The sequence below is a fragment of the Dermacentor variabilis genome, chromosome 8 (genome assembly GCF_050947875.1).
Source record: "Dermacentor variabilis isolate Ectoservices chromosome 8, ASM5094787v1, whole genome shotgun sequence".
Classification (NCBI taxonomy): Eukaryota; Metazoa; Arthropoda; class Arachnida; order Ixodida; family Ixodidae; genus Dermacentor; species Dermacentor variabilis.
In genome coordinates this window covers 5157997-5302175 of record NC_134575.1, presented here as the reverse complement: position 1 = coordinate 5302175, position 144179 = coordinate 5157997, and the positions used below count along the sequence as shown (strand labels likewise).

The 144179-nt window shown below is 46.2% G+C and overlaps 2 protein-coding genes and 1 long non-coding RNA gene across 3 annotated transcripts; 1 reads left to right on the top strand and 2 right to left on the bottom strand.

Annotated features, from left to right (window-relative positions):
* Positions 1-73997: 73997 nt before the first annotated feature.
* Positions 73998-76589, bottom strand: LOC142590809 (uncharacterized). Its single transcript, XM_075703213.1, has 2 exons — positions 76011-76589; positions 73998-74153 (listed from the first exon to the last, which is right to left on the bottom strand). The coding sequence occupies exons 1-2, from the start codon at positions 76587-76589 to the stop codon at positions 73998-74000; spliced, it is 735 nt and encodes a 244-aa protein (XP_075559328.1).
* Positions 76590-96922: 20333 nt separating this feature from the next.
* On the top strand, positions 96923-137851 carry LOC142590860 (uncharacterized). Its single transcript, XM_075703258.1, has 9 exons — positions 96923-97000; positions 103213-103353; positions 105171-105227; positions 106945-106968; positions 120265-120300; positions 121077-121115; positions 127431-127460; positions 136274-136306; positions 137743-137851. The coding sequence occupies exons 2-9, from the start codon at positions 103236-103238 to the stop codon at positions 137820-137822; spliced, it is 417 nt and encodes a 138-aa protein (XP_075559373.1). The 5' UTR covers positions 96923-97000; positions 103213-103235; the 3' UTR covers positions 137823-137851.
* A 5069-nt stretch (positions 137852-142920) lies between these two features.
* LOC142590859 (uncharacterized) lies at positions 142921-143717 on the bottom strand. Its single transcript, XR_012830243.1, has 2 exons — positions 143628-143717; positions 142921-143302 (listed from the first exon to the last, which is right to left on the bottom strand). It is a non-coding gene; the product is annotated as an uncharacterized LOC142590859 (long non-coding RNA).
* Between the last annotated feature and the right edge of the window lie 462 nt (positions 143718-144179).

Genomic DNA, 144179 nt, shown 5'->3' with positions numbered 1-144179 from the left:
TGAAGTTCTTGACTGACTGACTGACTGACTGACTGACTACTGAGTTTCGGTATCGAGTACCAAGTCTTTGGCTAAATGTCTTCGGCCAACACTGAATGACAGGCAGCAAGCGTTATTTGCTGGTTTAAAGCATGGACACAGGGCAAGGGACGGAGATATTTGGCACGTGACTTGCTTTCGAAGCACTTTCAGCGGAGGCAGATGCAGTGGTGTCGCACACGTGATGTGGAGCAAATGAAGTGCTCGCCTGAGGTCCACGCGCCTGTGACCACAGCTGTCCGTTCCAATTTGAAACGAAACCATGTGAGTGGCTACCGTGGTGCGCACACTTCCAGTTTCCTGCCTGGTATTTTACCCCCCTGTTGCTGAAAAACCTCCTGCAAAATATTTTTTCTTTTCGTTGACTACGCTTATTCTCGAAGTGTTTTGCGAATTTAGATAGAAATTAGAAGATATACATTTTTTTCTCGTATTTATGTGAGCCGTCACTAAAGGGTTAAAGGGTACTAAATTTTACGAACACCAGAGAAGTAGTTTAATATGCCACCGCATCATGAGGCTCTTTCGTGAAAACTGTTATGATACATTAGAAAGGGTACAGAAATGTGCTGCGAGATTTATGACCGGCAACTTTAACTGTAGCATTACAAGCTCAAATATTGCCAGTAATCTTCGATGGAAGTCATTGCATGAGAGGAAGAATTCTGCAATAAAAATTATTGCACCAAATATACAATAGTGAAACTGGCATCGACAGACACCTGTGCTTAAGATCACCTCAGCATGTTTCAGTAAGAAAATACCATACTAAGAAGATAAGGGCGTATCAATGCCTTATTAACGTTTTGAAATATGTTTTCTTTCGTAATACAATAAAAGACTGAAATAATCTGCGAAGTCAACTTAATCATTTACGAGATTTCCTAAATGCTGTTAAACGAGAGAGAGAGAGAGAGAGAGAGAGAGAGAGAGAGAGAGAGAGAGAGAGAGAGAGAGAGAGAGAGGTCATAAGAGAAAGGGAGGGAGGCTAACCAGGCGGCGCCCAGTACGCTACCCTGCAATGGGAATGCGGGAAAGGGGATTGAGAGAGGAGAAGGAAGAAAGAAGCTCACTGTTTACACTGTTACACACACAAGCGTTCATCGCTGAGTGGATGAGTTCTAATAAATTATTTGTGATGTGCCGATTGTATAAGATTTTGACCTTGTGGTACATAAAACTGTAACGAATTCTTTCCTTTTATGAGTGCCCGTTTATTACTATTTTTTGGTTATGACGGTTGAATATTTATTTGATCTTTATTCATGTTGTTTTTATTACTATGCAGAGAATATGCTAATTTCATGTTGCAAATAAACCACCCCACAATAATGCCATACGGCCAATACAGGTATGTATAACACTAAAGCAGTCGGTCGGGTCGGTCTGACTGTAATTCCCGGGAATTTTTCTCACGTACATCGCAGAATATATATGAACAGTTCCTTTGACGTCTCATAATACAGCTAGAAAAATCTTTGTTAAGGACTAGTTGACACAGCTTTTGCAAATATATGCCTAGCCACAGCTGGCGTGAAGGCAGGTGACTACGGGTCGCGAAACTACTCGAAAGCTGTGGAATGGGAGTCGAACTCTCATCCTCGCTCTCCAGAGCTTTTCGGGGCCAGGAGTGTCACGGACGCGAGGAGGGCGCGTCCGAACCTGCGCAGCAGTCACGCTGCATCTCATAGCTGCTGAATAGGATGCAGCGTGCCCAAACTTTATCCTTGTCACTTAGATGTTTTTGACAAAGACCACAAATCGCATAAGGACGAAATTCGTATCTGAAACGGTTGCTAAACATAGGTGATACAGAGGTATACTGAAAATAGCCCTTTGTATCTTATTGCTTGCTGTGTTTCCTTCGCGAGGTCTGGGCTTAGTGACCCTTTTACAGCATGAATTGAATCATTCTCGGGCCCTTTCTGTGCTGCTGCATCGTCTGTACGGCTTCGAGGAGCGACCGACCGATTATCCACTGAGGCACAGGTGTTGCCACTTTCCTCAGTTTTCCTGAGAGGCACACGCAGGGATGCAAACGCGTTTAGAGAGATGCAGAATAGCGGGTCTTCCTCCGGTGGACTGCACACGCTGTACATGCGGTGGACTGTCCAGTTTGTGACAGTTGCCAGCTCTCCAGCTTTGCCAAGATTACTTCGCTAGAATTTGCTAATTTCTAACTCATGTATACAGATGTATACACCAACTCAAGAGATCAGGCAGAATTCGCCGAACTGTCAAAACTGATCAACAAGGAAAAGTAAGGGATATTCGAAATTATAACGTGACTGAGGAAGCAGTAAAAATGGACGCAGCATGCAATCAGTGAGAAGAAAACTTGGCACAGGACAAGCCAAGATGTATGCATTGAAAGGTAAGCAGGGCAATATCGTCAGCAATCTCGAAGATATAGAAAAAGCAGCGGAATAATTCTACACTGACCTGTACAGTACCCAGAGCAGCGACGCTACCTCCATTCGAAACAATAATGAAGAGTATACAGAAACTCCTCCTATAACTAGCGATGTGGTCAGAAGGGCCTTGCAAAACATGAAAAGGGGAAGAACGGCAGGAGAAGAGGAATAACAGTCGATTTAATCGAAGATGGAGGAGATATCATGCTTGAAAAGCTTGCGACCCTTTATACGAGATGTCTCACTACTTCAAGGGTCCCAGAATCAGAATTGACTAGCGCGTTACGTTTTGAGTGCACCAGGATGAAGGCTCCGTAGATGTACCTGGGTACAATAATAAACATTTGAGTTCTTTGTTTATTATTATTATTATTATTATTATTATTATTATTATTATTATTATTATTATTATTATTATTATTATTATTATTATTATTATTATTATTATTATTATTGTTGTTGTCGTTGTTGTTATTGTCAGATATGAAAACACACATATGCAACGTACAGAGAGGGAAATAGCGAGGCAGCAGGCTGGCAACTGCCACCGGGAGGGGCACGAACGCTGCCTACTCTTTAGGGAGGTGGGAATAGAAAAAGAAGTTGAATGTTAAGCAGAAGGGAAGCAAAAAGGCAACAAGCAACAACAAGAGAGCAAGACGACGGGCCACGAACAGTGAACTACAGCAACGACAAGCTGTAAAGTGTGCCCGTAGGAACAGAGCGATCACGCGCGAACAGAAAAAAGAAAAACATGCAGGTCTCCCTAATTACAAAAGAAAGTGAAAAAATACAAGAAGAAAATGGCGAGAAAGTATGGTGCCGCGCAAATTAAAAAGAAAAAAGTTTTACAAATTGAAAGTCAAGTCAGCTCACGGTAGGAAAGTGAGCAGGGCGCGATGGTCGGGTCGATGGAGGCAAACCAAGGCAGCCCGGGGCAACGAAAGGTATCGTTCTCCGAACGCAAACGGTTTAACCTTGTAACCATGTTTAAGTATGTGAAACACCGTCCCACATACTGAAACATAGCTTCAGTTGCAGGTGTTTGGAAGAATGTTCTAGATAATATGTATAGGTATGTAGAATACCGTTCTATTTCGCTTGAACGTTGTTCCACCTAGCTATTGTTGTGTGAATGTAAAACGTAAAATGTTGAAGTACCATAAAGAACGCCGTTTCGTGCATTTTGTGATTTTATGCGGAACGCAGTTCTATCTATGACAGTGAAAAATCTTTGCAACGAATTTCTACGTATAAATGGCACCGTAAGTGCAACTAGATGCAAGTGCAAATTGCATGGCACTTTGGTTTCCGTCGTATGAGTCTGGCGGCGGTGAAACGCCCCAAGTTTATGTCGAGCAGTGCGTTTGCCCGTGAAAACGCGTCCAATTTACCCACCACACGCCTCCACGCGTCAAGAGGCGGTCAGTATTCACTATCTGGCAACAACTCTTATATTGCTCCACATATCTGGCAAGACCACCTGCGATGTAGCTGTGGCGGCTTCACCGGAAATCCTCATGCCTTGCGGGACTAGGCGTACGAGAGCCTACGTGGCCGCGGATGACAAGTCTATGTCAGCACCCTACCGCTCGCAGACCGGCGAACCTAGAGAAGTGACATGCAGGCCGGACACCGTGCGGGCTCTTCCGAGTCTCATTCATCTCTTGACCTGGACGTGTGCACTAGGTCCCGTCCGGTACCTTTTCTCCCCTTGCCTCTCCAACCTGCTGACCCCGACTCTGAAACAATAATGTTTATCTCTCTCTCTGTCCGACTTCGTGGTGGGGCGTGTATTTGCAAATGGTTGCTAAACAAGAACACCCGTTCCGCGCAAACACTAGAGTTTCGCTTAAACCAATTCACACAGGGTGTGGAATCCGATTGTTTTGGCCAAAAGGGTACAGAAACAGACCTCTCTCTATTCAGCAAGAGTTTCCTGCATGAGCCTCACTTACTTTTGTTTCTATTCGGTGAAATGGCACAACAATCGAAGGGGGCTTAGATACGTCTATGATCATGTGGTTACGAGGAGACACACTCACGCACAAGGAAGCAGTTCGGAAGTACAACGCAGAAGTTAATTAAGGAAATCAAGCTCTGAAGGTGTAATTGAAGATGCGCGGACAGCACAGACTACTATTGGCAATATTCGCGCTTCAAACGAAATAAATGTGGCGAAATTAAAACGGTAGCCTTCTTGTGCCTAGAAGGAAGCTCGATATGAAATGACAAATGTGCGCTGTAAGACAGTGTCATTCGAGGTTATTTCTGCGATCGCTTTTTCAATCCCTTGATCTCGTGCTCGTTTTCTCTCCTGCCTGTGATCGCGAACGTCACGGCTTTACTGAGTGTGCGCCCATTGGCACAAGTTCTGGCACGGTTGCAGCTGCATCCATGCACCAACACCGGCAGACCGTCAACTTGTGTGCATGTAGTATATCACACTTTCGCCGAGAACATGTATATATGCTGGATAACGAAGCACAGCGGTAGCACGCTTCCGAAAATGGACAGCGTCTCGCCTATGGGCACCTTGTGCTGAGTCTTCCATAGTCGACAGCAGCGCTGGAGCACGCAGCCTAGCGAGCGATAGGAGCACCGTTGGGGGCACAACGATCCGTGTCTCCGATGACGCTTATGGCGCATTGAGGGCGGTGCTCGAACTTGGCACCATTCCCAGCCACGCTTGACCTTTGTACTGGGCAAAAGCTTGACGTGTAGGCAGGGGTCTCTTCGGCGTTTGCGAGGTTGTTTCATTTTCGTCGCAGCCCTGTCGGCTGGCGTCGGCCACACTGGTGGGATAATGACGACGATGACTTATTGACATCCCCTTTGAAACAGGCTGACGATACGTAGTCACCTCGCCTGCTTGATTGAGGTCCGCTGCACCATCTTTTCATTCCAGCATTCTTGTATACATCTCTTTATTTTTTCTTATCTTCCTCAAAACTTCTCTACCTTGTACTGCTACCTATGCTTGTAACGGATCCGATCGTATAAATCTCCTCTCTGCTTTTTTTCAGCCATTTATACACTAAACGTCTCTCGCTTTCCTCAACGGCTGACCGGTGCTTCCTTCCATTTTAAATCCCAGCGCTTCTGGAAGGTGTGCGCTACCTAAGAGTCTCGCTGGTTGAATCCGTTTCCATTCCATTAGGATGCGCTGAATGGTGTCCATATTATTGCTGCAGCGTACAAGTGCATACCTGTGGTAAATGAAAGAGTCGCAGCGCCCTCTAGCTGGTGCAGGGTGTCTCACGCGGCCAGAATGCGTCACCCCTGCACTGCTGCAAGGGGGTATTAAACGCACGCGGTGTCGCTGTTCCTTCAGTGCTTTTGAGCAGGTGCTCACGTGGGCTCATCTGTAAAGGAACATCTGGCTCCGCAATCGTTCACTGACAATGGGAATCACAGACAGCGCTTAGTCTTCTCCATTTTATTGCAAGTTTGCGCTGAATCGCGGATAATAAACGTTTGGTATGGCTTCGTTGAGAGAGCGAACTGCAGCGTCTGTTATAGTTTCGCGTCCTCCAGTTTTGCCGCGCGCTAGTTTAACAACGCTTCTTATAGAGCGGTGAACTGTTTTACATTCATGATTAATTCATTTTCATTCCGCAATTTCCCGTGCATAGATGAACGATGACACTGTTGAGTATATATGTCTCAAAATTTAGGCGGTATTCGGTAAGTGTCACAATGATGTGGAATAATTAATTTTACGCGCGAAACAATTATTTTTGCTCGTGATGTTGTTAAGGACTGTCGAGTGGTAGCAGTTAGAGATTAAATTACCCAAATGTCTTACAAGAAATTTGAAATGAGAAGTAACACTTCGGGAAGGTTGATGCAAGAATCCAGGAGATCTTCTAAAGCAGTAAGGACGAAATTCAGGCAAATCCACGCACTGCCCCTCATCCCCAAGCTGCAGGCGTACGCAGATGCTAACGCCAGGTTTACCTCCAGTTATCGCCTCCGAGATCAGATGGCGCTTGCACCACGCGTACTTAGATATTGAAGGCTAGTAGTATATGAAGCTATAATCTCAGAACCATCTTGAGGCCACTATGTCGATGGCTCTCTTGTGTGCAACACGCGCTGTGTTGAAGGGGGCTACTCTCGAATCGTGGCCCCTGCGCCGGTCACGAAGGTAGAAGGCTCATCGCAAAACCGAGCCATTTCTATACGACGGCTGAATAGTTCTATAGCGCAAGAGCCGAGCACACAGCAGGCGAGGGTGAAAATAACGACGTCCTTTACATTATCATAACAAGCGTCGTTTCGCGGTCACAAAAAACCAACGCATGGCTGTGCGGTGTAGCTCGTTCGGCCCTCTTTCCTGATAGTATTTCCTGATATTTGATAGTATTGATAGTATTTCCTGATATTTTCCTGATATTTCCTGATATGAAGTATTTCCTGATATGTTTAAAGTTCTCACTTGGCACATGCGTATTGTTTAGCTTGTAACGGTAATTCAATGTCTCCGTGTGCGCACGTCTGTCTATTCCAGTACATTTAGGTCTCTCCCTTTTTTCGTTCCCTCTTAAATCTGTTGGAATTTATCTGTACGCTCTGTAAGCCTTTCCATGAATGCCGGAGCTGGCGCAGTTCGAAACGTCGACTTCTTACTATGAATTTCACGAAACATTTAAGCCGCAACGACGAGGAATGCATTATCAGACCATGTTATTGGCGCAAGCATCCACTCAACGCTGCGCAATAGTAAGGGTGGTGCAGATCATAACGAAAAAAGCTCAATGTGACTACAGAGTGAACAGTAAACCCTGTAGTCAGATAGGTCACGGCACTGTAGTATCGCATGCAAGCGGAGTTGGGGGGAGGGGGGAGGGGGTGCTATCCTGCTTCTTTTGTACGCGGTGCTAGCCGCCAGTCATGACCAACCAACCGACCCGACGAAATGTATTCCTGCAGCTTATGATATTTCAGCCACAGAAATCATTTCGAGATTGCTCAGCTCAAAAGTGAACGCCGGAGTAACGTCATAAAAGTGCACTGCTTCCAGTTCAGTGAAAGCCATTGGATCGCCAGCAGCGAAGAATGTGCCCGACATGGTTGTAAGGAGCTCAACCGATTGACCACCACTGACAAGACTTCGCTACACTATTCATTTTGTTCCACTCCACTGTTACAAGCTGAAAATGATTGCAAATATTTGTGGGCACTTAAAGAAAACGCCAATCCATTAAAATCACAAATATATGGAACGGCATTCTATAGGTTTGAAGTGTTTTATTCCGAAAGCAGTTGCACGAGGCGTATTCACGCCGTCGGTGCCGTCGTCGTCGTGCTGCCCCGCTATCGACGGCGCATGCGCGGCTCCCGCGTGGCGAGGCAGTCCCTTGCAAACAGAGGTAACACGCTGGCGATGCATCCATCGTTCAGGCACCACGGGGAATAAGATTGTCTTGTGGCTTCAGACATTCTTGTGGCGTTATCATCGCGCTCTGTCTTTCTAAATGTTTAAGTACTCATGTTGAATAATGTGTCCTGTAGCCTTTGTAATGCAATGTGTATTTGAATATCACCAATTTGTACAAAGCTGTTTGAAGCCAGAAGGACGGATTTTTAGGCAGATCCGTGCACCTGCAACAAAAGAACACCAAATAAGACTCGTCACCCACATAAAGGAACACCTAGTACCAGATTGCAGAGGACCGAGAAGTCGTCGACACGGATCCAACACGAGCCACACAAGGTCAGCCTAGGGCGTCCTGACCAGAGGTGACCGACACGGGCACTAAGAGTAAAAATGAATATATAATTCATTTATTCTACGCAACCTCTTTCTCTCTCTCACTATAGCGTTCCTGCTGAGCTGCCGTGTGCGTGCTCTAGTTTCGAGCCGTAAACTTCGAGCTAACGTTAAGCAATGACATCCTCGACAAATCACACCGGTGCGCACAGGGGTGCGTCGTTTCATCCGATCGCCGTCGCCCCATGGTTGCCCGATAGCACCGGTGGAGTGTCTCAGTGCGAGTTGTCGAGGACAGTGCCGCAATATTTCATCGGATGCTGACGACGCTTTCCTGTCGGTCTCGGCTCGTGCACCTTTGAGGTGCGACGCCTGTGACGCCAAGCGCGGTGCCTGCTTTCCTGCCCAGCAGGAGTTGGCTTGCGTCGCGCCAACATGCGTCGCGTATAGTTGGAAAACCGTCCCGGGAGTTCAAGCGCAACGCTAAACACCGCTATGGACGTCAATGCTTCGTCGCCCTGCGTGCGAAACTGTCAATCTTTTTTTTTTTTTCTTACACGTAATGACGAACCCGTGCAACTACGTTCCAGTCAAGTAGCCACTGTCATCCGCAGCAGTGTTCCACGCACCTGCATTAATCTGGAGCATTCTTCCACACCTATCTAACTGGAACAATGTGGAACATCGTCCCACATACTTCAACGAGGTTTGAATTACACGTGCGTTAAAGACTGTTCCAGATAATAGGTAGAGGTGGGTAGAAGGCTGTTCCGGATAACAGTGGATATTTTACTGGAACACCGTTTCGCAAACTTATTATTGTGTAAAAGAAAGGGGGGGGGGGGTCGTCTCGGGGCTCTACACAAATCTCATCGCAATAAAAATAAAGCGTTAAATATATAGAACGTGGTTCCAATTTTGCGGTTTTGTGCGGACCGTCGTTCTGTTAAAGTCAGTAAAAAATATTAGCAAGCATTTTCAGCTAATTGCTGGAACCTCAGTGGAATAAAATTACCAATGTACGCCTGTACCAGCGAACATAACAGTGTGCAAACAGAAGCCGCCACGCGGCGCATGCCGACGCGGGCAAGCGTCGGCCGCTTCGCGACGCGGCTTCAGCAGATGTTTCCGCGGCTGCTCTTTGGACAAGCGCGCGCGCCTGCGTTTGCCATCTGCCGCCGCCGGCAGGACCCTCCTCGTCGTTCTCTGCAGGCAGCAAGCCAGCGCGATGCCTGCATCGGCACGCTTTTCTCTCCCGTGGCGAAAGAAGGAGAGCGTGGTATTCTCCTCGCCAGTTTCCCTCTATCCACGCAAGTGGTAAAACGGTGCAGCTTTGAAAAAACGGCAGCCGGTGCCGACCAATCAGAAAAGCGAACTTGGCGACCTACCATGTTCCTTCGCGCAGCATGCAGCGCCCGCATCCGCGCGCGCCCGCGCGTCGTCTGCTATCAACAACGCAACGAGCGAGGCAGGCGATAGTGCAACGAACGAACGAACGAACGAACGAACGAACGAACGAAGGAAAGCCTAGTGGAGCGTGATACAAACCATGATAGGGTCTTAAAAAGCCTAAGCGCGATTGAAACGTGTATTGTTTTTCTTTTGTTCGCCGTTCGTTGAGCACTCTCAATATTCATATGTTTCTTGCATGCTGCTTGCCCCACATGCGTGCAAACATGCATGGGAACCTGTGAAGTTAACAAGGGTGACTGTTTGGGCGAATCGGTGCTGCGTTTTTAGATAACTGGCCGGAAATCTAAAACAAACAGCGCAGTGGGGATGTGTTTCTTTTTTCATCATTGACCGTGCTGTACTGATTAGCTGAGATGCAGCCTGATCGCTGCAAGAACAACGGTGCGAACTTGAAGCGAGCTTGAGAAATCGAGCTTGGCGTGATGTACCCGCATGCCGTAACCTGCTTCTCGGCAGTACGGAAGGCACATTTCGTCACTATTTTTTGCCGTGCTTCAGCGACGAACTTTGTAATGCTTACAGCTTGTGCAATGCTGCACCGTTTTACCGGGCAGCTGGTGTCCTCTCGTTTTGTTGCGGCTCCCCCCTCCGCCATCTCCCGCTCCCGGTCGGTCGCTGGCAATCCTCGTTTGTATTTATGCGCTTATGATATGCGGTGTATACCCACCGACTGCGCCGCCGTAGTTGTCGTTTAGAGAGACTCGCCTTTCGCATTTCCTTGTACCTTTCCGTTTTCTTTTTTCATCGCGGCACCCCGTTCCGACGTGGCCCCTTCCAGTGCCGTGTCTTGAATCTCGACAGACGGGGCGGTTGTTCTCGGAATCGCGTTAACCGCGCGTCGAATGCGGTCGCGCCGACACTGGATGCGGCTGTAGCCGCGCTTCTGGGAGGGGGCTCCACATCGACGCTTTCTGGCTAAAACGGGCGTGAAAGCGTACGCGTGTCTGGCAACGCGATCTAAGCGTCTTTCAGCGGTGATGTCGGTGATACGCTTATTCCTCCTTGTTATTAACACACACGCACACATACGTACTACACACACATGCGCGCGCGTGCGCACGTGTCGTGTGCTAGCGACGAACTATTTCGCTAGCTATACTGATCGAAGGACGCATCGTATATCAATGTACGGGACCTCATGTAAGATTCACGGGGCCCCTTTCTACACGGCCCCTTTTGTTTTCTAATCTGAATGCTTGAACAATCAGCGGTATTGGATTACTTCTCTTGCACATGGCCGGGGCGGTAGGTCTAAGACCGAATGGCAGCAGCGATCTTCGGAATGCCGTAATATAAATGTTGAGATTTCTTTGGACCAGCGAGATCGTACTGCCTGGCATTCCTTATACTTATTGCGCAAACAGTGCAATAATATGCTTTTAAACTGGGCTCTCATTTGAAATGCAAGGAGATGACGGAATAAGCTCACGCCACAGATGAAAAGCCAAGTCTGGGGTGGTTCAATTTCTGGTTGCGATAGCGACATTGTTTGCTTATTCTCGCAATTCTGCTATTTAGTTGGTGGCGTACTAGTAGCTGACGTATACACGAGATGACGAAACGAGGAACGTCACGTCACCTACCCTCTCTCTCTCTCTCTCTCTCTCTCTCTCTCTCTCTCTCTCTCTCTCATTTTGAACGACAAAGGAAAGTAGGGGGTCGAGGCTTGGCTGCCTATTGCGTCACACGATGAGGGTTACTCATTCTGTCGACAGCGGCGCTCTCTGTCATCCCCATGCAGCTGCCGGCGCCACCGTCAAAGGAGCCAAACCCTCGTGTACATTTTCCTTCTCTCTCTTTTTTTTTTTTTTCTCGTCGCATGACGCAAACATTCACAACAGCGCCGTGCGACTTCCCGTTTCAGAGCGCGCGGTAGTAACCACTCCAGTCTGCAACCCCTCACCGCGACCGCGGAGGGCGCGTGTCTTTCGTTCTATTGTTTGTGGCTGCAAATGCGACAAAGCCGACTGCTGCAGCAGTTGACGGGGACGCGCGTAGAGGAATGTTTCGAAGGTAAAGGAAAATGAAGAAAGAAAAGGACCCCAAAAAAGCGATCATTGTTGCTCTCAGAAATATAGCGGACGAGATAATTGCCAACTAGTGAAAGCTCGTCAGTTATAAAATAATCGTATGTAGCTTATAAAAAACATACGCTACACATATACACACTCTATTAAGCTCTTCCATCCCAGCTCTACCTCTGCAACGTGACCAGCTTCTCACAATCCACACACATACACTTCTGCCCCCTTGACACTTTCGAATGAGAACACATTAAAAATAGTAATCCTTATCCAACCTCTTTAAGACGTTCGTGGGCACGCATCAGTACAACGTCAGTTTAGAGCGAACACCTAAAGGACCGCAAAGATTTCCGAGTGGAACCTTTAGATGGTGGTGCAGTCTTGACAGATTTGCAGATGTAACTCAAGTATCCAAACGTTTGCATGAAGACTGTTTTAGGAACATTAAGACTGGAGCTGCTGCAGGCGCTCGCTCGTTCTTGTAGCGTTGCTAATTAGTTACTGACATTATAGAGATAAAGTCACGTACGTATTGCACCTGGTTTACTACGATGCGTCGGGTGAGCAGGGGTATTGAAGAAAACGAAAAAAAAAAAAAGAGGGGGAAGTTGTTTGTTACCTCTTTCACTCAGCGTAGTAGCTCCGCTGCTATGGCGTTGTGCTGCTGCGCACGCGGTCTCATGTTCGATTCCTTGCCGCGATCCGATCGAAGCGCAATGGAAAAATGCTCGTGCACTTTGCTTTGGGCGGCAGGTCAAAGAACCCCAAGCGATCAAAATTAACCCACATCGCCTCACCACGGAGCCCTTCCATTGCGGTTTCGGGACGTTAATGGTGGATCCACATGATGGACAGCTCCGCGAAAATCAGTTCCGCGGACGGTTATTTCACCGCCCGCCCGGCTGCAAAGCGCATCCATGGCGGGGTGAGCAGACGACCGCGCCGGAAAATAAACATGGCGGCGACGCCCGAAGGGGCTGCCGTCCGCCTCGAACCTATCAACTCGTCGTCGTTCACTGTGTGGCCCATAAGTTTCAAACTAATGCTTGTAATTGCTTTAAATTTGTGTCTAGAAGTTCAGACAGCAAAGTATTCGTGACGCTTGGGCACCGTTTCCGAAAGCCATACTCAGATTCTCGGCGTGTAGGCTTAGAGTGGCTGTGTTTGCTGAACATGGCCTCGAAGATGTTGCGGTGGCCCCGGCAGATCTCAGTGGCCCTAAGTCACAAATGTTTGCTTTTTTCTACTCTCTCTAGATAACACCAGCGGTGTAATGAAGATTCGGTCGTATGTGTTCCTCGCTCTGAATGAAGATGGAGATCGAAAGGAAACGACGGTTGGCCGCAATGGCTGTTGTCTTGTCCGAATTGGATGATGACGAGTACTTGTTTAATGGAAAGAGGTATTGTTGGCATAAGGACTATATCACCAACAAGCATCTTGGTATGCATAACCATTTATACCGACAGACGTTGGTCAGCGACGTTGGGGAATTGCTGTCGCGTGTGGGACATCGTATAGGAAGGCAGGACACCGTGATGCGCGAGAATACCAGCTGAAACAAGGCCGTAGGCGGCGCTGTGATACCTCGCTTCAGGCAAGATCCTCACGTCTCTTCATCGTTGGCAGACTTATAGAGCATCCTAGGCTAAATCCGCAGCATACGACCGCCACAATCCGGATGGGAAACATGGCTGGCGATTTTCCGTCCGTGGCGGTCGCGGACGACGCGCGGACGGCATGAATACGTGTCGCGTAGTCACGCGATGAGCCGTCCGTCGCGGAAAAAACGGATTTAAGGCTAAACCCCATGAGCGTGATCTTGTGCGCGACGGCGACGAGCGAAGGCTTCGAGCGACGGATCGGGCCGTCGCGTGAACAGATCGCTCGGTTCTGCAAATCTAGAATTCGTCGCTCGTCGCCCGGAAGTTCTATGAGCGACTAGCAAATAGCGCGAAGCCGGAACTGGATGTACATAACTCAAGTACTTCCGACTGTCGTACGGAACGAGCAAACGATTGAATTTTTATACGTGCAAGGATAAGAACCTACTGCAAGACTTTCAGAAATATTTTATGCTGCTTTTTACAGCAAAACGCATCAACTGAAGTTAATAAAGCACATGTCACGCTAGTTCTGGCGCCTATATTGCTGCCCTCATGCCGGCAACACTGTGGAGACGTCGCTCGAAGTCGTCGCTCGCATGGGGTACGGCTTGTAGGCGACGAGCGAATGCGACAGCCATCTCCATCGCGTCGCTTGTCGCTGTCGCGTGCGAGATCGCTTGCATGGGGTTTATACTTTAGTCCGCCGTGCGGATCCGCCTTAAAGCGACAACAAAGGTAAACACTGAATTGACCGATAAGGCATTCTTTCAAAATACCATTTTTGTTAACTTCGCCCTAATAGGTTCATATTTAGAAAAAAAAATGAAGTTCAACATTTTATTTTTGGATTTCGCGTCGTTACACCAGCGCGGGCGCGTCAGTGTGACATCACGGAGGTCAAAACTTTCTTTTTTTCTTTTGGTATTTCTGGTCATTGTGGCTTAGTTTCAGTTCTTGAAGCTCATTACGTTCAGTCCTATGTTCTTTTAGAATGCAAATTATTCCAACTTTATTGATAAAGATTTAACTAGGTCCCGAAGCAGACGGCGTCAAAATCCATGACGTCACGGCGACCTGGTGCAGGAACTCCAAGGCCGTGTCGACACCCGTCCTCCCTTCCCTCGTTCGTGCACCTTTTTCGGCTCGTCAAGCTCCTTGTGCCCGGTGAGGGTATAACACGCTTATGGTGTCGCAGAAAGCGGGGGGGGGGGGGGATTAACTTAAACACAGCTAAAACGACCTTTCTCTTTGGTGTCCTTTAAAACCCCGAAATTTCAAATGTGTTTAACCTGTTGATCGTTATCGTCGGTATGTGCACATGTTCCCGGTTGCTGGAAAATCTCACTCAACACGTCTTTTCGTCTAGACGTATAGGTTAACTGGGCTGCTCCCTTTCGCTGGCAGAGAAAATGGAATTGTGCTTTACAAAAAAGAAAAAAGAACAGAGAAACAAAAAGAAAAAAATCAAAAAAGAAACAATGAAGTCTACTATATCGATTGTAGAGGGCACTGCAGGATGCTTCAGCGGGATCCAAAACACAAATTACCGACTAGTAGAGAAAGACAGAGAAAGACAGACGAGAGTACACAGCAATGAACGCGAGTTTTTCCTTGTCAGCCTGCAGGGGCGAGTGTTTGAAAATCCCAGGGAAACTTGTCCCTCACCGTGGACGACCAGCTCGCAGCTGACATTGTCACGTGACGAAGTGGACGAACCCACACGCAACTTTTCAAATGAAATTACTTTTTGTGACGTAAGGCCTATACGTTGTTACTTGGTGACGAGAAGAAGCAATGACCATAACATCATACTAATAAATTGTGAAAGAATGCAGCGATGCCAGCATTTTTTCTGTGGATGCTTTATTCATCCACGTTGAAATATGCGTTTTCATCTGCGCGTGCATTGTGCGATGCTGTTGCCTTTGCTTTTGCATCCACGGGCATTGTCGCAGCGCAATGGCATAGCAAGTACGGGAAGCACGGCAGGCATTCTCAATTCATGAACGGGAGCATACCGTTGTCCTTGAATAAAACAGTAAACAACGAGGGAGAGGAAGAATGCAAGGAGAGGAAATTCAGGGCGATCTGCCAGACGAGGGTGCGGACACTACAGTGGGATAAGGGGAAAAGAGAAAGAGGGAGAGTTGGGACACCGCGCGCACGCGGGCCGACGCGCAGGCAGACTATAAGCGGTCACCCGTACCGGTGCACTTCAAGACCTGCACCAGTGCACGGATAACCTTTTGCTCCACCACGGATGGGGCACGGTCCCAGCATCATTAAGTCGGAAAATTGTCCCGAGTCCATTCGGTTTAAAGTAGTAAGCAATCAGTACTAACCTATGGGGTTTAAAAGTGAAGCTTGAGAAGAAGCTAATGACTACCTAACGATACATGTAACGAAAATGATAGGCATTGCGTTAATGAACGGAAAGGGAGCGTGCTATAGATTACAGAAAAAAAGAACGAGGTAGAGATTAAGAAGAAGATCGAGAGTTGGGCAGGCCATGCAATGACGCAGGGGCAGATAACCGATGGTATGTTAAAGCTACAGAATGGTTTAGAAATGCCGTGAACAGCCCAAGATTTCGTTTGAAATTAGATTAGGAAACATTTTGATGTTTACAGAGTAGGGTAAATGGAGACAGCTTTCTCCTGCAGCGGACATAAAACATGATGACGATGATGTTTGCTGTCCCTCGAAGTTGCACAACTACTCTTCTTTCCTTTATAGAAACCTATATCATCCTTCTTGGGGTTCGTGAAAGTTTGCGTGTCCCCTTTTCTGCTCGTTTGAGCCTCCGGTTCCTGGTTCCAGAGCGGAGAGAGAGTAAAACATCTTTATTAATAATATTTGAATGGCGAGAGCAGTGTGGGAGGAACCCTCAGTCTAGGGTCCCTAAGATGATTCCGGCGATGTTTCGGGCCCGTTGTATCACAGCTCGGAGGACCTCGGGAGGGCCGTCGCGGAGTGCATCGTCCCACAGCTCTTTGTTGCGTAGGGGGTAAAGGAGAGTTGGCAAGGGAGGAAAGAGGTTTGCAGTGCACTCAATCGTGACGTGGAAGATTGTGGGCGAGCTGCCACAGCCAGGGCAACGATCTGCATAACAGTGTGGGTAGAATTTATTGAGAGAGACAAGATTTGAAAAAGTTGCGGTTTGTAACTGGCGTAATGCCACTGCTTCCTCCCGCGAGAAGGACGGCGGTGGTGCGGCGTGGGTGCGACGAATGCGTGTATAATGACGGAGTATGTCTTTGTAATGGAGCAAGGGATGTCCCCACTCTGAACTAGTCGCCTCACCACGCCTAGTCGCCTGGAGGGAAATTTCTCGGGCAACCGCATGTGCGCGTTCGTTACCCGGCAGTGAGGTATGACCAGGGGTCCAGAGTAAGTGGATGCGGGGAGGTGTGGTTGGTGTATTTTGCGGGATCTGTTTCAGAATTTGGTGCGCCGCTCTCGGGATGCCATGTCCTGATAGGAACGCCCGGCATGCCTGTTGCGAGTCCGTCAATATGTACACTTCCTCAGGAACACGGATGGCGTGTCGAATAGCAAGAGCAACATCGAGAATTTCTCCGTAAGCGGCATTTGTTCCGCGCATTGCAGCAGAGTCTCTCAGGGATTCGGTGCCATCCAAAACTACCGAGGTATAGCCCTCTTGAGTGCGTGATGTGCCCGTGTATAAAGTATGGGTTTCCGGGATGTTTGCAAGCATGCGGCCAATGTATCGTACACGGGCTTTGCGCCGCCCTTTGTCATGCTCGGGGTGCATATTACGGGGCAGTGGATGAATACTTAGTGCTTGGCGTATCACTGACGATAAGATCGCTGGACGGGTTTCAGACTCAAGGGGTGGGACAGAGTATCCTAGCCGTGTGAGAAGATGGCGGCCAGTAGGAGTGAGTAGGAGGCGCTGGCGATGGCTGACCCAATGTGCCTCTAGCAGCTCGCCTAGTGTGTTATGTGTCCCTAAGTTAAGGAGACGGCGTGTGGAAGTATAGTTCGGGAGGCCATGGGCCAGCTTCGTCGCTTTGCGAATCATTGCGTCTATGCGAAGTTGTTGCGCTTGGGTCAACCGCTGAAATGGGAGATGGTGTGTAAGGCGGCTGATCACGTATGCCTCCACCAAGCGCAGCAGGTCCTCTTCTCGAAGGCCTGAGCGCCTGTTGGAGACCCTCCGGATCATGGCCAGAATTTGCTCAATCTGGTCTGGATAGAAGGGAAACAGTGTAGTTTGACCTGACATCCGCTTGGACGTGTAGGCCGAGGATACGAGCACGATTAACCTGTGGTATCGGTGTGCCATCCACGTGCACAGTGATAGGGGGAGTAGAGGAACGGCTCTGGGGGCGAATGATTATGAGCTCCGACTTTCCCGGAACACATCTTAAGCCGCATTATCTCGCGTACTCGGAAACTGTATCGACTGCTTGCTGCAGTCGGTCCTGGATGGCTCCGTCGGAACCCCGTGTCGACCAGATAGTAATGTCGTCCGCATAAATAGCGTGGGCGACATCAGGGATCTGGTCGAGTAGCCGGGGGAGCCCTGCGAGCGCGATATTGAATAGAGTAGGGGAAAGAACTGAGCCCTGAGGTGTCCCACGTCCAACAAGGCGAATCGTACCGGATAGATGCGGTCCCATTCCTACGGTGGCTGTGCGATCTCGAAGAAATGCGCGGAGATAGTTGTACATACGAATTCCACAGCGTGAATGTGCAACATTGCGAAGGATGAGGTCAGGTTCAACATTATCGAATGCCCCTTTTAGGTCTAAGGCGATGAGTGCTTTCGTTTGGGCGGACGACGGAGGCCCTATGACCTCCTCCCGCAATTGTAAAAGCACATCTTTTGCAGACAGATGAGCCCGATATCCGAATTGAGAATTAGAAAAGAATGATTTTTCTTCGAGGAAGGGCTGCAGACGCCGCAAGAGTACATGCTGCATGAGCTTACCAATGCAGGATGTTAGGGAGATGGGTCGTAAGTTTTCAACTTGAACAGGCTTCCCCGGTTTGGGGATCAGTGTGATGTCGGCGTGTCGCCATGCTTGGGGAAGCATGCCCTTGCGCCAACGATCATTGAAGATATGGGTGAGGTGGTTAATATCCGCGTCACTGAGATTACGAAGGGTGGCGAATCGGATGTGGTCGGCTCCAGGTGCGCTGTTGCGGCCTAGGTCTTGTAGGACCACCCGCACCTCGTCAGATGTGATGTCTGCATCGAGCAATTCGTTCGCCTCGCCTACATAAGGATAGTCAGGGTACTGCGGTGGCGGGCCTCTGGGTATGAAATGCTCCTCTAGCTCTCTGAGGAGTGTCGAAAAATCGTCCCTGTACTCGTGCATCAGGATGTGCAGCTGTTGAAATGTTTTTTCCCTTTGTTGTGGTGGGATCTGTGAGTGAGCGAAGAATCGACCACGTTTTTGCTGTGCTCAATGTGCCTGAGAGGCGATCGCAAAATCCTCGCCAGTTATTCCTCGTAAGGATCTCTGAATACTCCTGAGATTCCCGTGTAATTTGATCTATACGTTTCCTAAGTTTGCGGTTGAGACGTTGTCGTTTCCATCGTCGTGTCAACCCTCTGTGGGCGTTCCAAAGATGAAGTAAATGCGGGTCTATGTCTGGTGTCCCAGTTGTGGTGCGCAGTGTGCTCGTGGTGGCCTCTAGACCTTGTGCGAGAGAGTCAAGCCAGCGTTCGTACCCTTGGGGCTCAGGTGGGTCCTGGCGACGTTCCCTGTATTTCGCCCAATCCGTTATATACGCACATTTCGCTCGGGCCTGCGCGCACCCCGTAATGACAAGGTGGTCGCTACAATGTAGTGGTCACTACCAAGGTGCTCCTCTAAAGGCCCGTGCGCAACGACTGGGCCAGTATTGCGCACGAAGGTAAGGTCAGGGCAGGTGTCACGAGATACGCTGTTGCCCATCCGAGTGGGGTGCTTTGGGTCGGTAATCAGTGTGTATCTCATGTTACAGATGGCATTCCATAAGCGGGTCCCTTTAGCCTGCGAGCTAACGTAACCCCATGCAGTATGCGGAGCGTTAAAGTCGCCGGCCACCACACAAACCCGTCCAAACCTACCAAATTCTGTTAGTATGTGCTGAAAACAATGCGTTCGCGAACGGGGGGAACTGTATGCATTGAGTATAAACAGACTCTCGGTGCGTTTACCTTGCGTAATTATTTCCAATATTTGGTGAGAAATGTCAGTGTTAGTGGTATGCATGCGACATGTAACATGTTTCGAAACTGAGGCTCCCACAAGAGGAGAGACACCCGAGAGCGTGCTGTAGCCGGATAAAGAAGGGGTGCAATTGACTTCCTGTAAGAGGATGACATCGGGAGGGTTCGTGGATGTGGCGATATACTGCTGTAGGGAACCTCGTTTTCGGCGGAATCCCCTACAATTCCACTGCTACACCACTAGTTGCTCCGCGTTACGCGGCGCCATCATCATCGCGAGAGGAAGCAGGCGGTCGTGCATAAGGATGCGGGCGCCGGGTGCCCACATTTGAAGGTTGCGGCCGAGAGCCTTGGTCGGAAAGCGCGCTTTCGTTGATACCGCTAAGCTCAGGAACTTGCATGCGGGCGAAAGTGCACTCTATACATGATTTCACTTGCTCCGTAATACCTATTTGAAGGGCCTCCATTTTGCGTTCTATCCTGTCCAGAGCCGCCTGCATACTAGTGCTCATGTCTGCCACCAGCGCGTCCATTTGTTTTTGTAGGCGCTCACAGCGCGCCTCCATGTCACGACGTAGGCGGGCTATTTCTATTAGAGGATCGGGATTTGGTAACGAAATGGTAATAGGGGAAGGGGTAGGGAGAGATTTACGGGGCGGAGCGAGCTGTGGGGGACCCTCCGCCCGACCTACCTCCCGAGGCGCCTCCATTGCTGTTTTCTTCTCCGGGGTCAGCTGCACCCCTGAAGGGACCAGAGTCACCTTGGCTGGTGTGCTGTTGGTCTGCAGGGCCTTTTTGCAGGGTTTTTGGGAAGATGGGGAAGGAGGGCGCTTTTCTGGGAGGCGCACCGATTCCTCGCGGTATCGGTACCGAGACTTGGAGCGGGTCCGGAACTTGCGACGGGATCGCGAACGGGTCTCCGACCGGACTTTTCTGGTCTCCTTCGTTGGGGCGCGCGACGTTCGGGTCTTCGCCGTATCTGTGGTAGTGGTCGGGTCGCAGGAGGGTTGGAGTTCACGCTGCTCTTTCTCGAGAGCTTTCCGCACCCAAGCTTTGTTGAGTGTCTGCCTAACACGCCGCGGGCAGTTTTCGGCCGGACCCCGGCCGAAAGGAAGGAAATAAAGCATGGTTTATTTCGTACGTGCGTCCTCAACACACACACACACACACACACACACACACACACACACACACACACACACACATATATATATATATATATATATATATATATATATATATATATATATATGCAATACTATACTGTACCACACTACACAACATTATTATGCAGGAAACCATAGTAAATGGGTTAGTCGGAGCACCTCAGTCCGGATCCCCACTGCCATCTGCCGCCTGCCTGACATGGCTAATTAAGGGCTTTTTAGTTATTTATTTATAATTTATTTATTTGTGATTTATTTATTATATCTCAAAGGTCCCAAAACGGGACAGGGGTAGGCACATATTGAATAATGGCGGGTCAAGTTAGGTAATATGACTTGAAAGATGGTCTTCGATGGCAGCTTTTAAACGAGAAATGTCAGTGTTGAGGGCGATGTCAGGAAGGAAGGGTACTCAATTCTCGGGCTGTGTGTAGAAAAAAAAAAAAGAACTTTGATCCTTATTGGAATGGGCGCGTGGTAGGTACAGATCGTTAGGATGCGTGTGGCGGGTGAAATGATGCGCTGGAATGATGATTTGATTACCTGTGGGCATTGAATGAAAGAACCTAAGGAAATAAAATAAAGACGAGCGCTTTTGTGGCGGGAGGTGAGGGAGGGAAGACACAACCGGGATTTCAAGGCTGAAACCCTTGTGGCATAGGAGTAGTCAGGAAGACTGAATCTGGCAGCTCGATTCTGAGCAGATTCAATGCAGTTAATCATATTAACCTGATGGCTGTCATAAATAGCAAAAGCATGTTCTAGTTTAGATCGGATTAAGGTTTTATATGCAAATAGTTTGACGAAGGGGGATGTTGAATACAAGTTATGGTGTAGCTAACCTAGTAATCGATTGCAGGAATTAGTTAACTGATTGATGTGATGGGTCCACGATAAGTCGCTCGATATATGCACTCCTAAGTATTTAAATGTCTCACACTGTGTTAAAGTGCAGTTGTTAAGGGAGTAGGAAAGTACTACATAATTACGACGTCGTTGAAACTACACGTGAGAACACCCAATGACGTCGAGGGACATGCACCATTTGCTGCACCTTGCCTGGATTTGGAGGAGGCCCACTTGAAGAGCGGAGCAGCGTAAAGAACTTGCTATTCAAGTTCAAGTTCAGTTTATTTCAACATCAACATCTACAGAGAGTGATGCTGCGGACAGTGGACAAAAAGCCTCAAGATAGGGCTTGACTGCGTCCACTGATCGTCTACTTGACAGCAGGACAAATAAAGATTGCATACAAGAGCGTCAAATCGAAGAACACAATAAATAAATAAAGATACACACTTAGAATAGTAGAAGAAAAAATCAAAATCATTATCAATATCACGTATCAGTATCAAAACGCAATCATCCACGAAACGGCGTACGTTGTATGATAAGTTAAGTGGAAGGTCATTAACATATATGAGAAAGAGGAGAGGACCAAGGACAGCGCCTTGGGGGCACATCAGATAGTACAGCAGATAGGATTGAGGAGATGGAGTTAGCGGAAACAAACTCTAGGCGATCGGTTAGAAATTCACTGATCCAATTAACCACGTCTGGTTGAAGATTAACGTGCAAAAGTTAATGCAAGAGAAAAATATGTGACCCCTTATCAAAAGCTTTTTTCGAAGTCCAGAAAGAGAGCGTCAGTGGGGATGTTGCGATCGAGATGAGAACGCAAATCATGTAGGAACAGAGTAGGTTGAGTGTCGCAAGGATGAGGCTTGCGAAATCCGTGCTGGTTAGGATGAAATAATTTGACACACGACAGGAAAATGACAATGTGTGAATGTATAACGTGCTCCATCAGTATCGAGCAAACACTGGTGACGGAAAGTGGACAGTAGTTGCTATAGGATTTGTACGGTTGCCTTTTTTAAAGATGAGAACTATTTTACCAATATTCCTGTCAGCGGGGACTGATCATTGTTGTGAGAGACTGTTGAAATATCAGCGTTAGAAAAAGACTGCTGATGTGCTTAGTGCTTTTTAATACCTTGGAGTTAATGCCGTCAGTACCGCTCGAGGGCGAATTTTTTGAGAAATCGATGACTGTAACAATTTCATTCACATTAAAAGTAATGTTTGCCATAGAGGGATAAGTGGAAGGTGGTAATACGGCAAGAATTTCAGGGGCGTTATTAGTAAAAGCAGAGCAGAATGCAGTGTTTAAAGCGTCAGCGATCTCGGTTTCGGGGACTGTGGAGCCAGAACTGTCACGGAGAAAAACAGCGTTGGACCATCGCAGATTAATGCACTGCAAGAAACGTTTTGGGTTATTGTCCAACATAGAGGGCAACGCGGTTGAAAAATATCCACGTTTGGCCTCTGCGACTTGCTTATGATATTGCTTGACTGCAAGGCAATATTTACCCACATAAGTCCGGATTGAGAAGAGTTTGCAGAACAGAAGAGAAGTTAAGCCATGGGGATTGTTTCCGTTCATTAATTGTTATGGTAGCAACGTACATTATAACCAGACGGAAGAATTCAGATTTAGACACTAACAAGTTGGACTCAAGTGAACGAAGATAGAGGTCAGCTGTGAAATTATCATAAAAGGTTGTTGAAAGGTTGGAGCGGGCGAAAACACCCACGTTACATCTATTAGGGTGGGTATTCAACCGCACCAAGGGCAGTCGGCCCTACGGCGTGTGGGATACGTGGGGTTTAGCATTTTGCGATTGGGAAATACCTCGGTGTGTATTTTGCGCCAATGGGCGGCCCTTCCCCGCTAAGTTGTGGGTGAGGCGGCGGGTATTTTCTGTAGACTCTGCGCTGTTGAGCAAAGATGTCCTTGGCTTTTAAATTTATGGGATTTTGTGAGGGATAGTGCGAGTGGATGGGTTTAGAAGGGGACGTCGCCGCACGTTTAGTATAGACTGTCGGGCTAACGCGTTAGCCTGTTCGTTCCTCTGTACCGCCGCGCCTCCCGGGCGCCAGAGTAGGCGATGACGGTGGTTGAAGGATCCGGGGATCATCGCGAGGATAGCGTTATAGGCCGGGTGTCCGATCCACATCGCGCGCGAGGTGACACATCGCCGTCCACGTTGGAGAGCAGAGAAAGATATTATCGCTCCTTGAGGTGTTCCTTTGTTGGGCATTTTAAGTACCTCCGATGTGATTTGGCCAGTACTGAGGCTCGCATGGCGGTTGGAAAGAAACGCCTTTGCGTAATAGTAGATGCGCTCACCACAACCCGCGTTTTCGAATTCCTCGAGTATTGCGGCGTGAAAGACGTTGTCTTTGAGGTCTAGTGCTAGGAGTAGTCTCTCGTCGCCTTACAGTACATTGGTTAGAATTTAGAAAAGGAGGAACGCGTCTTGATCGACACGATAAATCCGTGCGAAATCCTATCGTAGCGTCCTAGAACCAGCCCCTCTCTTCCAGGTATCGCTGCAATCTGCTATGGATCACCATTTCATAGAGATTACCCGGGCAGGACGTGAGCGATAACGACCGGAGTGTACCGATCGAGGGATTCTTTCTTGGTTTGGGGATCACGATTATTTTAGCCAATTTCCATTCTTAAGGAAAGCCTCCCTTGGTGCAGCACTCGCTATTGAAGATATTTGTTATTTTCGCTAGTGCATGCCGCCCAATCAATGTTTGGAATTATCAGATGTGTGATCGAGTCTGGCCCTGGTGCCGCGTTCTTAACTACGGCTTGTGCCGCCTCGTACAATTCTGCGTGAGTTATATGTCTTCGTCTAATTTAGTGTTGGCCTCCCCCGTGTATTGTCTCTTTGCGTGGGGTGATGCCGTAACCGACAATGGCACAACACAGCGCGAGCCTCCAGCTTTTGAATCGTCGTCTTCTTCCTGCATGAGCAGAGCACTCTGCTTGTTCAAACAGCGATGATGCTCCTCACTACGGTTAACACATTTGGGTGTTCAATTGACTGACTTATAAAAATCGAAATGTGCTATCTTTTGATTTTTCCTTCTGAACTGCGGGATGGGGCAAAATTACGATTAGCCCTGCAAACAATTCTCCCTTTCGATCTTCTTGTAACGTTCCTGGACAGTGTAGCGGGAGGGGGCACGTATCAAACCGCTGACTTCTTGTGAGAAGCACAAGCACACCGACGCCAAATGTTCGCACCCTGCAAGCGTTCTCAGTTGCCCGCGGCTGAATTCGCGTGGCAGTTGTATTGGGCGTTCGTTATTATGTACATTTGCACTGCTAGAATTTCGCCCGAGTTCAATAACATGTGCAAGTGTTTCGTTATGTGTGCTTATTTTTGTTCGTGTCACGTTACTTATGAAATGATTTGGTTAATAATTGTGCGTTTCTTTGTTTTACAGTTGGAAGCGTCTTTTGCAGAATTTATGTGCTTGGGGAAGCTTCGTCCCTGCTTGTAAAAAATGGTTCCTAAGAGCTCGTTTCAGAAATGCTAGTGACCGAATGTCAATTTTAAAGCGTTGTAATTATTTCTACATATATGGCAGTGCTCACTGCAGCCTCCCAGTGTATGTATATCCAGACTATGCATGTGAAAAGGCTGAAAGGGCACCCTAGTATACACGACAGTTTATGTAGCGGAGGGTGGCCTTTTAAAATTTGGACGTATACGTACAATGCAGTAGTGAGTCTAGAATAAGCACTGATACGCACCTAGCCATAACTACAATTTTCAAAGATGGAGGTTCCTGTTCGTGAAATTTTTGAAAAAAAGCTTTCAGTTATTCTATTTTACACGCAGGGGTCAAGCTGCCTCAACTAACGGCATAGAGTTAAACTACATCACTGCACTGACTCTAACTAGCTGCAATAGAGTAAAATCAGCTGCAATGCAGTTACTCTCCCCTTGCACAGTATAGCGCTAAACTATTCCACGGCTACCCGCCGTGGTTGCTCAGTGGCTATGGTGTTGGGCTGCTGAGCACGAGGTCGCGGGATCGAATCCCGGCCACGGCGGCCGCATTTCGATGGGGGCGAAATGCGAGAACACACGTGTACTTAGATTTAGGTGCACGTTAAAGAACCCCAGGTGGTCGAAATTTCCGGAGTCCTCCACTACGGCGTGCCTCAGAAAGTGGTTTTGGCACGTAAAACCCCATAATTACATTACTATTCCACGGCTACTACTCTCACCAGAATCGTCAGAGTACATCTATGCTACCCCTGGCAGAGTACATGTACACTAGAAAAAGCGCGGTATATTTGGCATGCAACTACGCTACCGATAGTGGCCGTTACAACTTTTTTGTCGCCTTTGGCTTTTATAGGATACTTTATAGGCAATGGAAATCGTAATAGTTGAATGTCCCACGTATCGCGAAGATTAATCTTGCTTTGAGCGCCAAATAGTTATATATATATATATATATATATATATATATATATATATATATATACTGCAGCCCCACTTGGTCTATTGCAAAATTAGGGAAAACATGACCAGTTTAGTGCAGACAAATAATTAGTTAATGGCAATGAACGAACATCATAAACAAAAATCATATTGCAATCACAATATCGTTTATCACCGACCTTTTGATAAGGGGTCGAATTTTCAGTCTGATGCAAGGATACGTTGAATATCTTAGGCACCGAGCTGAAGCGCATTCTTATATAGAACGGAGTTCGGTCCACTAAATATATCCTTTGCCGTGATATACGCGACCGCTGGGGAGAGTGTGTAGTCATGCGGGCCTGTGACGCGAGCATATATACCGGGAACGCCAACCGGCGACAAAAGCTGCCGATTCACTCGACCAGAAGTCGGCGCGTCCGGGCTGCCTTCTGGCCACCATATATTCGTGATCCTTTGTCTTTTTCCATTGTAACGCAAGGTTCAACAAGGGTCGTGTGCGTGTTTTATAATCTGCTGCATCACGGTAAAGGCACCATCTGTTGCCCATGTTTTTTTTTTCTCGTCTGTTTTACTTCAGCCATGCTTCGGCGGTGAGCGTTGCGAGTGCCGTCTGCAGCTTAGTCGTCTGCGTTCCTTCGCGTCGAAAGTCACGAAACCTCTGCAAGTGGCCCGCACTCAGTGCTATAACACAGAGACTTCGTGAGTACTCCATACGATTACTTTTTCTTCGCGCAATTGTGAGCAAAGGCCCGAAGAATAATTTCGTTGCTTACCACATTCACTTGCTTATGCAGCTGGTATTTTGTGCACAAGAAATGTTGGCACCTGCCGCTACATATCGTCCCATTTGCGCAATTATTTGCGCAAAACTGCGACTCGACATAAGAACACAATGTCAACGATAACGAAATTGTCATAGAGTGGCGTATATACCACGTGACGCTGACGGCAAGTGGAGGAGCGTTGTATTTGCGGTACGCTGACGGGGGACGCCCTCACGCAAATGCGCGTCCTGCAAAGCACAGAAACGCGGGCGGCGCGCTGCACAGGCGATTTCGAGGAAACGCTGGAATAACGACAATATGAGCAAGAGGCGGGCGTTTTCAAAGTGCAGTATGTTCGAAGAATGCTGCATGTTTAAAATAATTTTACGACTTGAAAAATTGCGCGCCTATTTAAGTAAAACTAGCTCTACGTGTGTATTAGGGGAACCGAGAGATGTCTTCGATGTAAGTGATAGCAGACATCATAATGGGATTCCATTTAGTACAGGCATATGTACTCCTGACATTACGAATATCGGAGACGTGACGTATTCATGTGAGACTTGATGAAACGGTATTTATTATTATTTGTTTTGAACACATATACACATATATACAGTTAACAGGAAAGGGAAAGCGAGGAGCAGGCTGGCAACTGCCACCGGAAGGGCACAACGCCTGCCTACTCTTCTGAAGGGAGCTGACAGCAACACAGAAATGGAAGATAGGAAGGAAGGGAAGAAAGAGGAAAGGAAGAGCAACAGGACAAATCTAAAGACCAAAGTAGAACACAGTACACAAGCACGTTGTTCCGCCGAGTTTCGACTCTGCAGCCGGAATTAAAGCGACGCCGCATCGAACAGCCTCCACAATTATCAGTCACATCCATGGCTAGTTTGCTATGCGGCTAATTGTGCGCTCCACGATGAGACGCCAAGTATAGCTGCACGCAATCACCGTTTCACTGGCAGTCGGTTCACAATATACACTACAAGGTGTTTGAACCCGCCACCTCCCATCTTCGAAGGAAGAAGCGTTAGGACACAGTACAGATCACACACAGTAGGGCCGGTCACTGAAGGTCACGCTACTACAGAATGTTGAACGTTCACGCTACAAACGTGAACCTAAGTTAGTTACCTCTAGAAAGGTTAGTATGGCGCGATGGGCCTGATCACGTTTAGGTGCACAACCACTGGAGTTTAAGCATTCCTCGAGTGTCGCACACCGCAGGCCAAGCAGGTGATAGTTTCTCACTAGCGACATGCGCTGCGCACTGAAAGCGGGACACTCAAATATAAGGTGCTGAAGTGTCTCGTAGCAGCCACAAGACGCACAGAATGGACTTGCCGCACGCCCTTGTCTATATAAACGTTCGTGCACGTTCACGCAACCAACCCTCAGCTTGAGCAGTTGTGCTCTAGCGCGACGAGGCAAGCCTCGACCACGAATACGGGGCGGGAACGTTCCATTTGCGACACGCTGATCTGGATGCTGCTTAAGTAGGTGGCGACGTATCAGGAGACGAGCGTCATCAAGCTTGCACAGAATTTCTGGGCAGTCACAGTTGTTATGAGCGCAACTTGAAGCGAGCCGATCAGCTTCTTCATTTCCGGCGATTTCTACGTGTGAAGGTATCCATTGAGCGACGACAGATACCTCACGTGATGTAATTTTGCTCGCAGAGTCAGTAATGCTGCACACAAGTGGGCAATCAAGCTCACTGCGTTGTAACCTGCTAAGGGCAGCACGGGAGTCCGTAAAGATGACAACTTTCGATGTAGTTAACTCCTCTTGCACGTATTTCAATGCAACATTAATCACTGCTAGTTCTGCAGTTGTTGACGAAGCTGGATGAGGTATTTGAAATATACGTCGTACTTTAGTTGAAGGGCAGAAAAAAGCTGCAGAGGCGCCTTGACCGTCGTTGTGTACGGATGCATCTGTAAAAACTTCTGCATCTGTGAAAACTTCACATCTGTGTGAAGATAATCTGGAAACTTTTCGAACATGTGAGACTGAGCCAATTGGAATATTGCCGAAACAGCCATATCAGACTTTTTGTGCATGTCAGGGACTGTGAGGTAAATGGGGAGTACGTGTTTCGTGATACCTTTTGGAGGCGGAGACGCATCTGAAGCAGCATGTTCAGAAATGGTAGTGATATTCATAAATAAAGCCGCCATTTTTCCCATTCGAGATAACGGGCGGTGGATGAGACGATCAAGGAGCGATTGAATTCGATGCGCGGTGCAGACGCTCAATATGATACAGAGCTCTCTGATCTGCTTGCAGCCTCAGGGGTAACTGATGCGCTTCAGTGAGTAATGCAATAGATTGCGCCTCACGAGGTAATCCAAGCATTAGTCGAAGGGCAACGCGATGATCTCGCTCCAGTTGGGCCATCAAACTATGTGGTATGTTCAAAATTGGTAATGCGTACATCATGCCTGAGAGTACAGATGACTGGTACACCTGAAGAGCCGTTGTTTGGTCGCAGCCAGCACCTCGAGCAGTCAAGGCGGCCACATACTTAAGGAGGGAGTGCGATTTGCGTCGTACAGATTTAACGGGAGGACGCCAAGAGATGCGATCATCCCCAATTAACCCCAAATAACGGTGTTGTCGCATCCAGTTTATAGGCGTTTCGTCAAGATACAGTCGGCTCATTGTTCGACGAGCGCGTTGTTTAGGGTGATATGCTATTGCAGCCGACTTAGCAGGTGATATGAGCAGGCCAACTTCACCCAAGTACTCCGAAGTAGCGCTGAGAGCTCTTTGCAAGCTTGCACGTAGCCGCGGACCAAGGTGCGAAGGGCCGCTTATCCACAGAGCAATGTCATCTGCGTAGACAGCTATGCTCACAGGGAGGTCAGTGTCCCGAGGCAAACGACTTGGAAGTGCGGCGAGTACAGTATTAAACAAAAGCGGCGATAATACGCTGCCCTGTGGCACACCGCACTTCACATTTCGGTATTCACTAGTTACTCCTCCGACACGCACTTTCATACGGCGCTCCGATAGAAAATTATGCACAAATTGTAGCAGACGACCCGAAATTCCCGCGGTTGCAAGAGCGAAAATAATCGCCTTATGCGGAACTGAATCGAAAGCTTGCTGTATGTCTAGGAAGAGCATGTAGGCAGAGTGCTTGTTTTCTTTAGCAAATTCGAGTGCTGAGACAAGGTCTGATATGCTGTCCAGAGCCGAACGGTGGCGCCGAAAGCCACTCATGACATCAGGGAAAAAATTCAGCTCCTCTAGCCTGACATCTAAACGAAACAAGACCATTCGCTCCATTAACTTGATGACATTTGAAGTTAAGGATATTGGTCGGTAGGACTTTAGGTGTCTTGCAGGACGCCCGGGCTTTAAAATTGGTATTACCACGGACGATTTCCATTCAGCAGGGATTACACCGGTTCTCCATAGTTCATTATACTCGTCCAATATACGGTCATGGAAACTCTTATCAACGTTCCGCAATGCTTGGTACGTCACACCATCTTCGCCTGGAGCAGTGCGGCGTTTGGAGAGGCTGAGCGCGTGTCGCAGCTCCTCAAGAGTGAAATCTGCCTCATCCATCTGGCAGGCTGGACCGTAGGAAGCGGTTATGGTGCTGTGATTTGTCAAAGAACGAAGGTCGCTAATTGTGGTGTCACTGGATGCAGAAGAGACGAAAATGTCTGCGAATGCTTCCGCTATTACTTTTGGTGACTGGTCAGTCGCTATGCTCAATGCAGCCGTAGGATTCTTGCAGATTTGAGGAGTGCGGAGAGCCTTCAGTATGCGCCATACATTTCCAAAACCACTTCCAGTGTGCAACGAACTACACAAAGCTTCCCAGCTCTTTCGACGAAGCTGTTTTGTATGCCGCCGTATGGCTGCATCAATGCGATTGTATATAGTCCAGTCGGTGCGTCGTTTAGAGCGCTGTGCCCGTCTATAAGCGCGCCGTCGACATGCGCGGAGCCGCAAAAGCTTTAGATCGGGATTTGGTTTGCCGATACTCCGTCGTCGTTGTACTGTAGCTTTTCGTAAGCACTCACTCATAAGTTTAAATAGGCTGTCTTGAGATGGTGCCTCTGAGATCAGCTGTCGGAACTTGTCCCAGTTAGTCACTGTATAAACGACATCCTGGCGACCCGCAGTATGTGTTGGTGTTAACCAAATGGGTAGGTGATCTGAGCCCCACGGGTCGGGTTCACATGACCAGGCTAAGCACACATCTCTCGTTGATATCGCAAGGTCTATAGTGGAATGCTCCTTTCCTCTACCTATAAATGTAGGTGAACCGTCATTCAGTATTTGGAGATCGTTCTTGATACTGATCTCGTTAATCTCTGTCCCACGATTGTCTTGGGGACGGCTACACCGTCGTGGATGGTGGGCATTAAAATCTCCGCATAACACAAACGATGCCCCACACCGAGACACTAAGCTCTCAAGTAGCGAGGTATCGGAAGAACGTGTAGGCCTGTTGTATATGCTTGCCACCGTCGTATACACACCTCTGAGGCTCACAATAACAGCTACACACTCAAACTCATCGTCACAGATGCCGTCTGTGTCAATAACCGCGAAGTCCAAGTCAGCACGAACGTACACTGATGCTTTTGAAGCATTGCGCGTATGCGCCTCCTCCACACAATGGAAAGAGCCACAAGCTGGTTCCGCGCATCGAGTGTTACTGTGGACACCCACGAAGCCTGGCAATCGATATTTGTCTTTCCTTACGTTAGTTTCCTGAAGCGCTATAACGTCTGGTGGAGTCTTCATAGCGATGAGTCGAAGGACTAAATCAGCGTGCCGCGGTCGCATCGACCTGACATTCCATTGCAGCACAAAGGGGCGAGGCTGCTGACAACTGTTAGAATTGTTTCCGGTAAAACGTCTAGCGAAGGCCGTCGAGGACAGGAACGAGTGCCTCCAAAAGTTGCTCTGCTGCTGACGCTGCTGGTGTCTGGCGACCGGCGATTAGAGATCTGATGACGTTGACAAGCATCTTTAGAAGATTGACAAGTTGCACATCGTCGTTGGCTGATACCGGTTTAGGTACTGTGTTTGCAGTGCTTTCCACCGTGGTCGAAGTCTTTGTAGATACTTGTTCCGACGGTTTCGATGGAAGCGCTGGCCACGATGTGTTTGAGAGGCAGAAGTTCCGCCCCCCTACTTTACGATGCGTTGTGTCTTTGTCACTCTTTGAACGCGCTGCCTTTCCAGTCGCTGGGACAGCACTACGGCGACGGGAGCTTTCATCTCCTGCTGCCTTCTTTTTGGCTTTCTCTTTTAGTGCCTTTAGTTCATTCTTCAATGAGGGACATCCTTTATCTGTTGCCAAATGTTCACCATTACAGTTAGGGCACCGATATGCCTGACTTTCACAGGAATCTACATGGTGATTCCCACCGCATTTGGCACAGACCAGATCTCTGGTGCAAAAGCCCTGAACATGACCAATCTTAAAACATTTATGGCATTGCAAAGGCCGTGGTACGAAAGGTCGAACAGGATAGCGCACAAGTCCAGCCTTTATATGACTAGGCAACTTTCCAGAGGCGAAAAGTATCTTCATACACTTTGACGAGCCTAGCCTTCGAACGCTCATTATTTTGCATGGTGGCGTGCAGACGATCATGTTCTTAAACACGTCGTCTTTGAGATCCAAGTCCACATCAGATACGACACCAGCTGCTATATTTGTACCCTGTGGTATGTAGGGACGCGTGTGGACCCCACAGATTTCAGACAAACCAAGTAGAGTTTGCACCATCTTGCCATCAGTTGTGTCAACAGCAATGACATTTTTCCAGGGGTTCACGCGAACCTCTTGGATTAGTCCAGGGGCAAGTTTGAAGAAGAAATCATTAAGTTTCTGTCGAGAGATAGCATTCAGGCTTACCATCGCGTCGACGGGAATGAAAGCTACTGTTGTAGTCTGTTGTAAAGCTTATGGAACCAAGCAACAGAAGTTGGATCAACCAGGGCACGGATCCTAGATATTCTCAGGAACAATTCAGAAGTTTCTGCGGAAACGCACGAATCCTATATGTAAGCGTTGGTGCAGGCGGCATCCGCGCATATGGTTCCGTTAGTTTAGGGTCTGTGCCTGCGCTCTGGCATGACGTCGTCCAACGTGGTGCGGGGGGTGCATATTCGTGGGTATGCAGGCGAGACACGTATAGTACAGACATAGCAAACCTGTACTACTCTCTACCGCATGCCCAGGTTTTTAACTGCATAAAAGAGTGCATAATTTAACGCAATCACGAACAAGGCTTCATGTATTGTAGAAGAGTCAATTGTTGGCCCATTTGGTGTTCCACAATTGAACTAGTACCTTAGCGTAACAAAAATCACAGATTCAGTCCACCTTTCTTGTGTCTGTGGTTTTTATTGGGCTAAGTTACTAATTAAATTCAGGCTTCATAGATGGGTGCAGCATTTCGATAGAAGGTGTTGTCGAGTTGCTGCTCTTTTATTTGGATTCTACCTTCGTTTCATGGCGTGGTATTGTCCTTGTACAGAAATCTGGCGTTTGCATATGTTACGTGTGTGGCACCCATTGCGAGCGAGATTTTTCTGGCATTTATTGACACACAACTAGAGCGCCACCTCGCAGAGCTTTCCACTGCTTTTTCTTTCTTTACGCTACATTGACGACTTCTTGGTTCTTCTCGACAGCGATGTTCATCGCGCGGTTCTTGACAGTGTGTTGAATGCTTTTAAGGAATACGGTATGCGCCTGACCTTCACGTTCCAGGATCCTAGAAATAAGCAACTCCAGCACCGTGACATTTGTTTAACATTTGGTAAACGAATCAACACTTTAGATTTACAGGAAAATACATCTTCTTTACAGGTTACGCTACAGTTTCCCGTTAAATACATTGTATAACATTACATTATTCTTTCATAAATTCACACATTACATATGCTATAGCAATTTACAGATTAACCGACCAGACAACGCTGAAGCCCCTTAAAGTAGCATAGAACACAGCACTACGTGCTCTTCGTTTTATAAAAAAAGCAGATTCAGTGGGGGCGGCAGCACGGCCGCGGCTATGGCGCATAACCACGCATGGATTGTTTTACAGGTTGGTTATTACTCTCATGTGTCAAGACTACGGTCAAATTGCCTATGTCTATTGGCGCTGCCGCTCCCTGTGAAGTGTTTTGAAGTTTTGAGCATGTGGTGGTTAGATCTAAAGGTCTTGCTTTCCGGGGACGTAGAAACAGCCCAACTGTGGAAGAAATGCTGAAACAAATTTTGGATAAGCAAATTCAAATGGACAACAGGCTCGCCGATTCGGAAGAGAGCTTAGTTACGAGTCAATGTGCTCGGGTGGAAATTCTAGAAAGAACGATGGAAGACGTCAAGCGAACAGTTCAGTGTCAACAACAACAGCGACTAACTGATTTAGAAGACCGGGCATGGCGGAATAGTGTTATTGTATTTGTTGTTCCAGAGACTGAAAACGAAACACGCGAACACATCGAGCAGCAAGTTGTAAAAAATACTTTTTCCCACAAACTTGGCGTCACGAGTTGAAAGGATACATGGGCTTGGTCATAAGAAACCGTCACGCAATAGACCTGTTATCCTAAAATTGTACGATTACAATGAAAAGGCGGCAATCTTTAAGAACTGCAAAAAACTCAAAGGAACGATAATTAGTGTTTCCGACGACTATTCGCCGGAAACAGTCGCAAAAAGAATACTACTTTGGAAATCAGCTCAGACTGATAAACGCGATGGCGCGAAGGTCAGTCTTGTTCACGATAAGCTCTTCATCGATAGCATTGCTTACAGGTGGGACTTTGAGCAGACTGTGCGCATGAGACTGCGCAATGAACGACCACCTGCCACCGAAAAAGTTGACTGACGCGCAAGGCACCCCGAAATAAGGTTACTGAACATTAATGCACGGAGCATAGTGAATAAGGTAGAACAGCTTGAATACTTGTCATTGCTTCACGACGCAGAGCTCATTGCCATAGCAGAAACGTGGTTGCACAGTGACGTGAAGGACGATGAGGTATTTACAAGCACTTACAATGTAATCCGCAATGATAGAGCAACACGAGTCGGTGGCGTGGCTCTTCTAGTGAAGAAACGACTCGGATATGAAACTGTGCCATCCATAAACGGGCATGAAAGTGTGTGGTGCAAACTATTTATTGGCAATACCATAATGCTAGTTGGCGTTATCTATAGAGCCCCCGGAAGCCCCGTTGAATTTTTGTATGCGCTCGACCAGCATTTAAATAACATAACGAATGCTAGAAGTAGAATTATTTTAACAGGGGATGTTGATTTACCAGGTGTCGAATGGAATGCGAGAATTACGGGGCCGGTGGAAAAGCCTAGCGCTGATATAATGTTCGAGATTATGCTTAAGCATAACTTTGTTCAGGTAGTTCATGAGCCGACCAGGACACAGGGGCAAAATCAATCTACGCTGGATTTGTTATTTTTGACTAACGGACCAATTCATAGTGTCGACATTGAGGAAGCCATATCACACCATAAAACAGTAGTAGCAATTTTAAGTATAGGAAATACGCAGTTAGAAAAAAATCCCTCTGTATATGTATATAATTTTAATCGGGCTGACGACACGTCGGTTATCGACTACTTAGAACGTGCTATTGATAATATGCCGGTTGATAATAACATAAATAGGGTTTGGAGATACTCTGTATCAGTTGTTCGCGCCTGTTTAGAAAAATATGTGCCCAAGAAAATCAAGCGCATAGGAAAACCTCGTCCATGGGTAACTAGAAACATTATTCATTTGAGGCGGCGACTGAAGCGTGCCCGTAGAAGGACGCCAAGGCGATGTGCAGAAATAGCCAGTGTCAGTACGCAAGTTAGAAAAGAATTAAAAGACGCGAAGGCGGCATTTTTTTCAACAACACTGGTGGATTACTTGCAAAACTCGCCTCAGAAATTCTGTAATTACTTATGTGGTTCTACGTGCAACATTAATGAAATAAGGTAGATGGAAATATCTGCACTAAACCAGCTTTGATCGCACAGGCTTTTAACAGTATGTTTAACTCTGCATTTACACCTGGCAGTAATAGGCACCCCATAAATGCGAGCGATGGTTTGTTGCTGTGTGAAGATAGAAATGATATTGTACTTTCACGAGAAGGCATTCTAGCATTGTTGTTAAAACTGGATACCAAAAAATTTTGTGGCCCCGGTGAAATACCCAATGAGTTTTTAAGGCGTTATTGTGAATGGATATCACATTTTTTGTCTAGAATTTTCGCATTGTCATTTCGTATTGGAGGTGTGCCAGAAGATTGGCTCCTTGCACGCATCGTACCTATTGTTAAAGCGGGCAATAAGTTATTGGCGGTAAACTATCGGCCAATTTCCATTACATGCTCCGCGTGTAAAATGTTAGAACACATAATATCGAAACATCTGGTTGAATATATAGAAAATAACAACTTATTCTACAGTAAGCAGCATGGCTTTCGCCAACGTCTGTCAACAGTGACGCAGCTTTTTGGGGTGTCTCATGCTTTCGGCGTCGCAATTAACAACAACAAACAAATTGTTGTTATACCAATTGACTTTTTGAAGGCTTTTGACCGGGTGTATCAGACAAAACTTATTGAGAAATTTTTTAAACTTGGGAGTTAATACACAAATTGTGAAATGGATCCATGCGTACCTTACAAATAGAAAGCAATATGTTCAAATAGCAGGCGAAAGATCATCCTCCTTAGCTGTTTTATCTGGTGTACCACAGGGTTCAGTTTTCGGACCAATTTTGTTTCTGTTGTATGTAAATGACATTGCTAATGACTTGCATGCTAACATTGAACTGCGTCTATTTGCGGATGATTGCCTTATTTACTGTCGCGTTAAGAATGTTCAGGATCAAGTGTTGTTGAACGAATGGTTGCAAAGAATTTATGACTGGTGTGTTACGTAGGACATGAAAATTAATTTCGATAAAACAGCTTACATGACTGTATCTAAGAAAAAAACCCCGTTGCTTTTTTCTTACAGAATAAATAATAGCCCACTTCAGCATGTTAGTAAGCTTAGTATCTTGGGGTCACAGTCACGCAAAATTTGAATTGGAACGCACACATTGAAACCATTTGTGGTTCTGCTCAACGCAAACTCGGTCTGTTAAGGCGAAAGTTGAAAGATGCTACACCCGAGGTAAATCTCAAGGCGTACAAAACAGTTGTACGGCCCGCACTGGAATACGCATGTATAGTCTGGGATCCGCACCAAGTGGGCTTGATGAATAAACTGGAATTCAAAGACTAGCCGCACGGTTTATCTTTAATGCTTATCAAAGGACGCAGTCTGTAACTGCGTTATTATCTCATGCCGGTTTGCCCAAACTCACAACGCGCAGAAAAGTAGCCAGGTTGAAATTCTTGTACCAACTGTATAAGAATGAATTCCATTTGAACTCCAGGCCACACTTGCGTCCCGCTGGACGAGTGTCCCCACGTACCGGCCACCCTCTTGCCGCAATGCGCCCTACGTTCAGCGCATTGATGCCTTCAAGTTTTCCTTTCTTGTGAAAACTATAGTCGATTGGAACAAACTTGACGCAGATGTATTGATTGAAACGCACACAACTGAATCATTTGAGCGTAAACTGTCATGTGTTTGCTGAATGCACTGTTCGTTTATTGCGGAACTGGTGTTACGTGTTTGTGGAAAATTCTTTTCCCCCACCTCTGTAACAGCCCGCAAGGGCTAACAGTATTGGAAATAAAAATAAATATGCTTATGGTTTACTAAACATGCAACCCATAACATTTTGTATCAATCATCGTGTTTTACTGCTTGCTTATCAACTTTTACACAATGCTGGGGCCGTATAACGTAAAGCTATTCCAATATGTTTTTATTCCAATCTCCTGACGTCAAATTTGTGTAACCGCCGACGCAAGAATAGGGCGGTCACCCGCAGGGTTGTCTGAACAAACCAATCAAATGCTCCCCTCGTTTATAGGAGGTCGCTTCTGTTTGCTTGAAAAACAAATAACATTGCATGCACTGAGCGGCTTGTCTTATCTAATTGGCTCACAAGAGGCGAGGAGCATCCTCAAGTGGAGAGGGATTCGATAGGGCCGAGCCACTGCACTGAATATCGATAACCGGATGAAGAGGGTGGTGCCGGCGCATGCGATTGGTCCGCTTTCTCTTACTTAGTAAGATCTTGATGAGGGCTAGTTAGTTCATACTTAGAACAGAGGTGAAACAGCGCGAAAAAGACGAGGACACAAGGAAACAAATTACTCTGTATTAATAATACGGTGTAAATTACACCGTAACAATAACAACCGTATTCAGTTTCTAGATATTAACCTCTGTTTTTCTTTGGACGAACACGTATGCTGGGGATATCATCCCAGATCTAAGAAAACCTTGTCGCGTTACGACAGCGCACACTCTAAATTGATTAAGAGAGGCATAGCAACAACGTGCATTAAGGCAGCACTTAGTAAGTCATGTGAGCATGAGTGTGATAAAAGTTCTTTAAACCAGATATCGCGACTACAGAACGCAGGCTTTCCCAGTTCTGTGATCACTTCAGTATGCGAAGCCATTTTGCAGAAAGAGAAATGAAGTTCCGATGCTTCCCAAAAAGAAAACAAAGACAAAAGACAAGCGCACGTGGTGCCATAGCTACACAAGTTGTCCCACAATCTGAAGAAGGTTTCCAATAGACATAATATTAATTTGGTTTTCAGTGCCCCGTGTAAGTTGTCCTCGATATGTAATCGCATGAACAAGCGCGAAAGGCACCTGTGCACCACAAATCATAAAACTAGTTTCATTGAGTGCAGGCGCAACGTCATCTATCAAATACCTCTCAGCTCTGGAAAATCTTATATAGGTCAAACGGGACAATGCTTCAATGAAACAGCTCGTCAGCGTAGCACTAACCTAAAGAATGGCTACGGGAGTCATTTAGCTGGACACTGTAACAAGTGTCAATGCACCCCCATATTTGAAAAGACAAGATTTATAGGGAAAGGATAGGGTAAGAAGGAAGGGGAAATAGTAGAGGCCTTTCATATAAGAAAAGAAGGAGATAAATGTGTAAGCACTCCCTCTCTCGCCTTGTCGGGAAAAGAAATCACATTTTTGGAAGAAAGATTAAAATTTTGTTGATTTGCAGATGTTTTTGCGACTGATGTGCGCATGCCTACGCTGAAAAAGGTATACAAGTCCGGTGAATTTCAAATAAACTTTTAGTTGGCAGTCAGCGCGTGTCTGTAGTATTTGTTTCCTTGTGTCCTCGTCTTCTTCGCGCAGTTTCACTTCTTACTTAGCGTGCGGTGGCTCGTCGACAATCGCGGCGGCATGCAACGGAAGCTTAAGAATGGCGCTAAAACGGCTCCTCAGCAACGAAGAGTTGGCAGAACGAGGTCGTAAACGTGCAGAAAGTTCTCGAAAACGTCACACGTACGGCCACGCAAAAAGTTTTATTACACGCAAATAAACCCACGCTCTCCGGCAGGGGTGAGTAGCCAGTGCCGGAGGGATCGTGACAGAGATGTGAAGTGGGGGTGTCCCAGAAAAGTTTTTGACCAATCGCGGTGGGCCGATTGCAGAATTGGAATAGAAAAGTTTGGAATGGTTTTACGTTATAGTGCCCCTATTCTATGCCCGTAAATAACGTTAACATATCAAAAACTTACGTATTCACTACGTTTTGCTTCACCTGAACCATTATGCGTACTCTGCATAAGGACTAACAATGGATTATATTCATTTTCTTGTACTGCGGCGAAACTGTGGAGTACGTTACCGTATAGCACCACATCAACCACATCATTTTATCTATATAATAGCGACTTGTTCACGTTCATCTACTTATCTTACAATGATAACCATATTAACGAAGAAAAACCGCTTTGCACGCATTTGTAACAAAGATATTGTAATATTTATATTTATTCTTTTTTTATTCGCTTCTAATCACTTAGTTGAAAAACGGACCCTTGCTACAACCCACGAAAGGGCTCTGGGATCCTGCCTGTATAAAGATATCATGTCATTATATCTATCAGAAACAGTGAAAATTGTGAACCATCGGTCGTTCTTCACGGGAAAGAATTTCGCTATTTTTATCAGTCCTGATAACTACATCATCGCAGCGTACCATGTATTCTGGCCATGTCCGGGTTTTTTGGACTTGGATTCCTATACAGGGTGTCCCAACTATCACGCACCAAGATTTAAAAATATACAACTGGGTATATATAAATATGCAAATGGGTGTGCAAATATGCAGCTGGACAGAACCAAGGTAATGTTGTTTTCCGTCGCTTGGAGATACTCATTTTTGTGCATTCCGCCTAGTTGCATAGTTAGTCTTAATTATTTTTTCAACTTGTGAAATAACGTAGTTACATAAAAAGTGTCAATGAGAATATTGTAGAGCAACACGGAATACTCCCGATACAGCTTTTTGTTGCTTAAAACGTGCTACACAAAGGTGTTTTTCCGAGCGTGAAATCAGCCCACGAATGCACGCAACAATGTCGCGCGACTGGCCGCTCGAAGCAATGTGCGTGCATTCGCGGGCTTCTTTCGTGCCTCGCGAACGCACCGGCTACAATTCGTAGATTTAAATATGCGCCCTAAGATATTTAATTGAAAAGTTAATTAATGTAAATATGATAATTACTCAATTCAGCGTTCTGATTTCTCGCAGAAGCAATAGCCGCCTCGTCGAGTAATTTAGATCGAAGGTTATAATTGTGCTAACTGCCATGGGTAATTTTTAACAATTTGGTGCAGCTAAAGGAAAACGCCCTGCATAGCGGGAAGGCAGGCTTCTCTCATCCCGGAAGGGCCACTGCGCAGCAAGCGTTCACCGCCACGTGGTCTCGATCCGAGCATCGCAGGGGGCTCGTCGTCCTGACGCCTCGTGCGCCGCCCGCTGTGGGTGCACTGCTCGCCCCGTCGGGGACGCCTTCTGGTGTATTTGTTGCTTCGAAGGACGGGCGCCTGCGTTCCACGGCGTCTTCAAGGTCGGTAAACCAGTTTGCGGGCGCAGTTGCGGAATGAATGAAAAACGAAGTGACTGGCAGAGCAGAACAAAACAACAACGGAAATAAACTGGCGCGTAAACAAAACGCCTGCGTGAGCATAGCGCCACCGGAAGCGATTGCTTCCTGTGACGCAATTGTTGCGGTGCAGACGCGACGGCGCCTCACGTCACCCAACCTCCGCCCTGTTTGGGTGGCGAGGGATTTCCCGCCGGCTCGGTCCTGTGACGTCATTGTTGACGGCGGCGAAGCCGTCTGTGCAGTGGCCAGCCGAAGGTCACTGTGGCCGCCGATTGTCCACTGAATGGGACCCCATTTAGCGCACGCGATGACGCCTGGCAATGTCGCCAGGCATTTTAAGAAAGATTGCAACGCGACGAGAGATGCGCCACTCTCGTTCCACATTACCTGTCCCGCTAAACAAGCGGGCCGCATAAAGCCAACGGGCCTTGAAGCCAAGGAAATCGTAAGGGTAATCGGCTGTGGTCGAAATTGAAACGTAGGAAATAAACAGGAAAAGGCGAACCCACAATTTCAATTTTAACTGCAGCTAATTAGATCTATGCTTTCTTTGGTTTCGTTGCCTGTTGGCTTTACAGGGTTGCGATTAAAAAAAAAAAAAAAAAGGAGCCCCTCTGTTTCCCTTGTTCACTAAATAACCGGCAATTTTTTCGCGAATATGTTCTACTTTGCTTGATGGAGATCAGAACGAGATTAAGAATCGGTATATGTGTTTTCGGGAGTCTGAATCCACAAACCTTTCGTTCGGAAGTGCTGTTTGTCGACCGCCTTCGCGAGCAATGTGTTGTGAGTGCTTGGAAACTCACGAACGATTCTAGCGTGACGGCTCGTGCGACTGCGCCCCCCCCCCCCCCACCGAGGATCGAGCCGCGGTGCAGACAACTCTCGAGACGTGACCGCTGCGCCTTCAAAACTGCGGACGACGAAGGTCGAACCGCGGGAACGGGTCGCGCGCAGCGGGTTATACGCCGTAGTGTACAGCAGGGTGCTCCGAATGAATTTACCCCGCCTCCGGCTCTTTACCGTTCGCTTGCGATATCCACCACCCCATCGGAACCTAAAGACAGAGGATGCCGCTGCCTGGCGTAGGCTCCAGACAGGCACTTTTACGAACCTACACATATTACATCGCATACACCCCGCAGCCTACAGGGACCAATGCGCGTGGTGTGGAGCCACACCACACACATTGCCTGGGAGTGCACGCTACACAACATAGAACACCCCGACACGAACACCACGAGGGGGCAATGGGAGGCGCTGCTGTCCAGCTCGGCCCTCGACGACCAGCTCAAGCTGATACAGAGAGCCGAGAAGATGGCAAGAGCCAGCGGAGCCCTGGACTAGGAGCCCCGACCATTAGCGGTTTTTCTGATTATTCTTTTAATAAAATCTATCTATCTATCTATCTATCTATCTATCTATCTATCTATCTATCTATCTATCTATCTATCTATCTATCTATCTATCTATCTATCTATCTATCTATCTATCTATCTATCTATCTATCTATCTATCTATCTATCTATCTATCTATCTATCTATCGCTCGCTCGCTCGCTTATAAATCCGAGAAAGTTTTCAACATTTTGCCCCCGTCAGAATATGCAGCCGCTGCGACCGCCAATCGAACCTGTGGCCTCGTGCTTAGCAGAAAAATGCCCCACTAACCACTATGCAGCCGCAGAAGGCTATGACCCTCGGCACAAATGGCCGCGTTCTGTCACGGCAATACCGCTTTAAAAGGAATTTGAGTGGATGACGATATGCACGACACGACGCGCACTGCCGCCCAGTTCGGCAGTGCACATCGGAATAACGACTAAATATTTTGCTTGCTTTTGCAGCCCACCGAAAGGCCTACGGAGCAAACGTTTACTACCCGGTGGACCACGGATGCACGTGGTCCACCGGAGGTTATTAACGACAATTCACAAACTACAGACCAATCTCCCTTCTTCCCGTTTTATCTAAGGTATTTGAGAACGCGATAAACGCTCGATTGTACAAATTCTTTACTAAGTACAATGTGATCAGTGAGGCACAGTATGGCTTCCAGAAAAATAAATCCTGTGAAGCAGCCCTTCTGAATATTAAACATGAAATAATTAAAAACATTGAACATAGGCTCTACACATTGGGTTCATTTGTAGATTGTAGAAAGACATCGGATTCGGTATGTCATGGAGTCCTCCTGTACAGCCTTAGTAAGTATAGCGTGCGTGGAGTGGTTCTTAAGTTAATGAAAAACTATCTCACATACCGCCAGCAATACGTTAGCATAAATATCAGCGCATCGGCTTATGCAACTATAACCAGAGGAGTAGCATGGGAGTCAAGACTCGGCCCTCTATTGTTCATAATATGTATAAACGATCTCAGTGGCGTACAATGTTCTCCCAAGCTAATAATGTATGCAGATGACACTAATATTTTTTTCAGCGATACATCCATTCAAGATCTTCAGCACCAAGTGTATAGCACCTAAATAACCTGGCAGGTTGGCTTAGTTCAAATAAATTGCAACTAAATGTTAGTAAAACGAAATACATAATATTTGCTCCAATCAATAAGCCACGTAAATATAAAACTATTGTGTTTGAGGGCAGACAATTGGAGCAGGTAAAAACCCAGAAGTTCTTAGGAGTTTAGTTTACTGAAGGCTTGATGGGGAACACACATGTAGAAAAACTAACAATAGAACTTAGTAGAATTGTTGGAGGCTTGTACAAACTCAGCCTAGTCTTACCAAAATGGTTACAAAATGAATTGTATTAAGCTCTGTTCTATTCTAGAGTGACACATTGTATTTTGGTATGGGGTACAACCACACAAAGTAACTATCGAAAGCTAATAATTCTCCAGAAAAGAGTTCTGGGAGCATTTGAACAATATCATGGCCGTATCAGGGACTTGAGAACTAAACCCTTTTTTGAAAAATATTCAATGCTAAAAGTAACGCAAGTATACTGTTTCAAGCTTTTACAATGGGTTATGCAAAAGAAGCCTGGATGTTTTCAGAGTACATCAGCGGGTAAAATGTACAATATACGTCAGCAACGCAAAAAAAAAAAAAAAACCAGCACTGAGGACAAACTATGGTAAACAACACATTGAATACCAAATACCGACATTGCTAAATCGCTTACATGGTCTCATTGACTTTGATCACATGCATTCTAAGAAGTACCATGGTCAAGTCCATCCTGACACGCAATGATACTGATCTTGCTTAAATAATGGAATATTTTTGCCTTGTCGTACTTTGTTATTTCGCATTGTATGATACAAATGTCTTCTTTTTTCTTCACCTGATGTACACGTCTATGTTAACTTAGTTGTGTGAATGTTGAGAATGTGTAAAATTTTGGAGATATTTGTTTTCATTTCCTTCTCTTTCTTTCGCTCTTTTTCTCTGCTGTGAAATATATATTTGTTAAAAATGATTAGAGGTACGATATTTTATCATGTATATCGGCCTGCGTGGCGAAATGTAATATGAGCAGAGGCCTTTTGTCAGGCTACGTAGCCTTTAGCCTCTGCTTCCGTTCCTGTAAGCAGGCAGGAATAAACTTCAAACCTCAAGCCTTAAACGTAGCTCGTACCTACATAAGAGGATTGGCCGAGCGTCGTGTGGATGTAGCAAGCGCCCATGTGATAACTGCGAGAATGAGAGAAGGGGCTAAAAGAAGTTGAAAACAGGAACAGAATAATATATCGTGTAATTAATTAGACAGACAAGCTGAATAGGCAATTACATTTAAAAGAGAGGACACTTATAGTACGATTCAGACCGAAACGAATTGGGATGATAGACGTGGCAACGAATACGCACCAACTTGCTCAACTTTCTCTCGTTCTAAGCATGACTGCGATTGCTCCGAAAGTTGCAGTGAGTCAACGAAAAAGTGGGAGAGGGTGTAGCGGCCACACTATCTCCCTCTCGCCGCTCGAAAGGTCCCAGTTGCTAGCTCAACACGGACTGCTGTATGACAAGGCAGAATTTTACGCGTGCACTTTTTCTCGCAACCCATGTTTAGTTGTTGTCCAAATGGAGAACGACGAATAGACGGAACAAAGAATCAACATCAAATTTCTTGTGAGATTGGAAAACTGTCGGGGAGAAATTCATCAAACCCTGCGAAAAGCTTAAGAAAAGGATTCCAGAAAGTTTTGAACTGCGCTCAAGTGGGTCGAGCGTTTTCCAGAAGGCCGTGAAGCCCCCGAGGACGATCTGCAAGACAAGGAGGCTCCTCCACCTCGTGCGAAGATGAGAACACCGATCGTGTGCGCTCTATTGTGCTCATTGACCACCGAAGGACTATTGGAATGATATCAAAAGAACTCGTTTTAAGCGATTCGCCCGTTCGCCCGGTTATTGCTCAACATTAGAAAGTGAAAAGATTTGCGCCAAGATGGTGCCGATACTGCTGACCCCTGAGTAAAGATTGCAATGAACATAATGTTGCATTGATCGGGAAACTCTAGACGACAGCGGGAAATTCTCTCAAACGGTGGTCACCGGTAACGAAACTTGGATTTCGGAACACAGTCTCGAGCTGCTGTCGCAGAGCACGGAGTGGAAAAGGATGGGCCAAGGCAGCGCCGGAAGATGAAAGCAAAAATCGGTAATGGTCGACCGTGTTTTTTGAGTGATATGAAATTTTGCACTACGAATTTGTGCCTGCAGGTGAAACTGCCAATTCAGCTTTCTACGTGGAGGCCTTGAAGCGTCTTGAGAATCGTGTGCGCCGCGTCCGGCCAAATTTATCGACAGAGGGGCGCTGGACTCTGCACCGCGTTTACAATGCCTCTGCTCACTCTGCATTGACAGTGCGCGATGTTTTGGCAGACAATTCCACTACTGTGCTGGAACGCCCTTCCTGTAATCACCGGATTTAGCCCCCTTCGACTTCTTATTTTTTAATTTTTTTCCCAAAATGCAAACTAGTGCTGCGAGGATGGCGTTTTAGGGATGGGATGAAAATTCACAAGGAAACGATACCGCTGCTGAATCGCTTAACAGAAGAGTACTTCAAAGGGCGCTTCCAGCGAAAGAAGGAGAGGCAGAACTGTATTTTGTCTAATGTGGAGTATCTTAAAGGGGACCTAGTTAATATATCTGAAAGCTTGTGAATTTTTTTTCTACAACGCAATGCACGAACCTTTGGGACAGACACTGTATATTGAATGCTGCATAAATTTGAGCGCAAAGTGCACGTGACTCTAAACCGCTGGCTGGCCCCCCTCAAGTTTCACACGGCTACCATTTTGCATGAAGTTTAGCTTAAATCTCCGTCTCTGGGCATTACTCACCAATTTTGTCCACAAAAAAATCCGAAGTGGGTGTGTTGTGCGCCTGCATCGCGCAAAACATGCCGATTTCAATGCAATGGAATGGTGGCGCCGTCAGCCACGGCAACGGTGAACACGGTGTTTTCATCGTAGCAGTGACAGACGCGCCACCATTCCGTAGCATTATTAGTTGCAGCGGAATCGTAATGTATTTAGTGGCATTGCCACAGACGACACCCCCTTCGTATTTATCATTCACAAGTAACGCCCGCAAACGTGATATTACGCCAAGGTGCATACGCAAAATGATATGCAGCATGTGGCGTTAATGATATGTAGAAAATGATATGTCTCTAGCATTATCTATGCAATGCATAAATGGAAATGAACTAGGGAAGAGCCTAATCCTGCAACAGTCACTGAGCACTTGAATGTAGACATCGGAGTTGGACCCGAGTAAAGCTCTTTTCCGATGTCCGGCAATTTTCATAATAACAGACTGAAAGTGTAAGCGAAATATGTTCAGCAAACTGTTCGCGGAACTTAACATTTCCTTTTAAGTGCAACAAGCTCAATTTGAAAACGGCTCAGTTTTTGCGAAGAAAATAAATTCCCATGCATTAAGATAGCGGAGGTAAGCTTGCTCCTAAGAAGATACTACTGTACGTCCTTATTTGCCACATTACGAGCACTTCTTTCGTTGCCAATGGCCCAGCTTCTGCTCTGAAAAGACGCGACAATAGGCTGGCCGTCTGCGACAGCCGTGCCGTCTGCTGCATGGTTGTAGATGGCGGTGATGGCCTGCGCACCCAGTAGTACTGCGACAGAAACGGCATCGATAAGAGCCGGTTTTCTCCCGAGGAGGTAATCGGCGCTTACTGCCACGTCATGTTTACTCCAAGACATCCACGAACAACTGTCGACACCGTTCCCTATCACTCGCCGTGGTGGCTAAGTGGCTACTGGCGTCCTGCTGCCCAGCCCAAGGCCATAGGTGCGGTTGGTGGCCGCGACGAGCCACGGTGGCGGAGTGCAGAGATGCTCGTGTATGGGCAAACAACGAAGAGCCTCCACGAGTTCAAAACATTTCTCGGACGAACGGTACGGACTCACGGACGTACACCATGTTAAAGGTTACGCAAACGTCAATCACGCTTAGATATTGCACCAACATTAAACGTCCATGATTCTTTTAACGATAATCGGCGATTCATAAGGCAATTGTGTTATTCTGCAGGCCCATTGGCGAAATGTATGATGGAGTTAATTGAATGCTCGTCCTCGACATTAGCAAAATCACGAACAAAAAGCTCTGTATAATCTTCAAGAAGATCGGAAGGCTTATGCGAAAATGCATGGAAGGGCATTCGATTTGCGCACGTGTCAATTCAGGAGGCGATGAACTTCGCTATTCGCATCAGGCGGGCCGAATCTCAGTATTTGCACTCTACGAGCCGCTTCTTTCGAGTGCAGCTTTTGTGGAGATTGAGAGATCACTCGTCCTGTGTTGCGCGCTGTTCCTGTTTTTATTCTAAAGACTACACAATCTTTCCGCGTGAACACAGAACTGCCCTTAATCAGTGAATGCAGTTCAGGATTAATCGAGAGGACGTTCAGAGAAGCTACAGAAAGAATAAACGAACATGGTGGAGTACCAAGACGAATGAAAGTAAAATGTTTTCGCAAGGGTTCACATATTAACGAAGTAAGGGGAACAGAAAGTGCGCCAGATTGAGGAGCTTTGCGTAAGCAGAAAACAAATGAGTCAACTAAGTCTACATGCACTCGAATTAGCCAACCATTCAAGCGATCTTCCTCAACCTACGGAGCGGTCATTTTTAGGTTTCTGGAATTTTTAAAGATAACTTCTTGCAGATAACATAATTCTAGTCGTTGAGCTAGATTATTCAGAGATACAGACATTACTATGACGAGAAATCTAAACACATATTAGCTAATGAACCAAAATGCACTAATTACCTTCTAAATAATTACTTTGAAATAATCTTCGAATCGGTATCCTGGAGTAATCCAGTTTAAGGACAAAAATTTTGCTATCCGCCACAGGCGATTTCAAAAGCTCCCGTCAAACTTAAATATGATCACCTCGTATAACATGACGGCGTCACCTTTGCCTTTTGCGTGCAGTGTCCCTTGCAAACAGCAGGGCGGCAATTTGGCGCTGTTGTCTACAGGACTGTGGGAGGTTCAATTTCCATGACAGCCGAGGCGGTGTCAGTAACGCAGTTACCAGTAGCTATTAGTCGACTTAACTTGTGCACGAGTTGCGATTATCAGCATGTTAAACGATTTTCAGCACTAGAGTTCCTTCTGATAGCATAAGCGCAAAACGCCTCGCAAAACCGCATGAGAATAATTTTCGACGATCGCACGCATAGAGTTTGAAATCGCTTTAGCTGGAATCGATCTGCAAGGAAACAATTGCAGCTCGGGAGAGATATGCGTTATCGCTGCCTCTATCTATCATTTAAAGACAGCAACCACGCTGCAGGGCCCCAAATATTCAGGCCGTGCCTCCACGTGTGTTGTAGAGATAAGCAGCCTTTCCGTTTGTGCTGGCAAATGGGTCGCCTTGGCTGAGCGGCGGCCACTGCCACTCTCGGCAGCGGGCCTGAGGCACTTCCTGTGCGACACGTCTCAACAAAAAACAAACCCCGTCGCCATGCAAACGCTGCAGCTTGCGCAGTGACATTTCCTTACGCTCGCAAAGAGGCGTGTCTTTGTGAGCGCTTGAGGAAGAGACAAACAAATATGTCCCCATGTTTACACATCTAAATAAAGAACACAAAAAAGGAAAAAAAAAGATGCAGACAGTTTATTGAGCCTAAGGAAGCAGATGGAGCGACCCTATACGCCTAAGCCTCGTTGGTGTGATTCTCCCTCGCTGCGCTCATGAACTCCAGCAGGCGCTGCTGCGCTGCTAAGTGTAGCCTGAGTCGGCGTCCAACTACTCGAGCCACAAAGGAATTTATATTGTGGGTTTAAACGTTTCAAGAGAGAGAAAGTATGGATAGAAAGGCAGAGAGGTTAACCAGAACATTCCTGTTTGGCTCGCTTGCACGCGGCGAAAAGGATACTTGAACAAAAAAGGAGGAAGAGAACGTAACAGATGACAAAAGAAAAAGAGGAGCACAAAGAAAGTGAACCGCATACAGTATATACAACGGTAGCAGACAGCGTTATTAAAGACCATCATGAAGGCCTGTGGACCTCAAGAATTAGAGTAGCACAAATGTAGCCTTTTGCGCGGAGTTCATTTGTTGGCACTGGCCTACAACTTTTTGTTCTGGTGCTGGACGATTGTCCATTCTATCCAGTACTGTGCACATGATTTGCACCTCGGAACTATATCGCTGGCAAACACACATAAGATGTGTGAGAGTCGTCACAACAGCGCGTGTCGCACTGCTGCCATTCCAATGAAAGAGGCATCATGATCATGATCACCCGCCTATATTTATGTCCACTGGAAGGACAAAGGCCTCTCCCAGCGATTTTCAATTATCCCTGTCTTGCGCCTGTAAATTTACTAACTTCATAACCCCATCTAGTTTCCTGCCGTCCTCGACTGCGCTTCCCTTCTCTTGACCCCCATTCTGTAACTCTAACGGTCCACTGATTGATTATCCATCCTACGCATTACATAGCCTGTCCAGCTCCATTTTTTCTCTTACTGTGTATTAGAATATCGGCTATCCCAGTTTGCTCTCTGATCCACACCACTCTCTTCTTGTCCCTTAACGTTACACCTAACATTTTTCGTTGCATCGCTCTTTGCGCGCTCCTTAACGTGCTCTCGAGCTTCTTTCTTAACTTCCGAGTTACTGCCCCATATGTTAGCATGATTGTACACTATTTTTGTCAACGACAGTCGTAAGTTCTCAGTCAGGATTTGGTAATGCCTGCCGTATGCGCTTGGACACATTTTTTATTCTTGTGTTGATTTCCTTTTCATGCTCAGTGTCACCTGTGAATAATTGACCTAGCTGAACGTACTCTTGTACAGACACTATAGGCCGACTGGCGATTCTGAATTTTTCTTTCCTTGCCAGGCTATTGAGCATTATCTATGTAGTTCTATTCTCATCTATAACCACGCTATCTGGTCTGCAGTATGTATAAATAAATAAATAAATAAATAAATAAATAAATAAATAAATAAATAAATAAATAAATAAATATTAAATGTACAACCGCACTCTTACACTTTCGCGGTTAAGGTTGTCAATCATTTGTTATAATTCGTCCCCAAGCAGCGTTGCTGAACAGGGCAATATCATCTGCATAATGGTTCTTGAGATATTTGCCGTTGATCCTCACTCCTAAGCCTTCCTAGCCTAATAGCTTGAATACTTCTTCTAAGCATGCAGTGAATAGAATTGGGGCGATTGTGTGAAGGCATATGGGTTGGTGAATGCGGCGCCAAACCACAAACAGTGGAACACGGTCGTTTAACGCCCTAAAACGACACAGTTAGTCACCGAAGGGAAGTGCTCTGGATTCATTTTTACCACCCAGGTTTTTTTAATGTGCTCCTAGATCTGAATCTATGCGTTTTTTTCCTTCGTAGAAGTGCGGTCACCACGGCTGGGAACCGAACCCGCCACCTCACGCTTAACGGAACGTCAATGTCACTCGCCTGCAGTGCTGGGTTGCGAAAGCGTTTACACTTACCCCTTTCAATTTCTTTATTGAATGTGTTTAGCGAGAGTTCTCGTTGTTTTGAGCGTGCACCCAAAACAAGCTATCAAGAAAAAAAAGCGCACAGTCTTAGCAATCGCTTTAACTGCTATGATAGCGAACAAATATTCCTTGTCGACAAACGTGCTTCAAATATTCTGCTGGGGTGACTTGTACAGACTACACAGTTCACAAATTTTGGTTTCATCGAAATTAAATTGAGCGACACCTTGCTATTGCAGCATTGAATGATTATGCTGACTGATTTTTCTAATAACCAAACACGATTGCAAAAACGGAACGCTGTGCGGCAATAATAACAACACTGAACAATGTTTTTAGCAACTTTGTGATTATAGTCATTAGGCGGAATGTTGCAACTGAAGAATGGAAGTCCAAGACAGTGCTCGTACCTGTTTACTAGAAAGTCTGCCGAGTACCAGTTTAGAGAAATACGTTCTACAGACGTGCCGGGACGCTCATTACTGTTGTTTAACTTAACAGTTAGGATACAACATTTTGGACAGTGCTGAAACATATTATCTGGAACAGCAATGCGCTGCACATTTTGAGTACTTTGATTGCGCTTCATGAACGCTGATCGAGTCGTTGCTCAATAATTGCACAAATGTTTCGCATAAAACTCGATGCCGCGAAAGCAGGCGCGGAACAAGAGAGCATTTGTTTTCTCGCACTCATTCCGCTCGCGTCGCCGTCGCACGTGCCCCTCCGCGCCGGCAGGCTGTTTGAAGTGACGTGGCCTAAAAACATAAAGACAGCGAACTTGAGCGACATTTACAGAATCCCAACACAATTTGCAACGCACTGTTCATTTCGAGCAGTTGCAATCAAAAAGTCGTAGTTTCGCCCGGAAGTCGAACTATTGATTACATCGATACGATGTAAGCATAATAGTTTTATCGGCCGTATAAACTAGGAAATATTCGCTTACTGACTGAATTAGCACGCGTGGTGTCAGCAAACACCAACTCGCCCAAGAAGAAGTTATCCTGAAGCACATTTGACGCCAAAGGTGCATTGACTTATCTGAAGTCGTACATCAGACCAAACAATGAGACAAGCCAAATCAACGCACTATCAGACAAGTTGACAAAGCCCGCAGCGAGGTCCGACTAGACGAATCGTGGTGGTTCATTTGTACCATCATGTCATGTTTGTGCCGTCATGTCATGTGCCGTCAAGAATATCAACATTCTTTTCACCCGCGCCAGAGCATCCATGTCAAGACACTAAAGCCAGCAAAGGTAACTAAGTTCTTATTTATTTTTTGTACGTTGACTTTTATTCGCGAGAACACATTGAGCCTCTTCGATTTCCTTGTTCTCGCTACCCGCGGGCTGCCAGAGCCAGGCGGAGCGCATGCGTTCTTCTCGTGTTGCCCCGACCACCGCGCGGCGCAATTCGGTGTGCGTTCTTTTTTCTCTGGCTGAGTGGATTTTGGGCCTGGCAGAGTTTTGGATGCTGTCTGGCTAGCATACGAGAAAAAGAAACAATGCACAGTCGCTCGCCGCCGTCACTGCGGGAACTCGACGCGTTGCAACGCGTTCGCGTGGGGTCATCACGTTCACGTCGATGTTGTCGCAGCCTCTCCGGAAAGTAACATGTCTCGCCGGTGTAGGAAACGGAGCAGTGTGCGTATGATTCTCTGTGGGAACGTTTCACGTTTTCTTCGAAATTCCTTCGGCAGCCACATTAGGTGCCCAAAGTAGGCATTCGATTTCTTCCCTACATGCCACTGCATTTCAGACACACTCCTTGCCACATTTTTAACAACTAGAATCTCAATTCTCGTGAAATTGAAAAACCATCTCCTTCTGACAAAAATGCAAAGCTCACAGAAACGTGGCAGCCGAAGCATTGGAATGCATGTTGCTGCAAATAGTGGCAAGAAGACTGTTGGCGCACTCATTTCCACACACACACAGTATGTTGTTTAGTCGCCGTGAGGATCGCACGTTTCAGCGACGTTATGTCGAAAGTTTTTCGGTCCAAGCGACTGTCAGCATTCTTTTTTTACACGCATTCTTCGTTGAAAGTAACCGCTGTGTGTACGCTCGTAACCTACGAGCAAAAGAAGTCGCATATCAAACGGAATTAAGCGCAAGCAAGGCTCGCGCGAATAGACACGAAGCACGTCTCGCGTTGTCTTCGGCTCCGACTCCGTGTTGTTCCCCGTCAAGTACTTTGAATATTTTATGAAATGGAAGTAAATCAGCACTTCATGCTCTTCTTAATTATGTGCAGATAATTTATGCTGTGAAAACGTAACGTAATTTAATACGAGCGCAAACGAACGAAATGTAAACATGCGGAATCGAGTTGATCGAGCACTCATTCCGCTCTCTTGAGCGTTTTTTTTTTTCAGCACTCATTTGAATTTGAAAGACCAGCTTTAGCAGTTCGGGCCCTTCTTTCGTTTTTGACCACAGTCAGGCACCAGTAGGTTTTATTTCCGCGCATGGGCAGATATTTTTTCACCTCATGAATGCCGGAGCGCTGCGGTTTAACGTGGGCGCCGTCTGCTACAGGAACTTCCTAGGTGGCGCGCGCGGCAGATGTCGCTACCTTTAAAATTATAGATGGACCTTACGCTCCGCAGGCAGCCAGCGACGTCTAACGGTAGTGGCTGGGCCCGAGATTAGGCGCGTCGGCCGCTGCGCGATCAGGCACCTCGCATGTCGAGCCCAGCGGCTACCGTTAGACGTCGCTGGCTGCCTCCGCAGCGCCCCGGCGACCGCTGTTCCGCGCTCTACGCAAGGGTGACGCACACTGTAGTACGCGTAATGACTCGAACCGTCGCGGTTCTCGTTCTAAGTGACTTGCGGATTTTTTTGTAAAGTTACTTGGTAAATAAATAACGCAGGGATTTGCGCGAAAAGCAAGCAATAGGTTTCGAGGAACCCTCGATAAATATTGAAGGACCACGGGTGAAAATGACGCGCCACGACAAGCGTACGTATACACTAGAGCGGTGGTGCAAGTCCACATAACAGTTTGCTGTACAGCATCCGGCACGGAACACGTACTCGACAGCTGTCAGCACCACTGATTTTCTTACTGAGTCGGCCTGAAACAAAGCAAAAGGAAGAGAGCTTAGTGCCGGAGTGACCTATAAGCATGGCAGTCATGACTTAACGCCATCCTCCTGGCGCCGACATTCCCTAAAGAGGCATTCGAGATTGCCTACATATGCAGCACTGAGCTTTGGGTTTTCGTAAACCGGCGTTCCCGAATTCTGCCAGTGATGATGTGATCCTCTCGGAAGTCATTAAGACAAAAATAGCCCAAATATAGCCATGCAACCAACCCGCATAAAACGTAGCCCAGTTTGGCTATGAACAGCCCAATCTGGCAACCCTGCCTTCGTGCTGTCTACCGCTTCAACGTACTTCAACGCATACAGCGGCGAGAACGCAGCACGCACAAAGGTATATAGGTTTAGGTATAGGTATATAGGTATAGGCACATAGGTATAGACCGCTTTCAAGATAAGGCGCGCGCGACCGCACGCCGCCGCCCAAAGTACTACGCAGCTGCTGGCGGAACTGTAAATAAATCGCAGTATGCGTTGCCCGTATGTGACTCGTCTGTTTGTATGCTTATAAAGCTTTAGGGCACTTGTCAAGGAGATTACGCAAAGGGAGTAATTCGCGCACACCCATTTTACTTCGCCAGAACGATGGACACGTTGTCCCCATCACCTGTTTCTTGATCTCGGTTGGTCTGCGTCTTTGTAAAAAAATTGTCCCTACCTGGAATAGGGTGGCCGTCTACCTTCGGGCATCAACGGCTCGGTCTCCGAAATAAGGTTTATTCACTCATTGCTTCTCGGTTGAATTGCCCGGGAAGTGATACCTGTTTAGTACAGATGAAAGGTTGTAAAGTAACGATCGTAGTTTTTAATGACAAAGAAAATCCCTAGAGAGCTGTAAAATTCAAGTGTACTAAACGTTGTCAACTGGGTAGTCAAGCTTAGGTCGTTATATTCCATAACTATACAGCGTCTGTTTTTCATCTACCTATGCCGGCTGTCACAGTGCCTGCAGTGTGAGTGAAAACGGATGGTCGACCTGCTGTTGACAGAACAATGTGCGCACTGCGAGCGCCGATCTTACAGTGTACTCGAAAGCGCATGTACCGTCCTCGCGTTTTGTTTAACAGCGCAGTGAAAAGGTCCCCGCCTGCGTCAGAGCGCCAAGCCCCACTGTTTTGATTTTCCTCTGACGTCATCGGGCTTCGGTGCACATTGTTCGCTTCCAACGCTGCCTACGCGGTCGTGCTCAGTGAGGATAAGGCTGCGGGACAGGAGTTATGGAATATTTTTCTAGGCATAAGCGGGGACTTGACGTCAAGTTTCATATTTACAAATGTTCCATCTTGGGGTTGCGTTTACACGTTGAGGTCGCCTTGCTTGGGTAAACTGGTGGTATACGCTTCTATAACTATACTGCTACGTCACCCGCTATGAGATACCTCTGAGTCGGATAATTGTAGCTTTACTCTGCAAGCTACATGAAACGCGAGAAATAAAAGCCGCGCGCACGCACTGTGCGCTCGTCGTAATTGTGTCGTTGTCGTTCAACACCGCCGTTGTCCCACCGTAGTCGCGATGCCGTCGTTGCCGTTCCATCGTCGTCATTCCTGTTTCGTCATCCGAACCTCATCGTACCGTCGTCGTCACACCCTCGTCATACAGTCGACATGTGATCGTCGTTGTGCGCTCGCTGTCTTCCCATTCTTCTCATGCCGTCGTCGTTATGCCATTTCCATCGTTTCAGAGTCGTCATTACATTGTCGTCGTGCCGTTGTCATCGTGCCGCTTTCGCCATTCCATCTTACCGTTAATTAGAGTGCACACCGGGACAAGGACAGGAAACGACGAAGACAAGCGCTGACTTCCCGCGAGTAACATGTGCAGCTAGGGTCTTCTCTGAACTGTCATGCGCCGAGATTTGAGAATATGCGAACGCCACGAAGGTGCACAGAACCCATATAATGCTGTTTGACGTCGTTTGGAGGTACTCAGATTATTTTTGTGCAGTCCGCCTAGTTACATAATTAGCCTTAATTAATTAATCAAATTTTCAAATAATGCAATTAGGGGAAAAGTGTCAATGGGAAAATTGTACACTCTTAAAACGGTTGCATCATTTGGGGTATATATAGTCCCACAACGATAATCGACATCTGCCTTGCTTGCGTTTCCCGTCTTGAACACTCGGTGCTCGCTACTTTCCTGTCGAGGATGCTGTGTCAGGATGATAACGCGCAAGCCGTTCGTGACTTGGAAGTATACCGGGCTCACAGCGTTAAAGAAAGGAAACGCGGGCAAGACAGATGACGATTATCGTTACTGGACACGATAAACTTCGAAGGGGGTAAATGTTTTAAGAGTGTAGAGCAACGTAAAGAAACTCCCGATACAGCATTCTGTTGCTCAACACGTGCTACATAAAAGTGTTTTTTTCCGAGCGTGAAAATAGCCCGCGAATACACGAAAAGTGCTTCGAGCGGCTGCAGTCGCGCGGCGATCTTGCGTGTGAGCGCCGGTGTATACTTGCGAAGGTGTGTCGACATTCCCGCGAGAGCCCGCCTCCACGGAGCGTGCGCAAAGAGATCGCACCTGCAACCGAGCCCAGCCCAGTGGGCTACAGGCAATCGCAGCAGCTATCCGGTGCCTTGCTGCACATACACCGCTCACCCGCACGTGCGCATTCACAGACTTCGTGCAAAAAACTGCACTACCACGTAACCCGCACACATCGCGAAACGGCACGTTTTTCGCCCGGTAGACATTGGATTCCTGGTCACGCAGGCATGTCAGAGACAGATGCGAACTTTAATGGCTTCACTAGGGTTGAGGATTGGGCGAGTTGGTAGTGCATTCTAGAGCTGGTACAGCGCAACATACCAAGGAACAAACAAGCCGAGCCGGTCAGATAAAGGAACAGAGCGCTTGTTTCTTCCTTTGTATGTTCCGGCTTTGTATCTTCCGGCTTGTTGCTTCCTTTGTATGTTGGGCTGTACCAGTTCTAGAATGCAATACCAACTCGTCCAATCCTCAACCCTAGGGAACTTCATTTCTTGTACATCGGGCTCCTTCCTCCCTTCTTCAATCAGCGCTCTGTTCCTTTATCTGGCCGGCTCGGCTTGTTTCTTCCTTTGTATGTTGCGCTGTACCTGTTCTAGAACATTAATGGCGTTGTCACGTTGTAGAGACGGTGAAGAACACCGTAGCAAAACTGTGAATCACGAAACTAACTTCTTATTGGGCGAACCTGTGCCCACTAAAGCAAGTGAAACTCGAAGCGCAACGATAGCGGCGAGCACAGTCGGCGATCGTCAAAAGTCTGACCTGCGGGTCTAGCGCGCCGGCTTTTATGGGTGACTCGTCGAAAGTGCCAGCGTAATCGCTGGTGCTCTCGTACCTCCCAGAAAATACAACATTATTCGCGTCGCGCATGCAATCTCATTACCCAAGGTTCAGCGAGAACATACACAACAGATGGAAATGACAGTAACCTTCTAGCAAGTTCCAAATCATGGGGGCACGTCCTGCACTGAGCGATAACTTTAGGTTGTCAGCGGTTGAAATGCCGTTCCCGGAAAGAAGGATAAATAAGGTCCATATGTTGGAGAGGTTAGCCTGACTGATCGCCTAACATGCTTAATTATGATATCCACCGTGATCACATGAGGGAAAGAAATAAGTAGAAGGCAGGGAGGTTAACCAGAATAACGTCCGGTTGCTACCCTACACCGTGGGAATGGGAAAGGTGGAAAACAAAAATAACAGGGAGAGAGAGGAGGGAAGGAAAGAAGGAAATTGCGGTGAGTTCGCTGACGTGTGTGGTCTTACAGAAATTGCATTAATAGTCACAGATGGTCGCAAAAGCCCGTCGTCCTTAAGAAGCACAGAAGCGCCTTCACCGCTTTATGGGCCGACGGGCGATGGGAGCGGTGTTCCAGCAGCACCTGCACAGAAAGCGGCCGATAGTTCAGTTTTTGGAAAGATTTGGCAAGTTCTTGTCTCTCAGGGGTGTATTGTGGACAGTGGCACAGCAGGTGGTCAATGTTTTCTTCGGTGCCGCAGACCTCGCATGCTGCCCTGTCAGTCACTCCAATTAATGCACAGTATGCCTTTGTAAAGGCAACTCCTAACCAAGCTTCACGTCGAGGAAGTCCGAGTGGAGGTCGGAGTTGCAGAGAGGGGTTTAGTCGATGCAGTCGTGTAAGTCGTAAGTTTGGCGAGTTGCACTCGATCAGTGTGAGACTGCGTGCCAGATGTCGAAGCTACCTTGCGGCGTCTGTCCTCGAAAGCGGAATTGGAACGCTGTGCTCTTCTTGATGGGCTGCGCAAGCAGCGTTATCGGCGGAATCATTGCCACTGATTCCACAATGGCCAGGTACCCATTGAAAGACGACCTCGTGACCTTTTTGCTGGACGTGAACCCGTGATCACATAAATACACAATCATCATATACACTCAGAGATACACAAATAGACAATAATGTCGGAGCTTGGTGTTTATGAGGACCACAGGCTTTGAAGAGGGGCGGGGGGGGGGGGGGGAAGCACTAAAGGCATATATTAAGTCAAGCTAAAGTGATACATTAATAATCGAGAATATTTAAGACGTCAATATTGTCGCGAAGAGAGCTTTAGTAATCGAGAAATGTGGTAAATGCAGGACACGGTTTTCGGCTCACCTGAACATTCAAATACTCTTGCCCGATGATGAAGGCACTCCTCATTTAAATTCTGTCACTAGTATTCCACCACTCGTTATCAAAGCATCATTGTATAGCATTATATATATATATATATATATATATATATATATATATATGTATATATATATATATATATATATATATATATATATAACCCCCTTTCTTCTCGTTCATATATATATATATATATATATATATATATATATATATATATATATATATATATATATATATATATATATATATATATAAATATAAACACTGGACTTTAGTAAACCAAGGGAACAGGCTGGCTTCAGGAAAGGATACTCTACAATGGCTCACATCCATGCCATTCATCAGGTTACCGAGAAATCTGTAGAGTATAATAAGCTCCCTTATATGGCTTTCATAGATTACGAAAGGGCATTTGATTCAGTAGAGATGCCAACAGTCATAGCGGCATTACGTAGTCAAGGAGTACAGAACGCTTGCGTAAATAACTTGGAAAATATGTACAGAGTTTATACAGCTACTTGATTTCTATACAAGAAAAGCAGGAAGATGCCTATAAAGAAAGGGGTCGGACAGGGAGACACAATCTCTCCAATGCTATTCACTGCGTGCTTGGAAGAAGTATTCAAGCTATTAAACTGGGAAGGCTTAGAAGTAAAGATCGACGGGGAATATCTCAGCAACCTTCGGTTTGCCGATGACATTGTTCTATTCAGCAATAATGCAGACGAGTTACAACAAATGATTGAGGGTCTTAACAGAGAGAGCGTAAGAGTGGGGATGAAGATTAATATGCAGAAGACAAAGATAATGATCAACAGCCGGGCAAAGGAACAAGAGTTCAGGATCGGCAGTCGGCCTCTAGAGTCTGTGAAGGGGTACGTTTACCTAGGTCAATTAATCACAGGGAACCCTGATTATGAGAAGGAAATTTATAGAAGAATAAGAATGGGTTGGATCGCATACGGCAGAAATTGCCAGATCCTGACTGGAAGCTTAGCATTATCATTGAAAAGGAAGGTGTACAATCCGTGAATTTTACCGCTGCTGACATATGGGGCAGAGACTCAGAGACTGACAAAGAAGCTTGAGAACAAGTTAAGGACCGCACAAAGAGCGATGGTACGGGGAATGCTAGGCATAATTTTAAGAGACAGAAAAAGAGCAGTTTGGATCAGAGAGCAAAGGGGTATAGACGATATTCTAATTGACATCAAGAAAAAAAATGCAGGTGCGCAGGTCATGTAATGCGCAGGTTGGATAACTGTTGGACCATTAGGGTTACAGAATGGGTACCAAGAGAAGGGAACCGCAATCGAACACGCCAGAAGACTAGGTGTAATCGCTTGGCGCCAGACTGGGGTAATTGGAGATCGCAGGGACAGGCCTTCGTCCTGCAGTGGGCATAAAACAGGTTGATGATGATGATGATGATGATAGCATAATGAGACGAAAGAAATGCAACTTGTCTGGTTCTATTTCATTTTTTTTAATACAAGAACTCATTGACATTACCCTTGACAACGACGCGGGCGGTCGAAATGTTTCATTTTCGCTCTACTCTGCGCCGTCCACGCTTTCGCGTTTCAGTAGTTTCGTTATCGCGTTTTGCTGCGCGTGTTTCATTGGCTCGCGAAACTCGCACCAACTGCAAGCAGCAGAGAATTCCACGTGCGCGTGATGTCGCGGGATGCCCGAACGGTCCGCGCCACTTGGCCAAAAACAGTTGCAGCGGCGAGTCCACCGCTCTGTTTCGGCTCGGTTTGTCCGTGGCCGCCCGTTTTCGTTTCGGTTAGTCGGGCGCCCTTTTGCTCAGCGAGTGGCAGCAAAGGGCAGCGAGGGCGTGTGCAACGTGGTCACCATTCCCCGGTCGGGTGGCGCGAAATTCTCTCGTAAACTAAGGTATAAAGTTTGTAAACAGGGATAAGGTGCCTCAGAAAGGCTGGCCAACGTTTCGATAGGAGGACCTATCTTCGTCAAAGGCGGCCTCGTCATCCTCGATCGCCTTTGACGAAGATTGGTCTCCCTATCGAAACGTTGACCAGCCTTTCCGAGGCACCTTATCCCTGTTTACAAACTTTATACCACAGTGTGCTGTCCATCTGTCAGCCGCTTTTTGACTTTGGACTATCGTAAACTAAGTACTTTCTTTGCACGAAACAAGTGCTGCGAGGATTCGAGAATGGTACTTAAACGGTCCACGTAGACTTGGTAATTGCCTTTGGCGGAAGTCAGTGAACGTACTCGCTCCCGAGAGGTGGCGCCGCGGTGTGTGTTCCAAGCCGTGTTCTTTCCTCAATTCTTTGCATCGAAATCATACTTCGTGCAATTTATTTCCCCCACCTTCTTACGTCTAGGCATACTTTTTTTTTCACCTGCCACTACTTCAATCTCCTTAGAGTCCTTGTCGATATTGCTCGTGGCTACATTGTACAGTTGTGCGGATAAAATATCTCGAACCTCGCCTATAATGACAGTGACGTTACGCGTCAATGAGATTACATGTTCACAAAGCAAGAAGGTAGGCAAAAACTTAAGTATTGAACGGAGTAAATTACAGAAAGGTAACTAAATTGCCGAATCGCTGAAGTGGGTAAATTTCTGAAAGTCAATTAAATTACTGAATATAAACTAAGTCACTTCTATCGTTGTTAAAACAGGCTCATTGTAGTACTTTTCGTGTACTTTTTAGTCCTTTATTTGTTCCAAACCAGCGCTACACCTGGTACAGGAAATGGCTAAGGATACGGGGGAAAAGGCCACTCTATCGCACATTGACAGAGCCTTATCGCTCGAATGTACGCCAGGTAGTGGCATGCAGACAGATAGCCAACTCGACAAGCCTATAGCAAATGGTAGCTTCAGCTAATACAGTAACAGACTGACAAATAAAACTAAACATAACTCGAACAAGTTATGGTCCTGCAGAAAGAAATCACAGAATTATGTTCTTGTGGTTTTTATAAGAAAGCTGTTTAATAGACAAATCATTTGAACGATGAATATATAGATCATAGACTTAGGCAGAACAAACTAACATAGATAGAGGGAAAGAAAACGCATACACACGTTTTCCCTCCGGTCCATGTGGGGAAGCAGCCTCGGCACTCGATGGCACACCTCGACACGGACGACGAGGTGCGCTCCGTGCTTGTCTTTCCCGTCTCTGAGAGCCTCAGCTGGCCGTCTGGCTCGGAAGCCACTGCCCCGAGTCCACATTATGCGGAAAGCTATTGAATTAAAGTCATGGGGATTATCCCGTGGAAGGTCTTGGAGAAGTCTACATAAATTACCGGCGCAAAGCTTTTGTTTTCTCTGCTGTTTCTTTTTTCCTTTAGTCTGTTTTCCCCGCCGAGACCCCACAATCCTTCCTCTTAAAGGGAGTCAACCAGCTATTTGTATTATTGAGTTGAACTGTCCCGGCACTGGTGTGTCACTGACTTTTATTTTCATTTTTCTTTTTATAATATATGTGTCACGTTTCGCTTCCAATCAATTTGATTCGCCCCACCGACCTGTAGTTCGGGGATCGGAATTTTGTGTTTCATAATTTCATAAATTAATAATTTACTTATTGAAAAAAAAATACAGAAAATTGCATGTGCGTAGTATACATAAGGAGGTCCCATAGTCGAAGACTGTATCGGGACCTCGTGTTGAAGATACTTACGATGGTATACAATGTTTAAAGCAACTGTAGCACAGATGAGAGCTAAGAGTAATATCAAAACGTGTTCATAGCACATGAAATAATAACAACACTTGTTAACAGCAGGACAGTATAGAAAACAGAACAAAATTGGAAAGAACGGACAATATCAGTAAGTATTTATCATGGACGCTTTTAGTTCTCTTTTAAATTGATATAAATTTTTTGCATGATAGTATAGAAAGAAGAACAAAATTAGAAAGAACGGACAATATCAGTAAGTATTTATTATTGGCGCTTTTAGTTCCCTTTTGAATGGATACACATTTTTTGCATTTTTGATTATAGGTCGTAGAGTATTTCAAAGCGATATCGAGAAAAAATCCGCAGTCTGTTTACCATAGTTAGCACGCACTTTAGGTAGACGGAAATTATTATTGAGGGCAAATCTAGTGTGTCTAGGAGCTATGGGGTCACTCACAAGGTAACAAGCAGATCGACGGTAATTTCTTAGTCATATATTTGTAGGATAAAATTCTTAGAATATACTTGGTGAGTTTTGAAATAGTTAGGATGTTGTTTTCATGTAGTAATGATTTTCCATTTGCAAAGTGTGAACTGCTTGTAATAATTCTTATGGATTGGTTCTGGATTACCTGGAGGAATGTCAAGTGAGTGTTATAAGTGTTGCCCCAGCATATTATGCCGTAGTTAATATGAGAGTGAATGAATGAGTAGTATATAGCGATATTTATGCACCATGTGTAAAGTAGGGACGAATTTTAATTAGAACGCGAATGCCGTATGCTATTTTCTTTTTTATGAGAGAAGTGTGACCTTTATATTTCAAGTTGCAGTCAAGAGAAATCCCAAGGAAAGATGAGCATGGACTGGGAGAGATGGAGTATGAGCCAAAAGTTAAAGAAGGGAAGGATGCCGAATGTTGTTGATGTGAGGAAAATACAACAAATTCAGTGTTGGTGACATTAATACCTAATAGGTTAGCATTACACCAACTTAAAACACCTTATAAATCAGTATTTGGCTTGTTAATAAGGAGTGGAATGTTTTTATCAGAGACAAATATGGTAGTATCATCAGCGAACAGAATGCACTTAGTAGTCGACAAACAGTTAGGTACATCATTAATATAAATAAAAAAACACTAGCGGCCCTAAGATGGATCCTTGAGGGACAAGAATGTTAGTGGTTTGTTGTCTGGAACAGACATTAGACACAAATGCAACCTGAGCTCTGTTAGATAAGTATCTTCTTAATAGTGATAGCGCAGTATCACGTACACAGATAGCCTCAAGCTTAGCAAAAAGGATACGATGGTTTAAGCAGTCGAATGCTTTTGTTAGATCGATGAAAGCTGAACCTGCAAATAGGCATTCGTGAATTATTTTTTTAATTGGTCAATTAGAAGTATGAGTGCCAGATCTCTGAAGTATCCATTACGAAAGCCAAATTCGCATGAAAAGATAATGATGTAAATTTAATGAGGTATTTTGTTAGAGGCAATTCGATCAATTTCTCGAGAACTTTGCCAGCATAATACGGTATGCTGCTTTCGACTTCTGCTACTTTCTTGGCAGGCTTCATACTGGAGGCTTATAAGATGCAGAAAAGAGATTTATAAAAACGAAAAGGGCCTGAACATAAGTTTGATCTTGCAGGACGACCTGATTATTACGAGCCCTCCCCGCGCGCCTCGCGACCAGACACGGTCGACGCGCTTTGTGCCTGGACGGCGTCTGCGTCCAGTGCTTTCGTATCGCAACGCCGGGGACGGTAAGGTGAGGGGTGCGAGGTGGCGCTGTTGTTGGGGCGGAATGAACTCGCGCTTGCAGGCGCCCGAGTTAACAGTCCCATAATTAACCGACCAGACAGACCGCGTGCCAGCGAGGCTGGCCAGGAGAATGTGCGCAGAAAGAGCCGGTGAAGCAGCCGCGAAGCAAGTGAGAGAGGAGCAGAAAGAGGGATGCGAACGCCGGTGCTGCTGCGGGGCATTGGCCGACAGGTGTCGCCCCCTTTTCAGAAGAGATCGCAGCCACCGCGCTCTGTCCCAGCTTAGATGCGTGCAGTGGAAAGCGAGCTGCCAAGCGATGCTGCGGCCTGCACCGTGGCGAGGCTGGAAAAGTGCGCCTCCCAATTTCAACGGCCACCAGGGTGACAAGCTGAGTCCGCGTCAACGAGCGGATAGCTCTCTGAAAACAGTCCTGAATAAGCAGCGCGCGGGGTTTTTTAGAAAACAACCCAGAACAAGCGGAGCACCTTCTCAAAAGAAACTGTTCGAAAGTCTCAGACATCTTCAAGCATAACGAATTACCTTTGTTCTCTTTAAGTTTAAACTTTAAGTCGCCTACATGTTGACCGTAATTAGTACGCATTTTGGGCCCTTAGATGTAGCTACGCAAGATAGCTGCTTTATTGAAGGGAGGAAGGAGCAACTGGTGCCAATCAATGTGGCTGTCATTCTGAAGATCTTTAGGAAGAAAATGGTGGGGCGAGGGGGGGCCTCTGCCCACAATTAAACCGGTATAACGGTGCATGTTACCCTTGAGCTGGGCCTTAATAACTTGTAAGTCAATTGATTTCTTTTATGATGGCAGGTGCGCATACTAATGAATGTGCCAGGTGGAGCCACCTCGAAGTTTCTTCATGCTTCATGCTGTAAATGTCCACCTTGTTGATATGTCAATTTCGTCTGCTGTTGAAGCGCTGATTGGCTGGAGTGCCTGTCTCCTTCTGACGCGTACCCCAGCCCGTGGACATGTCCACTAGGTAGACACTCACAGTATACCCTCGCCTCCCCACCCCTCCCCCTCTCCCCTGAAGAGCGGTTTAAGCATACAGCGCATAGAAATGCTGTGAACGTTAGCATATGCGATCGTTGTCTGTCGATTAGTTGACGCCAGTTCTGAAACTTCCGCCGTAATTGTTGATGTCTAGTTAAGCGCTGGTTCTTTTGGAGACGATCTCATAGAACTCCGTCGAAGATCATGGTCACTATCTGGCCCACAACTTACACAGAAAAAAAATATGAATAAAAAGTTGCAAGAATGAATCAGGGGATGATTGTGGACGATTGTCCAATTAAAGTGATAGCTTTATGGCGTGAGACTGCCGAGATATCCACGTGTGTCATGCAAGCGTGCGTGTAATGAGATCGACAAAAAGACAGTGGCAACGACGGAATGATAACTACGGTTTGGCGACGATACTTCTGACGGCGACATCTTGACGACGACGGTGTGAAGACGATGGCATGACGGAGATGGCGTGACGGCAACGGAAGGACTACAGCGTGGCGACGACGACGACGGGAAGACGACGGTGCGAGGACGGCTTCACGGCGAACACAGCATGTCTGTGCGGAAGGGCCGGGAAGAGGGGAAAGGCCGAGACACTACGACCACGGAAACCAGGGGAAAAGGCGCGAGAAAGCTACAACTTGAAAAGTGAAGCGTGATGTGCATTCAGCCGGTTTCGAACTACGGAGTCGGTGCAGAAAGGACAGGGAGCCACGATACGTTAGCCAATAAAGCAATGACAGCCAAGTACTCTTGAAAGGCTGGTGGGACGCCGAGCTTGTATTTTATGAAATTGCACTAGTCGGTGCATGTTCTAGACTCACACTGGATCAAGACAGCAAGCTGGGCGAGTTCGTAGGCTAACATCTTCGTAAGCCTACAGAGCGAAGGACGGCAGACAAGGATGGAGTCCGACGTCCATTTCGCGCTGTTCGTTTACGAAAAGGCACACGCGCTACATCGACACGCCGCGATTGATTGATTGATTGAAAACATCTTTATTTGTAAGATATTCGTAGAACTCGTGGGTGGGCCGCCTATTCCGGTAGCCCACTGATTACTACTGCTGCGCTGGCCCTCCCCACCAGCCAGTGCTGACGGTCAGGATCATCGCTGAGCAGAATCAACACCGCGAATTTCTATCCAGCGCGTGCCGTAGTGAGAGAGAATAGCGAATCCTTGTTAAAAATTATGGTGTTTTACGTGCCAAAACCACTTTCTGTTTATGAGGCACGCCGCAGTAGAGTGCTCCGGATATTTCGACCACATGGGGCTCTTTAAAGTGCACTTAAATCTAAGTACACGGGCGTTTTCGCATTTCTCCCCCATCGAAATTGCGGCCGCCGTCGCCGGGATTCGATCCCGCGACCTCGTGCTCAGCAGCTCAACGTGCACCATAGCCATTGAGCAACCACGGCGGGTGCGAATCCTTGTTGAAGCCATGATTCCTTATTTAATAATATCATGAATGCCTGAAGATGAGAACAGTCATAAATCTGTGAAAATAATTCGTTCTTTAATGATCACAACAGCCCAACACGGGACGTCGGATACCTTTAGAAAGGAAAACAGCCGAAATGTATAAGCTTGAAGTTGGTCACTATCACGGTTTTATCAGCTGATCCCAATTTACACTTCTAATCCACGTACGATTTCAAGGACATGGCTATTGGGTCCTGATGAAAATCGCGTTGCGCACTGCAGACGGCGGCCCCCGCCTCCTCAGTACTGCACAGTTATTCAGAACGCAGCTGCCGCGGTTGACGTCGTCTGCTTCGGCGGCGTCTGCGACGTCGCGGATTTACGGCCTCATTTATATCAGGACGTCATTCGATCATCCACCTCCAGGTGGCGCGGTGCGCGCCACTTCGAGCCTTTTCATGCGCCGCTCTCATGTCTCTATAGCTTACACCATAGCTGTCGGTCCAGCAATGCGGCGCCGCAGACGCCCCTTAGTCTGCGTGAGCTAGTCGTAACCAGCATTTGTGTGTTTGACCTGTAACGACCTGGCGTGAGTGTTTGTTAGCCGCACGGGCGTCTCTTCAAGCACCCTGTCGCGGCCTGCGTGGTCGCTCGAAAGAGAGAGAGAAAAAGAAGCGATTCAGAGTGCCGCCGCTTTGTTCTTTCTGACCCTGGCGCGTACTGTCCGACACCCACCAACTACAGCAGGATAGGCCGTCGAACGCTATACGAGCGTTCAATGTAACGCGTGTCGGGGGCAAGGCCTATCGTCGGAAGCGGCAGAGTACAGATCAATGACCGCCTGCGCGAAAGAGGTCCAAGTTAGGGTTACTCTCAACTGCTTGCGACTTTGTGCTTGATCTAGAAAAAGAAATAATAACCGCCGCAGCGTGCTTATTGAAGATCCTGAGTTTGGAAGCAAAATGCCTCCGGCTAATCCATTTTTCTTATTTGGAAAATATAAATTTGCTCTACAAGATGAATAAATTTGAAAGAAAACAAGGCATACGAAGAAAATTAGACTTTAGCACGTGCAAGCACTAACGCTTACAAAAGACGGGAAAAGACGAAACGTCAACAAACACGATCAGTGCATAAAATCGTCCCCAGTATTTTGAACACATGATCGACCGTACAAATGAACAAAAAAGTATTTGACTGCCCTGAAAGCTGCTATTTCAAGGCCGCTAACTGGCCGTTGTCCAAACATCGTCTTCAGTTACAAAGGGTGATTGCAAAGTGCCCCAAATTTGTAGCGTAGCTGTTCTGGGCATGCATGGGGCAGTCCAGCATAACGTGGGCTATGAAGCGACTCTGCTTGTACAAGACGTAGAGGTTGCGCGACGGACTTAAAAAAAAAAGGAAAGTGCTTAGCGTTGGGCCACATCAAGACGAAAGCGGTGAAACAAAGTGGCCACTCTTCGCGGTTACCTCACATATATACGCAGAATTTCACTCCATGGTATACAAAATTGATCATTTGGGCTCTTCATTGAGTCATGTTGCAGATGATCTCAATGAGAGCGGGAGGGTGAATTCTTCATGTTTTATGGTCATGTAACAGTTTGTCCGCTCGTTCATATCTAATTATGAAGGTATGACAGGGAACCCGATGAAGTGCAGATTCGTGAACACAAGTTCCCGCAACGTGTGTCAGCTACGCAATTTCAGGACATCCCTCGTTTCATCCATCCCTCGTTGTAACATAACATGTGTAATATAAGCAAGCACGCGGTTGACAATATTCTAACAGGCGGCACGTTGAACCTCGTCTATAGTGAACTACACTGGTCCGGCTTTGCCGAAGGATGACGAGAATGGCCGTAGTTTTCTAATTGATTGATTGGGTTTAACGTCCGAAAGCATCACACGGACCTTGAGCGGCGCTGTAGTGTAGTGGGTAATTTTAATCCCTACAGCCAACAGGAATGCGGTCGTAGTGAGCAGGAGTTGAACCCGAGACCTCCTGCTCAAGCCTCCGCGTCCACTGAACCAGCGCGGGGAGTCTCAACGTTGTCCCAATGCTATACACACACTGTAAAGGCTGTCCCAACTATCTTGAACTAAATTTAGAAACATGGAAATGCCACGTAGCTGGAAAGAACCAAGGTAATGCAGTCTGCCGTCGTTTGGAGATACTCAGACTTTTTTATTTTTTGAATTTGGGCTAACTATAGATTAGATCAAAAATAACGTACAGCGCGAAGGACAAGGACAGCGATAGACGATATACACAGCGCTGCATGGTCATGAATTTAATAATAATAATAATATTTGGGGTTTTACGTGCCAAAACCACTTTCTGATTATGAGGCACGCCGTAGTGGAGGACTCCGGAAATTTCGACCACCTGGGGTTCCTTAACGTGCGCCTAAATCTAAGTACACGGGTGTTTCCGCATTTCGCCCCCATCGAAATGCGGCCGCCGTGGCCGGGATTCGATCCCGCGACCTCGTGCTCAGCAGCCTAACACCATAGCCACTGAGCAACCACGGCGGGTGGTCATGAATTTGATCATGAACTACCAACTAGCCCAAGCAACCACCCTAGTAGTATAGATTAGATTTCGTTTTTATTCGGACATTTCAAGAAATGCCCACTAATAGAGGCAAAAGGAGGTAATCTGTCTCCTGACTGTTTCTACTATTCGTGCTGCACTTCGGACCAGCTACAGCAAAGCAGAACACAAAAACAAACAATACTCTATGTACAGAGAAGATTAGGCACGTCATCATCAACAAAATAATTAATCAAGCACACAAATCATCAGTCATACACAATGCATGTGTCAGTTATACAACGATGTGTGTCTAACACATGCCAAATTTACATAAAAGCAAGTAATTATCAAAATACAACGAAATATTCACAAATGTGGCAATACGGATTCGTACTTAATTTGACACACATCTGGTATAAGACAACGCATTGTAGTGTCGGTTCTATGTACATGCAGGTAGTTAATTTTTTAGCACGTGGGTAATCTTTTTCTTGAATTGCTGTATATTAGTGGTATCTTTTGCATATACCATCATTTCAGGATGTTTATTACATAGTGCAATAATTTGGTTATTTATTGACTGTATTCCATTGTTGGTGCGACATATTGACCGATAAGTGCTAGAACACGCAGGTTATGTGATATATATTTCTATGCAAGAACGTATGAGTAAACAGTTCGGAATCCTGTTTTATTTTGCGAAATACTAGCGCTGATAGTTGATATTTGTAGCAATCTAAAAGCGGCATCACATTATGCGCATGAAATAATGACACATCATTTTGGGTTGCGTAACTTATTAGACCTAGAGCACGCTTTTGTAGGGAAAACAGCTTGTCGGCATCCGTTTTGTTACAGGTTCCCCAGGCCAAAATGCAATACATAAGTTGGGAATGAATAAGGGAAAATATAACTACCTTTTAACCCTGCCCGGAATAAGATGATGTAAGCGCCGAATCAGGCGGATAGACCTTCGCATTTTAACTCGAACGTTATCGGCATGGTCAGAACAACTGAGATCATTTCGGAAACATACCCAAAGGAACTGACGTGTCTGTGTGCTGCTTTCATTATTAAATTGCGAAGAAACATTGTAGTCTATTAGCCTATTTTTCGGCCCAAAGAGCATAAATTTGGTTTCCTTTCCGCTTAATTCTAACTGATTTGTTATAAGCCATGTTTTTAGTTCACGTAGCCAGCGGTCTGATTATTGCTCAATGTCTTGTAAATTTACGCTAGAGAAAAAGACCTTTGTATCGTCTCCATACATCACAAGGTGAGGAGTGAAATGAATATATACTATGTCGTTTACGTATACAAGAAAGAGCAAAGGGGCCGAGTATTGACCCTTGCGGTACACCGCACTTGATAATATGTAAGTCAGGTTGAATATCATGAATCCTCGTATACTGTTTTCTATTGATAAGGTAACTTTTCATTAGAGCAAGCGCAGTTCCACGTATACCATACATTTCGAGTTTCCTAATCAAAATATTCTACTTTAGGGAATCAAACGCTTTGCTGAAATCAAGAAAGATCCCCGCAGTGTAACGCTTTTCTTCAATGTTATTAAGTATGTGATCCTTAATGTGCAGTAGTGCTGTCTGCGTCGATCTACCAGACTGGAATTCGTGCTGTTGTTCACAAATCACATAATTCTTCTTAAAGTAAATGAATACAATCTCTGATATATTAGGCGTTCAGCAACTTTAGAAAACATAAGCGGTACGGATAGTGGACGATAATTATTTAATTCATTTTTATTTCGTCCTCTAAAAATGACGGTTACACGGGCTGTTTTCATATCATCTGGAAAAATACCCGCCAGAAAAATCTCATTACAAATGTGAGTAAATGGCTTCGTAATAGAATCAATAACAGTCTTAATAGGAGCAGCAGTAATACCATCATCGCCTGGAGAACTTTTGTTCAGTGAGCCTATAACAGATGCTACTTTAAGTTAAGTAACATGAGATAAAAAGACAGCGTTAGAAAGTTAACTGTGAATATATGACGCGGAAAGTTTAAAATCAACCACCTTAGTCATATTATCTAATGAACCGGCATCCAGAAAATGTAAGTTAAACTTATCTGCAAGTGACTTGCCACTGCAGTGAACATCACTTACGTGTAACTCCGCGGTGATGGTAGCTTTCTTCCAACCTCTTAAATCGTTAACTGACTCCCGAAGTAATCTTGAGAAATCCATCGTTTTGGAAAACTTGTAGGCATAAAAATCTGTTTTTGCCTTCTTTAGGTCTTCGTTCAATTTGTATCTAAATGTTTTATATTCTGAAAGGTCTCCTGGTTGCTTAGTGCACAAGAAATGCGCGAACAGTTTATTTTTCATCTTTATTCGCCAAGAAGCGCTGCTGTGACCCACTATTTAGCTTTCTTATGTTTCTTTACTGTTACGTATGGAAACGAAATGTTGTAATTGCAAGCAATTTTTTATAAGCAAATTGTATGCCCTCGAGGAGTCAAATTCCCGGATATGTCATCCCAGTTGCAGTCGAACATTAACGAATTGGTCTTAAGACAAATTTTTGGTCTTAATTAATTAATGAGCTTCTAAAATATTATAATGACATTAAAAGTGTCAATGAGAAACTTGTAGAGCATCACGAAAAACTCCCTATACAGCTTTGGGATGCTCAGTGCGTGCTCTCTAAAAGCGTTTTTCCGAGCGTGAAAGAAGCCCGCGAATGCACGCAACATTGCCGGGCGACTGGCCTCTCGAGGCACTTAGGGTGCATTGGCGAGTTTCCACGCTCGGAAACACGCTTTTAGAGAGCACGCACTGAGCATCCGAAAGCTGTATGGGGAGTTTTTCGTGATGCTCTACAAGTTTCTCATTGACACTTTTAATGTCATTATAATATTTTAGAAGCTGATTAATTATTACTAAATATGTATTTGGGTGCACCGCAAGAAATAACTGGAGGATCTCTAAGCGACGGCAAACAACATTACCTTGGTTCTGTCCAGCTACGTGACATTTGCACATACTTAAATCTTGGTGCATGATAGTTGGAACGCCCTGCATATGCAAATTTAACCCCGCACATGCGATTCTCCCGCTTTCACTTGCGCGGGAAAATACGACTACTGCGCCTGCAGGCACGCTTGCTTTTCCAGGTGAGGCCGTGCACAACCTTCTTGACGCTATTCTGCTGCGCTCAGACGCGTTTTCTTGCCTCTCCTGGACGTGCTCTCTGACCAAGTTCTTGATTTTCTTTGATCGGTTACCTGCCTATGTGAAGGCTAGTAGATCAGGCTACTAGGCTAAGGCACATCGTGAACGGCGGTCATTTGTATGTCATGCAAAAATAATCAGTATTTTTAGTGAGAGACTGTATGTACCCTTGCCCTTGCTGCGCTATACAATAGTGTCATCATCATCACCCACGATAGCGTACGCATTCATTAAGTTTGCGCAAAAATGAGACGCCCTTTGTTTCTTTTGCGCTCAAGGCGTCCGCGGAAGTGCGAGGATGTCTGCCGGGTGAGATAGCAAAAAGGGCGTTTAAGGGACGACGTCACTTCAATTGCGTACGTCCGCCAATTCGAGCACGTGAACTGCTGTTTTCTTACCTCCTTTCTTGTGGTTTTCATCTATCTGTACGCAAAGGAAATGGCGGTGCGTGTTAGACGACGCCGGCTACTCCTCTTAATCCATAGACGACCTCAAAAAAAAAAAGAAAAAAATAAATAAACCGTTGTTCCTTCAGATTACGTTCTCGCTAGGTGTTCTGAAACGTCAAAGCGCAATCACTCGCAACCGCGACAGCGCGCTTTGACCAAAGACCTCTCACAGAGGAACTTATTTTAATATACCGCCATCATAAGCCATCGCAGCAGAGGGCGACGAGGGCACTGTTGCGGTTTTTGAGGGCGACAGAATTGGACAGGCGGCTGTAGCCTGAACAGATGTTGATAGAGCTGCAAGTGTCACTGTGCTGTGCGATGACAGTATTCGGTGACAGTGACCGATTGTGATTGTGTGTCTATGCTCCTTCCTTTCCTTATCTCTACTTTGTTACCACTTTACCTCCCCCTCCCCTCTCTCCCCAGCGTAGGGTAGCCAACTGGATCTTTTTCTCTGGTTAACCTCCCCGCCTTTCCCCTTTCCTCTCTCTCTCTCTCATTCTCTCTCTCTCTCAAAGCGCATCTTTGATGCCATAGTTTAGCAGGTCCAGATGGGTCTTCTTTAGCCTTAGCACGGAACAAAGCAGGCTCTCACCATGTGGTGTCTCAAAACGATTTCATTTTTTCCCCCGTCGCGTATGACAAGGCTCGGAAGAGAATTCACATTGAAAGAAAGTATGATGCTGGCAACCTTAGACATTGAGATCGCGCCCCATTACGATAATTATATCTAAACCCCCCACGGTAGATGACCATCGAAAAGCACTAATGACCTTTATCAACGCAGCTCAACTGACGAGCCCAACGGCGTTAACGGGGAGCTCGGCGAATGAAACGGATCGCATCTGTGCAAACTGCGCGAGTGTCCCCCAACGGTTTTGTTCCCATTATACTCCTGGCGCGCGGTATACCGGTCCTCGCACTCACAAGTGGGAGAGGAGAGCAGTGATGCAGTGGCAGCGAGGCGCTAGAGAGTGAGTGAGGAAGCGGTCAGGGCCCCGGGCTTTCTTCGAGCCCGGGGCCTCTCGAAATGCTGGCGTCGGCGACTGCGGAGAAGCTGGGGAAAAAAGAAAAAAAGAAAAGGTAGGAAGTGGAGCGCGGGGTCGTCTGGTTCAAGGACCCCCAGCTGCGAGCGCGCGCAGCGCCGCGCTGCGGCAACAGGGCAGAACTGGCGAGCGAGCGAGCGAGCGAGCGGAAAGCGCCTTCGAGATCTGGAAACGCATGGTTTCGCGGCGTGAACTTGGACAATTTACGAACATGCACGAGCATTCAGATAAACGTCACATGTGACGGTGTGACGCTTTAACGAATGCCCTCCCGTTCTATGCTCGTTTTCTCCGACCCAAGACATCCATCATTAGGTTACTTAAAGTTGTCGCCGGTTGGTGTTCAGCCACTTGGATCTCGGAGGTCGTAGCAAAAGTGTGGCTGTGGAGGGGAAACAGAACCGATGGCGAGCACCCGCAGGCTGCCACCCGCGGGATTGTGGAAGCGACGGGGCTGGGTTGTGTGGCTTCGCGCCCGAGAGGTGCGAAGCGACCGTTTCTGTTTGGGGAAACCGCATAAAGTCACGGAGGCTGAGCGCTATAGCGAAGGATGGATGCATGCATGGATGGATGGATGGATGTTATGAACATCCCCTTTGGAACGGGGTGATGCGTTGTGCATGCTCTTGTTACTTTTTGTCTAATGTCCTACCTAGGTTAAAAAAAAAAGAAAGAAAAAAACCCGCGATGATTTCTCATAACCAAATTTTCTGACCCCCTATTGTGAACTTTGTTTTCGTAGGTCTCCGTTTTTTGTCGTTTCCATACTTCTACCAATCTTCCAATCGCCTCTTACTAGTCTCTCTTGCGGATATGTTTACTTTTCCCCAGCTCTCGAACCCAAGGGCTTCAGGAGGTCAGTGGTGCCTAAATCGGCCGCTGCGCAGATATCTTCGCATTCAAATAAAACACGCTCCATCGTTTCCCTAGCTTTACCGCAGCAAGCACATGCTCCTTCATCCTTCTTATATCTCACTTTATAGGTGCGTGTTCTAAGGCTTCCTGATCTCGCTTTGAAAAGTAATGAGCTTTCCTTTGAGTTATAAATTGTTTCTTTCCTGATTTCGTTTTTTCCTCTTAAGTAGTTACTCATGGCAGGTTTATTTTTTATTTCCGCCAACCATTAGATTATTTCAGCCTCTCTGACTTTGCGCTTTACATTCTTTGTTAAATGAAATCGAGGGTTCGACGGAAGTCCGTCTGGTCGGGATGAAGCATTGAAGAAATAAAATGAAGGACACCGACCAACATAGAAGTGCTAAAAAAATGAAAAAAAAATCTAAAAGACGTTTCGGCTTCGCTACGGAAGCCTTGTTCACAATGGGATGACGGAAGGTTCATGGAAGCTTATGTATGCTTTAGAACGTGACGTAAGCAGCGCGTGTATGACGGGGGGAGGGTTCCCTCATTTCGATTAAGCGTGTGACGTGTTTTTTTGTATCTCCAGTGATTCCAGATACAGACGCGATTTTTGGTTTCTTTCTTGGCCGATAATTCTCGAGCGATCCCAGTCGATATTGTGGCCCGTTGCATCCGTGTGCTCGGCAAGGGCATTCGACACTGTACGCTTCTTTTCGACATCTTTCTGATGCTGCCTCTGTCTCTGTTTGAAGTTGCCCGATTCACCGATGTATGCGTAGTCGCAATCTGCGCAGGGTATCTTATAGACCACGCCGGGAAACGATTCTCTCGGAAGCCTGTCCTTACCGCCGACGAGCGCTTGCCTCAGCTTACATACGGGCACGTGCGCCACCTCAACGTCATAACTGCGTAGAACGCGATACAAGGCTTCGCTTATCCCTGGAACGTAAGGTATGGCAGCACGCTTTCTTGGTCGGGGATTGGTCGGACGAGCAGGATTGGACAGACGGCGCTCCACAGCAGTCAAAAAGGATGTGGGGTAGCCGCTTGCCGAGAGATCACCTCGCACGTGGTCCAAGTCAGTGGAACGGCTTTCTGCTGTGGTGCAAATGCGGTTCGTACGGTTGAGCAGTGAGGCAGCAACCGACCTTTTGTGAGCGTCTGGATGAACGGATTGAAAGTTCAGGTAGCGGCCAGTGTGTGTGTCCTTACGGTACACGCTGAACGAGAGCCGTCCATCGCGTCTGGTGACAAGTACATCTAAAAAAGGGAGTCTGCTGTCGACCTCTGTCTCAACTGTAAATTGGATGGCCTTTTCTTGACTGTTTAGGTGCGCAGTGAACGAATCCAAAGCGCTGCGCCGAATCAGACAGAAACAGTCGTCCACATAGCGCAGAAAAACTTTTGGCCTAGGGCTGAAGGACGCGAGAGCACGCCTTTCCAAACATTCCATCGTTAGGTTGGCAGCGGTAACAGAGACGGATGCACCCATTGCCGTACCGTGGACTTGCCTGTAGAAGATGTTGTCGAAACAGAAGTACGTGTTTTCAAGGCAAAAACAGAGGAGCCTCTTGAGGTCGGGAACGTCAATGGGCGACCTGTCTGGCAAGGTCCTGTCAGATTCCAGAGCAGAGGTGCATGCTTCCACAGCCAAGTCAGTCGGAATTGAGGTAAACAGCGATACCACGTCGAACGAAACCATCACCTCGTCGTCGTCTAGAGACACGTCACGAACTTTTTCAATAAAGTCACAGGAGTTGCTCACGTGCGTGGAGCTCTTCCCGACGAGTGGAGCCAGAAGCTGGTGCAGGTATGCGGACAATTTGTAGAGAGGGGAGCGAGTGTAGTCGACGATTAAACGTAGGGGGACGTTAGGCTTACGAACCTTTGGTAGGCCATAAAGTGCAGGTGCAGCACCGTTATGACAGAGAAGCTTGAAATACAAAGACTTGCGCTCGGGAGCTACGAAGCGGAACACGTCAGCCAGGAGAGTCTGGAAGTCCCTCTGAACCTTCAAGGTCGGGTCCCGAGTGAGCCGGACGTAAGTGTCCTGGTCATTAAGCAGAGCCAACATCTTGTTTTTGTAGACAGCCGTGTCAATTAGCACTGTTGCATTCCCCTTGTCGGCGGGAAGGATCACGATTGCAGTGTTCGCCTGAAGACGCTTGACAGCTTTTCGTTCCTCAGCGGAAAGAGGGGAAACAAACTTCCTCCGGTGCAGAACACCTGATTTTCGTCGGCGGTAAGGACAGGCTTCCGAGAGAATCGTTTCCCGGCGTGGTCTATAAGATACCCTGCGCAGATTGCGACTACGCATACATCGGTGAATCGGGCAACTTCAAACAGAGACTGAGGCAGCATCAGAAAGATGTCGAAAAGAAGCGTACAGTGTCGAATGCCCTTGCCGAGCACACGGATGCAACGGGCCACAATATCGACTGGGATCGCTCGAGAATTATCGGCCAAGAAGGAAACCAAAAATCGCGTCTGTATCTGGAATCACTGGAGATACAAAAAACACGTCACACGCTTAATCGAAATGAGGGAACCCTCCCCCCGTCATACACGCGCTGCTTACGTCACGTTCTAAAGCATACATAAGCTTCCATGAACCTTCCGTCATCCCATTGTGAACAAGGCTTCCGTAGCGAAGCCGAAACGTCTTTTAGATTTTTTTTTCATTTTTTAGCACTTCTATGTTGGTCGGTGTCCTTCGTTTTATTTCTTTAATACATTCTTTGTTGCTGTGTTGTTCACCCTACAGGCCGCATACTTGCTGGTAAGCTTCCTAGTTATTTTCCTCCACTGTGATTTAATGTTTTTCTTGTACAAATACTTCGGCACTCTCCCAGCCCATTTATTTTCTTCCGTATTCCTCAGTCGTTCTTCATAATCAATTTTATTGTGAGCTTCTCTCGCTTCAAAACTAGTCCAACCCATATCACCCTGCACAGCTTCAGTGGTACTCTTCCCGTGAGCGCCCAATGCGAGGCGACACACTGACCTTTGGTTCCCATCGAGTCCTGATTGCACCCCTGATTTCAAACAAGCAACCGCATTTCCAAAAGTAAGTCCTGGAACCATTACACCTTTCCACATACCTCGGAGGACCTCGTACCTATTGTATCCCCATGCGCCCTGTGCTTCATTATGGCTGCATTTCATTTCACATTTACTGTTATTGTTTTTTCCTGTCTTTCCATATATCTATTGCCTTCGTTTATTCATATACCAAGGTATTTAAACTCTGTTACCCGAGGTATTTCCTGGCCCTGTATCCCCACTGTCTGTTCACGGTTTTCATTGAATACCATAACACCTGATTTTCTAACACTAAATTTCAAACCTAAATTGTTGCCTTCCTGTCCACAGATATTAGCCAGACATTGCAAATCACTTTGCTTGTTAGCTAGCAACACAATATCGTCCGTATAAAATAAACCTGAAAGCTGCTGCTCTATTGCTGTGCCCGCCTGTTTGTGTGAGATATTAAATCCGATATTACTCCCTTCTAGCGCCCTCTCCATCCTCACCATGTGCATAATAAACAGCAGTGGGGATAAAGGGCGCCCCTGCCTCAGCCCCTTGTTGATATGAACTTTCTCCTTGCTTCTCATCCCTTCCCATTCAACGAAAACGGTATTTTCTAGGTAAATATCTCTCAAAAGCTGTAGAGAATCGTCGCCTAAGCCTTCCCCTTCCAGAATATCGCACAAAATGTTGTGGTCTACGTTGTCATACGTTCCTGTAATGTCTAAAAAGGCCGCATATAGCGGTCTGCTTTCTACTATTGATATTTCAATACACTGAGTAAGAACAAATAAGTTATCATCCAAACGCCTACCTATTCCGAAGTCATTCTGAAGTTCTCCCAAAATGCCATTATTCTTTGCTCATGCTTGCAGCTTTAATCTGATTGCCTGCATTGCTAGCCTGTATATTACCTATGTAATAGTCAACGATGTAGACATACGAGCGAATTCTATCTTTCTCCCCCTTACCTTTATTAATTAAATTCATTCTACTTTGTCGCCAACTGTCTGGTATTCATCTATATTTTAAAGTTTCTTCCACTGCTTTTACCAGAGCTTCCTTACTTTTTGGTCCCAGTTCACTAATCAGCCTAACGGGAACCTCGTCTAGCCCTGTGCTCTAATAGTTTTCTCTTCGGCTTTCTTCCAGTTGAAATTTGTCAGCACCAGCTCCTCTTCCATCTGGCTCTGTTTCATGCTCTTTTTTTCTCCAAATACAACCTCGCCATTTCATTGGAATGATTCGGCGGTTATTTTTCGGATGTAATTTAATGCCGCTTCCCCTTCCAGTTTGTCTCCATCTTCGTCTAGGATATGTTGTTGTATTGTTGTTGACTTACTGCCTAATAATTGCGCGTAGAATAGCGCTGTCTCTCGGGAGGCTCTCGTATTCTGTCTGTACCCTCATATATGTTTAAGAGTACGATAGCTATATCCACCGATTGCTTCGGACGCTATGTGAGGCGGCAGGTGGAGATACGACATACTCGTTGTCTGCCTGCAAGCGTTGATACCATGCTCTATCTATTCACTGCATTCTTCTACTCGGCTCCACATATTTGCGTTTCATGCAGAACGCATTATTAAATCAGCACACGTGTCTTAGAACTAGAATGAGAGTCAGGGTTGAGAGGAATAAGAGAACAGCGCCGATAACTTGCTTGTTTGACGTGCCGACAGCAAATGCCCTTGTTAGCGATACCAATAGTGTCATTAATAATTTAATTACTTATAACGGTACGCACAGTTTACTGAGTGGTTTGATAAATTCTGCAGGACATACAAAACGACAAGAGAATGCAATGGTGACGGGTTTCCTTAACTACAGGCAGAAGTAGATGTAATGAACAACACGTACACAAGAACTAATTGTTCTTTTGTAAAGTTAAACGTTCGTACAGACGTTTTAATTGGTCGTCGGCCGTTTTACCATTTATTTCTATACTTCTTTATGACATACATACTATAGTTTATGCCTTACCTGTCAATTCAGAGCACACATGAGTCAGTTGTGGTTGCGCGCGTGTGTGTGTGCTTCTATTTATTTATTCATTTATTCATTTATTCGTTCATTTATTCATTCATTACGCACTTCTGTCGCGCTTCTGTCAAATGGCCACTTCGCTCGACGCCGTCTGCTCCCTTTTGCCCACCGCAGGCCACGCGGGCGTGGATGCTGACACCTCGCGGAGAAATACCGCACCGCGGACGCGGCGCTCACTCTGTCGATTCAGTGACGCCAGCTTAGCTTCCACATGGCCGCGTGGCTTTAGCGAGAAAAAAAAGTAGCAGGCGCAGCTTCGAAGACGGAAATGGACGGCGCCGGAAAACGCGGAGCGATTTTTTTTCTTTCTCCTCGGCGCTCCGACTCGCGGTCAATGCTCGGGCCCTTCGAGGCCGGGGTCCGGTCAATGATCGCGCCGAGACTCGTTAAGCGGCGGGAGCCGGAATGGCGACGCATGGGCGTGGCAAGATACACGTCTGGAAGGTTACAGAGCACCTAGGCAAACTACTCCTTAAGCTAATCTTTGAAAATTAGCCTAATTGATTATCGGACGCGCTATACGTTACTGCTGCGGCTTCGGTTTCACGACCCCTGTGTGCGTCTTTCATTAATGGGCTTGCTTAACTCTTATTTCAGCAGCGAACCTAATGCGCATACTTAATTACAGTATTCGCATAGTCGCTTCGCCGTAGTCGTTGAGACTCGCGTGCATGTTACCGTATACACTTTTGACGTACCTATAGAGCATTTCACGTGTCAATTACTTCCTGTTTCATCAGGGCAGTTTCTGTTAGCAAGTCTTGACCTCTTCTGCTGAGCTTTCGCTTTGCTGGGGTGCACTTGATGATGGTAAGATAACATTAAGGACCGTGTCACCTACCCAATTAAATGGGATGGGTGCCCTCCTTGTTGTTTCCTTTAACACGTGGTACGTACCCATGTACGAGCGAGGATTGGCCAAGTTTCGCAATGGAAACTTGTATAACGAACCTTACTTACTTTTTTGTTCTTCCATATATCTTTGTTCTCTTACGCCATTGGTTGCTGCCGCTTGTAGTCACCGCGCTGCACTGCAATATTTTCCTAAACACAGAGCAAACTACGCGCGCCTTGCGGCCTTAATGAACAATGCCACTGCACTGTCGTGCATTGCCCTTGCAGCACACTGCAAACACTACCGCTCCTAATAAGCCATTTTCGTCACGTCGAACGAAAATAGAATGGCACCGATTCCGAGCGTGATTAATCCTGAGAATATCGACATTGCCTGTTAAAAAAATTTCATTATTGCATTTGTTATCCAGTCATACTTTGCACTTTAGAATACAAATGCGAGGGGTATGCGAATATTTGAAAACTTCTGATAATAAGTCACAATTGTCTCTACTCGATTCTGTCCCCGAATAGAGTATGTGAAGCGCAGGTTCAGCTCCCGGCAGCGGCTGCCGCAAAATGCAGAAACGCCCCAGTGGCGTGCATTGGGAACAGGTCAGATAGCCTCAGTGATCCAAGGTTTGCCCGGGGTCCCCCACTCCCGCGTGCCTCGTAATCAGATCTTGGTTCCGGCTCGTTAAACCCAGGAATTAATTAAACTGTCATCCTATCTACAGTGGGCATAGTGTGCTAGGCCATGCTGTGTCAATGTGCAATTTCGAGGGACGAAGAAATTAACATAGTTGAAAAGTGAGGCCAAGTGTAAATTAGCAAAACTGCATTGAGAATCCTACAGTTATGCTAGGCACCTCTGCGTTCGCGAAGAAGCTACGAATAAGCATTACAGACTACTCGAAGAGAACGCTGAAGAGAGCATGTAATGTAATTATAACGTAGGAGCGGCATGCTTGATAGGAAACAACCAGGGGCGTAGCCAAGGGGGGGGGGGGGAGGAGGTGCTTATGGGGCTTAAGCCCTCCCCGAATTTTTTTCGTGCTCTCATGCGCCGCCAACCAAAACAGCCCCCGGCGCCGGAAATAGTGCTGGATTTTGTCAAGAATGGTGCTCTTCATGTTCGAAAAGACATTTCAGCGCGAACATGGCGAAATCGGGCTTGATTTCGCGGCAACGCCCATGCACTGGGAGTCACATAACGGAAGGAAACTTGTTTCCCGTTCTCGTCGCGGCATCTCGGGGAGGCCCCGGATTCTACGGAGCACATGGATTTCAATTCTAAAACTTTATGGGTATAAAGTTCTCACAAACTTTTGATACGAAAGGTGCATTGACATTTCCAGCAAAGGTAACTGCGTTCTTATTTACTTTTCTACTTTAAGTTTTATTCGCGAGGACACATTGAGCCTCTTCAATTGTCTTTTGTTCTCGCTACCCGCGGGCTGCCGGAACCATCCAGAGCGCATGCGTTTTTCACGTGTTGCCCCTACCACCACGCGGCTCACTTCGGTGCGCGTTTGTTTTTCTCTGGCTGAGCGAATTTTCGCCTGGCAGAGATTTAGACGCTTTCTGGCTAGCAGACGAGAAAAAGAAACAATGCATTGTCGCTTGCCGCCATCATTGTGGGGACTCGACGGATTGCAACGCGCTCGCTTGAGCGCAACCTCTCCGGAAAGTCTTGTCTCGCCGGTGTAGGATACCGAGCAGTATGCGTATGGTTCTCTGTGGACCAAGCGTATCCCGTTTTCTTCGACATCCCTTCAGTAGCCATATCAAGTGCCCAATGTGGGCATTCGATTGTGGCCAGCATGCTTTCCTTTGCGTTTCTTTTTCATTTCGGTGCCTCCCCCCCCCCCCCCCACACACACACAAAAGAAAGAAAAAAGATGTTGCGGCGAAGTGAATTGTCGCATGGTCAAAGTTGTTTTGTGTTACTTCTTTTGCGGAAAGTACTGGGTCACGCGACGCTTCAGTTGCTGGATACTCTTATTATATTATTGCGATAGCATTATATGGACGCTCCAGGCTCATTCCTGCCGTCGCCCTACAAAGTCCAAGGTCAAAAACATCGTGACAGCGCGCCGCAAGTTGTATGTGCGAGTGAAAGCGTAGGAGGGTGGGGGCGTGGCATGGGTAAGCCGACGTTGGTGGCTCAGCATTGTGAGAGCAAGGGTAAAAAGCGAGGAGAAAGCGAGCCGACTACTGTCGCGCGCGATACATCGGGGGGAGTGGAGGGAGGGGTAGCTGTGATCTGTGAATCTGTGTTTGCGCAACGTGTTTATTTGCCTTGTTTGACGCATTATATACAGTGACTTTTTCTTGGATAGGTGGTTTTAGTGGAGGCTTATACGTATATTTAAATATCTTGTTGCGAAGTTTTGTGTATACGTGCAGTGAACTTCGTTTCCAGTGACATTTCTTTACCCTTTATCAAGCTGTATTTTCGTATTTGTAGATTCCATTGTCCCTTTGCATTTCTAATGCACGAGGGCGAGTCAAATGAAAGTGAGCCAACCCATCCTACGCAATAATGGGTCCGTTCATTAGCTGCGAGGCATGCGCGTAGCACACAGGCATTTGCAAAAGTGACATGCAGGTGTGAGGATAAATGTCCTTTAATGCTCTAGTACACTGGGTTGAACATAGTTAGCTGTCGCGTGGTGTCGTGAGGTTTTTGATGGCTGAAGATGTTTCCCCAAAAGAAATTACTCGCCGTATGGCTGCCGTGTACGTTGGACATTGCATTTCATTGGCCACTGTGAGGCGCTGGAGAAAACGGTTCAAAGGATGTGAAAGTTGCAAAGACGATCCATGACCGGGCCAAAGCCACCGTGTGATCACCCCCAGCTCAATTGCAGAGGCCGATTAGACAAGAACGGAGGATAAGCATCGATAAATTGGCAGGGCGTGCGAAGATCAGTCACGGTTCGGGTCACACCATAGTTCATGAACATCGCGGTTATCGGCTGTTGTGTGCACAATGAATGCGCAAGATTTTCAAACACCGCCAGAAGACGGAGAGGTTCGGCGCTGCCTTGACTCATCTAATCCGGTATCACAATGAGGTTGACGACTCTGTCTCTGCAATTGTGACAGGCTGATGAATCATGGTGCCGCTTCTACGGGCATTAAACACGACTGCGAAGCTTACAGTGGAAACATTTGAATTCACCACCCCAAGTAAGCAAAGGCCGTCATTTCGGGCGGAAAGCTGCTGTTGACTCTTTTTTTCGATCCACAGGGTCCATTATTGATCGAATTTGCTAAACCCGGAGAAACTACCAATCGTGTCCGATAATGTCATATCGGCTGCATGTCACAATCAAGAACAAACGACGTGGAAAATTGAGGAATGGGATCATCTTGCTCCACGACAATGCCCGTCCCCACTTCTCTGATGGGGTTAATACAAAACTCGCAAAGTTCAAGTGGGAAACGCTGCAACATCCGCCATACAGTGGAGACCTGTCGTCCTACGACTTCCATATTTTGGGGCATTTGAAAAAAAGAATATCTAAAGGGAACCAGATTCGTGTCGGACGATGACATGAAAGAGTCAGTTACATACTTTTTGAAGCAGCAATCCAAGGAGATTTACGAGACGAAAATCACGCGACCAGTTAGTCAGTGGGACAAATGTATAAATGCTCATGGAGATTACTTTTAAATAAAGTACCCAATTTGTCATATATTCGCATTGGCTCACTTTCATTTGACTCGCCCTCGTACATTTTCCAGAACTCCTGCTCTTTATACATGCTCTCTGTTGCGACTATAATTTAGGCTTAATTACTCACAATACATGACTGGTGACATCTGCTCCTGCGCAATACACAGGAACAAAGGACAGCATCATTGAGATTTTTCCTGGTTGTTGCATGTGTACAAAAATGTGAACAAGGTTCTTGAATGACACAGAGAGAGATGCAAATCAGTGAAAGACGGGGAGGTTAACAAAGTTTCATTAAAATATTTGTCCTCAACTTGCTCATTTCATGGCCTTTACATTTTTCATATCGCTTACATGCACTGCTCTGCTGGTTCCAAACAGACGTAGTCTTAAGTTCGTGCGATACTTTGTTTACTTATTAAATAGACAGAAAACATAGACGCATTGATACCAGTTATTTCGGGTACAATCTTTGAGACATATATACTAGTATATTCGTTTATGGAAAAATACATATTTTACTTGTATTGACAGTGCGTAGCGTTCAAGAGTTCGCCTGCAGCATCTTTGGCAGTGGCAATGCAGTTATTATTAATGTATTTGATCCCTCGACAAATTCTATAAGGAGTAGGCAGAGCTGCAACGTGAGCCTCCCCCTTTCCCCCCGAACGAAATTTCAGGCAACGCCACTGGAAACAACAAATACTTATTACGTAAGTGGCATACAAAATTAAAGAAATATCGGGTTTTACGTGCCAAAACCAGGATCTAATGAGGCACGCTGCAATGTGGGAATTAGGAAGGAACAGGCTTACCCCCTCCCAGGTCGCTCCTGCCAGCTCCCTCACAACAGAGCTGCTCAGAACGCCGGAAGAAAAAGTACAAAAAGCCCTCGTTGCCTGGGCCGAAAGGGTCGCTCCTCGTGAGGGGCCATTCTAGGACTCGGGCCTGCCAGGTCATCACTGAGCAGAGTGTCAATAAAGTTGTTACCACCACCAACAGCGCCAACTAACACGATCACGAGAGGGAGAACGACACAAGACAAGCGCCAACTACATCTATCTTTGTTCACCGAAAAATCAGCAAATATAAGGAAAATCACCGACATGCGCACAATGACCATAATTCATCATCTGCCAAACCGTTCTAGATAGGACATTTCGCTTTTTAAGAGGGTCACGGAAGTATCACTAACAGTATGCATGCTTCCATATGTATGGAAGTATGCCCCATCTAGCACAAATGATTGTTGTCCTGAACCATGTAATGTGGGGCTTCGGAATAATTTGGACTACCCCGGGTTTTTTAACGTGTGCCTAAATACACGGCTGCTGTTTTCGCATTTCACCCCCATTGAAACGCGGCCGCCGTGGCCGGGATTCGATCCCGTGACCTGGCATATTAAAGTCATGGGCTGTCTTAGGAGTGTGCGAAGATTCGAAACTTTCGAATAACGAATCTAATATTCTCTTATCTTATTCGTTCTTCGAATCGAAGTCACTTTTCGTAAAAACGGTATTCGTACTCATAAGTACGTATATTTTTTTGAATAGCCTTCGAATATTTCAGAATCGTCAGCTGTGCTTAATCGAACATAAGGTTACAGCAAAATCACGATAGATTGAACTCCGCGGCCATAGAGTTGGCTTAAAACACGAGAAGTTGCGTACAGTGAAAGCAGTCTCTGTACGTGTACGCGTCGCTCAGGCAGCGACCGCAGACTTCACCGGCTCATTCGCTCTCTCCGAATATTCCTGGGTATGCGATCCTAACAGTTTACTTGTCCCTAATGCTGAGCTTGTGCTTTTAATAAGCAAGGCTTCGTAATCTGCAGTGAAATGACGAAAACTTGATAGCGTTATGACCGCTGGGATGCGAACATTGTTTCTCATAATAGAGAAGCGGCTGTTCAGTATTTGAAAGCTATTCGAAAAGTACTGGGCATTCGTTTCGATTTGATTCGCTTCTGGTACTAGTCGATTCGTACTCGATTCGGTCTCAAACATTACCAATCGCATACCCGAAGTTGTCTGAAAGCAGCAGTGAAGCAAAGGCAATCGCGGCCTTTTGCGAGAGTTTGTTGATATTTTTTTTTTAGGTAAGTCAAGTACAGATACCCTTGCCTGCTGGAACCACCCTTATTGAAAGAGTATGAGGACTATGTAAAACACAGCCACTCACATGCACACACATACACTGGAGTGGTAAATGGGTCGAACGAGGAAGTCTGCGCACACAGCTCGGCCTGACTGTGACGGCCGACGCAGCAATAGCCACCGTTTCGGCCGCTGGAAGTGAGCAGCGGATGGTGCCCCCCTTTTTGTGTGCCGCCGGATTGGCCGAGATCGTCTGCTTACGGTGCTTTTGTTTTCCTTTCTCGGTTGCGCAAGCAGGAAGCTTCGATCTATGTTTCCCTACGTTATTTTTCATAACGTTATCTTTATTTGTTTTTTTTTTCTTCTGTTCCCTCGGCTGCCCCTTCTTCGCTATGGACGCCGTGCGGGGGGCCTTGCTTGAAGCATCAATTAATTCTTCCTCTCTTGCCAGGAAGTCCAGTGTTCTGACAGCGATCTTCCTTACAATGCGGTTGAATCTACGCAAGGCGCCTGTGGTAAAGGAAACCGAAACGCAGAAAACAGCACCGAAAACAGAGAACTCCGGTGAAGATTGACCGGAAAGATATCTACGCAATTATTATTTCCTCCTAGTCGATAGCCTGTGCTGAGTACTTGATAATCTACGTTTGTTCCTCTTTAATCACGGGGCGGAACATAGAATAGCAATGGTTAATAACAACGATTAATAACAACGATTAATAACAACAATGATTAATAACAACGCCAATCAAGGCGATATGATGCCAGACATTGAATTTGATGTTAGTGGCGTCGATTCTTTATTACGGCATTTAGATGACACAAAAGCAATTGGACCTGATGGAATATCCCCAGTAGTCCTTAAAGAGTGTCATAGCATCATTTCTCCGTATTTAACGATCATTTATAAGCTTTCCCTTGAGACAGGCCTCATTCACCAAGATTGGAAAACAGCAAGCGTGACACCCGTTTTAAAATCTGGCGATAGAAAACTCAGAGAAAACTGTAGGCCGATTTCACTAACGTCAATATGTTGCAAAATATTCCAACACATTTTATATAGTAACATATCTATCTGCATTCCTTGACTCAAACGCTTTCTTTACACCTTCCCAGCACGGATTCCGAAAAGGTTATTCCTGCAGCACACAACTAATAGAATTCCAGCACTTCTTATCTAAAACCATTGATAACAATAGTCAGGTAGACGCGGTTTTTATTGATTTACAAAAAGCTTTCGATATTGTGTCCCATAAGCTCCTAGATGTAAAGCTCGCTGCATTAAATATAAACGAAAACGTTTAAAATTGGATACGAAATTACCTCAACGGAAGAAACCAGTCTGTCGTCCTAAACAACGCTGCATCTTCACCAATAACTCTTTCTTCGGATGTTCCACAGGGAAGCGTATTGGGCCCCTTGTTATTTTTAATCTACATAAATGACATTGTCGAACTAATTACATCACGCGCAAAACTATTTGCTGATGACTGTGTGATTTACAGAGAAATTACCACTGAAGATGACATAGATAGATTGCAAACAGATTTAGATAAGGTAGCGATCTGGTGTAAAAAATGGAACATGAATTTAAATATAAAAAATTCCAGCAGCGTAAGTTTTTCCAGAAAATTATCCATACTTCAGCACCGATATAACATAAATGGCACGCTTATCGACATACAGTCGGAATGCAAGTATTTAGGAGTCTATTTTACCGAATCACTCACTTGGCATAAACAGATTGACACTGTCATAGCAAAAGCTAGTAGGATGTCACATTTTATTCGCAGAAATTCTAAACAGGCAACACGCGAAGTTAAACAAACTTTGTTCTTCTTATATTTCAGAACTATACTTGATTATGCTTCTGTGATGTAAGATCCCTATCAAGATTACCTCATAAATAGACTGGAAAAAAAAAAAACACACCCGCCGTGGTTGCTCAGTGGCTATGGTGTTGGGCTGCTGAGCACGAGGTCGCGGGATCGAATCCCGGCCACGGCGGCCGCATTTCGATGTGGGCGAAATGCGAAAACACCCGTGTGCTTAGATTTAGGCGCACGTTAAAGAACCCCAGGTGGTCAAAATTTCCGGAGTCCTCCACTACGGCGTGCCTCATAATCAGAAAGTGGTTTTGGCACGTAAAACCCCAAATATTATTATTATTAGACTGGAAAAACTACAGAACCAAGCAGTAAGGTTTGTTTGCAATAATTACAGCCCGTACTCTAGCGTTTCCGAAACGAAGGCCACTTTAGGATGGGATATACTACATATGCGTAGGCAGAAGTTAAGGCTTAAACTATTGCACCGAATATATAATAATCAGACAGGTATTAATCGCTGTAACTGTCTCCTGGAACCAGATTACATATCGACTCGCTGTGATAACAACAAAAAGATCTCAGCCTATAACTGCAGAACAAACACTTTTTACTACTCTTTCTTTCCCAAATCAATTAGACAATGGAACAGTTTATCAAATGATATAGTAAATGTGTCAAATAACGAACTATTCTATTCTATGCTGTGACGGCGCTCTTGTAAAACAAATGTATGTGTTATATATCTTGAAACCTGTTTGTTTCACATTACTTGTATGCCTTTCTCTAACAGTTATTGTAGTGCTTCTGTTTGTGAGTATATCTGTCCAAAAGCTTTCCTGTATTACTGGTTATATTTTGTTCCCCCCTACGTAATGCCTTTATGGCGATGTAGGTACTCTGTAAATAAATAAATAAATAAATAAATAAATAAATTAAAGAACCAGCTACACTGCGCACTTCAATGCCGGATGTTTACTTCGCAGTATGTAACACACTCACACTATGCAGCGCCGTGTTCGTCCTTTCTTTGTCTTGTGCTCCGTCCATTTTGCGCTGTCCCCCTACTTCCGCACCATCAACCAACTGGCCCAAGCCACAACCCTAGCAAGCGTTACTTTCAGCGTTTACAATAGATAAATATAATAACGCGTCAGATGCGAAATTGGGTCCACCCTTTGCAAAGAAGACCTCAAGAAATATAAGAGCAGGACGAGCACTGCATCGGTACCAACAGGCTCGCACCCTTTTAATGCAAAAACAGTAATCTTTCCTTCCTTTCTTTAAGGGAGGAAAATTGAAATGTAGATCTTTTTAGGGCCCCGGTTAGCCCGAAATTCCACACACTACGCAGCAAAAAAGAAAGTCACACACACACACACACACACACACACACACACACACACACACACACACACACACACACACACACACACACACACACACACACACACACACACACACACACACACACACACACACACACACACGCACGCATATATATATATATATATATATATATATATATATATATATACACATATACATACATATATATATATACATACATACATATATACATATATATATATATATACATATATATATGGTCTATGACTACATGCAATTATGCAATTGGGACTCCGTAACTGATGTACGGGCGAAAACGGCGTCAGAGAACACGAGAGACAAGCAAGAAAACCGAAACGATCACTTTTACAAATCAAGTAGGAGTTATTAGAGGGTCCTTTGGGTTTAGTGCGAGTTGGAAAGTACCCCACATTGAAGAAAATAACATAAAATAATAACAATCATTGCACACGTCACTATAACGCCAGTCAGTGCCAACACGCAAGTATATTGTCAGCACAGGAATCGGCACTGGAAGCACAGTCTATATTTATGTGGTGCAGTAGGTCACATTACATTGGGAGAATCGAACACAGCTCTTAGCAAATATAATAGCCAAACTTGGGCATAAACTTAATAACTGGGAGGAATAACGCAATCGGCGTTCAAAGATAAACTCTTGCACGTGAACTTAATAAAGGTAATGCATAATGTTCAACTGACAATCAAACAAAAGGAAACTTACACTCAGAGGCCTTCTCTTCAATGACATTTGATTCAATATATTGCTTCTTGTTGTTTGCTTCTTTGTTACTGCCGTTTGGGTTTGTTCAGCAGCTAAGAAGCCCAACAGATGGGTCGCAGGAGCACGCAGACTTGAGGTGGTCAAGAGTGCGCGGAAAAACAGCGTGGTACAAAGAGGCGACGGGATCGAAGCGGCACAGTTGAAGATAAAAACGGGCCTAAGTCGTGCGTGTTCTAGGATTGAGACGTACTACGAACTAGTAGCGACCAGAGGAGGCAGGACCTGAACGAAAAACGCAAACGATGCTTTTGTCCTGCCTGTCCTGTGCCCGTCCACTGCTGTTTAAAGAACGTGCGAATCCCGGGTAAAACACGCTCGCATTCTTCGCCGTCGACACGCATGGCAACCCCTGGTCCGTGCGGCCCCCTTTTCTATAGGCGTCAATTGGAAAGGCATCGGCCGAGACAATGGTAGCGGCTGTGGCAGAGCTGCGTGATAAGGACATTGGTATATATTAAGCAGCGCGCTACAGACATGCGCATCAGAGAGAAACGAGTGACACAATTTGAGATCATATCGTGGAGATGAAACTGCGAGGAGTTGGATAGAGTTTGGAAAAGAACAAAAAACAAGCTGGGAGCAACGCATCGAGACGTTGATGATAAATAAAAACGCAGTCCACTCGTGAATGAAAACATCGCCACTTTTATTTGCGGAGGTCTATTAATAACCATAAAAGAAAGTGAACTGGAATGATACGGAAGGAATCGGAATAGAAGCCAGGCACGCTTGCATATTAGATACTGTTTGCGGCACATTTAGGGAACCTATACGTAAACTCTCGTTATAGAAGAAGAAGGGGTTAAATGTTCTAAACGGATTCACCATATGTCTCTATAGCGAAGGTGTAAGCTTAAAGTAGACCTCTAGCCTCTTCCCTGTCAACGCAGGTCAAGTCGCCGTCCCATTTTTAAAGAAAATCTTTCTTTGCCTTGCTGCTTTCTTGCCGATTATAGAACTTTGGGCGACTACGCATGTGCTCGAGTAAACGACTTGGTTCAGTGAATGCATGAAACGGCGCAAGTGCCACCGGTGAGGTGTCAGAATAGGCAGCTTGGATTGCCTGAGCATGAGCTGGGGTCCCGTGGCACTGCGTGTGCGAACGTTTTCGGCCAATCATCCCGAATGAGGATGCGCCACTTGCTCGAACAGAACGAGAGGGAAAAAAGGAAAAGAGCGAAGACCGCAATATAATAAGTGGAGGCAACACTCTTATTCCCGACTACACCCATTTGTTAAGGGCCTTGTGGCAAAGAGTGCCATTTAATGAAAACGAAAAACCTTAAAAGTGGGGATTAAAAGCAGCCGAATGCGAAGAAAGAATTGAGGTGAACAGAATGGGACTAGTAGGTGCACTGAGCGAGGAGCGTTGACATGAAAGAAGGAGATCAGTAAGCCTAGGTGCCTCCTCCCTTGGATGCTATCGCAGGGATGTTTGTTCAACCGTGGAGGAATTTATAAAAAATACGAGTACATCATTAATTTGGTTAGCATTTTTGGTAGCTTCAATCGCCCTGCGGTATGATATCCGCCGTGAAACCTCTTTCATGCCAACCGGTCACGCAGTAGGCGCCACTGGTCCAAGCTTGGACCAGTGGGCATGTGTGCCACTCGCCATGTTTCCATTCTTGCTTAATGCCGCATGTCCACAAGTTATCTCACAGCCTTAAAGAAGTCGAGATTAGGTGCAATGTGTCAGTTGTTTTCTAGGTGCCATGCAAGTTAGCGGGGCTGTCTCCGCGCATCAGCCGCCTCGACAACAAGCTCGGATGCCAGAGGAAGCACACAGTACCTTACGGGAAAATGTGTGAAAGACGTTGCATATGAAATACCGCTATCGTGTGGGAAGACCTATGTAGGTCAAGCTTTACGCTATGTCCACGACTGAGCACGGGAGTATGAGCTATCATTAAATAACAAAGGCAATGCGCGCTAATTAACTGCGCACTGCATTGCCTACAAGTGGCGCCTGCAAGTGCTACTAGTGGCGCCTGCGCAGTATTGAGGGAGCGAGAGAGAGAAATATCCGCGGCGATGGCGCGCGTTGTGACGTCATGTGTTTCCTGGGAGCAGCGACACGGCGAAATCGCAAGTTCGCGGCCAGTAAAGCTTTCGCTTTAAAACTGTTCAATTTTAGCGCTCGCTTTGTTCTTTCTTACCCCCTCCTACTATACTCGCGGTTAACATATTGTGGCTGTTACAGGAAAGCTACGAAGGCAAAGCGCGCACAAGTGAGAGCGCTTCTGAATAGAGTCCCGCGTTTTCAAGGCGCACCACGGAATATAAAGGTTGACTTCTTTAGCGGCTTTTCCCTTCCGCGTCTGGACAAACGCGCAACCGTCGCAAGTGAAAGCTGCGCCGATTCGGCGTCCGAGCAACCATAGAGTAATGTCAAACGCTGGCGGACTACTCGGCGAGGTAACACTTGTGCAGAAGCTCCGCCCCCGTAGCTTTGCCTTCGTAGCCAGAGAAAGTTGTCCGCGAGTATAGTCCTTGTCTCCACATCGTGCTATGTGTCCCTTAGATGTACACAGTCCCCAGAAAGTCCGTGAAGTATTCGAAGAACGCGAACGCATTAAAATCTTTAAGCTTTCTCCGGTGCTGGACGAAACGAAAACGACTTCACATAGGTTCAAGTCCAGCAGCTCGACGCCTTAGCGAGCTGCGCAACGAATGCTTTAAAGCGGGGGCTGCATGGGGCGTTTTTCTCCTGCGATTATCGCGCGCCAAAAAAAAAAAAAAAAACGCGCTGGCGGGACGCCGGCCAGGCTACATAGGCGTACGAGCGGCGAACGCCGCCGCAGTGTGGCCAGGCAAGGCAAAAATGTTTTGGCTACCTCTAAATAAACGAATAATGCTTATATGTTGTTTGCCTGTGTTATAATTAATAAATTATGCAATAAATACCCCACAATATGTCTATACACATTACCAGGTATGTTTAGTATTGTATCGATATTATTGTGGATGTTCAGCGGAGAGAGTTGGCCGGAAATGTTTCTTCTGGCGACCTTATGCGACTGAAACGGGTGTGCGGATTGCGCAGAGTTTCAGCGCACGCGCGCGAAGTGTTCAAGGGACGGCAAGGAACGGTGAGACGGCTGGCCGCTCCCGCCGAAAACAGACGGAAGTGACTCCGACAGGCACTTCCGGTAGCGTCAGACGCGTGCGCGCCGCGTCGAAATCTAGCCGGTCCTGATCGGCAGCGGCGGGCGTTTTTCTCGACGCCGGGCGTCAAATCGGTGCCGTGAGGCGAAAATCGCCTCCAAAACGCTCCATGTATTCCGGGCTGCAGCTCTTAAGTCGAGACCATACGTACGCTTGCAGACGCGCCCAAGCTCGCGCCTGCGCGCCTTGCGTCTGCCGCGTCTCGCGAGGATTGGTGGCTTGCATCCACAAATACGCGCGGCAGCGTGTGCTGACTGGACTCATTCACAGACGCCCTGGAAGACGCTACTTCGTACTTTGTTATTGACAGTGTTTCAAAGTACTTCGATACCTATAAGAGAAATTGTTATATTTTTAGAGCTCTTAGATCAGCCCAAATTGGAAAGCTTCAGCACATTCTTGCGTAATATAAATCTGCTTCGCTGAGAGTTGAATGTACCGCGCCGTAGCTGTGTAGCCAGGTGCGCCGACGCGAGGCAGCCCAAGCGCGCGATAACAGAGAGCAGCTGTCCACCGAGATCGCCGTGTCGCCCTGTCTGCGCATGCGTGGTCGTGCGGACGCGAGTTTGCGCACGTCCGCAAGCGTACGTGTGGTGTGGGCTTTAGGCGGCCGTTCCTGCGGCGAGCGTCGGCGTTTTCCCTCGTAACCGAGCAAACGAGCGCAGCAGGAGATGGAAGACGGCGATAGCGAAGGTGGCGCGAGGAAGCTAGCGGGGGAGGAGAGTGCAGTGGAACCATGAGGGCGGAGGAGGAGCGCATGGCGGCGTATGTGGAACATTCTTCCTGCCGCAGGCGTCACGATTACGTGACCTTTCTGGGCGAAGGCGACGGGCTGCCTGCAGGCATTGCAGTGTTGCCAGATTCGAGACCCTCGTTTTCTAATGAACGAGAAGAAAGGGGGTTAACTTAGGGACCCGATTTTCTATTAGTCATATAATGAAATGTATGCGTATGTATGTATGTATGAAATGTATGTATGCGTTAAGAGACAAAGCCGGCAATATCATTACTAATATGGATGAGATAGTTCAAGTGGCTGAGAAGTTCTATAGAGATTTATACAGTACCAGTGGCACGCACGACGATAATGGAAGAGAAAATAGTCTAGAGGAATTCGAAATCCCGAAGGTAACGCCGGAAGAAGTAAAGAAAGCCTTAGGAGATATGCAAAGGGGGAAGGCAGCTGGGGAGGATCAGGTAACAGCAGATTTGTTGAAGGATGGTGGACAGATTGTTCTAGAGAAACTGGCCACCCTGTATACGCAATGCCTCATGACCTCGAGCGTACCGGAATCTTGGAAGAACGCTAACATAATCCTAATCCATAAGAAAGGGGACGCCAAAGACTTGAAAAATTATAGACCGATCAGCTTACTGTCCGTTGCCTACAAAGTATTTACTAAGGTAATTGCAAATCGAATCAGGAACACCTTAGACTTCTGTCAACCAAAGGACCAGGCAGGATTCCGTAAAGGCTACTCAACAATAGACCATATTCACACCATCAATCAAGTGATAGAGAAATGTGCAGAATATAACCAACCCTTATATATAGCTTTCATTGATTACGAGAAAGCGTTTGATTCAGTCTAAACCTCAGCAGTCATCGAGGCATTACGGAATCAGGGTGTAGATGAGCCATATGTAAAAATACTGGAAGATATCTATAGCGGCTCCACAGCCACCGTAGTCCTCCATAAAGCAAGCAACAAAATCTCAATAAAGAAAGGCGTCAGGCAGGGAGATACGATATCTCCAATGCTATTCACAGCGTGTTTACAGGAAGTATTCAGAGACCTGGATTGGGAAGAATTGGGGATAAAAGTTAATGGAGAATACCTTAGTAACTTGCGATTCGCTGATGATATTGCGTTGCTTAGTAACTCAGGGGACCAATTGCAATGCATGCTCACTGACCTGGAGAGGCAAAGCAGAAGAGTGGGTCTAAAAATTAATATGCAGAAAACTAAAGTAATGCTTAACAGTCTCGGGAGAGAACAGCAATTTACAATAGGCAGCGAGGCACTGGAAGTCGTAAGGGAATACATCTACTTAGGGCAGGTAGTGACGGCGGATCCGGATCATGAGACGGAAATAATCAGAAGAATAAGAATGGGCTGGAGTGCGTTTGGCAGGCATTCCCAAATCATGAACAGCAGGTTGCCGTTATCCCTCAAGAAAAAAGTATATAATAGCTGTGTCTTACCAGTACTCACCTACGGGGCAGAAACCTGGAGGCTTACGAAAAGGGTTCTACTCAAATTGAGGACGACACAACGAGCTATGGAAAGAAGAATGATAGGTGTAACGTTAAGGGATAAGAAAAGAGCAGATTGGGTGAGGGAACAAACGCGAGTTAATGACATCTTAGTTGAAATCAAGAAAAAGAAATGGGCATGGGCAGGACATGTAATGAGGAGGGAAGATAACCGATGGTCATTAAGGGTTACGGACTGGATCCCAAGGGAAGGGAAGCGTAGCAGGGGGCGGCAGAAAGGTAGGTGGGCGGATGAGATTAAGAAGTTTGCAGGGACGGCATGGCCACAATTAGTACATGACCGGGGTTTTTGGAGAAGTATGGGAGAGGCCTTTGCCCTGCAGTGGGCGTAACCAGGCTGATGATGATGATGATGATATAATGAAAAGCCAACAAACATTGACACCAAGGGTAACATAGGGAAAATTACTTGTACTTACTACTTGTATTTAGGCTTGTGAGTGGTGGCGCTGGCTAACACTCTCGAGGTTAGTTGTAGTAGTAAAACATAAATACCCAAGACAATGGATGGGAAACGGCGATGCGGTAGCTCAAATGGTTAGAGCATCGCACGCGTAATGTGAAGACACGGCGTCGTTCCCCACCTGCGGCAAGTTGTTTTTCCATCCACTTTAATTCCCATCAGTTTATAATTTCTTTAATTAAATTAGGAAGTACAAGTAATTTGCCCTGTGTTGTCCTTGGTGTCTGTTTGCTGGCGCCTCATTCATGATAGGATTAATAAAATCGACCCCTCGGTTAACCCCCTTTCCTGTGGTTTATAAATATATATATATATATATATATATATATATATATATATACACACGTCGCACTGCTTTTGAATTCATCCGCATAGGTTTACTTAAGTGCCCTTCAATTCTTTTATGGCTTTCTCTCGCTCGTAAGTATTACGGTGGCGTTATTATTACACCTGTTAGATTGCATCATCATCATCATTTATTGTTCTCTTAAGGGTCCCTTCGGGGACCCTTAAGAGAACATAAGGGGGTTGTAGTTTATTTAATGTAGTTTATTTGTTGTTTATAGTTTATAGTTGTATATATAGTTGTTTATAGCTTATAATGTAGTTTATTTGTTGAATTGCTCACGCAGAATTTGTACGTATACATTTCTTTTATGCATTTCTTCACCTTGGGTACCACAATCCACTTTACTGGGTCCTTCTTCCCCTTACTAGCTTGTATATTTGTGTCTTTCTGCAAGTCTCGGCATATGTGCTGTGTAGTGGGCGGAGCTTTTTCAAACGGGAAAAGCCAACGGACCTCGCGAGCTCGTGATCACCGTGTCTCGTGCTTCTAGCGTTCTCAGCAGTCGGTGTAGCCAGCCGCTTGGAACTCTTCCCGTTCGACGTTTCCTCTGAACAGGTAAGGCAGCATTAATCGGTGGCTGGTAACACAGCGCCGGCTCTCGTCGGCTGCGAAGCGAAAAGACGACGCAGCAGCGCCGCATGACAGTGTTCGGTCGATTTCCAGGATTTCCACAGTATGCGGATCAGTGCGCTTCTCATAACTGTGAGGTGACGTTGATCAGCTTTATCTGTAAAGAACCGCGTCCCTGGACTTTTACCGCTATCGGTCCAGCTTCTCGATGGGAACTTTTACAATCCCAGGTGGTCGAAATTTCTGGAGTCCTCCACTACGGCGTGCCTCATAATCAGAAAGCGCTTTTGGCACGTTAAAGCCCATAATATAATTTTTTTTATTTTACAAAATTTTACAAAACGTTACCAATGTACCGCTGCCGATACCACCTGCTGGTGGCTGCGCATGCGCGGGCGCAGTTAGAACCGGTAGCAGTAACGCTATTGTGGTGGCAGTTGCGTACGCCATGCCAAAATATTTGACCTTTGCTTCTTCCGCAATCAAGAGAATTTTTCTTGCCGTCGTTTCTCCGGTTTGCACTAGTTTTCGCTCGCACAGTCGGCCTTCCGACCAGCCGCCGCCGTGGACTCCCAGTGGCTGTGCGCGGCGGCGGCGCTGCTGACTGAGCTCGCGGGCTCGATGCGATGCGCATTGCCAGTCAATGACAAGCAGCGCTTCGCGTTCCCCCCGACGGATATGTTTCGGTTGGATAGCGATGAAATGCTTGCGTGTGTGTCAGCTCGTGTCCGAATGACGCCAGCTTCGGAAATTTGCTTCCGTTGCAACGATGCGCCTGCTAAAGCCAAATGTCAATTGTTGTAGCCGTTAACGCGATGGCATGCTCAAGTTGGTTATTCATTTTCAGACGGGAATGGTACTAACGACGAAGGGAGAAAAACGAAACCTTGTGCGCTCACTCACAACTGATTTTTCTCTGCAAAGCTGCGACAAGGCGCATTCTTGCGCGTTTGCACCATTGTGTATGAGGCACCCTGCATATTTTTTTTACGCTTCGTGCCTTTGTCGAGGCGTTAGAGCTGTATTAGTTTCTCTGCGCAAAAACAAGTCGGTTGTCAATCAGCGCAGCGTTTAAGCCGAAGAAGTGAGGAGCTAAACATCTTACCTACCGTCGCCAAATAGGACATAATACAGCAGAGAGCGTTAAATTTGGCTTATTGTCCTACGTTTTTCTCCCCCATCTGGGCAAATGCGGAACCGTCGCGTGTGGAAGTGCAGCATCCATTCCAAGGGATCAGAGGCGCCGTCAAACGCTTCCTGAATACCGGGAGCAGTAGCGCATGCGCAGAAGCTCCGCCCCTGTCGCTGTACCGTTGCAGAGTTGGCTTTCTACCATTTCTCACGTGCCTTGTGGCCGAGTCAAATGCAGAGAGGGGACTAAAAAAAATGCGCCTTGTATTTGGCGTACTGGCAAAAGGCGTGTACCCTGGAATTAAAGAAGTGTTTTTAACTTTGTTTCACCGTATCGTCTTCTATGCATTACAGGCAAGCTACGACTCGTATCTGTACTGTACGTGTAGTGATTTGGCATTCGTTGTTGGAAAGATTAGGTTAGTGCTTTTGCTCACCTCGGTTTCATCCACGCCTACTTTCTCAAACCATTTACTCCCTACGAGCTCGCACAATTTTCTGTCGTTCCTCTTGGCTCACACTTTGTTTTCATGGTATGTTTCAGCAAACATGCATTACAACCAAGGTAGGTGCCAACATGTCTCGTGTTTCAAAAGACACAGGTGTTCCTGCTAGTATTGCAACTATGCCGGCACTGCCATCGTTCGGTAACCACGTGAAGGTGGCTTATTAGTTAGTATACGTGCATGCTTGTATAGCGTAAGACATTCTTGTGAGGCGGTCTCACCTTAAATTTCAAAGCAGTCGTAGTTTTACAGCGTCGTAGTTTAACACAGCGAGACAATGAATTTATGCACACGTTGTATTCATTAGAAATTGTGGCGCTCTAACGCAGTATTGCGTTGAGTATGATCAGTTCGTAGAGCCGCAACGTCGTTTGGAGCCAGACGGAAAAGTTTAGGCAAATCGATGTCACCATTCCCATGCTGTGTGAACCACCACGCTTGCAGCATCTCGCGGACACTAGTGCCAGCATTTCCTTTAGCAGCTTTTGTGGCGCATTGTATCCCGGAAGGAGATCATGCAGTCGCTTCCGCTTTCCTTTGCCAGCGACAGCGCAGATGTTTGCGGCGCCGACACATACTTTCAAGCATCCACAGTTTCTTACACTGCAGGTCATGGCCCCCGAATGGGTCGTGAGGGGTCCAACTACATGTGCGTTCTGCTTGGCGGAACGGAGGTGAACTTTCAGTCTCGGTGCTCGCACTCTTACCACGCCGCTTTGTTTATCACCCACGAAATGATAGTCATTATTCATAGTGTCATATTAGTTTTAGCTACAAGATGGACAATGAAAGGGTCAGGCAAACGGCGATCTCAACCTTCGGTCGCCACAAAGAAATCTTCACTGAACCCGGTCTCCCAAACGCAGACAGTTTTCGCTCACCGAAACTGTACTGTTGAGGTTCAACCGAAACGGTTGTATTGCCAAAAAGGAAACACATCCTTATCCTTCAAATAAATGATTATTTCAATCGTTGGTAAACGCATTAACAAGTATTTATGGTAGCTCTTTCTGCTGCAGTTAATGTACGATAAATAAATAAAATGCATATGTATCAGCATCATTGAAAAAAAGGAGATTTTCAGATGGCTTATGAAAATGAAATTATCAACGAAGTTTCATTGCGAGTATGCCGTACAAGTCGCATGTCGGTAGTAATTCAGCCGAAAGCGAAAAAAATAGTATCTTCCAAAATTGTAACGAGGTCCCCAAGTAGCGACCCAAAACACTCTATAATTTGCTAAATGTCGCTGATGATGACTCGCTTTAAATGCCGATTTTTTTTCATGTTTTAATTGTTCGTTGCTTTTGAGCTGCGGCTTTAAACTACCTCCTGATATGACGAGTCAACGTTCGGAGTGTGAAAAAGGGAAACAGCTACGATTTTCTAAAACGGCATCGTATTTAAAGATCCTACTTTGACTAGAAACGCTGCATATCCGATGCACCCGCATGGCTCACTGGGAAGCTGTGTCCGGTTGCGTTCCTTCATCGGATGCTGTGGCTGAACGAGGACGCGCGTATTCTCCTCGGAATAATATAACGAAAGTTGCCAAGACTCCAAAAGGGCCGTTGAGGTGTCGTAAAACCTTTCTATTTTTTTTCGGTAAGTTACGAACACTCACTCGAATCTTCTAAATAAATAAATAAATAAATAAATAAATAAATAAATAAATAAATAAATAAATAAATAAGGACCACGGGAACTCCGAGGAACTTCTAGCATATTCACGAAGCCAATAGTGGGCACATACCAAAGGGCTGTTATCGCTACAACACCAGACCGTCTCTTTACGAGTAGATGACGCTCGGTGAGCGCGCACTTTGCCGCAGCCTGTCTGGTCGGCTGCTCTTTTTCGCGCGACAATTGCGCGAAAAAAGCGTCGTTTTGCGTCCCTCAAACTAAAGCTCCGTCGGTGCGGAAGGGGGGCCCGCGCATGGCGCGGCCAGTTTCGTCATACCAGTGCCTTATAATTGCGCCACACGTCAGGCCTTTACTGGAACGCTTATGATATTGCGAGCATTGAAGCCTCGCCATAATGTGACGCTTTTTGAATGTGGTCAGAAGTGACCTCGTTTAAGCATCTCTTTTCACCATATCTCCCGGACAATCGTCTTGCCTCAACCACGTCTGGCGCAGCCTATATGTCGCAGTGTGGGAATACACAATAAATCACTTCTTACCACGCACTTCCAAAAGAGTCGAACCATCTCCAATCACCAGTACGCAACTACTGTAGATCGTCAAAAATTATTGACTACTACGGCTAAGATACCTCAGAAAGAAAATAGTTGCTCTGTATTTTCCCATTGTATTGAGAGGCCGACACTCAGACCTAGGAAAATGTTTGCGCAGAAGATCCTCAACCATAGCGATGGCTCAAGCCAGCGGGGGCCATCCATCAGGCGGCACGGTGCGGAAATGTTCGCTGCCCGTGGCTCGTCTGTCTATTCTCGGGTGCAACAAAAGCGGGCCGGGTGGTCGTAATCCCGGTCGACCGGTTCCTTAAATCTCGTCAGAAAGTTCATGGGAGAGCAGCGTAGTATGTTAAGAAGCGATTTTATTATCTAAAGGTTGCTTATGCAGGCCTACCGCGATTTCTGTCTCGCTTAAAGGCAGCGAAACATTTTACCACGTGAGAGGTTGCGGATGGCGCACATCTACTCCTTGCGATGACGTTGTGAGTGTCAGTGAACGGTTGACGAAAAGGTTGCAGATTTTAAGAGTCTTTAATAACTGCAACTAAAAGAAATTAGTCGCCGTTACTGCTCGCTGTAAATGACGCAGAATCCAGAATGGCGAAAACCGACTCGGAGACTAGGTTACGAGAATCGGGCGCGGCCCACGGCTCGCCCAGACTCTCGGAGGCCATGTGCCAGGACCTCAATCATATCCGCCAGCCATCAGGTGCCCACGTCGCTTGCTTAGGGGTTATTTGTTAAATGCTATTAATAACAAAATTGAGCTTGATCAACTTTACAGCTGCGCCAAGTTGGCTTTGACCATATTCGCGAAATTGCAGTTAGCCCCTAACGAAACCGTAACTGGCGTCCGTCACACCGCTCTATGCAAAAAAAGGGCGAATCCGACAGGATCTCTGGAATGAATACGGGGTAAGCATTCATGCGAAATGACAGTGCAGATGAGTATTTATGGACGACCTGGAACGACACCGTGCGCTCGCTGTTACAGAAACGACCGGCATATGACTGTGCCACGGCCACTGTGTAAAACACAAGGTGTGTTCGTGGAGCGGCCGGGACTATGCTACCCACCGTTGGCTCGCTCATTTTCCAGGTCATGTACTCGCAACGATGCCCGTTAAAAGGACAGCAGCTGTTAGACGCGAAAAGGGACAGTTTAATCGATCGTCAATGCCTTTGTCAACTTGTGTGCGCGTTGCAATATTCAGCCGTATTCGAGTTTATTTTTTTGAACAATGCTTGTAATACAGCGGACTCTAGCGGCAGCCGTTGGTTTAGATTGAAAAGAAAAATACAGTTTAGCCGAAACATACAGATCGTGCATGTTGAAAAATCGAAATACACGAGCAGCGAGTTCCCATGTACTTAAAAAAAGAACGATAACATAACCATCGCAAGAACAAAGCGAGAGATAGTCTAAATAAGAAGTTGCATAACAAATATTCAATACCTGCCCCAAAACTTTTTTTCCAAGAAAAAAAAAAAGACGTAGAACGTAAAAGATTTAGAATAATTTCTATATAATTTTAGTATGTATGTACGTATGTATGTACGTATGTATGTACGTATGTATGTACGTACGTACGTATGTATGTACGTACGTATGTATGTACGTACGTATGTATGTACGTATGTATGTACGTACGTACGTACGTATGTACGTATGTATGTACGTACGTATGTATGTACGTACGTACGTATGTACGTACGTATGTATGTATGTACGTATGTATGTATGTATGTATGTATGTATGTATGTATGTATGTATGTATGTATGTATGTATGTATGTATGTATGTATGTATGTATGTATGTATGTATGTATGTATGTATGTATGTATGTATGTATGTACGTACGTACGTACGTTGAACTCCTCGGGCGATGTTCTAATTGTACGCGGCTGCGACCTGCTACGGCACGCCAAGCAACTAAGTGCTGCTGCTGCTGCCGGGCACCAGGAACCGTCGTTCGACGGGGTGTCTCACAACAACGCTGGCGTGTGTGAGGCAGGCGAGGAGTGTGTCGTAGCAGGCGATGAAGCTGCACGAGACGGGAAACCGTCGGCGTAGTCAGCGCTCAGGAATAAATCGGGTAACGTTTGCTTGACGTTTATTGTGCGTTCCGCCACTGTACACACACAGCGGCTCAGAATTGATGCCAGCGTGTTATGACGTGCGTGCGCATTGCGAAAATGGTATTTGTGCTAGAAGACGTCTGCAAAGAAAGGGGGTGCCGGGCACACAATTTGCGCACAGTGCTCGTGCCAGCAGGGCCAGCAGAGTCATACTGGCACACGAACGGGATGGGTCCTCGTGCGATAGCTACTCAAGGGGCTTTTTTTTTTCTCTCATTCAGGCTACGGTGGTGGTTACGGCGCCATGCCACCTCAACATCTAGGAGGTTACGGTGCAGCTTCACCGCCGGTAGCCTTCAGCCCACATGACGCTTACGGCGTGCCTCAGCATCCGGGAGCCTACGGTGGGCAGCAGCAGGCTCGTAAGTGGCTATTGCGTTTCAACTTTACACACCGTTCGGCAAACATCGCCACTCTATTTAGCCCAACCAAAACTAACTGAACCTGATGGCTCACTGCTTGACCAAACTCACCCTCCTATATAGTGACACAGTATGTTTGCCACACTGGCATGTATGAAATTGTAATAAACCGAATGTAAATCGTTCCTCTAACACAAATAATTTGAAACGATAATAGGTTTTAGTTTATTACTTTACTTTGTTACCCCAAATTCACGTTATATGTGTGCTGCTACGAACTCTAGCGTTGTGTTGTAGACACCTTTTTTTACTGTCTTGTACAAGGAGTGTCCACTACCTTGCAGGAAGCTTCCGCTTAGCACCAACTTCTAGATTCCTATTCAAATACACGTGAAACACCTTTTTTTACTGTCTTGTACAAGGAGTGTCCACTACCTTGCAGGAAGCTTCCGCTTAGCACCAACTTCTAGATTCCTATTCAAATACACGTGAAACACATAAATGCAATAATTAAGGAACCGCTTACGATATCTGAAATTCTGGCATTTAGGAGGAGGTCAACTTCGATTTCCCCCGTGAAAGGGAGGAATTCTGTCCCTCGACAATCATTGAACTGATTGAAATGAGATTTTGTTGCAATTAGTAGAAGAAGCTGAATTCTCTCGACGCTGGAGGGAACGTTTTTAAAAAATTGCTCGAATTCTGTAAATCAAAGTATAACATAACTAAAGCACAAAGTTTACAACTTAGCCAGAAAGACAGCATGTAGAGCTGGCAAGTTTGATTTAACTTTATAGCCTACGTGAAATTGTCGCCATGTTTTTCGAGGAGCTTACAAAAGTCCCACTCACAAATCAGCGGCACATTTCGATGAGGCGTACAATTTGCATAAATTTTATCCACTTTAGATGTCACAATAGATGCAATTCACAGAATTCTGATATCGTTTTGTATTCATAATTCGGGTTGTAAACTTGATGCTTATCTTACAAATTTTGAGATTTCCAACATTGTTAAAAGAGCGGTGACTGAAATAAGAAAAAATATACAAATATAGTTGCTAAAGTCGGTAGACTTTAGCTTTCTTTTATGCGCAAGAAGCATAATCAAATTCAAGGTAGTGGGGCCCGAGCTAAACGATTTCTTGCGTTGTCACGCATTTAGATAATATCTTGCAAACCTAGAGAGCCCAATTACGGGAACTTTTAGAACCAGAATATATATATATATATATATATATATATAATCAATTTCCTTGCAAAAAGTACCGAGAATTAGTAAATAGAAACAACATTGCAGCAAGAAATTTACAATTCCGTAACAATGCACCAAAAGCAGACACAATATTGTGTGAACTGTATATGTTGGATGACGTGGGTCTTTGGGCGTGTCGGTGAGACATGACAAGTCGAGGACGGCGAAAGAAGACTGACCCACGAGCGCTCGTGTGTCTGTCTTCTTTCGCCGTCCTCGTCTGGTTGTGCGCTTGAACTTTTTGTCATGTATCGGTTGGTTATCATAAAAACAGCAATTATTACACGCTTTGGATCCTACGTGAAACTAGTAAATTTTTTTACGCGAGTCCTGCTAAATTCATAACACTGTCGCTATACCCCTTAGCTGCATGCTTTGGCTTAACAAACTTGTCTGCTTGTTTGGCCGCGGTTGTAGGAAAATTTTGCTGCTTCGAATAAAAAATTTAGAGAGAGGCAAGCCGATGTATGAGACTGTCGCCGGCTGCTCGACCACCCGGCGCGGTCGGCACCTACGAGAACACTGATAGTATCGACCTTGTCCTTCATTTTTTTCCCTAGCAGAGTACGGCGGATACCAAGGATACCCAGGATACCCAGGATACCAAGGATATCAACAGCGTAAGTGTTGCTGCTTTGTTTCCTTTTTTGAAGTTCTTGAAAATATTCCCGAAGAAACGATGCGTCTGGCGCTTTTGTAACTCAGTCGAAATCTTCTGATTTGCAGCTAGACTTCGAAGTAATCTTAAAACGATGTAACAGGACGACAGGCACCTAGGACTGTCATTCACAGGCGTCGTTTACTTCCCTTAAAGCAGTACTGTAACATACTTTCCAAGTTGAAAGCTTACGTTTCTCGCGCGCAGCAAGACCATCAGGTACGACGACTGGGAAATGCATATACGATTCCTGAATTTACTGCTAACGTTCTCTCGTAATTCCTGGCCCGACACCATAGACATAGACATCAGTACGTCTTCAATCTCTAATCAATGCAACGTCGAACACGGCTCGTGTAGATGGATAGTCGGATCTGTCTTACGAGGTGCCATCGCAGGCACGCCCCCGGCAATGCATTCAAAGGAACCTCTCGCACTGGTTGATCGCGAAAGCGATTTCTTTTTCCACCACGCGGAAGATCAGACCGGTCTATATTTGGTCGTAATTGAGAATAAACGAAAATTACAAATTGTTTAAAACAGATTTGAGTTTACGTATTATAAATGTTCTGCCGAGCTGACAAAAATTACAACGTTTTTTTGAAAAGGAAACCTAAGTTAGTGCTTTGTAATGCAGTAAAAAAAAGGTCATCAAGATCCTGGAAAAGAACTATGCGACCCTTGACGATAGCGGTTGTATTCTCAACACGATTTTCACGAAGGTCAGTAAAAACGAAGTCAGAATGTCGCATAAATTGTAAATTATTACATCGGATTTCTCCACTTACAATGATTGAGATGCAGCCTATCAAATGAAGTGATAGAAATCGCCCCAAGAAATTCCTATTTCCGTTAATATTTAAATTAAGCGTATCGGATATACATAACACAAATTTGGTTGTACTTAGTCGTTGCGTCGCAACTGTTTTCCTCTCTGTATTCAAACGAATGCTGTTGCAGTTGATTCAGCGGCTTGCTCAGTCGAAGTACTTGTGCAGTCTACTCGAACAGTAGGCGTTAGGTCAGAGTTAGTTTCTTAAATGATGAGTCATCACATGAATAGGCGTGACTAAGTACAGCTATTCATTGTTATAACAAAGTTGCTCTACTCGAAATATCCCTTTATTCGAAGTTTTCGTACTCCTGATCGCGGTCATACCAAACTTCGTGTAGTACGAAGCGCGCAGCGGAAAATCTTTGTCGGACTTTTTGGTGTGCTTTTCTTTGTGATATCCTAAATAGCGCTACGAATGCCACTCCGTCACGTGAGGAAATTAACTCTGTCACGTGACGCATACCGACAGCCGAGACAGCTGCTCGTGGGGGACAGCAGAATTCTGGCATCGCGTCGCAACTCTTTAGAGTGGCGCTGTCTCGTATACTTTTTACGAGTTTCTTGATGTTGGTGCGCGGGTCCCGCTTTGCCACGGCATTTCCCGAGCCTCTTCTTTTTAACGAACTACCACTTATAACGAGGTCCATTTATGATCCCAATGAATTCGTTAAAAGGAGGGTTTGTTGTGCGTTGTCCTGTTTGTTATCAGCGTAAAAAAAAAATATCGCATACAACAAGATCAAAGGCGACATTTGTGGTCCGTATCGTTTTGTCGTTATGTCGCTCGCTGCCTGGTTGTTACGCGTCGCACGTCGATGACCGGAGGGCGTCCCTTTCATTCCAGCTTCCTCTGACAACGACGATTCGGGTAAGCGCAACTCAACTGCATTCTCCGAGCGCAGATGCAGTTCATGTTCCACTGTGATACGCGCAGGCGTTCATTTGTGCCGCGGCAAGTTAGAGGGCGCCACGTGCTTGCTTAGCATTCCCCTCGAATTTTTCTTAGCTGCCTATGCAGCTCTGTCTATCGTCTTGAATTTAGGTAACCTTTGATTGTTTATGGGTGGTTAAAACGATATGCGCGAGTTCTTGGCTGAAACCAGTTTAGTAGGGAGTCGCGTATTATATTTTTCCAGCTGCTCCGAATTCCTGCATTTATTTATTTTGTTATTTACGGGATGATATATAGTACAGTGTAGCGAATTTTCGCATTTGCATTGCTCGTTTTGTTCTTTATACCAGTCTTCCTATTACATTGAAGTTTTGCACGCTTGAAGAATGTGTGTCGCGAGTGCTTTACTCATGAATCAGTTTCCTACGCACGTCTGCATTTAGAGTTGGAATGAGATCATTTGTTTTCTTCACATTTGCGTTTCCCCCTTTTGCAGTGCGTGGACCTGTGCTCAAATGCAATGTTCCGATTGCTGTCGGGGCCTCTATGAAAAAAAAAAAAAAAGCGCACGAGATGCATGAGTAAAAATGAATCTTCGGGCCAGCGGCAGCGAGCCGGAAGGACTCGCGCGAGCGCCGCAACGAATTGCACATTTGACTGGTGCATTTAAATCGTAGATGACGGTTGGAGAGATCAATGCAACAGGAGTGGCAGTGATAGGCCTGCGCAGTCCGAAGTTATTGAGCCGAGAAATTTAAAAATAGAAGAAATGCATACCCTCAACTCAGAGAGCGCGGCCTTCTGTCCCAATTTCTCTCACGCACTGACGTAACTCATCGTTGCCACTGGTAAGAGCTCGACGCACCCACGTGGCGGAAGTCGGCACGCAGTGGTTGCCTACATATTCGACGTTCACGGACTCGGTTACTCCGATGTTCTGGGTCCGAATCTTATAACGGTTCGGAATACGAACCGTTCGCTTCGCCGCTTACATCACTTGATGTGCCACTCCCAAGCCGGTGGTGGAAGAAGGGGAGGACGCGACCAATAGATGAGAGGGTGCCACCTCTGAAGTGTACATCATTATATGACGAGCTAATCGAGGGATTGCAGAATGTTTCAGCTTGCTAAATAAATGTAAAACATAAATTAAATATTATACGCCAAGTTCTGAAGTATAAACGTGTGGTACCAGGCGTTTACGCAATGCAGAAGTAATTTATTACTGTCATTATTTTTCATTCTCAGCCGACAGGCGGTATCACAAGCGTAAATGAGTTGACAGAGCGCAGCATGTCTTCTGCTACCATCTGCAGGAGCTCGCACGATGCACGCAACAGGAACGCACTGCCAGAACCGTGAACAAAACCGCGACAAAACCGTGAACTGGGGCTCTATAACGTAAAACTATTCAAGACTTTTCTATTCCGATTCTGCTATCAGTCCTCCGCGATTGGTCGAAAACTTTTTTCGACCACCCCCACTTCACCTGTCTGTCACGCGACGTCACGAAAACCGCAATACCTCCCCATCTGATATGATGTGTACACACTGATTATGCATGATTTGACAGAAAAAAGAAAAACAGTTATTTCTGATTCGACCCCTTTTCGCTATTAGCCCTCGGCTATTGGTAAAAAGTTTTCGGGCTGCACCCACTTCATCTGCCTGTCACGCGACGTCACCAAACCGCACAAACTCACCGCGTCAAAGTGACGTGTACGCGATAAAGACGCATTAATATGCCGAACAAAACTGAATTTTTTTAGGAATAGCCACAGGCTGCACCGTTCCGAAAGGAATAAAAGATAGCTGCCGCCGATCGCTGAGACGCTGGCTACTCGCACTTGCCGGAGAGCATGGGTGTATTTGCATATAATAAAACTTCTTGCGTGACCGTGTAAAGTTTTCAAGCACTTTCGGCAAGTTTACTACCTCAATCTGCCAACTCTTCTTTGCTGGGGGTCAGTTTTGGCGTCATTCTTAAGCTTCCGTTGCATGCCGCCGCGATTTTCGACCAGCCACCGCAAGCTAAGTAAGGGAAAGCCGACCAATCGCAGGCGCCGGCACCACCCTCTTCATCCGGTTATCGATTTTCAGTGCACGGGCTCTGCCCCAGTGAGTCCTTCTCCACTTGAGCGTTCTCCTCGCATCTTGTCAGCCAATTAGATACGACAAGCCGCTCAGTGTAGGCAATGTTATTCGTTTTTCAAGCAAACAAAAGTGACCTCCTATGAACGAGGAGCACGTTTGATTGGTCTGTTCAGACAACCTTGCGGGTGACCGCCCGGTGCTTGCGTCGGTGGTTACGCAAATTTGACGTCAGGAAATTGGAATAGAAACATATTGGGATAGTTTTACGTTATAAGGCCCCTGGTTCTTAGGGACACCTTTACTAGCCGACTATATCAATTTTCCCTGTTTTTTCGCCCTTCGTCATCGGCTCGGACATGACTCGCTCGCCGCCGCTATCCCTGCTATCTGCCCCACGGCGCGTCACGTGATAGAAGCAATGGAACCTGAAATCAAGCATTACGATATACGGGCCCTGCATTGCCTGCGAGAAGTAAAATCGAAGAGCGTGGTGCTGAAGGTGCGCGCTGTGCCGTGAAATTGAGGAACAAAGTGTGGCACCCCCGAACTAAAGAAGAAAGGGCAGCCAAATAAGAGATCTCCACAATATCTTCCCATCCTGACTGTATAGTTTTATCAGCCGAACGAAGGAAGCGCTGAACCAGCGTAGGTTGAACCCTTCTGATTGCTGAACGGCGATCTGCGAGCTATTCACGCTGGCGATAACAATGAAAATTCGATCTCACAATGCAAATATCTCCTTGGCATTGGCTTTGAACCGTAGGTCACGGGAAAGCTGACCCAGCCCTTCTACCGGCCAACAGAGTAATTGCGAGAGCAACTTTGTGGACAGCGTCCGCAGCAGAGATCTAGGCCATTCCGATGAATTCGCTTCCGACCGACCTTTGGGAGCCGCAGACCAGTGGCGATGAACCGCAGCGCGCAATATCCCTTCCTATGCGTGGAATGACCACTGGTACGCTTGCACCCGAGTCTCCTCCATTTGATAGCGTAGCCTGCAAAAGGTCAACTTAGAAAGCTGTCAAGGGCAGTGCAACTCATTATCCCTCACTTCTTCGAACGTGTATCGCACTTCCAGCCGTGGTCGACACCGAAAGAGCAACGCCAAGCAGACGACGAAGTAATAACCTCCGAAGCACGCGCGCGCGACGCCCGCGTGTCTCCGGGGTCGCACGACCGGCGCGTGCGGCCAGGGTCGCAAGCCAACAGCCAAGGCACAGTAACGGAACCCAAAGCGGACTACCCCTTCGCCGGTTCCTACGACCGGTTCGCTTTGAAGATGATGGACAGATACATGACGTAGTCATAAATTGCGATACCGCCCCGCTGCCTCTGACGACCTGTGACGTAACCAAAATTTTGGTCAATCAGGTGAGGCCAAACGAACGGTTCCCCAACCGAACCGTTATAAGATTCGGCCCCTGATGGCGCAGTTACCGCGGTGAAAGATAGCTTTGCGCATTCTAGCACATTTCGTGTTTCGCACTACTGGTCGAGCAACTTGGGACTGCGCAACGTCTCTTTTCCTCAGTTCAGCTGGTTCCGTTCAGCGTAGAACCACGAGCGACAGAAGGCGTGCGCCGAGGGGAGGAGCGTGCACCACGCGAACACGCGCGCGCAGAACGAGCTGGCTGCTCACGTTCGGCGAGAGGGCAGGTCTTTGCTGCAGAGGGGAGAGAACGGCCCTTAGCGTGTGTTGCGACATCTTTCTTTTTTTATGGCTGTTCGCGTTAATATCAAAAGTAGACCAAAGAAAATCTCGATTTATCGCGTTTTCGATGCCGTGCAATGGCTACGTGCAACTTTGTTTTTAACTTAAAATGTTGTGAATGCGAGCTGGTTGATACGAATTTGAGCGCCTCTTTTAATGCGAAAGCATTGTATGCCCTACTACGCGAAAATCCGGCGTTGTGGTCGGTGGCGTCACCGAACGATGGTAGCAGAAATGGCCGACGGCGAAGCACATCAAGAAATACTCGAACTGACGTCAAGTTTCTCGGGCATGTTCCTGTAAACAAAATAAATTAATGCCTTCGAAAATAACATCACGTAAATTAGATTCTCGGTGGGATTCGAACCCTGGCCTCCGGGGTGCGAGACGAGTACGCCTTCCCCGACGCCACGGTGGCTCTACGGTTCCGGTTGACCAAATGTGTGCCCAGTGCTTGCGTCATTGCTCACGTCACGTCGCAGCCATCTGGATGACCAAACGTGTGGCCCAGTGCGCGCGTCGTTGGGCAAGCGACGCAGCAGCCAGCGGGTACAGGAAGTGGCGCCACGTCACGAGCGTATATATATATATATATATATATATATATAAAGGCATTAACGCCCCATTAAATGCCGCCGAGCGGTCCTTCGGGTTACGCACTCCTCGCGGGCAAGCGAGCGCGTTTTCATTTGGCCGTGTGCCGAGCCGCAGCTGGAACGCAGGGCGAGAGCTCGCGCTGGCAAGGAGCGCGCAGAAAGAAATCTTCAAAGCGACCATATAGTGCTTTCGCATTCCCACCCGTATGCAGTCGTAAGTCTCTCTGCCCATTTTTTTTTCTTTTTTTTACCGATGGTTGTTTTTACCAGTCACGGTGGGACGAGTGGGGACGTGGATGATTCTTTTGGGGAGCGCAACTGGGTGACAATGCGGTCGGCAGCGATGTCGTGATTTGCTTGCGTGATTGAAATATTAAATATTTTGATATAGGCGCACGACCTTCTGTAGTGCATCGACACAGTCGAATTATTTCACATGGGCCAGTGTATCGGTGTTCCGACAGTCGGCTTCTCGAACTCGCGTAGGAGATGCACCAACTAGACAAGCCAGGTGTAAGAATGTTACCGAAGTAAATAGATTTTACGAGTCTGTCCCCGTGCACATCACGCGTGCAGCTGCTGCACTGTAATGTGATGCAGTCGAATTTTTTGGGACAGACGCATGCAGATGCCTAACTGTATGCACGGGAGCTTGTGGAAATAACCTTCGAATATTGAGCGCGAAAGGACCACTCACAGCGAAAGTGCTGAATGAATTAGAATGTGGAAGCGGTGATAGCGAGGTCAAGGACTGATTTCATTTCCTTCACACGGCGCATAGTGCGCAACTAGATTTTTTTTCTCACAGTCGCATTCTGCAGTCCCTATAGTTGCAAAATTAAGCGGTACTGTAGCTACAAAACTGCCCCCGCCATGAAACGTTTCTCGCGTGGTCGCCGAGCGCTAAAGCACGTCGCATTCATGACGGGCTCCGCGTAGGCAGACTTTTGTGCAGTGAGGAGAATTCAGTCTCGCCGAGTTTGAATTCGGCGCAGGTCTGTTACGTTTTCCGTCCCACCACTGATAGATTGGACTGGTTGGTTGAACGGAGCGATATGCGTCACTGCTTGCGTCACCACGTGAAAGGGCCAGGGAGGGGGGACGTATTCTCGAACTATCACTCTCGGCAATACTATCGCGTTCGCGTGACGTAGTGCTCAATCAGCCAATCAGTGCGCGCCTCATGGCCGAGGCGATAGCACCGCCGAAAGTGATGGTCCCAGAATACGTCCTCTGTACTTCGGCGCAATACACCCGCGTAACTCAATGGCAAGTATCTTTGAATAAAGCATATTTCAAAAGATTATCCTAGTTTCAACAAGCTTCGGCTAACAACGTCGACCGCGTGCTTCCTTCCGATGATCCAGCACCGAGACCAAAACGCTGCTACCCCACGCGTCGACGTGAATGCGTGTGGTACGAGAAGGAAGCAACCGGTCGACTTTGCGAGCCGAAGTTTGTTGAAACGCGACCGATCTTTTGAGATGTAATTTTTGTTAAATGCTGCCGTTTGGTTTACGCTGGTGCATTGCGGTGAAATTCAACAGATAGCCGGCGGACGAGGGCGATGCTCCTGGGCACGGATAACGCGCGTTTAGGAGTCTCGGCACAGTTGTGGGGGAATAGCGGTGCGAACCGCCTTTGACCTTCGGTAGCAAACGGGCGAAGGAGCGTGCCCTGTGAGGTCGCGCAAGGAGCAAATACCAAGGTTGGGCTAAGCGGTAGCTTTGCGCACACATACCCGGGTATACGTCCGTTATGATGAAATGGATACCCTTCCTGATGTCTAATGATGGTCTGAAATGTAAATGAAAAAGCGCAGGGAAATAAATAGTATATATTGCTCACGGTTCGCTGTGACCCCCTATTTGGAGTGCATTGCGGGCGATGGGAATACGAATGGGGAACTTCTGTGAAATTATCATTAAAGTTAGGTTACATTAGCACGTATTAAATGCTTTCCTAAATGAGCAGAGCGTAGAGATTGCGAAGAACAAACTGCAATCAATCAATCAATCAATCAATCAATCAATCAATCAATCAATCAATCAATCAATCAATCAATCAATCAATCAATCAATCAATCAATCAATCAATCAATCAATCAATCAGTAAAATGTATCTACTGACCTGATCGAAGTTCCTGTATGGCTGAATTCTTCACTTGACGAAGAAGCGTTCCGCTTCTTCGTCAGCAGAAGGTTCGGCACGAACTGAATGCAACATTCGCCAATGATGACTGACATTTCAATGGCCTTGCTGTTCGCTCGGATTGTCTTAAAGCATCCCGAGAGTGACGATTAGATGCATGACTCATGCGCTCGCCTGCAAGACGTACAGCATGTGCTGAGTGGATCCGAAGTAGCAGTTTGTTAGGGACCCAGATGTCTGGCACACAAAAGGATAGAAAGTTGGGCGAGTTGGTACAGTAACGTGATCTTGAATTGAGTGACATAGTCAGAGACTAGAAGCAGACAGGACGAGCGCTAACTCTCAACTAAATTTTTATTCAAACTATGAACATATATATAGGTGATTGCAAATACCGCAGCATATGAACATGGCAAGGTCTAAAGATATCAGTTAAACATATCAAGTGGTAGGGAAGCCAGAAAGCAAACGACACTACTTGAGATTAAGACACGTGCTCTTAAGATATTGAAATTCGCATTCTAACAGACACAATGATGTGTGGCTAACGCAAGTATTTCCTAATCTTTTGATGTGAAATACCTCGATTATTTCCCGTGTAGTTCGGCATTTGTATCTTGAAAGAATTTTTTCTTCAAACAAAGGTTTACAACCGCAATTGGAACAATGCAACGCTAGATGCGATGCATTAGGGTTAAGTGATTGTTTGTGTTCTTCAAGTCTCATATTATTACACCTACCGCTCTGTCCAATGTAAGTTTTCCCGCGCTTAAGTGGAATCTGATAAACTATACCGGTGATAGAAGGCACAAGGGGTGCACATGTCTAATGCCGTAATCATTTTTTCTTTTTTTGCCACCCTGTTCAAGTTGCCTATTTATTATAGGGCACATAATAGACAGAGATCAGATTGGTCGATCTTGACTGATCGAAGAAGGCACCACTTAGACGTCGAACTCCTGCGGTGGCGAAGAGGTAGAGCATCCGCCTCGCGTGCAAGAGGACCGTGGTTCGAATGCCGGTGCCGCGCAAATTTCCACCGGATAAAAAAATACGCGTGTGGATAAAATTGCATAAACAGGTCAGGAGTGCGGCCTGATCCCGGTGACCAGAACCGGTAACACACTCTCTCACCAGAGCAGGATTGGCCACCGTGGTGCAGTACTTGGCCACAACCTCCTATATGAATACAACAGTCAAACCCCGGCCCTCAGTCCCCAGCAGCCGCGAAGCAATTCACCGCGGCGGCGGTCAGACCTGTGACGCAGCAGAGGTTGATAAGAATCCCTGCTTTCCGGACAGGCCGCCATTGGAGTCTGAACCTGGCAACGTTTAACGTTAGAACGTTATCTAGTGAGGCGAGTCTAGCAGTATTATTGGAGGCATTAGAGGGCAGTAAATGGGATATAATAGGGCTTAGTGTGGTTAGGAGGACAAAAGAAGCATATACAGTGCTAAAAAGTGGGCACGTCCTGTGCTACCGGGGCTTAGCCGAGAGACGAGAACTAGGAGTCGGATTCCTGATTAATAAGGATATAGCTGGTAATATACAGGAATTCTATAGCATTAACGAGAGGGTGGCAGGTCTTGTTGTGAAAATTAATAAGCGGTACAAATTGAAGGTCGTACAGGTCTACGCCCCTACATCCACTCATGATGACCAGGAAGTCGAAAGCTTCTATGAAGACGTGGAATCGGCGATGGGTAAAGTCAAAACAAAATACACTATACTGATGGGCGACTTCAATGCCAGGGTAGGCAAGAAGCAGGCTGGAGACAAGTCAGTGGGGAAATATGTCAGAGGCTCTAGGAATAGCATTAGTAGAGTTTGCAGAACAGAATCATATGCGGATAATGAATACCTTCTTCCGCAAGCGGGATAGCCGAAAGTGGACGTAGAGGAGCCCGAATGGCGAGACTAGAAATGAAATAGACCTCATACTCTGCGCTAACCCTGGCATCATACAAGATGTGGATGTGCTCGGTAATGTGCGCTGCAGTGACCATAGGATTGTAAGAACTCGAATTAGCCTAGACTTGAGGAGCGAACGGAAGAAACTGATACATATGAAGCCAATAAATGAGTTAGCGGTAAGAGGGAAAATAGAGGAATTCCGGATCAAGCTACAGAACAGGTATTCGGCATTAACGCTAACATAATCCTAATCCATAAGAAAGGAGACGCCAAAGACTTGAAAAATTATAGACCGATCAGCTTACTGTCCGTTGCCTACAAAGTGTTTACTAAGGTAATCGCAAATAAAATCAGGAACACCTTAGACTTCTGTCAACCAAAGGACCAGGCAGGATTCCGTAAAGGCTACTCAACAGTAGACCATATTCACACTATCAATCAGGTGATAGAGAAATGTGCGGAATATAACCAACTCTTATATATAGCTTTCATTGATTACGAAAAAGCGTTTGATTCAGTCGAAACCTCAGCAATCATGGAGGCATTAAGGAATCAGGGTGTAGATGAGCCACATGTAAAAATACTGAAAGATATCTATAGCGGCTCCACAGCCACTTAGTCTTCCATAAGGAAAGCAACAAAATCCCAATAAAGAAAGGCGTCAAGCACGGACATACGATATCTCCAATGCTATTCACAGCATGTTTACAGGAGGTATTCAGAGACCTGGAATGGGAAGAATTGGGGATAAGAGTTAATGGAGAATACCTCAGTAACTTGAAATTCGCTGATGATATTGCCTTGCTTAGTAACTCAGGGGACCAATTGCAATGCATGCTCACTGACCTAGAGATGCAAAGCAGGAGGGTGGGTCTAAAATTAATCGGCAGAAAACTAAAGTAATATTTAACAGTCTCGGAAGAGAACAGCAGTTTACGATAGGTAACGAAGCACTGGAAGTGGTAAGGGAATACATCTACTTAGGGCAGGTAGTGACCACGGATCCGGATCATGAGATTGAAATAACCAGAAGAATAAGAATGGGCTGGGGTGGGTTTGGCAGGCATTGTCAAATCATGAACAGCAGGTTGCCACTATCCCCCAAGAGGAAAGTGTATAACAGCTGTGTGTTACCAGTACTGACATATGGGGCAGAAACCTGGAGGCTTATGAAAAGGGTTCTGCTGAAATTGAGGAAGACGCAACGAGCTATGGAAAGAAGGATGGGTGTAACGTTAAGGGATAAGAAAAGAGCAGATTGGGTGAGGGAACAAACGCGGGTAAATGACATCTTATTTGAAATCAAGAAAAGGAAAGGGGGGGGGGCATGGGCCGGACATGTAATGCGGAGGGAAGATAACCGATGGTCATTAAGGGCTACGGACTGGATTCCAAGGGAAGGGAAGCGTAGCAGGGGGCGGCAGAAAGTTAGTGGGCGGATGAGATTAAGAAGTCTGCAGGCACAACATGGCCATAATTAGTAGTTGACCAGGGTAGTTGGAGAAGTATAGGAGAGGCCTTTGCCCTACAGTGGGCGTAACCAGGCTGCTGCTGCTGCTGCTGCTGCTGCTGCTGCTGCTGCTGCTGCTGCTGCTGCTGCTGCTGCTGCTGCTGATTATGATGATGATGACATAATAGACAATTTGTTGGGGGCCGAGAAAACTGTATTGACGTCATAGCTATTCGCAACGTTCCGTAAACCATGGGACATCTATGTACATAGGGCAGCATGCACAGCAAACCTTTTTTCCCTTTTCTGTTTTTCTTGTTTCTTAGCGGGGCTTTTTACCCATTTCAAGAGCTTTTCGCAGGTTATTATTAACAAATGCACAGGATAGTCAGCCTCCTTGAGCCTATCTATCTGTTGTGAAAAGCTTTGTTGTATACTCTGTGGAGATGACTTAGCATTGGCAGACCTAAGAGCTGAGTATGCTATCCCCTGTTTAATAAGTTTGAAATGACAAGAAGAAAATTCGAGCAGTGGTTTCTTTGCCCTAAGCGAATAGTGCCAAAAGTCGTGCTCCTCCTGGAACGTTAAGCACAGATCTAGAAACTAATTTGTTGTTCTGGATAAGATCAAGCGTGAAACCAAGACCCCCACAACATACCCTAAACACTTTTAAAATATCCGTAGCTTTCTTTGTGTAGTTATCGCATGAACAAAACACTAGATAGTCATCTACGTATCGGAAGGTATGCACAGCCAATTCCTTAAGATTGTTTTGTAGCTCTCTATTGACGCAACTTAGATAAATCTCACTCGAAACTGGCGCAACTTTTGAAACAATGAAAACTGCCGATTTTTGTACATAAATAGTGCTACACCACTTTACAAAGGTATTCTCTAGGTAAAACAAAAAACTATAAAGAAGATTCCAAAGGCATCCCACAGTCCTGAGTAAACCGGAACTCATCATTGTAAAGTGTCACTGCTTCTTAACACTACGTATTAGTTCCGTTTGCGGGAGCGAATAAAAAAGATATTTTACATCAACACTGATCGTCGAGCATTTACCTGGATTATTTTCAGTTAGGAAGACTACAGTTTCTTCTGAATGTCTTACCAGGAAGGGGCCTTCAAGACGAACTGAAGATAGCACATTATGCAAAACGGTTGAGACAATGTACTGCCACGTTCCTTTTTCAGAAATAATGGCTCGAAAAGTAACTTTAAGCTCATGTGTCTTAGCACTAAAAAATATGTCGAGGCGCAGTCCCTTGGATTGTTTAGCCCCGACGCGAGGCGCTCAGAATGCGAATTTCAGTATATTCACAGCACGTGTACTAATCTCAAGTAGTGTCTTTTTGTTGTTTGCTTTCTGGCTTCCCTATCTCTTGATATGTTTAACTGATGTCTTTAGACCTTGTCATGTTCATATGCTGCAGTATTTGCAATTACTTATAATATATATGTTGCTGGTTTCAATAAAAATTTCGTTGAGCGTTAGCGCTCATCCTGGCTGCTTCTATGGTCTTTATGTGTCACTTCGCGCTACAATCATGTTTGCACACACTTTTGTACGGTTATTTTTTTTAAATAAATGATGATGGCTTTTCCTTGAAAAAGAAATAGCTCCATCATTCAACACGTTTTTTCTTTCAAAGTGCTTTTTCCAGGCCGTGTTCTTCGATGTCAAATTCATTTGCCCTAGTACGCCAAGATAATGAGAACAATAGTGTTAGTATATCTACTGATGGCGTTACTAAGCCTAACTTGCGCTTCGACATTTAAAAAAATCGCCAGGACCGGACAACATTCAAAATGCGTTCCTCAAAAGATATTCAGTACAAATGGCTCGTCAATAATTTTCCACAAGTCTGTAGACACAGCCATGCGTCCTGATGACTTGCGCATAGCCAGAGTTACCACTGTTTTCAAGAAAGCTCCTCGTTACAGATAGATAATTATCGCCCCATATCTTCTTGTTCATGTAAAATGTTTGAGCATATCCTAGTAAAATACATAAATGACGTTTTACCGCAAAAAAAAAAAAAACAATGACTGATACACAACACACTTTCCTGCATGAATACTTCACAGTAACTCAACTAATCACAACAGTTCTCTTGACCAAAGCGACCAGATTGATATCATATTACTAGACTTCTCGAAAGCATTTGGTAAGGTTATGCATTCAAATTTAATATAAAAATGAAAGAAATTGGTTTGGTTATGCATTCAAATTTAATATAAAAATGAAAGAAATCGGTTTGTTCTCGCATATTATTAACTGGGTTAAAGCACACCTGTCCAACCATAATCAGTACGTTAGCGTTGACGGATACTGTTCGCGGTTTAGACGTATGCTCAGGCGTTCCGCAGGTGTGTGGTTTGGGACCACTCGTGTTTAATTTTTATAATACTGACGTTGTGGACGTGGCGAACCCGTCTGTGTATTTAATGTTATTTGCAGATGACTGTGTCATATTTACTCCTGTAAATTCCGTCTCTGACCAAATCACCCTGAATAACACTTCAAATAAATTGGCAGAATGGTGTGCTAAATGGGAAATGGTAATTAACCTTCAGAAAACTATGCACATGTGCATCACTAATAAACGCAATAAACTTCCCTTTGCTTACCATTAAAAAACAACCCCCTTGAAGAGGTTCAGGAATGCAAATATTTAGTACTGACATTAACTTACAGTTTTAACTGGTCGACCCATATAAATAACATATTCTCTAGTGCCCGAAAAAGTGCGGCCTTTTGAAACATATGTTGGGCGAATCTTCCCCCTCCCTAAGATTGATGACATACAAAACTTTTATCAGACCCTCTTTAGAATACGGCAGTGCTGTTTGGGTCCCCTTTACTCGGGCGAACGCAGGAAGGCTTGAAAAGGTTCAAAGATTAGCCATCCACTACGTTTACAAATGTTTCAAGCGTCTTGACTCAGCTTCGGCGATGCCGCAACCGGCCGAACTTGAACCACTTGCTCGAAAAAGGAAAACAGCACGCTTGAATTTCTTAGCTTATCTTTATTGTGGTAAACTGGCAATAACACATTACGACTACTTGGACAAACACGCTGGTCGAGCCTCACGTCACAAAGTCAACTCATTAAGTCTGTATTCGCAAGAACTAACTTGCGTAAATGTTCATTCTTCCAGCGTGCAGTTACCAGAGTGGAATTCATTACCATAAACTTCACGCTTGCTACGTAATATTTTGTGATTTGTTGATATGTAAATTTCCTTCTTTTTGTTTTCACCTGCTCCTGTTTGGACTGTTGTCCGCGGTATTGTACAAAAAATTACGATGACGACGATGGCTTCTCAAGCGGATCGGCTCTCCTTTCAGGCATACCTTACACCACGGACCAGTTTTCGCCGCAAGGTGAGCAATGCGCCGTAACCGCGACTCGCACTTTTGAGCCGACTGTTTATGCGCAGCAGACGCACGCACGCACTGTTCAACTCCTTCAGAAACTAACTTCGACAGACTGAAAATATGTCAAGTTGTAGATTTGATAAAATATCGCTTTTTCAGAACGAGAGCTTCGCAGCTGAAGGAAAATTCGTCCCCTTTCCGAAACGTGTTCTGCTGCAACTGCGAAGCCTGCTGAGAAACCCGTTTCCTATTAGCTTCATGTCAGGTGGATGGCAGTCTTTTTCTGTCATGATCGTTCATCCTCCTTGCGGGCTTCCGCAGGACAGATTTGCCCCTGTCGATAAACCTCTTACTGTTTACGTGATATCACCAGCTCAACGCACACCAAAAGGCTGGTCATTGGCTGCAAGCGTTATGAGAAAGGCTTTCTTCCTTGCTGACGTCCGGTCAAACGGGGCATCAATACTTGGCGCACTGTATCAAATGAATTCCAACTGCGTTCATACTGAATACTGAAGGGGAGGGGGGACTGTGTAAGGTGTAGTGTAGGTGGTTCAATTCACCCGTCGTATCCTCCTCATAACCACTGGGCAAAACTAGCAGGAACAATTCGCGTACGCAAGCGTTTGCGGTGGGACCGAGGCGCTTAAAGGTACTGCCGAAAAAAGTTATGAATGACCCCTTAAATTGAACATCGATATCACCGTTAACGGCAGATGCTGCTTACCCGCCCGTTTCTATCGCTTGTTTGTGTAATGTTGCTTTTCTTCCTCTGCCTTTAGGTTACGCCGCCCAAGGCTATGGTGCAATGCCCGGATATAGTAAGTAAAAGAACTTTTTTTCGGTGCCTAATGGCTTCATCGCACTTTCGCACCTCCGGCACACCAAGTTTTTGAGCTAAGAGCGTTGACCTTACGACAAGACAAGAATTAAGATCTAAATTCACTCCGATTTCCCTAATCAAATATAGGAACGGCAGCGCGCAAAAAAAAAAAAAAGGAAGAAGGAAAGGAAAAAGAACTGGACAAAGAAGGGTAGCTTACAATAGGACAAACGCAGACTTCCAATGGCATTAAAAGACTTCCAAAACCCAGTGAGGGTTTTCGTCGCTCCAATAGTGAACGTTGTGGATGTTCACTTGGGCATTACGTGAGAAGGTAGCTTCATCGGTCCACAGTATGTGGTTGAAAAAGCCTGGGTCCTCTTCCGTCTTGATTATAATCCAGTTTTCAAAGTCCTTTCGATTTTGGAAATCGCGGGGATCCAACCTCTGGTGCACCTGCACGTGGTACGGAAGAAGTTGCCTCCTCTTAAGTGCTCTCCACACTGAAGACTTTGACACGCCAGCTTCAGCCCCCACACTAAGAACACTTGCATTTGGGTCTAAAAAAAACTTTGACAGAATATCTGTCTCCACGGCTTCGCCCCGGATTGAAGATTTATGTCGTTTCTTAGAAGTCCCAGTTTGTCTCAGAGTTTCATATATGCACGCACAATCGTCATTGAGTTCGGACGCGTACCTCGATTCCAGCGTTGAAATAGCTCAACTGCGCGCCTTCTATGTCCACTTGACTCCCCCCCCCCCCCCCCCCCTAGAGCAAAAACTATATCTGCTCTTTCTGCATTGGAGTAAGCCATATCTGCTGCTCAATGTTCGTCACAGCCAAATAGCGTTGCTGTGGAGAACACGCAGGGATACGGACGTCTGTAGAGCACTGGATATATTGCAGTTAGCTGGGATTGGCTCAAACGAGGTACATAAGGTATGATCTAGATTCGGTAAAATGGAAAAGCCTGCGGGCACACTATCTCGGGGACTGATACGCCGGTCACGGTGGTAGAATGCCTGGTAGACAGCAAGTGGGAGAAGGAGAGCAGACGGGGCCAGTGCGAAAAGAGTCTTCGTCTGAAGAAGACATGCGTAATCTTCCTTAAATGTAGCCAAAGTTTTTTTTTACCATTAGTTAGTTTTGCCCCCGTGTGATTTATCCGCTGCTGTTCGAGCCCTAAGGTTTAAAGTTGTAGCATCATCGTTCAGTTCGAAAACTACTACAAGGTAATTTGTGTACAAAGGCAAAATTGTAGCAGCCGTCATCGTCTTCCATCGTCGCCACGCGCTTCGCCCTTTCCTTCTTTCAAGCTGAATCAAAATGCGCTTTCGTCTTTTTTTTTTCGTGGCCTTAGACGCTTTATTGATTTGGCAACGTTCGGCTGCCAAGAAAGGATCAAGCACTTCCTCTGTGACTATCCCCATTACAATGTGTCAAGAAAAGTGCTCGCGACTGCCCTTGCAGAACTGGACAATCGCCCCTTCACAGAGGAAAAAGTTCTAGTACACTGATCCAGACGGATTTCGGCACTCAAGGCCTTAAGGACTCTGTTCAAGTTCTTAAGGTCTTGTGAATTGTGCGACCGTCTTTGAACGTTGTAGCCCGTAGCATCGCGTTATTGTGTAAATTTTTCTCATTTTTTTCTTTCTTTCACCTTTTATTCCGCTTACCCCTTTCCCTAGCACAGGGCAGCCAGCGGTAGTTGCACTGGTTAACCTCCCTGTCTTTCCTCCACTTTTATCTCTCTCACCAATGAAACACTCTCCTCCTTTATAGGTGGTCGCTTCTGTTTGCTTTCAAAGCGAATAGCATGGCCTGCCTTGACGGGCTTTAATACGTAGCATTATATGGCGCAGTAAAACTTTAACTCGGGCAAGTTAGTTCATACTTGGATAAAAAACGCAACGTGACTGAGGCAAGGATAAGAAGAAACACAGTCATGGATCGCAAGCGCTAACAACTGGTTTTAAAACGAAAGCTTTACTGGCTGCGAACTTGCGATTTCCCCGTGGCGGTGCTCCGAGGAGGCACATGACGTCACAACGCCGCAACATAGCTAAACGCCGCAACATAGCTAGACAGCCAGACTAACCGGGACTTGCAATCAAGATTAACGAAGGCTAACTATGCTATGCCTTAGCTTTTGCTACGTATATCCTGGCATAGCCGAGCTAAGCCACTGTCAATTTTTTTCTTTCACGAAGACACGCCTCTCATAAGCGCAGAAGTTTGCCAATTCACACCGTCGGTCAGCAGACAGAGATCGTCACACATGTTGGAAATATATTCAGATACAATCCATGCACGGACAAATCTCGATAAACCACCACCACGAAATTTTTGTTGTTGTTACTACTTCTTATGTTACTATCATCTTTTGAGAAATATACTGTTTCTTTGAGTCACTCAACGCACAGTATACGTACTGCACAGTGACTCAACGAAGCAGTATATTTCTCGAAAGATGATAGTAACAATAGAAAATTTGATGAACGTGTTGTTTTGTTGGTATATGTGGCAGTGACTTGGCGGGATATCTAGCTGGCATCTGGATATTTCGAACATTCTTTCGAACATTTCGAACTGGTGGTGCGACGAGGCAAACTTCTGCGCATGTAAGAAAGAGGCAGGTCTTAGTGCAAATAAAACCAGCTGCTAGTCAGCCTTTGCGATGTTGCTTCATGTTTCTTCTTGTGTCATTCGCGCTGCGTTCGTTACCCAATTCTACAGCGAGTCGGTCGAGGAATTCCACGTGAAACCAGCAAGCTCATGTGCCAATATAGAGCGAGAATGCGCGGTTGAAAGCTGCAATCCTGAGCACCGCGACAAGCGCCCGCGATAACAATCGGCGCTACACATTCTACGAGTCCGCGCGCTTTCGCAGTTCCCCATGCGGAGACCGGAGGCGTTCAACCCAGGCGCCTTCGCTAATTAAGAGGCGGACAGCGAGTAGCAGTGGGTAGCCACGTCGCCGGCTGCGTCGCGGGGCAGTGGCGGGTCCGCCTCGACGGGAACGCCCACGATCGCCAACCGCGCACAAGGCTTCGGACTATAGGAAACTATATGGTCCGACGTTCGGCTCGACGCCGGGCGTGTCGGACCACTTTGGCCGCGTCCGGTTACGTTAGCGGCGCGAGTGCGTCGAACCATCGGTAGAACTATAGACGCCGTTGTTCTCACCAACGTGACGTAACGTGTGCGTGCGCTTACGCTACGTCGGACTATATTTAGCCCTTAACGGAATCCCGGGCGGGGCGTTCGCCGATGTCGTTGGACGGAGGCGAGGGCGGGCACGCAGGTCTGCGCCAGAGACGCAAGCCACGCGTAAAGACTCATTGACGCCGGGCTAACTCGACACCGGTCTGACGACTGTCGGCGATAGCGTTAAGGAGCTCGTGTCGCAGAAAAGCCGGTGTCGTCGGTGTCGGCGGCGTTGGCCATGAGCGATAAATCCTGGAAGGCACTTCATAAATAGAAAAGAACTTGCAAGATGGGCTGGGAGGGAATCGAACCAGGGTCTCCGGAGGGAGAGACGGAGATGTTACCACTGAGCCACGAGTTCGATGATTCAAAGCGGGACAAAAGCGCCTCTAGTGAATGCGGTGTTGCCTTAGAAAGGTGCCGTAGAAAGTTATACTGCAGTGTATATCGGTAATTAGGAGCATGTAAATTACAGAAGTCGCAGTTACACGAGTAGCGAAGTACGTTTGCGCTACATTTCTTCTGCTGCGCTCTGCGCACACGCAGAGCCATCTTGCGGCAAACACAGAAGACACCTCCTCGCAATGTGCGGCGCTGCCCCGACACGTGGCGCGCCACTCGCCCGCTTATCCCCTTTGGGCCGTGCGGGGACCGGTGCGAGGATACCCCAATAACCTTGCGTTAAATAAGTTTTCTCGCTCTCTCCCCTTCAACTTCCAGCGTGCGTCACTCGAACCCTCGTGTTTAGGCGACGCGGCTCCTCTTTCAGCTCACAGCGCGATTCCTAGGTGCAGCGTCCGATGCGGGACGCCTGTGCCGTGATCGCTGCGCCGTAGCGCGTCTGATGGGAAAGCGTCCCCTGCGATGTGTGCCGAGCTGCTTCCGAGTAGTCATGCGTCTGCGTGGTGCTCCCAAGCGAGATAGAGGACGATCCCATAAAGGCGTCAGCCCCATGAGCGCGTCCGCCTTCATGGCGCGTCGCGGCCCGGCTATCCGTGCCGATCACGACGTTTGGCTCGCGTAGATCGTTTCTCCCTCCGAGACACCGAGTTCTTTGGTTCGTTCCGCTTGCTGAGGCGCACTTTCGTTGCCGCGCCGAACGCTGCGTTGCTCGGCGCTCATCGCATGATTGGTGGGTGCAAAGTCCGATGCGGGGCCTCTCATAAGTGATCGCTGCGCCGTAGCACTTTGTCTTACACCCCTTGGCGGGTCGACGGGTGTTACACCCCTTGGCGGTGTGAACGGGGTGCGATAACGCTATCGCGTTCCACTCTTGAAGGCGAAGCTTAAGCGTCCTCCAATTTTTTTGCCTCGTGTCGACGCCTCTGCCTACCGTCGGCAGATTGTCGTTTTGAGAACGAGTGTTAGCGGTCACCCATTGTAATATGTTCATGTTTGCTGCGCGCGCTGACACCGTGCATGCCTGTTAATTCAGCGAATGTTTACAAGTTGATACGGCCGATAAAAGTACTATCCTTAATTCGATATCGCACTTTGCTACCGCAATTGATGCTTCTCCTTTCGAGGGAAACTGCGCTTTCTTTTTCTTTAATGCTGCTGATTTTCGTAGTTATACGGGTTGTCCCACGTAACTTGAGCCAAACTTTAAAAATATGCAAATGCTACGTTGCTGAGCCGAACCGAGGTAATGTTGTTTGCCGCCGCTTGGAGATACTCATAATATTTTTGCATGCCACCTAATTAGATAATTAGTCTTAGCTAATCAACTTCCTAATTATTATAGTTAGATGAAAACTGTCAATGAGAAATTGTAGAGCAACACGAAAGAACGAAATTCGTCAGCCCTTCCACTCTGTGAAGGACAAGCAGCGTATACCTGTGGTGTGTGTTACCTTAATGGACGCATCTATGTATATATAGGTATTATTATTATTATTATTATTATTATTATTATTATTATTATTATTATTATTATTATTATTATTATTATTATTATTATTATTATTATTATTGAAGGACACGAGGAATATATCTTTCCACTGTGGAGTGATTTATTCTTATTCTTCTATGAAGTAGCGATGTGTGCAAGCATACCTCCGCACGCAGACGGGAAGTCCACAATATTATTTACAACTTCACTGTCAACTGCGTAATAATGATAAGTACGTGAAACTCGGCATAATGGTAGAGTGGTCTTCGCGGCTAATTGTCATATAACTTATTCCGGGACAGCTTTGATAAAACAAGTTACAGCCGTTCTCTCCAACCATACTCCATCCGTAGACGGCCATGCATTGACAACAGACGGGAATTCTGGGACGTTTACAACTGCACTCTGAACTAATTATGCCAAGTAAATGAAACTCGTCGTAATGATAGAGTCGCCTTAGCGGCGAAGTTCAGTATGATTTTTTTCTAATACACCCACATTAGATTGAGAGCTGCAGAGCATTCTCGAGAAACGGGAGACGAACATTCTTTTTTTACGTGTCGGCGCGACGCGTAAACGCGGACAGACATCGGCCATCGCCGGAGGGTAGCAGTATATACAGCTTCGCTGTAAAACTTCCGATGCAGCTTTCTGTTTCTCAATACGTGCCACACAAAAGTGTTTTTCTGAGCGAGAAAGAAGCCCCCGAATACATGCAAAATTGCCGCGCGACTGGCCGCTTGAGGCACTTGGCTTGTATTCGCGGTCTGCTTTCACGCTTGGAAAAACACTTTTATTGAGAAACAGAAAGCTGCACCGGAAGATTTTCGTGTTGCTTTGCAATTTTCTCATCGACACTTTTCGTCTAACTACAATATCTTAGAAGTTGATTAATAAAGTAAGACTAATTATTACGCCGAATGCAAAAAATAATCCGAGTATCTCCAAGCGACAGCACACAACATTACCTTGGTTCTGTCCTGCTGCATGAAGTTTGGCTCAGGTTAAGGGAAACACCCTTTATACGCCGCTTGGTTTTTACATAGATTGTGTAAATAATATGGTAGCCGTTGTGCATATATAATTATTCAAGCCCGTGTATAGGCTTCTTATCTGCGCCCCTCGACACCCCCGATGTTTTAAATAAACGTGATTTCATTTGACGCGATTTGATGTGCAGCTATCTTACTGCAAGTATACGTTTTCTATTGCAGTGCAGCATGGAGGCGGAGAGGAGCAGTCGTGTAAGTTTTGCGCTGTTACGGATACGCTGGTGCATCAAGAGTACTTCTGCTCCTTGCGGCACCTGCTGCAAATGTGAAGATCCGAACTGTTCATATGAGAAAGTGCTAAGTGAACGTGTTTTTTCCGTGACGAAATATTCACGCTGGGCGTCAGTAAATGTGTCGTTAAAACTGGGTTCTATTTAGATTGTACTGATTAGGTTCATAATTATCTGCTTCATAGCACACCATGCTGCAACTGTGAAACTGTGAAAGCGAGTGATTAACAGCCTTGCCAATCTTCGCTCGCAGTTCCCATACAAGGGGGAGGGGAGGGGTATAGGGAAAAGATGACGTGAGAAGACAGAGACGCCGCTACTGTAGACACGACAGCGCTTGCGGGCAAAGGGGATAAATTTCAGTTCAAAGTCCGGTGTGGTGCGTTTCCGCTATTTCTGAGAAATAAACACAACTGCATCAAGAGGACAACTTACGCAAGGCATGCAGAATCAGAGCCGCATTAAACAGCACCGTAGGATCTAGGCGACACTACGAGAGCGGTCACATATCAAATCAACAGTTATGTGCCCGCCGCGGTAGCTTTGCGACTATGACATTGCTCGAGGTCATGGGTTCGATCCCGATCTGCAGCAACCGCATATCGACGGGGGCGAAATAAAGAATAACTGAAAAAAAAATACGCTCGTGCACTTAGATTCAACGAACACCCCGATGTCAAAATTAATACGGAGTCTTCCACTACGGCGTGCCTCATAATCCCATTGTGGTTTTGGCACGTACAGCCCCATAATTCAATTAAAATTTAACAATTCAGCCATGATGTGATGTACCATTGAGGCAATGAATATACTCAATCCTCTCGGAGATTACGAAGTATGGCGCACAACAACGCCTCAAGCAAAGACATCTTCCCTGTGTGTTCTGTGCACTACGCAGACAAACAGCAGTGGTGCACGCAAGGTAACGTTTAACATCAACTCGCCACTCTCGTTAAGCACTAAAAGTTGAAGAAACTAAGTATTCACCGTCAACGTCACCACTAATTATCGTTAATCAAAGCAAACAGCACGGAAAGCTTCGCTTACATAGATTTCCACAGCTTGTGGGATCTGCGTACCCGCGCCCTGCAGCGCATACCGGAGTCACTCCTGGTTGTCAGACGCCGGAGGCGAAACCGAAACTCGCTGAGCCGGAACTGTATGCTCCCACAACTTCTTTATACAACGCTAGCTAGTGGGGAATTAAACTTAATGATCGGGAATGACGACTACAAATATGAGAAAGTGGATTCCAGTCAAGGGATGTTCTGGGGATGAAAATATTGACATGTTTTGTTTAGACATAACTCCGACTTTATTACAATAATTAATCCTAGCTGACCCGTATGAAGGGGGAGGAATGAGCGTGTCGTAAATGGTAAGGATATGATCATAAATTTTAGGAATATTCAAAGGCGGAAATATGTACGATGAGAAGCAAGACAAGCTCGAATGAGTTTTTCATGACGCACATGCTAGTGATTAATCGGAGGCGATAATGACTCCAGTGGTGCGGTGACAACCGTATGGCCGCAGTCGTATTTTGGTTTTCCAGGAGTAAATATATGCTGAAAGATTGACGGAAACATTGATAAGAGAGCGATAAGCTAGTTAGGGAAAAAATGCGTGTTGTACCTTGTTGCGTACTCCAGGGTAGCCTATCGTACTGCTGCCGAGAAGTAGCGGCGCCTGCCTACCGAAGCTCGACCGGCGTTACTTATTGGGTAGCGTGGCGTTGTCGGCGGGCTGCAGGCATCCGGTAGACCATGGCGACCAAGCAAGAGCGAGACGATTTCGAAGTGCGAAACTTGCACGGTTTATTCAAAGGTAGATGAAAGAAACTGAGAAGAGCATGAAGTCATCAAAACCTCTGATTATACCGAGCCTGCTGAAAGGAAGTCGTCACGCCTCCTGGAATTGTAAACGCCTGTCCGTCTCTTCTGCGCGTTGCGGGTTCGCGGAAGTTCTCCTCTAGGTCCAGTTCGAGGAAAGGGCCTCTCTAAACACACACACACGCACACGCACACGCACGCACACGCACGCACACACACACACACACACACACAAAAAAAAGAGGCCTGTTCACTGCGGGGCGATCAAGGCAGAAAGCTGGGCTATTGGTGTGTGTCATCATTATTCAAAAGATTAGAGCTCGTCCTGTCGTCTTCTCTGTCTTTGTCCCTGCTATTTTGCGCTAGTCTTTTGAATAATGATCACTGCGGGGCTTCCGGCAGACACTCGAAACGGTCATGGCGAATTAGGAAGTCAAGCTTCATTTCGACGAGGCCTGGTGGAAGAAGGTCGGGTGAGAGAGAGTTCTTTGTGCACGAGGTGCGGGACGCCAACAATAGCAGGCGAAGTCACGCCTCATTTCGACGATGCAGGGTGAGAGATGGTCGGTTGAAATTCCTTTCTACACGTGGTGCCAGACTCCAACCCTAACAACCTGTGGTAGAGGATGTGTTAAAAAAAATTGGAATCGAATGCAAATATTCGAAAAAAAGCGACCTTCCAATATAATATTGAACAATGAATATTTTCAGTTAAAACTAACTTAAATATAAAGGTTATGTGGAATCAGAGTCTGAGATCTTGCTTGATGTACGGGGTTTGATTTTACTTTTAAGAGAATTTTTAAAAATCTCCCGTGATATGTAGTAAAATTCCGCTTTCTGAGCTATAGATATCTCAGAGCCGCACATAATTTGCGCAGTAAATGAATGAATATCTGAATAAATAGCTAATTTTTGCTAAATAAGTTTTCAGCCGATTACTTGGCATATTTCACTTTACGAATTGTAGCCGGTAACCTTTAAATTCATATCCACGTGTTAACTTTAAAGTCATATCCAAAGTCATGTCCAGTCAAACTGAAGTTCAGTTAGAGTGTTATGTAATGGGCGTGGTTGCTGAGTTGTTTGTAATGTTCTATAGGCCAGATTACAAATCTGGCATATAGGAAAATACAGCCTACTACTATGTGACTACTAATTAACAATGACAATGGTGTTTATTTTCGCATCAATACAGTGTAGTGATACGAAGGGGGCGTACAGAGAACGCCGTCATTTCACAGCTTTACAAAGCCGCAGGCCCCCGCATTGGCGATCACAGCAATGACAAACATAATTAGCCTATAACTTTTGACAAATTATACACAACATTACGCAAATAACAAAAGAAAGTTGTGTAGAAGAAATGCGAGCTTACACCATCTTAAAGGAATACATAAAATATAAGCATATATTCCTACACAGACAAATGCAATCTTCTACAGAGACACAAACAAGCAAAAAAAAAGCGCAAGGTGTACATTGTAATACAAATATTTTTCTGCTGGATGCAGAGCATGAACGAACAAAGCAAACATACTGCTCTTTTGCAAAAAAAAGAAAGCACCAGACCAAAAACAATTTCGAAGCGTCTGTTGTCCATATGTTGTTCTTCGGTACTTTTAGCATTCATTTTTGCCTGTTGCATATATAGGGGTACTGTTTTCTGAATTGGCAATTTGCTTAAGAAAACCCGATATAGTTTTACACTCTTATAAATTTATAAGATCTACACAGTCGATCAGTTTACATTGTTGCGAGTGGCATCACCCTATATTAAAAAAAATGCAAGTGTATGAAAATAACTGGGCACAGGTTCAATTACGCGTAGGAAGTTTTTTTGCAAAACACGTTGTGCAGATTTTCTTGAGTGATGGTAGCCCAAGCTAAATGACAATAATTGAAATTGAAATTTATTGCATATATAATATAAGTACATTTAGGCATGAAATATATACAGAAGGAGGTCTCATATAGTCAAAGACTGTAAGGGCGAGACCTCCTGTTAATACTTCCAACAGGAAAATAAGATATGTTATTACAGCAAACGGGTGGCGCATACATGATTAAAATAAGAGCATAAATACGTAATAAATAATGAAACATAGGTATGAAAGAAAAGAAAGATAAAATACATAAAAAGTCAACTTTGTACACATTGCAAGAACGCGCGCAACTCAAAGTTGCATGAACTAAGGGCAGAATATTCTCTTAATTTTAGTGGGTAGGGTATTCCATAGTGAAGTTGAGGCAAAATTAGCGGTGCGTTTTCCATTATTAGTTCTTGGTTTAGGCAACAAGAAGTTATTCTGTGAAGCGAATCTCGTAGAAGTGACATGGGGGAAGTGATCTGGGTTAATAAGCTTTATTGGGAGCTTTCCATTGACGAATTTGTAAAATAAAATGCCGAAGGCGTATTCGTTTAAGTTATCCAGTGGTAGTATGATGTGTTCACGAAGCAACAACGAAGCATTAGCTGCGGGTTTGTTAAATGTCGTGGTACGTGTAGTCTGATTTTGAATGTGCTGCAAAGGGGACAAAGGCGAGGAGCACAAGTGTTGCCCCTATGTAGAGATACAATAATTAAAATCACCGTGAATAAATGCGTAATAAAGTGGTAGCAGGGTTTTAATATCAAAGTATGACCTAGAATTTAGTACAATTCTAATGCCGCATCTGATTTCTTCTTTAGTGAGTTGATATGCGTAGTAAATTTCAGATGCCTATCCAATTTTACCCCCAGAAAGGTAGTATCGTGAGAACCAAATATGTCATTAGCAATGAGAATAGATCGAGTGGCAGAAATGTACCTGTTGTGGGAAGAAAATATAATAAAATTAGACTTCTTAGTGTTAATTTAGTTCATTACTCCGGCACCAGTTCAATACATTAACGGCGTCTTTGTTAATTTTAGATAAGAGAAAGCCTATACCTGCACTTATTATGGTAGTGTCATCAGCATAGAGTATGCATTTAGATTAGCTTAAGCACAATTGAAGGTCATTGATATAGATTAAGAATAAGAGAGGACCAAGAACAGAGCCTCGAGGCGCACCAGCATTGGTTACTTTAGGTAATGAATAAGTGCCAGATATCTATACTGATTGATTTCGATTTTGTAAGTAACCGCGGAGTAAAGTTAAAGCGGGGTCGGTTATTCCAATTGATTCTGGCTTCTGAAACAATATGCAATGAACAATGCAATCGAATGTCTTTGAAAGGTAAATGAAAAACGCAGAAAGCCGAGATTGAAACAAACTAGCTGTTAAAAATAATCATCATAACTTTTTGTGGCAGTATATGGTGATTACGATAAGCAATATCAATTACCTGTGATAGTTTTACTGCAACTAATTACTGTTGCTGCTGCTACAACTATTACTACTACTACTACCACAACTACTGTGTACTATTGCTGTTACTATTACTAGCTACTGTATCGTTTGCTGTAAATGTTGAAATTTAGTTCTGATTCATTACCTAAGTTGTTTATGTGTTTGTCTTTGTTTACTATGTCAATCTCTCCTAACGGGTAATACTACAAACCATTCTTCTGAAAGTTGAAAAAAAATGTGTTATTATGTAAATGTCTACCTTTTTGCACCTATTATGTAATATGTAACAACATCGCTGTACTGACTCTGCCGGGCCTAGTCGCACAAGTGCTCGTGGACTTAGACAGGCCCGTTTCTTTGTTTTGCTTTTAGATGTGTGTAAATAAACTATTATTATTATTATTATTATTATTATTATTATTATTATTATTATTATTATTATTATTATTATTATTATTATTATTATTATTATTATTATTTATACTACTGATACTACTACTGTTTCTGCTGTTATTGTGCTCACTACACTGCTGCTACTATTATACAGTAAAAAGCCTCTATAACGAGGTGACCCATGGATCGAAAATGCTTTGTTAGACAGGCCACTTCATTGTAGAGGCCGTGCACCGCACCGCCGACAACAGAGCTGACCGAGCACGTCCAACAAAAGAAAACATTTAACATTAATTCAAAAGAGACTTAGTAAATCGCTAATCTTATTGTGCACACTTTGTCGGACCGAATGTGTTATTGCAGCGAGATTTTCGACTCCACGTTGATACGCAGGAGCTATGCATCAAGCTGCAGATCGTTGATTTCCTCTGTCGGGTCCCTTCACGTCGTGGTTCTCGGTTCGCTTGAAGAATCATCACTGTTGGCTTCGTTGACGTTCGCGTTCTTTGCGCTTGAGATGGCTTTGGAGACGTCATCGGTCGTCAATTACGATTACATAATCTCTTCGTCATCAGTTGTGACGTCAGCCGTCGCACACGCTGATGTGTTGCAATGAGCAGCTAAGCACGAGTTGAGCGATTCCTGTAGCAGTGCAGCAGCACTGATGGGTTGAGTGTAGTCGGTGCCGCTAGCGCAAGCGCAGAGCTCAACTCTGCGGAGGGCATTGGCGCTACGCGGCATTCGACGTAAAGCAATAATTAGGCCGTAGGTGATGCTTAAGGCCCAGACAAGGAAACGTTCCTTTCCTTCGAGCGCTTCCTAACCTTACGTGAGGCCTCCGTACAGCGAAGGACCGATGGAGGAAGCACGCGTACTCTGAAAGCTCCCTTCACCCGTCCTCACGTAAGGAGCGGTTGCCGCATGCCTGGGTTCGAGATTATCTCTTAAATTCTTTACGCGAACACCATTATTCTATTAAATAATGTTGTATCGTGGCACAATCTTTAAATTGAAGAGCTAATATAGAGAAGCGTGGACACTTTCTTCTAGTTTTGTTTACTAAAGTAAAAAAAAGTAGCGCATTACAGTGCAAAACTTGATGTGCTCCATCAACGCTGGCACGCCGGCGTCGTACAACGCCTAGAAACGCCTAGCAACGCTTTCACGCCACACGCGTCACTGAAACGAACATGCTTGGCAAGACGTACCGTGCTCGCGCTTCTTCGCAGGTGGGCGACAGCGCGCATGCGCAAGCAAACGTCACGTGGTTAAGCAGTGAGGTGAACCGCTCATTCAGCGCCAGGTGCGGCGTAAGGACGCATGAAGGTAACTTTGGAGCTACCTTATGCTGAGGAAGCACCAAGGAAGCCTTCACCGAGGGTCCTTCAGTAAGGAACTTTTCAGAGTGACTTAAAGGGACACTAAAGGTTAGTGTTAAGTGAACGTGGACTGTTGCAATACCATCCCAGAAACCTCGAAACGCTTTTTTCGTGCCAAGGAGAGACTTATTTTAAGAGAAAATGCGTTTTGAAGCGTCCACGTACCTCTAGCGCAGTTCAAATCGCCCGCCCTCCGATCGAGGAGTACTGACATCATGGTCTCATAGTGACGTTGCGCCATCGGTGAGTAGAACGGCGTCCGCAGACGGCGCTACGGCTTTTCTGCGCAAAACGCAAACGCGCGGCCAGAAACAGCCAAGACAGAGCCGACAGCAGAGAGAAAGCGGGAGTATGATGGCTAGCGGAAGGAGAAACGCGCGACCATAAGCTGGTACTTTATTCTATGACGCAAACTTCCACGCTCGTCGCAATGGACCCTAACAACGACAGATTGGCTCGCGATGCTGGGCTCAACTTCAGCGATTTGAGCACTGACGAGCGCGACCTGCTGCTGAGGGCTTGCGCTGCCGGCGTCGTTGCGTTCTACGACGGCGGCCTCGACACCGGCTCTCCGGAGCGGGAAAGCAACGAGGGCTTCCCACGACATCACAAGGACGTGGTATTCTCACTGCTTGTCCGAAATGAAAGTTTCGCGAGCCAGCAGAACCCGCACAGCACGACGCGATAACGAAACTACTGAAACTCCAAAGCGTGCGCGGCGCAGAGTCGAGCGCGCAGAGTCGAGCGAAAACGAAACCTTTCGACCACCCATACTACAGAAGGGTAACGTCAAAATGTTTTTTCTTTGAATCGAATAGACGTAGACAAGTAGCATTTTCTTCCGTCTTATAATCGAATGAAATGATCTTTTCAATACGAGTAGTTGAATATTAGTAACACAAATTATGATTAGTGCTTTCGTCATCGGGCTAGTACCGGAATGTCGCTGGGGGGTCTCAAATCGTGTCATGCATTTACCTCAATTTATCGGTTACTAAAGCTCTGTTCGCGATTATATTGACGCCTTAGACGTTCTAGAACATTGCTCTACCACTTTAACTTGACTTTCTGGTAACCTTTAGTGTCCCTTTAAGGTAGCCTCACAATGAAGGCTTCCTTACTGAGGTAAGGAAGATTTCATTGTTTGGCCCTTAATTCATTCATTGCACGGGCTCATTCGTTGTAGTGGTCTTCGCTGTAGAGCCGTTTGCGAAAGGATAGGGATAGGGATATTGATAGGGAAAGGTAGAGACAATGCGAAAGGATAGGGATTCCGTGGGGACAATCTATCCTTCGTTATACATGTCATTTAGCTGTAGAGGCTTTATACTGTACTATTAATCTGCTGCTACTGCTATTATACTGCTACTACTCGTACTACTACTACTACTACTACTGCTAGCTACAGAGGTCATTTCTGCTACTCCCTTCTACAACTACTACTGCTTCTGCTTCTACTACTATTGTGCTACTGTACTGCTACTACTATTTACTACTACCCTGCTGCTACTATTATACTACTATACTGCTACTACTATAATATTACTCCAACTCGTGCTACTACTAGGACTACTACTACTACTGCTGCTGCTGCTATAGCTACTAACTACTGCTGCTGCTACTACTACTAGGGCTTAGTAGTGTGCGTTGATGGGCTAGTTGGTGCATCATTACAGTATAGGTTGCTACAGTTCGCATCTGTACTTGTTGGAACCCCCTGTACTGTCATCACTGCTAGAGCTGCCGCCCCCGTTTGCTCCGAAATGATTTGGTGTCCTCGCGTGGCTTTTCTGGCAATTTACAGCGCGTGCTTTCTTTCCCGTTCCTTGTTTTCAGCTTGTCTTCAGACCACGCACGGCGTCACTGGGGGTGAGTCCTTATTTTTCAGGGGGTATAGCTCGAAGTGAACTCTGATTTGACTTTTTTGAATAAACGCAGCTCTGATGCTTCCTCTGAAGGGAGGGGGGGGGGGGGTAAAGCTCTATAATTTTTAACTACTTGGACTAATTATGCTTACAGGCTCGGAAATGGGAATTTATACACATATGCATGTACAGAAATGTAAGGCCTACACATAGACAAAAATATAAAACCCCTTTAATTGTGACATAGCTAGTGAGAAAGAGCGAAATGTACACGTTGAACAATAAAACTGTATAATTAAAAGGCAGACCTGCATAACAAATTACAGGTTAATAGGCGTGTAATGCTTTTGTGAAATAAGTTAGAAAATAATAATCGAAACATGGTTTGCTGGTGTCGCATGGAACAATAACAAAAAAAAAACGAAACATCGAAACTATATGCGATAGAAGACAATGCAATGCACAGGTTGGGTGTCAGTATATAAAGATGAACAAGCAAAAAAAAAGGAACACATAAACTTTGCACTGCGCCTGACACGTGAAGGCGATATTACCTTGTGTTAGCGCGAAATGTCCAGGTGACATGGAATGTATACCCTGGCTGGTCGAGGAAGCGATTGTGTCCGGAATAGGTCGTTCCACATCCGTACTTGTCGGCGAAGAGTCGAGCGGTGGTGGTTTGATGATGGTGTGTCCCACCATAGATGCGCATGAAACTGAGCATACAATCTTCTTGACGTCTGCAAATAATATTGCAAGATGTGTTAGTCTGCTACTCACATCCCATAATCACGTAATTTGAAATTACCGTGGCTACTGCTTATCAGCATCACCAAACGTGCAGCAGTGTAGAAACAGAATGGTCTATTACATTTTGTCTTACTCTCCATTGGCGCCAAATGTTATGTCGAACTGTGCCCGGCGTTTACTAAATAAAGCGATGCCTAGGAATATCTGTCTTGAATGTAGCATGCGCGGTATTTGAGAGCATTTTCTATCCGTATACTAATCTACTAGGCTCCGAAATGTTTTCTACTTGCAATACTTGCTTGTGTTCTATGTTTACTGTGTATTGTGTTGCAATTGAATGTAAATTTCTGATGTTGTAAACCAAGAACCAAGGTGGCTCGGCCGCTTTCAAGTGACATGTGTTCAATTCTAGCTCCGGTCTGCACACATCATTGCGATGTAAATAAATTGAACTTGTACTAGAGCTCGCACGACTCCTCGTGAAAAAAGTTGGCGGAGCAGTAATTCTGCCGACTGCTTCCGGTGGCTGTGGTTCTCGGCTCTGATCGTGTTCTTCATCGGCGGCGCCTGTCACCGTGGTTGTTGGTTTGAGAGGGCGCCGAATCGAGGTTTGCGCATCTGCGTGCGAGATTTTCCCCGTGTTCAATGCGCGACACCTTTTCTTTTCCTCCTTTCCCCTTCTTGTTCCAGCGAGCGAGGTTTCGTCAGGTGAGTGTACTGCGCAAGGCGACGTGTACCGAGCGGCCACCGACGCCCGTAGGGCGCAGTGATGCGATGTCCTCGAGCAGCGCCCAGCCGTGCAGGCGAAGAAGTTCGGTGAGGGGTGGCGCCTACAGCTTGTCGCTGGAGGCGATCAACGCGTACTGGAGGGAGTTGTCTTGCTCGAAACGAAAACGCAGGTTAACAAACTTGAAGGGATGCTAAGTAAACAAACAGGAAGAGTTGTTATTGGGAAACTGCCTTTCTTGGATAGTACAGAAAGAGCCGCCGCTTTCGTGGTTTGGCCAACTGAATTAAGCTGCGACATCCCGTAGCTGCGCTGTGGGTCATGAGGGACGCCGCCTAGCGACGGGTTCCGGATTCATTTTGGCCGCCCGAGCTGCGTGCGAGCGTTTTTGCGTTTTGCCTCCATCGGAAAGCGGCCACTTCGGTCGACGTCAAAGCCTCTACCTCGTGCTCATTAGCGCAGCGCCATAGCAACGGGGCTACTGCGCGTTCGACGAGGCCTGTTATACGTGAGCAAAAACGAAATACGAGCAGCGAGGCCGCTAAAGCTGGCTATTATTTTCTTTTCTAGTAAACTACTGACTGAGACATTGAGGCAGATATGTATAAAGAGTGTTTTTTTTTTCACTGGAACTCGATACAGTCTCCTTTTATCGAGACAAGGAGGAGTGCAAAAAGGGCGGTGAAAGTCGTAACACGGGAGCCGCCTGCTGCGCTGGCCTTCCGAAACGTCTCGACTGTCCCCTTTGATAAGGAGCTCGGCAGGGTTCATTGAAGGGACATTGGAGACAAATTTATTTAGTTCACAGTGGAATCCTTTCACAAGGCTATTTTCATTCGTCTGGAAGAAAAATAAAATATCGCAGGACCTAGTGATAAAATTTAAGGCCTTGTGCGTCGTTGCGACGTCGCAACTTTCCATGTATTTGCAGATATTTTGGTGGGCCATTTTAGCGCAGGTAAGTTTGAGGCCTCGATTGCTTTGGTAGGCAACGCCTTTGCTGACAAAGATTCCCTAGACCCGAGCTGACGTGGCGCTAGAGTTAGGGCGGTTAGGTGTCGCCACCCGCCTTTCTATAGGTCCCCTCCGGGGTCACCTTTTCGCGATTGGAGTCGGCCTTAGCGCAATCGTTTGTTTGCCGATACAACTCAATTTGGTATACGTGTTCTGTGTCATTTCCAGAGGGGACGCTCCATGGATGACGTGCTCTGCCTGCAATATATCGCTTTATTCAGTCGCCGTCTGAAAAAAAGAAGAGTGTAAGGAGCGTGTGGCCTCTTCGTTTGTGAGCGCTGTTCACCACTGGGTTTTGGTAACGATATGTCCAGCATCGGGATTGGCTGGCTTTAACGAAGCGTTCTAACTTAAGAACGTTTCTGCGAATAATTTTTATTCCCCCTCCTCTCCCCTCCCCTGCACCCGCTTGAACGCACCCATTTGCCTTGCGGCTACCGACTTCTTAAAGGGGCCCCGAACCACCCTTCTGGCTCGGTGAAATAACATGTTCGGCGGGCAGCATGCGCTGCTGTGAACATCTCAGCCAAGTTTCGATGTCGAACGCGGTGCGTAGAGCTCGCAAGCGGATCGGGAAGTTAGCTCTCTCTCTCTCAAACGCTCTTTTCAACAGAAAACCCAGACCTCACTCTCATGTAGACGCATTATTTCGTCATTCCCTTAGATGGCTGCTATTGGCCTGGCGTCAAGCTGCCCGGTAGTGTCTCTGTGTAGGCTTAGTGCGCGCCGATGGACGCGCCACTAGTGGCGGCCTTGCGCAGAACACGCGGGAGAGGAGCCAGCCGCGCGCCGTAGTTTGTTGTGCCGTTGATAGTGCTTCTCTCTCTTATTCACGTTTTCGGAACAAAATAGGCAATATCCTTCGCATTTGTGAGGTGGCCAAAGCTTCAAAGAATGTCGAAGAAGAATTGTTGCGCAGTGAGGGGCTCAAATATTGGCGAAAACCTGTCGGCGATGCGGTTCTAATCATTGCCCGCAAAGCCTCATCAGCGGTAGCAATGGTAGCAATGGATTGTCGCTTCGGCGGCAAATTTCTTGTTCTCATCCTTTCCTTTGTCGCTTCGGTGTATTTTTTTTTTTCACTGGATCGTAGCTATAGACGCTTAAGCGACGAAGTTCGTCTGCAGTGCAGCATGCGGTTTAAAGGCATTTCGCTAAAGTTCGGAATGCCGTTTGCCGCTTATATTGTTTTCCGCCTCCTTACCGCGTTGGGCTAGCTAGGCAGCACGACTGTACGAGCGCATTGTGTTGTATGCTAAAGCTACTGAAGTTTGCAAGAACTGAAATTGTTATTTTTATGCGGCTCGGTAAATCCTCGCACCAGCTGTCGCGCACTTCATGTTTTCATAAAAGATCTATTTTATGCGTGGCTTCGCACATATTGCATGACACATGTTGCTTCATGCATAACTCTTGTTGATTCTTTTGAGCTGCGAGGTTTTCACCCTGCCTCGTTTGTAAAGGGTATAAATCACGCTGTGCCTTATCGGAATTATACTAATTTAGTGCTTCTTTAAGAACTTTATTCTTTTCGCCCGAGGGCATCTTAGATATTGTGATTTTGGGGGGAAATTTATTTAGAAGATAGGTAGTTCCGGGCGAGAATTACTAATAGTTGCTGCATATATGGTATTTTCGTTCCATTTTTCGCTGAAAAGTTCGCGTCACGTTTGGGAAGTCATCACACCTCGACGGTGTCTGAGCAGAGTTAACCCGCCGAGTATTTTGTTTGTTTCACAACGCAGTCGCTTTTTGCATGTGGATTTTGTACTCAACTGAATTATTTCTTATTATGCTTACGCCGCAGAGGACTAAACCCGGCCTTGCCGCCAGCGCTCATCTACTTTGACTGGCGCTGCTCTGCCTTTAAGTATATCATGTGGCACCTCTCTAGTAACATTAAAAAAGTAAGTACTGAAAGGTTAGTCAGACTTTAGCTTTGTACGTTTCCAAGCAGCTCCCTTGGGGAATTTAAAATTGCAAAAACTGCAGCGGGAACGGCAGTTCATCGGCGGTACAGTGCTAACACGCGCTTTTATTAACCCATGCGTTTGGTGACTTCTTTGACTAGCGTACGCGTTTCCATCAGTGAATTCGCAATTACTCTTCTTGAGGCGACTTTGACTGCACTTATCGGCGATGTCGCATGTATTCATCGGCAGAAAAATCACAACCGCATATGAAGACATCGCAACGTGAGGATTTGTTTGATATAAGTCTGCGCTAACGACGGGTGCTTGTTATTGAGCTACAGAAGCAGCATTACGGCAGGGGTAGAATTTAAAAAAAAAACACGATCGGGACATCGCATTAGTCAACAAATTTATCGGCTAGCTAACATGAGCTCCACTTCGTGTAAATGGGTTTCGTGGTGTTTGTCTTCGGGACGCACCTGGCACGTATGTGGACCATGTTGTCCCAAACACCAGTGACATCGTGTTCATACCCGCTCCCACAGAGGTCAGCGTCTTCCCTACAACTGTCACCGCAGAAGAAGCAGTCTGGCGCCCGAACAAAGGAGAAATCCCCGTCGCGATGTTCAGCCGTGCTTGCTGCAAGGGGTTGTCGTCTGCTACTGCTCCCGCGCGTACTGTTGGAAGCGCCCGCCAGGTGGCTATCAGTGGCGCCTCTATACGCCTCTTGCACCGCCTATAGAGGCGCCACTGAAAGCCATAGAGTTACTATACTGACTCTAGAGGACAAACTACCCATAGGGTCCATGCATTGAAATCGGGAACCGCAAGAGCGCAGCCAATTTGCTACGCGCCGAGGTTGCCAGCTCCTGAGACGCTTGCTAGACTTGGTGACAGTAGTCAGTTTTAATCCGGCAACCGTAGCAGCGTAGCAGCATTGCGTCTCGCTTGTGGTGTCGTGATGTGTCCGTGTAGCCGTGTGTTTGGGCTTTATAAGTTGGTTCCTTATTCTATGTTGCGGGACGGTGTGGGTGTGGTCCATGTTGGCCGTACAGGTGGCAGTTATGCAACCGAGGGATGATCCTGCTGAAGTTTCCAGCGGTATGCGGTTTTCAGCGGTCACGCCTGTTGCAGGAGTGTCACTCGACGAGGTTACGAGCTCGAAGCTGGGGTCAGATTCCTCGTTGGCGTTCCGCAATTCTCTTCGCACGGGCGCGGTATGTTGCAAAAGCCGCTCTCGCGATCTATCGTCGCGACGATAGATCGGGTTTTTTTTTATTATTATAAGTACTGATCCAGCTGTAAGGCACATGTAACCGACAAACGGAAGTCTCAGGAGAGCGCCTGAGATTATAATAAAGCAGGCGGCGCAGGAACTCCAGGGCACCCAAGGGACAGTGGGGGGATCAAAGCTCGAAGCAGAACGGTACGTAGGTCGGGGCCGCCGGGGCAAATGTGTGCCAGGGAGTGTTCGCACGGACAGCTCCCCTGGCACGCGAAGCAGTGCCTCGCAAGGTCGAGGCACTTTAAAGGCACCCGCGCCCAAGATCTTTCTTTTGCCTCGGTGCAGTGAGCACGATTAACGAGAATATTATGGAGGGCATCCGGTGTAGTCGCGAATGCGTCATAACAAATGTAGCTCGCGTCGCCTGGCGTGTGTAGTAATATCAGAGTTGGTTGTATGAACTTTATGCATAATACGCTTTGTTATGGTGCCTTAACGGAATGGGTCTAGAGGACGGTGTTGGTAAATGTTTTCGTACCGCCCTAACCCTATGCCCCCGTTTTTATGTATACATACAATTCCTTGCCATGACGGATCATAGCCTCCTTTATTTTTGAAAAATAGAAGAGGCTATGGACGGATTGACCAGTTCAAGTTGTCAACTTGTCAGTGACTATCATAGGAATCACTGTAATAAACACGATTCCACGGTCGGATTGGTTACTTTTATTTTTTGTTGTAACACTGAGGACTACACAGTACTTTATTTTGTATATGTGAGAGAAGTATGTGGATATCACGAGGTTAAGCGAATGTGCAATACACAGACAAAGAAGCTGCAACATCATGAATTGCATTGACGGCCACACAACGCATACGTAATTAAACGTGCAAAAATAGGGGTAAGCTTCAAAATACGCTCTGTAGCACTGCAAAGTATAACATGTATGTGTACAATAAATGTCAAAAAAAAAAACAATGCATCAATGTCCCATTTGCCTTCAAGTTTATTAGCAAGTTCAAGTTTACTGAAGTTTATTATGAGCATATGTACAACAGGAATCTACTGACACACCCGCAGTCAAGGTGGCTGTTCGAGGTGTGCTGGCTGTCTCAGTGTAAGAAAAAGAAATTGGGTGAATGTCGACACCAGTGCCACTGCTTCTTGCCTCTGACCTGCACGTGCCTCCACGGCATCTTTGTGCACAAGTGTGCTGGCGTGGCGAGGCGTAGGAGTCATCCGAGAGAAAGAGCATCGTTTACATGGAGAAGTGGCTGTTCACATTGCCTGCCGCTTTCCCTCAAATGTTTCCTTGGCGACTAGGGTGACACACCCGCAGTCAAGGTGGCTGTTCGAGGTGTGCTGGCTGCCTCAGTGTAAGAAAAAGAAATTGGGTGAATGTCGACACCAGTGCCACTGCTTCTTGCCTGACCTGCACATGCCTCCGCGGCATCTTTGTGCACAAGTGTGCTGGCGTGATGAGGCGTAGCAGTCATCCGAGAGAAAGAGTGCTGTTTACATGGAGAAGTGGCTGTTCACATTGCCTGTCGCTTTCCCTCAAATATTTCCTTGGCGACTAGGATGACATACTCGCAGTCAAGGCGGCTGTTCGAGGTGTGCTGACTGCCTAAACGAAAGAAAAAGAAAGAAATTAGATGAATGTCGATACCAGTGCTATTGCTTCTTGCCTCTTACCTGCATTTGCCTCCACGGCCTCTTGGCTTGCGGAGCCTGTATGAGGGAGCTGCTGTGGCTAGGCGTAGGCATTGTCTAAGCAAAAAGAAAAGGCCATTAAAATGGGGAATTATGGAAATAAATGCAGTTGTATATCTGCTTCTTGCACTCTTCTTGCCAAAAATTTTCAAACATAGTGTCCAGTACACACCAGCACTTTGACTGCTGCTGCTTTTTACCTGCAGGTGTTGCTGCGAGATCCTTAGTATGGTTGCATGCAGCATTGTAACACTTGGTGGAGGCATTTGAAATGGTAGCCAAAAATATAAAAGAATCATCCTTGTCTGCATGAATGCTTTCAATTTCTAAATGCACTGGTAACTATCACTATTAGTGGAAGGCCCCCCTCATCTATGCTGCAAGTGCCATAGCTCGGAACTGAACTTTTCCTTTAGTGTTTCACAAGGCGTCTGATATGTCCACATTAGATGTGATGTGTTTGTTTTTATTTATCCCAGTGAGGAAAGAGCATCGTTAAATTGTGTTTTTATTTTTGCGTGTCTTGTTTTTTGG

Excerpts from the sequence above, each read along its gene's own strand:
- LOC142590809 (XM_075703213.1), bottom strand. The coding sequence starts at position 76,589 with ATGTTGGCTCTGCTTAATGACCAGGACACTTACGTCCGGCTCACTCGG. Across the intron at positions 74,154-76,010 it reads ACAGGCAAGTCCACGGTACG|AAACGGTCGCTTCGCACCTC; the intron begins GCAATGGGTGCA and ends TTCCCCAAACAG.
- LOC142590860 (XM_075703258.1), top strand. The coding sequence starts at position 103,236 with ATGCCACCTCAACATCTAGGAGGTTACGGTGCAGCTTCACCGCCGGTA. Across the intron at positions 120,301-121,076 it reads GGACCAGTTTTCGCCGCAAG|GTTACGCCGCCCAAGGCTAT; the intron begins GTGAGCAATGCG and ends CTCTGCCTTTAG. Across the intron at positions 121,116-127,430 it reads TGGTGCAATGCCCGGATATA|TGCAGCATGGAGGCGGAGAG; the intron begins GTAAGTAAAAGA and ends TTTCTATTGCAG.